This window comes from Chelon labrosus (assembly GCF_963514085.1).
Source record: "Chelon labrosus genome assembly, chromosome: 8".
Classification (NCBI taxonomy): domain Eukaryota; kingdom Metazoa; phylum Chordata; class Actinopteri; order Mugiliformes; family Mugilidae; genus Chelon; species Chelon labrosus.
In genome coordinates, this window is record NC_140358.1 from 29,070,418 (window position 1) to 29,214,596 (window position 144,179).

Below are 144,179 nucleotides of genomic sequence, written 5' to 3' on the forward strand. Positions count from 1 at the left end.
TCAGCCAGCCAGCTGTGAATTTTTGTTTATTTGGCTGATATGATGAACCTGTTAGCAGGCACTTGCACTGATTTGATCACACGCACATTCAGACTGACACGACGCGAGTTCATCTTCGCCGACGTGACAGCGCCAGGTGCAGCGTTGAGGAGAATAAAAGGCTGATCATACAGTAACAAACAAACGCTGCAGTGGTTCTTCCATCTAAAGGCTGCGTCTGTCTGCGTCAACACCTTCTCTAAAGTGTCTTCTGTTTAGTGCGTTTACTCAAATGTGACTGGGTCCGGTTTATCCCACTCTGGGTCAGTGTTGGTTCCCAGTTTTATCCAGTGGTTATAAAATAAAAACAGAGCATGGACATGACTTTGGAGAAATATTCAGGTGTAACTTTAGACTTTCTGACACAAGGTTGAATTTATCTCTGAGCGTTTGTCTTGTTAATCTGGATCAGGTTTTTTACGTAAGAATCATCCGAAAAGTTTTGTGCTGTACCCTCTGAACATGTCCCAGGCTGTCGTGATGATCCATGGCTGTGAGAATTTTACATCTTAGTTGAGGAATTCAGGGCACCGCATTCAATCTGATTCTTCCTGTCTACCTCCGTTGTAGACTCTTTGCAACCCAGCTCCACCCCCAGCTCCTCCTTCTATGCCCCGTCGGTCTATTAATGTCATTTCTGTGTGATAGATGCCAGGATTGATGCAGACATGTGGACGGACAGGGAGGTCACAGAGCAAGCCACATGGTCAAAAATAATTTCCTGCAAATGCAAATAAAGTTTCTTTCCGTAAACTGGTCCTGACTGAATCCCTGGAGCAACTTCACAGACGTCCACGATGCATCGGGCAGAAAAAGACTAGTTTCATGAGTTCTGACCAGCGCGAAGAAACGCCTCAGAATTTGCTCGTGAGAAAAATTCCAACACAAGTGTCCTCGTCTGAGATTAGCTCCAATGTTTCACAGAACGTGTTTTCAAATCTCAGATAAAAGCCTCTCCAGCATGCAGTGCACATGTCACATTTCCAGACTGTGAAGCCTCAGCAGCAAAATGATTTCATGCAACAACAAAGACGACACAACGCCGGCACCGACAGAAGAATAAGACTGTAGACGGGTAGTATTTTCTAATGTGATGGTTATTGATCTGCAGTGAATACAGTTCATTCCCTGATGACTGTAGGACAAGGGCTGAAATGATTTCATTTAGTGCGGTTAAATACAGCCCGGCACATCGTCTGTGTGAAGGTAAAGCAGAAAATTAGGTTTCTTTATGAAGCTAAGACACAGCTGAAGTGGGATCAAGGATGCTCTTGAGGATCCTGGTCTCAGTGTAAATAAAACATGTCTCCAGATAGAGACAGAGGGAGAGAGAGGGAGAGAGAGGGAGAGAGAGGGAGAGAGAGGCGGCTCTCTGTTCATATTTATCAGTATTCAGCTCAGGTCACGGCATTGAACAGTTACTATTCATCAATAATGTATTCATGTGAAATTAAGCTTGAGCAACACTCGAAGAAAAGCAGCCGGAGACGTCCTCGGTCAGAGAGACGAGCACCTGGCTGCTCTGAAAACTCTGAACCAGTGCAGCTGTTGCACAGTTTGTAAAATCAGATGTATGACCAGTCCAGAAATAAAAGCAGTCAAAGAAATAATAAATATCAACAAATGCTGTAATTATTCTTTATATTAGACATCCATTTATATATATTTATCCATATATACAACATCTATTTATTCCATATTCTCATATATTTTAATATTTAGATGTAGCTTATATTTACCATGTATTTTCATATCATGTTGCGTATGTATATATAGAGAGAGAGAGATGTCAGACACCAGGATAATGTATTGCTCATTTTAAATCTGTGAATATTAATTCAGGTCTCAGCTGCTCTTAAAAACAGAAACTATGAAAGTGAAGCTTCTCGTTACTTGAAGTCAGAGTTGAAAACGTCCATTTTCGTCCAGTTTTGTGCAGATGGCACCTAAATTATAAATCACATTACAAGACAAAATTATGATTTCAGTCTTTACGGAAGTCAGTTAAAAAAAAAAAAACAGCTTTTCTGAGAGGCCATGCAGAAAAAAAATAAATCTAGGAGTTACTTTTGTAGATATTAAGACACTCTCTAAGACGCAGCTCCTGGATGCACCGGGACGCATCATCAGTGTTGTTTCCTGGGGTCAACAGGTGTTTTGGGTCTTGCAACAGGCGACCCAGCCCCGGCTGATCAGGCCCCGACTTGCGTCCCAGTAGCATCTCTCTGCAGCTTCAGTGACGGATTGGACGGCCCCCTTCTTGGCTGCCCTTGTAACGCCCAAACGGCCGAGTGCTTTGCAGACTGACTGTCCTGCAAAGCCCCTGCAGCCAATGTCCTCCAGTCCCTGCCCCTGCACTCCTCCACCAGTTCCTGGTACTTGGTGCGTTTTCCTCTCATTGTAAACAAAGATATATCATTTTTAAATTTAAACACTTCTTTAACTAGTATTTTAGAAAAGTGTGCAGCAGAGAAGAGTGAAGCACTTAAATCTCAGTAGACATAGATAGATAGATAGATAGATAGATAGATAGATAGATAGATAGATAGATAGGTGGCTGGGTGCAGCCTCCTTGAATAATTATAAATAATAATTAATGGTAATCAGCCCTCTGTTGGTGGCTGACCTCGCTGTTACCATGGAGACCACAACACACAAACACATTAACAGTGGATGCTAAATAGGTGTGTGTGTGTGTGTGTGTGTGTGTGTGTGTGTGTGATTTCATTTGAGAATAAGAGCATAAGGGTTCTGTAGCTGGCAGCACATTAGTGTTTGTGCATTAATGAGAAAGGATGATGACACACACTCATACAGTGGATGTCTCACTAGAGGCTCAAGTGTGTGTGCATGCAGGAGATTTTTGTGTGTGTGTGTGTGTGTGTGTGTGTGTGCGTGCTGGAGTTGCATGTTGGAGGCGGAGCCGGCAGATTGATTGGCAGCTTTTTCCAAAGAGTACCATGGTAACAGATGTTCAGGAGAGAGGGAGAGGAAGCGATGTACGCTGGGCCGTTTAAATTTGAAACCCACATTTCCTCGTCTCCTCGTCTCCTCGTTCTCCGTCCACGCCTAAAAGCAAACAGCAGATGAAGTGGATGTGAGGATAAGACGAGAGGACAACTTCCTGTCACCTCCAACTGTCTCTGGATGCGCTGACATTTAGAAAGAGACCACCATCAGCTGATCCACAGCTTGACTCACCTGAACAGGCGTTACTGTTCAATTCAGATTTAGTTTCTTTAAAGAAGCCAGAGCCTGAAAACACTTAACAGGAACCTTGAGCAGAACCCATATGAGCTCACATGGAGGGACTCATCTGCTTGAGGCCGACGGATTAGAGACAGAAAAAGAGAGAGAAGAGAGAGCAGCGGGAGGAAAGAGATGTATTGTAATAAAGCATACATGCAGCATCTAAACAAACAAGATCAGGATTAATTCTACACTCAACATATGTTCTTTCTTTCTCCTCTTTTCATGCATTTATTTGCTTTTTTCTTCTTCTTCTCCATCTCTCCCAGACGCTGCACATATAACCTCCTGTTCTCAGTAGATGTTCTGTACCAATTATACTGTCCCTGTCTGTCCTGTAAGTACAGGACCTGATGGTGGCTGATGCATGACACACGAGAGACTGATAATGAATAGAAAGGTTTAGTGGCTATACAGAGTGCTGCTATAGGGATAAACAAGAGCACAGATCAGTGAATAGTAGTTCTATCAGATGAGAGGCATGCAGGTAACACTGTTTCCCACTCATCCAGGTGTGTTGTGGCAAAAAAATAAATGTTCCTTCAGACACAGTTTATTAACCACAGACTTCCTGAAGCTGATGGAGGCTCTGAAAGTCTTCACTTTGTTCGAATAGAGGTGCAAAAACCAGGCTGCAGTGACCATGATTTTGTGTCAACTGACCAGACTCATATTCATTAAGGTAGAATTAACATTTAACTTCTTTAATAAAAGAGAAAAAATTCATTTCTTTATCCATTTGGGGCGTACATGAGTGCTAGAAAAACCACTCAGGCATTTAGACATTGCAGAATAACTCCTCTGTCATGTTAAAGTTCATCTCATCTGTACGGCAAAGAAAGAAAAAACTAAACTTGAAAAATATCAGCAGCACACTGGTGACTTTTATAAGCAGCGACTCCGTTCCATAACCTGGCAACAACAGCGCGCTCCTCGCGTCACCTGCACATGTATAAAGAGTTGCTTCAACGTTTTTCATCGTAATAAAGCGCGTTGTCCTTCACCCTGTGTCTGCAGTAATACGCTGCGCTGAGAGGAAGATGAGAATAAAAAAAATAAAAAACGACTTACAGGATGAAAAGGAAAAGAAGATGGGATCCTGTGTGTGATACTTTTTAACTTCAGTGGAGTTCAGTGACAGTCTGAAGACAGATACTAGTGGAGAAGTAGATCAGCTCTTCTTTCTTCATACAATTATTCACTGTGAATACTGGATGATATGTGCTGAACTTATTGATCAGGTATTGACAGCTGCTATTAATAAGATGGTGTTACACATCACATTCAACACCACTTATCAGAGTATGAGTCACAACTTTGGATTTAACTGTGAGGCGAGTTTCAACTGATCCAACGAATAAAAAAACCTCTGCATTGATTGGATAGTCCTCCAACCAATCAGAGCCCTTTACTTAACTAATTCAACTCTCAGAATAACCTTCTGTCCATCATCACATAAAGCCCCGCCCCCTGTATTGGCTAAACGATTTGATTGGGTTGCCAATGGAGCGACTCCAGAACAAGTTTCCAGTGTGTGCAGGGGAACTCACGTTGACTTCCAGGCCACCTCATGACTCGTTTAAAACTGAGAACACACATTTAAGAACGTTAGTGATGTGTCACGCTCTAAGAGACGATGCTTGGTAGTGAATCAGAAGAGCTGAGAGTTGTCTCTGCTCGCATGAGGACGGGGCAGAACTTTGTTTCGATGGGCACCCCATGTGGCCAATCACATGTCAGGACTTAGGATCATGCCAGCGGTGAACAGGGCAGATACTCATGTAGAGAAGAAATGGCATCAGCCCGTCAAAGCTGAGGCATCTGATTTTTGTCAACGCCACTATGCACTAAGGACGTTTATAGCGTTTGTTTACTGAGTTTGGTTCTGGTTTTGCTTGTGTGGGTTTGATTGCAGTGTTTTGTTTCAACACACAAAACATATGTATGTGTTGGGCTAAAGTATCAGGCTATAAATGATACTAAATAAGGAGCCGTTCAGGAGCCAAAAGACTCATATTTGGGAGCCGTGGCAAAAGAGCCGAACTTCCCATCACTAAAGAACGTGTACTCATCTAATTGGAAGCGCGTTATCCAGATAATATTTAATTTGATCTTTACAGGACACGTTGAGCTCCAAATGGAAGACAGAACCAAAATTTTGTGGCATTTGAACTCTGCATTTGCACACAAAGGAAACTAATATATTTTTTAGGGAACCATTCATTTATTCTGGTGTGAACACAGCAACTGCACTCTGGTCTGGAACAAATTAACCGAGCTGAGTCTGGTTAGAACAATCGGTTCCTGGATTAGTTCGTTTGCAGAGTGAACACACGTTAACCCACAGACTGATACGACTACCTTCTAATTATTTAACCAAGTAGTTTACCTGATGACAGAGGTGTTTCTACTCATAGTCTGGATCCTTGATCAAACAGAACTCTGGTCCATGAATCACAGAACATATCTTTAAATATGTATATTTATTCACCACTCGACTTAAAAAAAAAAACATCTGCCGGTATATAAATATAATCTTAGCTCTTTTTCTGTCTGTTTCCATCCCTAATGCTTTAATGAGCAGCGCCTAGCCAAGAGGGGTCAAAGGTCACCTGACAAGCAGCAGGAGGTGAATCGTCGCGTCCACACCTGCCCAATCGGGCGCAGTGACCGCAGCCCCGCCCACCGTCACCTCTCCCGCAGATGTTGTCCGTCACCCGATTGGCCGAGCTGCCACCGGCGCGTTAATTAAGCCACTTCACTTCCCTCCGCTCGGCAATTAATTGTGATTTGCATTCTTAAAAGCCCCATACAAAACACACAAAACAGCTCTGTAGCAGAAATGACCTCCGTCGCCGTGGTTACCGCGCAGACAAACATTCATTACCTTTGATTAAAATGCCGTTTCTGTCCGACCTGCAGCTTCACTTCAGATCGACACGATAGAGGATCAATCTGCTGATTTCTGCCCAGAACTAGTAGCCTGTTACCGCTGCAAAAAACTTAATCCATTCATAAACTGATTTCCTTTTTCCTTGGTTTTTGCTTGTTGTTGCACTTCATTTATAAAACGATCAGCGGGCAGAGATTGTAGAATTTGCTGCAGTTAGATAATCCAGATAATCTCCATGTGTTCATCCATCTGAAAGGACGGCAGATTAAGAAAAAGACAACTTCAGATACGTTCAAGGAGAATCAGACGGATGTTTGATTTTTGACACCGATGAGCCTCTGAGATTAAAAACAAATATTCTGCAAATTATAGCATATTCATTCCTCTGGAGTTATTTCTCTTTAAAAGACGGATGCAAAAAGAACTTTGGATTTTGGATGTAAGATGTGAAGTAAAAGCTGTTCAAATTAGAAGAGCAAGAGAAGAGAAACAGGAAGTGATGAAAGTGAACAAAACGACCATCTGAACATTTGAATCCGCAAATATTTCCACAACGTGATGAGCCAGAATAAATAAACTGTAGACCAACTGATCAGCTGATTCAGGAGAAGATAGTTCTTCCTAGCCTCCTAGCTAATAGTAGCTCTTTCTGTTTCTTAGCCTCCTAGCTAATGGTAGCTCTTTCTGTTTCTTAGCCTCCTAGCTAATGGTAGCTCTTTCTGTTTCTTAGCCTCCTAGCTAATGGTAGCTCTTTCTGTTTCTTAGCCTCCTAGCTAATGGTAGCTCTTTCTGTTTCTTAGCCTCCTAGCTAATAGTAGTTCTTCCTGCTTCCTAGCCTCTTAGCTAATAGTAGCTCTTCCTAAGTTCCTAGCCTCCTAGCTAATGGTAACTCCTCCTGTTTCCTAGCCTCCTAGCTAATGGTAGCTTTCCTAACTTCCTAGCCTCCTAGCTAATAGTAGCTCCTCCTGTTTCCTAGCCTCCTAGCTAATAGTAGCTTTCCTAGCTTCCTAGCCTCCTAGCTAATAGTAGCGCTTCCTGTTTCCCCATTTCCTTTCACACATGTGCAGAATGTATACTGAGTGTGTCAATAGATTAAAATATTAAATTGCGATATATCACCTGATTTCCATAGTTAATGCAAATTAATCGCACTTTATTTTTTTAAAGTATAGCCTACCTGGAAGGGAAATATTTTAAGTTTTTAAAACTCAAAGCAACAAGTGAGTGAAGAAATGTGATGGTTCCGTTCAATGAGAAGCATCTGATGGGGATTCAAAGATGAATTTGCCATTCGAAAGGCGTGTTTGTTTATCCATTTCTGCCCTTTTGCTTTTCTTCTTCCTCTTTAGAGATATTTGGTGTCTGTCCTCCACAGGTTATAAACTATTTCTCCTGACTGCATTTCAGATTCTGCTTACTTCTAAAATATTGGTTCTGCACCGACTGCTTGCTGATTTTTTATTTTTTATTTAACTACAGTGTAGTTGAAGGTCACAATAACTGAAGATGTGTGCCTCCAAAAAATTTGGAGGCAAAGTTGAAATTTGCATTAAATGCATTAACGCAATTTCCTTTTGACAGCCTTAGTATAAACAAAACATTGAAGCCTCCTTCTGCTGTTCAGTTTCTGCAAGGTGAGACAAGAAAAGCTACTTCCACTTCATCATGAGTTTCCAAAAGGAAAAAAGAAAAAGCAAAAAGATGGAAGTGAGAAAGAAAAACAACAAAAACAATTCACGAAAAAAAAAAATCGAATATTTCAAGGAGTTTATTTTAATGGGAACAGTCATCGAGAGGAAGCACAACCTGAACAAAACTCCAGGCTGAGATGAAGTCCTATTATGTTGTCTTTTATTCTAAAATACAATACTCCTTTCACACTGTAGAGGCCCGAGAAGAAAGGTGTTATTTCAGCTTTATCTTAAGCTGCGGGTATAATCAGGGAATCAGCAACCTTGAAAGAAAATGACGTTCTATATAATGTTGTCTCTCCGAGCAGACCTCACAAAGGAAGCGGCACGCAGCATTTCTGCATTCATGCTGAGAAAGAGAAGGGAAACGTGCAGATATTTTAAGTTGTGACTCGTAGATTCAAATTTCTGAACATGCATGAAAAACATTTAACATTCTCCGTAACACCAGAACAGACCTGTAATTACATTTAGTTTAAAATCCAGCAGGATGTATGGGATTCTGCACATACCCTAAATATGCAGTGCAGCTTAAAATATGTTGTGTCCCTCACACAATTTTCTACATTTCTGTATAAAAATATAGAAAATCAAAAATCAAATGAAACAGAAATATTATCCTTGCTTGCTGGATTGCAGTGTTGCTTCATCTCATTTAAACCAAACTATTCTACTTTGTCTATAGTCTTCTGTCTTGTCCACATGATGTTTAGAAATGTTCTTCTTGGAGAGCAGTGTCTTTGTCCATCACACCATGGTTGTTCAGTGGATTCATCAACATTAACATCAGCCAATGAGAGAGAGGCCTTTAGCTGCTTAGAAGTTCCCCTGGGTTCCTTTGGGACCTCTCAGACTATTATGGAGTGATCTGGGGGGAACAGTCGTCTTCAATCTGTGTGACTAAGGATTATTTGTGGACCGTTAAAGGTTGGAAACAAACCTTTGATGCAGACAAACCTCCTCTCACCTGGACACTGGGATATCACAGAGAGACAAACAACCATTCACACTCACATGCACACCTACCTACGGCTAATTTAAGATCACCAATTAAATTTAACAAGCATGTCTTTGGACTGTGGGGGGAAGCTGGAGCAGGGACAACATGCAGGTGAACCCTTCTCGCTGTGAGGCGTCAGTGCTAACCACTACACCACTGTGCTGCCCCCTCCATTCATGTAGTGCAGAAGCAGCACCATGTAAAAGTGAATTTTAGAGCTCTATTTGAAACAGCCGCGTATCCTTCCCAGGAAATCTGAATACATTTTAAAAATGTGTGCAGACATCAGTGAGATATGTCCCAAATCTGCACTTTAAAGTGATAATACCATTAGGTTACCCTGCTTGTAGTGAGTACACCTTTATTAAAGGATTCATGGTTGTGTTTAAGGACATTTGCAGTGTTAACTTCTTTAGGAACCAACAGCAGTACTCAGAGGCAGACCGGTGAATAGTTGAGTATATTGGATGGTTTAGAAGCTGGTGAAGAGGTCTGGGCAGGTAGCTCACAACGGGCAGAGTTGAGGACAGGAGGCTTGGAGTTTGAAGATGAGGATGAAGCACTGTGAAGTGAAAGGTTGTTCAAGTTACAGCATTTGTACAATCTGGCAAAGAATGGCACAAATAGGCAGGATATATACAGTACATATATAGTAGATATATAGTGCAGGAGCTTGATTAGTGGATGAAGTGTGCAGGTGGATGACGAGCCAGGAGCAGGACAATCACTGGACCAAACTGTAGAGACAAGAAGAAGCCACAGTGTAGATGTTTATGACGCTCCTTTCGCTGTCTAAACCGCTGACGTTTCCTCCGGATGTGAAACGCTGGTCTGTGGTGTGAGAGCTGTGTGCTTGATGCAGCCACCATCCACCTCAACCTCCTCCTGTTGACCCTGATTAAGTCCATACTTTAGGTGCGTCATCCAGTCCAAGCAAAAGATCAGAAATTAACAAACAAGAGAACAACACAGTAAAACTCACAGGAGTCCAGACTGACCGTCCAGACGCTCTGCTGTCTTTCTTCCTCTCTCTCCGTCTCATCCTTTCTTCCTCCCTCTTTTGTGTTGCAGGTCATCCGGCTAACGGGTTAATTAGCCGAATGAAGTGCACTGCGGAGGAAATGTCAGGCTCACTGGCTGCGGCTTGACTTCCTGGACGGGAGGTTAAAGGTCGACGGCGGGTTTACTGAACCGTTTCCCTCTTACCTTTATCGAAATGTCACCCAGGAACCATTAGCGTGGGCTCTGCCGTGAGACGCTTCGTGTGGCGGACTGAAGTATGAGACGCCCTCGCCGGCGCTGATGGACCCAGCGATCCCTGAGATGATCTCTGAACGAGCGTGAAACCTCCGAGGTTCAAGCGAAGACGAGTCCTCACTTCCGGTTTCTGCAGGTTGCTGCAGGACGCTGATGCGTTCAGGACCTCTGGGGAAGAAAGTAAATACCAGCTTATTACAAGAACCCCCCATCAACCCAGCTTCCAGGGAGTAAAATCCTCCAGGGAGCTCACTTTTCTCATTATTGTCAGATGATGAGCCCATAAGATTATTTTCTTTACTGCCACCATCAGGTCAAAACTTCCCTTTGAAAATGATGATGCTCAATACGTCGATACAGATGATTTTGACCACCCTGGAAGTCAAAGTTTCCACAAATTCACTTATTTTATTTCTACTGTTTCCCAGTTGCACTGATTGCATTTTTAAGATTTGGCCGTCAGGTTGAAGAGCAGGTCACCAAAAGGAAGCAGCCAATGAAATCTGCCCCAAGGTTCAACGGTTCAACAGAGACAAGGAAATGCATTTCAACCAATCGCAGGCGTCGCAGTCTGCAACAGCGCGATGTAAGGTCACATATCTAGGAAGGTGAACATCAGGTTGGAGGATTATCCAGTTGTTTGCAGAGGTTTTTCTTTCTCTGTGTCGGTTGAAACACGCCTCATAAAGAAATCTAAAAGGACTGAGTCTGGCCTGTTATGTCTGTAAGTTCCAATGAAGTGAAATCTCAAAGCATTTTTCCCAGTTTTCACCATTCCTGTTTCTTTGCTGCTCTATAATTAAAGTTTACACGCCAGCACTGAATTGAAAATCGGTGGTATCAAACTTTCTCCAATCCCCTGTGTGTGTTTCCAAGCAGCCAGCAATGCACACGGCCGCAGCTCAATGGAATATTTTGCCCTCTCTGTTCTAAAAGCACCCAACAACATTTGTTATGAAGAAACAGTTGAAAAGGCTCCTAATGAGTCACATTATAAGGCAGCAGTAAACTATGAGCGGCAGCAATCAGCCGTATTCTTTTCCCCGTGAAGCTGAAGTGATCGTGACGTCACGGGCAGCCGCGGGGAGCTGATTGAACTTAATGCGGTGGATTGTGTGTTGTGCGCCCACAAGTGTTGTTGTGTCGTCAACGGGCCTCAGGAAGAGACGCTCTCACAATAGCACATTAGCAGGGTTTTAAAATAATAATATTAACTAATTCTAAACACGGGGAGTTCATGTTCCGGAATGTGTTTGACGAGAATAATCACAGACAAGAAACACTGAGGTCGTTAAATTAGCACAGAGACAGATGGGAATCATGAATGATGAGGGCCTATTCAGGAAGCTGGAGAAGTTACATGGGTAGGGGTGTCCACATACTTTTGAACAACTCTTTGTGTGAGAAACAGAGTTCTGTGAGGCTGAACCATAGACTGTATGAAGACTGCTCCTCTACAGTGTAGCCAAAGCAAGTAGAGCTCCCCCCGGTGGCTGGCTGCAGTATAGGTCATAAGCTCCGCCCCCTCCATGTTAGTGGGCGGGACTTGGGCCAAACTAAAACACTAAAATACACTTAAATAATAATAATAATAATAAGTTCAGTGTATAATCCATCATTTCCTTGTAACTGGTGGAGGTAGAGCAGAGCGTAGTATTAATTAAATGAAAACATGAGTGAGTCTGGAGGAAGTGTGGGCGGGGCATCGATATCACGGCTCCACGTGGCTCCACCCTCAGACCGTACTGATCACACTCTGGCTCCAATCTCGCAAGATGGCGCCGCCCTATCCCCGGGAAAATAGAGTCAGTTTGGCCAATGAGAGGAAGAGGAGAGGATATGTCCATATGTATATACAGTCTACTGGCTAAACCTAAACACACTCCATCTTAGCGTCGTTAGCATGCTAACATTTTAGCTCGTAAAAAAGGCGCAATCGTTACCGCTAGAGACATTTTTGAAAGAATTATGTGTCGTCTTGAATCCGCTAAATCCGCCGTAGCGACTGATCCGCTCGTATCCCACCAGTGTGGCTGAGAACCGGCGCTGATGAAAGCTCACATCCCTCCACACGAGCCAGGAGTCTTCAGTTTTATCAACTTCCAGCAGAGATTCATTATTTATGCTCTACCTTTCACACATGCACCAAAGAAACCTCTGGAGGTTAATCTAATTTGCCAACTGTGTGTGTGTGTGTGACAGAGTGTGTTCATGCAATTTGTCACTCTTTCATACTGCATATATTTCATTAACTGTCACAGCTTTGGTCTTTTTTCCTCCTCTGTTAAAAGCTCAGATTTTATTTATTCACATGTTGTTGTGTTATTTATTTCTTTTTTTTTTTCATGTGGAGCCGTGTGATGTTCCTCCTGCTCAGCTTCCCCGTCACCGTTTGTCGCTACAGCGCGTCGAGTTTTTCCCTCAGGGATCAATAAAGTTTCATCTGATCTTATCGATAGATGTTTACTGTCGGTGTCTAATTAATTTGGCTCGTTAGCAGCAGGTAGCCGCCGCAGATTACAGATTGCAGTCTATTCATCAGAGCGCGACGGGGCGGGAATGCGAAGCAGCTTCACGGCTCGAGCGGCCCGCCTCTTCCTAGGCGACCTCTGGCCTCTGGGAACCTCTGCACAGGAATCCCTTTGAGAAGATGGAGCGCTTTCATCCACTATATAAGAACAGGGCAGGTTTAGCCTAGATTAGCACAAATAAACTGCTAGCCATCAAAAGAAGAGCAACACAAACACCCTATGAAGTCAAGATGCTTATATATCAACAGCTAGAAAGATATTTACTCTGTTTAAATTCTCAGGAAATGTACAAATATTACATTTTGATATTAAATCAATCATAAATCACTGCAGCCAACATTATTTAATTACTTCTAATATGTCTTAATGCTCCTGTGCTTCTTAATGTTTTTCTTTGAGTGCAGGACAACCAATAAATGACTACTTCGTGATCTTGCTATTCAAATATCTTCTGGATATTTGCAGTCAGCGGTTACCTTTTTAATTTATTTTTTTTTTTGCTTGTGACCACTCATCCAGACAGTACAGGTTGTAGCCTTGAGCTAGTTTGAACAGATTGAATAGTTTGATTTAAAGTGGTTTTCAGATGCCAGACGGAGGAGAAGAAAAACAGCAAAGCAGCGACAGACTTATTACGCCCTCAAACATTCTTGTCAGATGAAAGCAAAGTGTGTTCATTTTCGTGTCGACGGCTTGTGTTTGTCTCTTTCGGGCTTTAGTGTTCCGCCTCGGTCAGATCAGTCTGACCTGATCAGATGTAGAGGAGGTGGTGTAAACCTTTACTAACCATGTAAACTCTAGATGTGCTGGTTTCTCTCTGGTTACTGGAATAAATCTCTTCTCTCTGAGCATGTCTGCTCCACATGGAGTAAACATCAGGAGGAGACAAGGAGGCAGCTTCTTCATCGTCTACGAAGACTCTACACATTCAAGACTCAAGAGAAAGATGGAGGAAATAAATCTTTTCCTCCTTCTTCTACTTCTCATCCTCCACCTTCATCTTATCTTCCAGCACCTTTTTTTGTCCTTCTTCTACTCTTCCTCCCTTTTCGTCTTCGCTTTCTTTCTCCTCCTTCTTCTTTTCCTTTGTCCTTCTCTTTCTCCATTTCTTCTCTTATCTTGTGGTTGTTTATTTATTTGCCGTCATTGTATGGCTGCTTTGGATCTCTGTTATCGACATTCTGTGGCTATTTGCAACTTTTTGTCAGTGTTTTGTATCTTTTTCTGGTTGTTGTGTTGCGTCTTGAGACAATTTGTATTGTTACTGATGCTATATAAATAAAACAGAATCGAATTGCGTATTTTTTGTGGTTATTTTGCATATTTTTCTGGTGGTTTTGTATCTTTTTGCTGGCGTTTTGTATCTTTTTGCTGGCGTTTTGTATCTTTTAGTTCGCGTTTTGTATCTTTTTGTTGGTGTTTTGTATCTTTTTCTGGTTGTTTTGTTATTTTGTTTCATGTTGAGACAATCTGTATTGTTATTGACGCTATACAAATAAAACTGAATCGAATTGTATCTTTTTTTTCTGGTGGTTTTGTATCTTTTTGTGTATGTGTTGCATCTCTTTCGTCTTTTACATTTCCAGCTGATTTGATTCTTCACTTGTCACACATGTCAATAAAGTTCTATAGTGATTAATACGATCAGATAAATTTAATTTAGTCAGCATGGAAACATCAGCAGGTTCACTGTGTCGTAGAAGAGACACCTCTGAGGCCAGCCACCCTGCATCCATGTTCAGCATCTGCTGGGAGGAGAAAGCTAAACTCTCATATAAGTTTGGAATATTCTGGCGTCCACATACTTTTGCTCAATGAGTCTGTGTGCTCTGTTGGACCCGCAGGTGTCTGGAGGGAACTTTTTAATAAGCGTTCGGTCACGTGAGTCATTTCTGCTCCGAAATTACAAATCACTCCCGGATCATTTGGGACTCCTAGTTTTTATTATTTTTTTTTTGTATATTGTCACACTGAATTGCCTCATTCATTCTCTCGCATTAATAATTCAATAATTTAGTTCAATAATTAATATCCTTATCAGCTCCTTTCCATTTGTCCCTGCCCCCTCGACACCTTCACTTTGCGCCACTTGGATTAATGCAGTTAAACTTTGCTGAAACTCTGATTGGATGTTTCTTACAGTTAACTTCTTTTGTTAAAGTCCTTTTTTTTTTTTTAAGTCAGTGGAGCAGAAATCTTTTTCTCTTTGTTTGATGATTAATGATGATTATCTGTGGAGGATTATAATGACTCTTGTTGTTCTTCTGCCAGCATTCATTCCTCAAACGGCTTCAGTGTGTGTTTCCTGCTCACGTGTTGATTTCCACACGTCTGCTACGAACGCCTCCCACGGCGCCGGTTAGAGGAAACGTCCGTTAAACGACTGAGAATGTGGAAATGAAACATCTAATCTTTGCAACTTGTCCCATTAAATGTCCAAAATGAGTTCTTAATGATGCGTCTGTTACTTTATTATATTTCACTACAGTTAAAGTGAATAAATAATATGAGAAAAATTAACATTTAAACATGAGCAATACAAACGTTTACCTGAAGGAGTTTGGGGCGTCAGGTGATGGAGTAGAAGAAGAGCTAGCTCTGTCTATGCACTAGAAATATTTTAATGTTCTACTTGTTTTACACGGAAACAGTCATTATTATTTTGGGTAATAAATGTCTGTTCTCGTGAGACGCCATCAGTCTCTGTTCAGACGATCATCTGAACAAGTACAGTCCAAATACCAAGACGCATTATTGAAGACACAATGGGAGGCAACTTGTGGGGACTTGTTGCAGCCAGGTATCCCAGAATGCATTTCCCGAAGCTTCTCGGTTCAGCTCGAACATCCTGCCTCTTCCTGGGCGACCTCTGACCTCTGAACCTCTTGCTTTTGAGAGGATGGGTCGCTTTCATCCACTACAGAGATAAGAACTGAGGAGGTTTAGCCTAGCTTAGCACAAATAAAGAAGAAGAGCAACACAAGTCCAGAGTTCGTACTGCATATTGATAAACGCCCACAGACAACCAGAGGCTGGGACGTCCACTGGAGACCAACTGACCAGACGACCAGAGAATCAATTTATGCGTGGACAGGGTTTTAAAGATATTACTAAAGATGGTATTTATTCTGGATTAATCTGATAACTAAAATCATAATTTGGTTTATAAAAAGTCAGACGTTGCTATTACTGAGCAAACAAGGAGACACAGCCATAATGTTTGATTTGTCCGATCAATAAAGTCAACCAACTAGCAAACTGTCAAATTAAAAAAAAAAAATGTTGTTTTTATTTAAAATAAATATGTATTTTCTAGTACTTTACAGTTTTATGTGTTGCTTCGTGCTGCTTCACCAGAAAAACGTGAATTTCAATGGCTGCTGTTTGTTACGCAGCTTACCGCCCCCTAGTGGTCATGTGAGAAAGTTCATGTTAAATCTCCTAGCCGGAGGTAATAAGCCTGGAAGCCAGACCAACTTCCCTCCTGCCCACAAATGTTTTCTGGTGGAAAGTTATTCTGGAGTATCTCCGTTCGGGAACTGATTATGCTCTGTACCAATCAAATCTTTTGGGCGGGGCTTTGTGAACATGTGTCACCTGAGCGCCACAGAGTTGGATTGCTCTGATTGGTTGCAGGACCGTCCAGTTGTTTGCAGAGCCCCCATAATGAAAACCACATGGAGAGTTACCAGACTCATAATCTGATCTGAGTCTGGAAACACCAGTCAGACAAGGAGCTAATTATTTTCTTTATCAAATAATCTGTCAGTTCTCATCTCATCTTTATCCAAAGATATTCATTTTACTGCCGTGTGTGACAAAGAAAAGCATCAAATCATCTCATTACAGAAGCTAGACACAGCAGATATTTGACATTTTTCTGTAAAAACAGAGTAAACAGCAGCTTTTATTACTATTTCTTTGGTGGATCTCAGAGTGTCACTACTGCTCAGGGTCAACAGCTGCATAATAACAACCAATCAGAAGCAGCGGTCAGGACTGAACAGAGGGAACTTTTCACTAACTTCATAACTGTGATTAAGAGTGTGAGAGCAGCAGAGAGCAGCAGAGGACGGGCCGGGAATATTGATAGGGATATTATAGCCGATCAGTCGGGGTCCACGCGGGCCGGAGGGTTAATTACTGAGAGGAATGCTGGGAAACGAAGTCGACCACGGTGGCTTGAGCTCCTCCGGAGACGAACCTGCCGCGGCATGTCTTCAGGAAGACGAGAAGCAGCAACAAACCGAGGAAACAGACAGAGACTAAACGGTATCGACGGCACCGCTGGCTGCTTTGTTTTTAGTCTCTGTTGGTGCCAGACGGGTGGGGTCTGTCAACACTGAACAGCACAGATGAGAGGAACGCTCCGCCGGATGATCTGCACACTATCTGCTTGTTTCTGACTATTTCTGTCATCTTATTTGAGGTGACACCTGTAGTTTGGTTCATGAAGTCATGGCTGGATTAAAAGACAGTGGACCCCTGAGCACAGACGGGTGAAAAGCCTCCCACCTCCTCAAAGAGAACCAAAAAGACTTTTCTTTCCTGCTACCTCGTTGTTCACCTGCAGCTTTTTGTGGTCATTTTGTTGCATGTGCGTTCATGTTACATCTTTTTCTGTGCGTGTCTGTGCAAAGTCTCTCTTTGTGGTTGTCTTCGTGTCTTTTTCTTGCACATCATTTTGTGCCTTTGTGATTCTCTTTGTCGTGGGTTTTGTCTCTTTGTAGTTGTTTGTCGTCTTGCAGATTTGTGTTCATTTTGTGGCTGTTTACATCTCTTCCTCGTCACCTTTTTGTAGTTAGCTTTTTTTGTGTTTCTTTGTCTTTGTGTTGTGTTTGCATCTCTTCTCGGTTGATTTGAGTCTCTTTGTAGTTGTCTTACATATTTCGTAGACGTTTTGTGTCATTGTGTGACTATTCTGCTCCTATTTGATCTCATTTTGTAGCTTCTGTGTTTTGGTTTTCTTTGTGTTTCCGGTTTTACTTTGTAAAGTTCTTCCTTGGTGTCTCTTGTCTTGTGTTACTTCCTGTGTTTTCTCCCCTTTAATTGGTTGGATTGGTTTCTCCTTGTGGCTCCGCCCTCATTAGTATCACCTGTGTCTCATCACCCCTCTGCCCAGGTGTATATATAACCCTGCCATTCCCTTTCTTCTCTGCTTTGTTTCCTCCTGTTAGTTCCTTGTGTTCTCATTCTGGTTGTTATCAGTTTTTGAATTTTTGTTTTTGTATTTTCCTGCCATCCCTGCTGCGCTTTTTGTTACTCTTTCGTAATTTTTCATTAAATTGCTTTCGTCCTGTGTTTGAGTCTGACTTCTCCAGAAACCGTGATGTTTCATTTCTCTGTGTGTCTCTGGAGTTCATGTGTCCCCAGAATCAAACTCAGTCAAACGTTTCACCAATTAATAATTGGTTGTCAGGTTTATTAGACTGCAGGTGTAATCCATGCTATCAGTGAATCAGTGATGGAGAGTCAGTGGAAGCAGAACATACATCTGAATCATTTTAACAAATAACAAACAACTAAACTGTTGGGCAGGAATTCAATATGTGAAATTAAATCAGAGCTTTTGTTAATTTTTGTTAGCCTCTTGAGATATGAAAGGAATTAGAGCCAAACATTAGAGGCAGCCAGAAACCTTGTGAGTGAAGACACCACTGATGTGAAATAGTGTTTTATTTCGTCCTCGACTTCCTCATGTGAGCTGGAATGAAGGCGAGAAATATGCCCGAACGTTTGAAAACGTGTCTTCTGGGAGGTGAGCTCATCAAGAACTGAAACCACCCAGAAGGGGGACATCATCAGAGTGGAAAACAAAATCATCTCTGAGTGTCTTACATAAACCGCTGAGCTTATTGGAATGGGTTCATTACAAAGAAGATGAAACTCATTTATCTGAGGGAAACTGAAAAGGAAAACGGCTCAAATCTGAAAAGCAACTTGTTTTTTTTGTTGTTGTTGTTTTTGAAGTTGTGGGTGGTGTGAGTTGAGGATAGTCGGGGAGTGTTGTCGGGCATGGTAACACAGTTTGACCTGTTTACTGCACGTTACAAACACGTTCACCTTCTTATTCATGCAGCCAATCACGTGTTTGCAATGTTTGCATCAAACACCGGAGTGACTGAACAATCTCTAGGGTTATTCAGAATAGTACACAATGAGCAGCAGCTCTGCAGAAAAGCAGCTCAGACTCACAACCACCTGGAGATGGAGACCAAAAAAGACCAAACGATTCTCCATTTAGCACTGATGCCTCACAGCCAGAAGGTTCTGGGTTCTAATCCATGAGTCGACTGGTTCCTTTCTGTGTGGAGTTTACATGTTCTCCCTGTGTCTGCGTGGGTTCTCTCCAGGTACTTACTAAGAAGTGGTTTAAACCAGACCCCCCCTCTCTGGATGATTGGTACAAAATAATCCATGAAATGTTCATAATGGAAGGAAACACTTTCTGCATGAAGCTGCAGGAAAATAAATTTGAAGAAAAGTGGAAGAAATATATTTACCTCAGACGCCCTTCCTTTGCTTAACGTATTATTATTTAGTCATTTGTTTGCTTTTATATATATATATATATATATATATATACATTTTCTTTGTGACAAAGGAGCCCCTTAAGAGTTTTAACTCTTACAGCAATGCATGCTGGGAAGTGTAAGTGCAAAATATTGCTAAATTAGAGATTTGATTCTGGTAGCACACTATGGCACATTTCAACTCCACATCTCTCAGATGACGTGTATGACTAGTGTCTTCTGTCCATCACCACGTTAAGCCCCACCTCCCAAACGATCTGATTGGCCCGACAGATCTTTGCAGGAGCAGAATCAGTTCCCAAGGGAGAGACTCCAGATAATTTTTTTTTTCCTCCACAAAAAATTGGAAACCGGTCTGACTTCCAGACTAATTACCTCTGGCTAGGAGGTTTAAAGTGAACTTCTTCACCTGACCAACAGAGGGCGCAAAGCTGCGAGAACAGTGGCTCTTTAAATCACGTCTTTCTGGTGACGTGAAGACGCACATTTTAATAATAATCAAGGTTCAATTAGCTTCTTAAATATGGTTATTGCTAATGGTTAAATTGTGAAGAAATATTTCCAAAATAAAAAATAAACAAAAAACAGAACAAAAAAAGGCATGCGATTTATTTTGTGGAGATAAAAGCAAAATGCAAAAAGCAAAAAAGTACAATCTTTCTCCAGAGGCAGAAAACTAGACTGGATCATTAACAGAAACATGTTTGTTCTGCATTTTTATCAAGTATCTCACACCAAAAAAAAACAAAAAAAGAAACACAAATTCAATAAAAATATTTCCACCAGACCCAGAACTCCAAAACAACCAGACAGGCCCTGGTGCCAAACACGAAGCCGATGTTTGAGGCCAACCTCTGCATCTGCTGCAGTGTGTGATGTTATATTTCAGTCAGGAATGCGGCCGTAAATAAAGGGCGTGTGAATCTGCTCTGCAGCCCTCCCATCTCCCATCGCTGTGATCAGAACGTCTCTGTAATTAACCAAAAGTACAAACTGCTATTTACAGAGATCTTGATTAGCCACGCGGCGAAGAAGTAAATACTGCTCGGATAAAAAAAATAATAATAATGATAATCTAAATGAAACCTTTTACAAGCAGTTATTAATGTTAATGACGCTCAGAGATTCAGCTAATCAGAGCGTCTGGCTGATCTAACGGAGACGCAGAGACACCGACTGACACAAGAGATCAGTTTCTTATACGTTAGAAACAGAAGAGAGAGTCTGGTGGTGATATGTCAGCTGGAGAATGAATCTCATTAGTCATCCTCTGAATCTCAAGACCGCAGAGAGATTATGAAGCCGCTGGCCCCTGAGTGCAGACAAAGACAAAGGCCCCTGACCCCGGCTACATGAGAGCTATTGACTGAGAGAGACGTATTGTTGGTCCTTTTTCTGTTTCTTTGTGGTCGTTTTGTGTTTCTTTGTGGCCGTGTAGCATCTCATTGTTGTTTGAGGCCGTTTCTTGTCCTCGCTGCGGTTTGTCTCTCTGTGGTCTCCTTGTGTCTCCTTGTGTCTCTTTGTGTTGCTTCAGTGCCTCTCGTTTCTTTCCTGGTCGAGGTCGAGGTGTGTTTGTCGATCGTGTCGTCGTTGCTCTGTTTTTTCTGTTGGTTTGTGGTCATTTTGTGTCGATGTGTCAGGGGACAGAGACATCTCTTTTTTTGTTTTGTGTCTCTTTGTGTTCACCCTGTACCTTTTTGTGGTCATGTAGCATCTCTTTGTTGTTGTTTCTGTTTGTTTGAGGCCGTTTCTCGTCTCTGCTGTAGTTCAGCGTCTCTCTGTGGTCTTTTTTCTGTCTTTCTTTTTGTGTCTCTTTTTTTTTCTGTCCAAGATCATTTTGTACACCATTGTGGTCATTTAGCATCTCGGTTTGTGGTCATTTTGTGTCCCCGTGGTATTTTTGTGCTTCTTTGCGATCACTTTGCACCTTTTTTTGTGAACGCGTCCCGTCTCTTTGTGTCTCTTTGTGTTTGTGTCTTAGGTCGTTTTGCACCTCTTTGTAGTTTTGCATTCTTTGTGGTCATTTTGTACCTTTTTGTGGTCATGTAGCGTCTCTTTGTTGTTGTCTTTGTGTGTCTGGGGCCATTCCTTGTCTCTGCTGTAGTCTGGTGTCTCTCTGTGGTTCTGTAGTAGCTCAGGTTTTTTTTCTTTTCAAGGTCATTTTGTGGTCATCATTGTGGTCATTTAGCATCTCTTTGTTGTTCTGTTCTCTGTTGGTTTGTGGTCATTTTGTGTGTCTGCGGTACTTTGTCATCTCTTTGTACTTGTTTTGCGTCTCTTTGTTGCTTCGTGGCACTTAGGTAAATCTTTTTTGTTGTTTTCTGTCCGTGGACTTTTTGTGTTTGCCGTTATTTTGTGTCATGGGCCACGTTGCACTTTGTTTGTAGTTTTGTGTTTCTGTGTGGTCATTTTCTACGTTGTTGTCGTCATGTTTTAATGTTTAGGGCCAGGGTCAGGGTCACTTTACACCTCTTTGTAGTTTTGTGTTTCTTTGTGGTCATTTTGTGTTCGTTTGGGGCCGTTTCTTGTCTCTGCTGTTGTTTTTTTTTTGTGTGTGTTTTCTTGTTGTTTTCTATTCACGTCCCTGCTGTACTTTGCCATCTCTTTGTGTTTGTTTTGTGTCTCTTTGTTGTCAAACCAGTAGCATTGAGCCATTTCCAACAGAAAGGAGTCTGGAGGGCCGCTAGGGGCTCGAGGAGGCCCTTGAGCTTGTTGCTGTGTGATTCTTTTTACATCGGTCTTTACATTCTTAAATATTCTTAAAGCCATTCTGCATCATGACGACTTTTACTTTTAATACTTTAATTGTTCACCGTTTGCACCTTTTCCCATCATGTTTAGTGGTGAAGATTTTGATGCAATTATGTTATAGCTATATTTTATAATCCAGACATATGTAGAATATTAATGATATTTCAGCCGTAGATTTATTCTGGACTTCTGCTGCAAAGCCTTCCTCTGCAGAAATGATGATTTGAAATCAAATCACCTGAATATATCATTTTATTTTGAAAGTATATTCCTGTGCAGCTGTAAAAGCAAAAGGTAAAATAAATAAATGTTTTTGAATGTTGGTTTTGGATTAGCTCCCTAAGCAGATGCACAGAAACCGAGGCTGCTGCCATATGCAAAAAATAAAAAAGAGAGAAATCCTAATCCATACGTGTTGTGTGTAATATCAGAGAACAGTAAGCCTCTTTGGATAACAGCCTCTTCACCACATGCTGCGTCGGGTTTGTGTTTAAGAGCCGCCGCTGTAATATCAGCTATAAACGTTCAATAACTGTCCTTCTATCTGACTCTATAGGCTCTGTTTGGTTGCGCTCCCCCCTCCATCCCTCCATCCATCCACCCCCACCACCACCACCGCCTGCTGTGTCCCTGCTCCACGGTAGCGGAGAGGCTCGAGCTCCGAGCTGCGCTGCTCTCGTGTGCCGCTCGCCGCCTGTAGGTGGCGCTCAGAGCGCGAGAGACGGAGCTTCTCTGTGCGGCCGGACGGAGCGGAGAGGAGGGAGAGAGAGAGAGAGAGAGAGAGAGGGAGAGAGAGAGGGAGAGAGAGGGAGGCTGAAACATTTATTTACTGTATATAAAGCTGGAGATGGAGATGTGGGAGAGGACGAATAAAGCGGAATGAGCGAATCCATTTAAAAGTAAATGTTGAATTCGAGCGACGGGGACTCGAACCTGTGGCTCCGAGACGACGTGTCCACTACACTGAGAAATAATCCTCACTAATAAAATAAAAGTCACGCTATTTTTTTATTTCATTTTGTCTCAGAAATGGTTGCAAAGCAGAAGTATGTTTGTAAAAATAAAAAATAAAAAAGAGAGAGAGAAAAAATGTTGGGAAATCCGCGAAGTTGTTGGGGTTGATGCTCGCTCCGCCTCCGCCTCCCCCTGGGTAGTGTATAGAGAGTGTATGGAGGAGGGAGGAGGGGGGAGGAAGGGGGAGAGAGCTTGGTAGAGAGAGAGAGGGAGAGAGAAGCGCGAGCGCATTCGTTTGGATTCACTCCACTTTCTCATCACACACAGTACAGCCGCGCGACCTGCTCCGTGCCGGACCGGGAGGCGGACAGAGTTTGAAGCGGCAGAGCGGTGACCGCGCGTCAGGGTGGAAACTAAACAGGACGACCGCTGCTGGCGACCACCGGAACCTACCGGACCTGGTGTTTCTCGCTCGGGTGATTTTTAACCGTTTTTGCCTCATTTATTTTTCTTTTTTCTTCCTCCTCCTCCTCTTCCTCCTCCTGTCCTGGTGCTCCGTCCACCTTCCACTTCCACTGCCTCCCCAAGCCTGCCACCAGAGGAGGAGGATGCTGCCGCTGCCGGTACGAGCCGTCCAGTGGTAACGTTCCCCCGGAGTAGCAGTGAGTGACGCCCACTCCCCTGCGTCCGGACGGGTCTCCCCCCCACCCCCCGGCTGGACTCCAGCTCCAGCTCCGGTGAGAGAGGAAGGACCGCCGGCTTGACGCGCAGCTAGCGCTCGTCACGACAGTTAAAGTGGACAGAAATTGGAGGAATAATTACCCTCGCTTTTCTGACTGGATTGTTTGATCTGGTTTAAGACCCTTTTTTTATATCTCGGCGTTGTGGATTCTTAATTTCGTTTTTTTTTTTTTTATTATTATTATTTTTTTTCTGGGGGTCTTGAAGGGCTCCGTCTGGATACCGAGGAGGAGCGGAGCCTGTAGCCGGGCTGGAGCGCTCAGAGCTGGGGAACCGCGCGGCTCTTACCCGGTCCAGGTAGGAACTTCTCACCACAGACCCGGTCCACACCAAATCCTCCTCCTTACATCTTTATATAACAACATTCCTGTGAAATATTTGAAATATTTGTCTTGTGAATCCTGCTGTCAGGCTGGAAGGAGAAGCTTTACGCACGAGAATGTTCCGCCTGTATCCACTTTACATTCAATTTGGCCTGGGTGAGCACTTGCACATTAATTAAAAAACACATTCTCGGCGGAGGATGGATCTCCGAAGGCGCACGGGTGGGTTGTAACGATGCGCAGCTGCTTTAAAAAAACACTTGTTGGTAAAACAAACCCATTTAAACGCAGTGAATGCTCTTATTCTGCGTCTAATCTCCTCTGATGGCTATTTTACCTATGTTACACTACAGCTCTATTGATCCGTATCGATCCCCTGCGTCCTCAACATTACCTCCACGTCTGTCAGTAATAAAATACCGCTTCCCGAGGGTCACTCCGGGTTTCCTAACCTCTCCCAAACTGAAAAATCGCTACAGTAATCCCTGCGTAATGCGTTTCAGGAGGAGAGTACAGTGGATGTGCTCCCCGTAGGAGCATCAGCACAGTGGGGTTTCATTATGGCTCCATCTGAGGCTTTTAGAGTTCTACAGGGACTCTGGCGAGAAGAAGAATATAAAATGGCAGTAAAAAAAAAGAAAGAAAAAGAAAGCCGGTCATTATAATCAGAGGTTTGTAATATTAGAGCTAATCTGCCTTCAGGGACTCTCGGGGGCTGCTTAAAAGCAACAAAACAGTCCATTCATCTGAGGCTGCTCATAAACTAGTCACACAGGCGAGTATATATATCTCCCTGTTCATATCTGTTTCCCTGTGCAGCACCTGAGGCCCCCTCCGTGCACCTGTAGCATCAAATTTAACACCACTTCATGTGTAAGGAGCCGTTTGTTGCGGTTGACGTGAGCTTGAATGCAAATACAGAGGCAGAGGAGTTTCAGTGTAAACCTTGGAGGTGGACGACAGAAGGAAGGAAGGAAGGAAGGAAGGAAGGCAGGTGATGATGAAAATCCACACAGTGTGTCACCGGCGGGGAATCCAGTCCGTCCGGTCCCTCCGGTCCCCTGCTTTCTCCCTTCCCTCTGCTGTGGTGGAGGGAGAGAAAGAGGGTGGGCGTCCGACTAGCTCCACATGATACAGAGAGAGAGAGAGAGAGAGAGGGAGAAGGAGAGGGAGGGAGTGGGAAAAAGAGAGAGAAAGGGAGGAGGGTGGAGTAGGTGGGTATTTACATGCAAACTGCATCTGCCTCTCCCCGACAGACGGAGCCGGAGTAGTAAAACACCGTCGCTTTCGAAACGTTTAGGTTGCGTGGAGGTTTTTGGATCCTCGTAGGTGTGAGGCGCGTCTCCTCCTCCTCCTCCTCCTCCTCCTCCTCCTGCAGTTGACCTTTGACCCCGTTGCCTACTTCCTTTTAACCTCGCTCTCGTCAGTCCCCCGGTGAAAACATTCAGACAAATCTGCAGCTTCAAAGCGCGACAGAAACCCGAGACCTCGTCACCTCGTCAGTCTAGTCCCCAAACAGGGAGCAAATGTTGCAGAGCACAGTTGAGCAGGATCGGTCTCTTTCCACCTGCTGCGTTGTTGGTGTTTTCTCAGTAGAAACTCTCTGTCTGCTGTTTGTTCTCTGCAAAGCCCCAAGCTGGAGGCTCTCTCTGTCAGACCGGCGCTCCAGTTTCTGCCACTGTAAGCCTATATTCAGCTTCATTCAGCGGCAGAAGCGTTTGAGGTGGAGATACTCTCTCTGAGGTTTGCGGCCGGTTTGAGTGGCGGGCCCCGTCGTCACCCGAGCTCCTGCCGCCGCTGCGTCTGAGGTTTGATGCCGAGCGTTGGGGATTCCTCTCTGCCTCCTCTAATTTGAAATGTGCATCCGTCCAATTTTGACCAGATAAAAACTACAGCGAACGTGACGGTCACACGAGGCCCTGTGGCGTGGTGGTTAGTCAGCAGGGAGAGGAGGAGGAGGAGGAGGAGAACATTTCTGCGTAGAAATTGGAGATCTGAGCGCGAGCGTGTCGCTGACGCCCGTCATTAAAAACAGGAGCTGGTGGAGTGGAAATGAGTTTGGTGTGTGAAATAAAAGCCAAAGCATGCACACACACACACACACACATCCCCGCTCGGCAGGATAAGATGCGTCCACGCTTCTGATTTCAGAGTTTTCACGGCAGGTTTTCCCCTTTTTTTTAGTGCAGGTGTGACAAAATAAGAAAAAAGCTGCAATTACAGTCATAGAGAAATGATTATTTTTGCCATTTTCACTTCGTGTTTAGTGTATGGTGTGTTATCACTAATGAGGTGGAAGTTTGCCATCGTAGTTAAAGCCACAAAAACACATTGGTTTTCGGTTTTAAAAGGGTCTCTGGTGAGTTTTTCACCAGCGGGAAGAGATTTGAAGTGAAAAGCAAATTAATATGATCCTAGAGACCAGCACGTCTCAGCCCCGATGGCTCGAGATCCTTAAAGCAAATCAGAGGAGCTGAAAACATCCAGGCTTCACGGGGAAAATGCAAAAATTAGAGACGAGCGAGAAGATGCTCCGTGTGCAGCTCTTCATATTATTCAGCTTCATTTTTACTCCATTAGGATGAGGAGTGTGGAGGTGACGGCTCCATTTGGCTTCCTTGATTGGTTATTTTCTGTTTCTCGGAAGAATCAGAGATCAGATATTAACACCCCCCCCCCCCCATCTCCTCCCCTCCCACTCCCCTTTTACAGCTTACATGAGTGTAATAGAACAAACTGTGGGGAACAGTGTGGATTCGTGTTGCAGAGCTCACCTCAGCTCAGAAGCGTGCCACACTCCCTCCCTGCTGTAATAAGACGGGGACTCAGGGGGGAACTCGGGGCACGAAAACCGACACGGCACGTCTCTGAGACGCTGTGCCGGAGTGGAAAACGTTGACCTGGTGGTGGTGCTAGAAAAAAGCTTTTACGCCAGCGACAGCGGGTTAAATCTGATCGTTAGAATTTTATTAAAAACAAGAAGCGTCAGAAATCCTCCCGAGGGCTAATCCGTCCTGCAGAGATCCTTCACTGCCAGACAGATGGACGGACGGCGTTATTTCCTGCCATAAATGAGACTAAAAGCACCGCTATTGATTTATCTTCTCTCCCAGTTAATAGAAACGAGGGTTAAAGGCAGTTAAATGTTTCTAACTCGCTGTCTGCTCGCACTCCCAGCACCAGGTGTCATTTCACACCAACGTGCAGAACACATCTCTGCATATTTACATCGGCCCGTGGAGCAGTCGGATGAATAATCAATATTTATTATTAGATAACGGTGGAGAAAAAAATGTCAGTCACAGCCTCACCACAATCAGAATATCCCCACCTGAATGTCTAACCAGTGATTAAAAAACAAAAGTAGCAGAAGTGAGTAAGTTCTGAGCGAGAGAAACTGGAACCAGAGAAGACTTGTCGTGTTTTCTCGATAAATAATCAATAGTTGTTTGATTAACACTAATCCGTTAAACATGGACAAAGTCCCTGTAAGCTCCAGCAGCCTCCAGTCACCGAACAGAATCAGACGTATGAAGAAACATCAGGGTTTGTTTTCAGTATCAACACTTTAGCTGTTACTGTGTCTTTGCTGGCATGTGTACTTTATGTGGAGAGATGCCTGATTTTAACGTAATAGAGCGTATATCGAACCAAAAAACTCCAAAAAAGTCACATATCACGATTCCAAAACCCCGAAATATTACATTTAGTCAGCCAACGGCAACTAAACGTCATCATTTAGAATCTTGAACCATCAAATGTTTTGTATTTTAACTTGAAAAAAGATAAAAAATATTAAAATAGGTGGCAAATAATTTACATTTTCTGTCAATAACTGAACTGAATAATGTACGAGTCGTTCTTCGTTAAATTATCACATGAACCATCACAAATATGTCTACTGTTTAATTTACTACGACTGCTACGTACGACGTTGGTTTTATTTCAGTATTTTATCGCGTGTCTCCTTTTCTTTTTTTAGCATTAATCTTCTTTAATATCTTGTGTCTGATGTCTGAAGTTTAAAGCGTCTTAGTTTTTGAGTCTAAAAGGGGTCACGACCTCTTCATAACAACATTTATAGGATCCTTTACCAAAATACTTCAGTATAAAACGTTAAAGTCCAGCTGTGTTTGTCTGTGAAGCTACGGACTGAGCTCAGATTTGAGAAAAGCCACAGATTTCTCATGACACGCCAGAAAATCTCCCAAAAAGTCTCATGTTACGATTCAGAAAACGCCCGAAATATTACATTTAGTCACTAAAACACAACTCTTTAGTATTTTAACTTGAGAAATGATCAAATATTAATATAGGTGGCAAATAATTCACACTTTCTGTCATTAATTTAACAGAATAATGTGCAAATCATTGCTTTGTTGAATAAATGAACACGTAAATCAGTATTTTATCACATTTGAAAGCGTCTCTCTTATTTTTTAGCATTAATCTGCTTTAATATCTTACGTGTGGTGCTAAGTTTACACTTTAAAGCCGTCTTTAAAGTCTTATTTTTGTGTCTAAAAGGGGTCATGACCCCTTCATGACAACATTTACCAAAATACTTCTGTATAAAATGTTAAACTCCAGCTGCATTTGTCTGGGACGACGTGAGAGATCAAACTTTAAATCTACGGACTGAGCTCAGATTTGAAAAGCAGCCGCAGCGTGACCATCGGTTTGTTGACCGCCGTCCCGCCGTTGTCCGACATGTGGACTAAATATGTTGTTGTGGGTTTAAAGCCGCGCTCTGACGAGGCACCCGGTCATCACTTCATCACTTCATCCTCCATCCCGTCCCATAATCCCCCTCTGCTGCAGCCAGAGGATCAGCGTGTGATCAGAGGTCAGTGCGTCGAGGCAGCATTCCATCCCTGAACCGGTCGGTCCTGTCACGGTGCCTCAGAGCAGGACAGGAAGAAGACGGTGACACACACACACCGAAACCACAGAGGCCAGTGAGTCATGGTGCATTCATCTCAAGCATCCTGTCTGACAGTAAAATGGCCGTCTCGCGGCACGGCCGTCCTCTTTTTTAGCGTCAACACCTGACAACCTTCTATGCTGCGCGGTGCAGTTTACACAAGGTGTGGACACAGTGATAAACCCTGGGACACGAGAGCTGGAGGCGTGGTGGAGCTCTAAAAGTATTCAACGTGACCTGTCAGACCAAAGTCCAGCGTCTATTCACATTGTTGCACTGTAGTTTTTTAAATTGAATATCTACCAGACTTCATTTAAAATTCTGCCAATTTGACTGAATTGTTTTTCTGTTTTTTTTTTGTGTGAGAGTTTCTTTAGACGCTCCCCACTCAGCTGTTGGGTCATATCGGCACCACTCATGCAGCTTGATTGTGATTGTTGCTCGTCCTGGTTTAAAAGGACGACATTAAGGTGTTGTCACATCGTTAGAAACAAATATACGTCCTGTAGGCTTCAGATTAACTGGCTGGACGACACGTCTGAAATTTGAGATAACGGGTGATCGTTAGCACGTTGGAAGACAGGTATGAATATATGTATATGTAGGTGTTAGAAATAAAATACAAATTAGATTAAAAATAGAACAAGTGAAAAACTGTGGAGTAAATGTACAGGGGTACAAGCAGCCAAAGTTAAGTGAGCTGAATTAAGTGGAAAAAAATAAAAGGTTGAAGAGGTGGAGGCTGAGTATACGCTACGGAAATCCATGAATATCATGAATAATGAGGAGTATCGCTCGTGACAAAACAAACATTTCACAGAAACGACATGGAAACACCTGAGATGTGTGTTTATCGCACACGAGAAAAAAACTAAATTCTGAATGAAGTGATAAATAAGTTTATGTTCTGAGTTTAAACGACGTAAAGCTGCATCTGCTGCGTTTCAGCTGCAGCTCGGTGAACAAACCACTCCAGCCTGTGTGTGTGTGGGGGTGTGTGTGTGTGTGTGTGTTATTTGGCTCTAAATTTTGAGAGGCCCCAAATCCCCCCCCCCCCCCCCCCCCCTTTTGTTTTCTATATTTCTGGATCGAATTGTGACAAATATTTCTACCTCTAATGAATTCACACCGGTGGCGTCAGGGAGGCAGAAAGACTCTGGCAGCCGCACACTGCTGCATCTGAAAGGGGAGGATGTGTGTGTGTGTGTGGGAGCGTGTGAGTGTGTTAATCTGGATGAAACAATGGCAGTGAATGGAGTCATTAGAGTGAGCCCCATTGTGTTGGAGGGCTGGGGGACCACACACACACACACATAAATACATCTACACACACACACGGGGTAGCGTCCAGAGAGCTCACCTCAACCGTGAACATCCTGTCCATCTGAGATCTGAAACATCAAAGCTTCGTTTGATTTTTCACGTGTGTGTGTGTGTGAGTGTGTGTGAGAGTGTGTATAATTCAGGCCAGCTCTGCTGTGTGTGAACACGATGTGCTGGACATTCAGGTTACTGTAGTAGTAAAAGAAGAAGGAACACACACCTGTGAGAAACTTCCTCGACTGGATTCCTTCCTCTTTGTGTTTTAGAGAACAGTTGTCATTCTTTAGTTAATGACCCGACTCTTCTTCTTCTTCTTCTTCTTCTTCTTCTTCTTCTTCTTCTTCTTCTTCTTCGAGCCACGTGACGCATTATTAAAACAATACCTGGGATGAATTCCACACGCCTGACTGTTTAGTTTCGGCCGCTCAGCTTCACCTTTAATGTTTTTTTTATTAACAGGAAGAGGTTCGTTCATTCAAACATTACTTCAGATAATCGGCCGCAGACCCACTTCACATTTATTTACACTGATTTTAGAGTTTAACAGAGATTTTTCTGCAGCTATTGATGCATTAAACTCTAAAATATCTCCATTTTCATACTTCTGCACGTTTAAGAAGACACGTTGATATTTTACGGATCCCAGTGACTGGGTGGTGATCTTTGATTGGTGACAGTGGGTTGGTGGGACATGCGTGAAGCGGCCAGTGGGCTGATTGTTATGGAGATGAAGGCAGCTGGATGCGATGGGACGGGCTGTAGGGGAGGCAGGACAGGAGGGGGCTTTAACTGGTGCAGCAGGAGGTCAGATCTGCAGACTGCAGCAGAGAGAACCAGGGAGAACCAGGGAGAACCAAGGAGAACCAGGGAGCTGCTCTCACTGTTGGATCTTTACACTTTCACCGGCTCGTTAGAACAACAAGGAGGTCAGTCTACGGTTGTGTGTCGTGTGGTAGGTTTTGTTTAGCGTTAGCGCGTTGCTAACAAGCGGTGTTGTTTCTCACAGCTTTAATGATATGAAATGAGACGACAGTTATTTTGATTGATTTGATTTTCAGTTTGATGTCCTGCTCAAAAACATCAAATATATCTTAATATAATTCTACATATGGTAAATTTAATCAGAATTTGACTGAAATTTTACTCCATTTACTTTAAATTAGGTTTCATTTTTAAAGTTTCTTGGCGGTGAATTAACAGTATGATCTATATTTTTTCTCAGTGGTATTGATCCAGATCTGTGTCGCCAGCTTTTTTTTAAAAATAAAAAACATTAAAGCGTAAAAAGTCTTTTAAAAGACTTAAAGGAAATCTTCAGATCTTTTAATTTAAGTAAATTCAGCATGAAAACAATTTGCACTTTTGTTTGTATTCCTACTTATTATATACTCATAATAGTTGATTATATTTGCCATTAACAGTCTAAATCTGCACATTAATGCTTCAAATTGAATAAAATACTCAAGTATAAGAGTTTTACAGACTTTATGCGCCTCGTACAGAACTGACTGATTTATTTCTTTTGTCGCATTTAAAGAAAAATTTATATTTTAGTGTTTTATCGTCACAAATACGTTATTTTATCCTCCGACGTTTACAGATGCACAAAAAATTTAAAAAATAATGCATCATTCAGACTCGATTTGCGCCTCTACAAGTAGTGTGTTCAGGGAGCTGCAGAGGAGGGCCAACAAAGGGCACGATGGGGCATTTACAGTGGGGGTAATTGAATGCAGGGGGGCAGGCTAATGTGATGTACAGTGGTGAAGGCTGAGCGATGCAGGTGACACACTCTGAATATCAATGGTGAACACACACACACAGTGGGGGGGGGGGTAACAGGGCCGTGGAGCGGCTGCCTTTGTCGGGGCACGCCCTCTCTCTCTCTCTCTCTCCGGGTCCTCTGTTGTGAGCCTTTGTCTCTCGCCCGTTCCAGCGACGGCCGTCAGCGGGAGTCAGACAGTTACTGCCCGGCTCCTTACACATGGAAATGTTACTGTCCTTAACTGTCTTTGTGATGCAACACACACACACACTTAGACACACACTTAGACACACACACACACACACACACCCACACTTAGACACACACACACACACACATACACACACTTAGACACACAGACACACACACCCCCACACTTAGACACACACATACACACGGAGGCTGGTTGGTGAGAAAGTTCGGGACTGTGGGAAAAAAGGACGAGCTGGACCATCTCTGGGTCCCCTGAGGAGACGACACACACACACACACAGTTACACACAAACACACACACACAGAGCAGCTTACACTACGTGAGAACACACACATGCTAACATGAGTGGTCCTTTAACAAACAGGAACTCGCTGTGCTTTGATTTTTTTTTAACTCTTCACATTTTGACATTTACATCCAGAGTTTCTCATGACCCCAGACTTCTTTTCTCATTTTTTTCTCAACCCCCTCTGGGATCTTCAGAAACAACTGGAAAAAAAACCTCAAGTGGATTCTAAAGTTTGGTACCTGAGGCTGCAGAAAGCACGAGGCCAAACGCAAAGAGGGATTTATACGCCGACTTAAAGCGGTTTCAGTTTACGTTACAGAATCACGTAACTCGCGTTTCACACGTTAGTCGGTGGGTTTCTGGGCCGCGGGTGTCCGGTTGCATTTGTTTTACTGCAGCAAACCTTTATTTTTCTCTTCCTGATTTGAAGGAAAATCAAACTTTGGACAATCGTTTATTTATTTAAACAGTTTGTGTGAACAGATTTAAAAGTAAAAGAGTTTTAATCCTAGTTATGTGACCGTGAAGGTGTCCAGGGTTTTGCCTTTTATTTTGGAGATGCTTTAGGAATAAAAACTTTATTAGGTTTTAAATCTCTGACTGTTTCCATCAACTTAAAGTTTTCTGCTGCTGACCCTGACCTCGTCTATTTAACAGTTCAAAACGTCTCCCGCAGACATCAGACAGCAACGGTTAGCAGCTTGTTCATCGAGATCTACAAACATAAATCACATTATTTTCTTTTATCTACTCGAAGGTACGAGTCATTGAGCGCGGTCAAAACAAAATGAAATCAAACTGGAATTTATAGCTTTCTCACTTCCTGTCCGCAAAGTTTTAGGTTTTACGCCAGGGTCAGATTTTGTCTTCCAGCTAAAAAGAAAAAAATATATATCTGATGTAAAGACATACCTTCCTTTTCTGCCTTCATTTCCAGTAGCAGTTACGCCAAACTTCATCGATACCTTTAAAAGAGATCTAAACCATGTCTGCGCTCGGATCGCTTCATGAACAACTTTTGATTTACTTCAGGCGTGCCTTGGAGAGGTGCTTTAGGAATTTTTTTTTGCAGGAACGGTACTGAAACATTTCCAACAACTTAGTTAAACAAGTTTCATTTGAAACAGATTCAATATTGATTTAGCCTTGTTTAAAAATGCAGATTAGCTTCTAAGGCTAATCTAATCTAAGCTTCTCTTTTTTCCACCGATACTGAACACGTCAGACTAAAACTAGAGGAAACGTGTTCTAATACATCTATTTGACTGAAATTTGAATAATTCTCTTCAATGCCGTGTGCTCCTGTCACACACACACACACACAGAAATAAGATGTGGTAAAGGTCGTAAACGATCTAGTTTTATTTTACTAATTTTACTATTCTACTGAGTGTAATCTCATGTCATGTTCCAGGCGTCGTCTCTTCAGCCTCTTCTTCTTCTTCCACCTGTGCAGCATTTCCTGGTTTATATTCAGCCGCTGGCAAAACATGAGGTCACTGTTAAATAAAAAGCAGCAGCAGCAGCAGCAGCAGCGTGAAGCCTCATGTAAATATTTCTATTTATTTGTGAACGCTGTCTGCAGCTCTCGTCTGCCTCGGTCCTGTGCGGCCGCGCCGTTTTTGTCGAGTGCCAACGTTGGCGAGGCTGGACGTCGGCCAGCCGGCGCTTGTCGTTTCTGCTCCGTTTCCACGGTGACGTGTGAAATGCCGCGAGGGTCAGGGGGTCGGAGGTCGGGGTTTTTGAGCTATTTGGCAGCTCTGCAAGACAAAAAAAAATATGTGAGAAAAGCAACACACATGGTTTAGAGTGTAACACACACACACTCATTCATGGTGGTTCACAGTGGCGCGGGGGTAATTAGGCGTTTGTGTGTCGCAGCAGGAGGCAGCAACACTTCAGACGAACTGGACAACAGCAACGTTTGCTGCTTCTCTCTGCTTTTCTGTCTCTGACTGTTTACATCAACTTAACCCTCTCTGGTGCAGCTGTGACCTCGTACTATTTAACGCTTCAGGACGCCTCCCACAAACATCACACGGCGACGGTTAATGGCTCAAACTGAAGAAGACACTTGTCCCTCTGAGTCTGTCAGAGTAAATTATTCAGTTTATGAATCTTTATGAAAGTAGGGGACGTTGAATACACTGAAACAGGCGCTCAAACAGTTTGATTGGAGCAGATCTTTGCAGGAGCTTGATCGGTTCCCGACGGAGAGACCAACTTTGTCGTTTGTCTGGCTTCAAGGCAATCAAAGTATAAATCGATCATTCACAGTTAATCTGATGTTACACACCTTAGTTTTGTTTACTGATCCGCCCAGATTGGTTGTAGGAACCCGATCCATGGAAGAAACCTGATTATTGCTGAAATAACACTTGATGCAACGCAATGATTTGATGATCCTAGGTCAACATGACACTTGTGCAGCCAAACTTTATTCAAACTCACGTTAACTTCCTCTTTCTCCCAAATTTCATAAAGACACCAAACACGTCAATGTAACACTGGAGGAAATGTGTCGAAGGTTGTGCAGAAAGTCGAGCCTGGTGTACGACCGATCAGAATATGAGTCTGGTAACATCTGGATTTCATTACTGGCCGTATTTCAACTGATACAGAGGAAGAGAAAATACCTCTGCATCTACTAGATAGTTCTCCAACCAATCAGAGACATTTAGTTGGGAACAAATTCAGCTCCACGGTGGTCAGATGTATGACTAAGCTGCTGTTACTCCAGAACAACCGCTAAAGATTTTGTGGGCAGGGACGATGCACCAGCTTCCAGGCTACGAATTCTATAAATTGCTCATTTGCACATAATCTAGAGATATAGATTTTGGTTAATAAGCAACTTGTTTCACATGCAAAACAAACTGTGACTTGATTAATGTTAGAAACCTGGTTGTGGCTTGAATCAGATGAAGTAAACTGTTGTTTTTAGTTGAATATTTGTGCAGCTGCTCGCACAGAGACAACGTATGACTGATGAGAAGTTGAGTTACCAGCACAGTGACCTGTTTTTCTGTAACCTGACAGAAAAACAGAGGAGGTTTTCTGTGAGGTTATTTGATATTTAAATAACTTTATCATTGTGAATAGATACTGGTCAGCAGCAGAACAGAACACACTAGTGCATCAGTGTTGCTGTGGTCACAGGGTAAAGAGGAGGAAAGCACCAAGACTTCCTGCTTCCTGCTCAGCATGCTGGCCCTTGTTGTGTGGGTGTGTATTTGTGTGTGTTTGTGTGTGTTTGTGTGTGTGGGTTCCTCCTCCAAATCAAGGACGTGAGAAGAAAAAAAAAAGCGCTTTTCAGATTAACCTCGCCGACCTGCAGCCGAGAAACTCCTACAGAACGAAATACAGAGTGTGTCTGAGATGATTTACTGCCAAGAAAGGAAAAATGTGTGTGTAGAGAGAGAGAGAGAGAGAAGAAAGAAAGAGACAGGAGAGGTGGAGCAAGGGAGGAGTGGAAGAAAGTGTATATATATCAAGAAGAGTCAGAGCACAGCATTATGATCACCAGGCGTCAGGTGAAAAGTCAGTTTGAGAGGAAAAACATTCAGACTCGGCGGCGGAGTCGGCTTTTATCAGCGCCGGAGAAAATATGGTTTCTAGTGGGAGTGTGTGAGGGCCACAGACACAGCCTGAACTCTACTGTAAATAAGAAAAAATAAAAGCCGTACTTCAGGGCCTTTACTGGTGAGCGCAGTAGAATACGTCTTAATTAGGCCACGTTCGTTTGGAGCAAATCAAAACTTAAAACTGGCTGATAAAAGATCTCCCACCGGCTCACATCACAGCAGGAAGACCCTCAAACATCAAAATCATGTTCAAAATCTCCACTTTTAGCTTAAATATTGTGTTTTATGTCTTGAATTTGCTCTAAAAAGTTCATTTACATAGAATATTACACTTCAAATTGACTTTTAAAAGCTCCCATTTGACTTTATTGTCTTTAGAAACTGTTCAGATCTCTATCTATACAGGTAATAACACTACTTTAAGCTTGGCATATTGAATGAGCATCTGAATATAGCTTTATTTATTCGTATTTGACATAAAGCTGCTGCTGTGCAACCATCTATGTGTCTAGACATTCACTGCTGAAGAAAATGTTCAGATTTCTTTACTTTCTTAACACAAAATAAAACACTTCTTACTTCTTTACACTAATCAGCATAAAAAAACTCTTGTACAGTCTGAACTCTGAGACGTTCTCAGCAGTATTTTTGGGCGCCGGCGGCAACTCTCAGTTTGTCTTCCTGTCAGAGCGGCCGACTGGCTGCAGGAGGAAGTCATCACTCTGTGCTGCTCGGCTGCTCTCTGCACACGGCGGCCTGAAATCAAAAAAATCTCAGGTCTCACCAGACGCGTTGAGAGGCCCAAGAATTCAACAATCTGCTCTTGAATGACTTCCTGTTATCTGTTGGTCACTAACCTGTGTTCTCCTGGTCTGTCCCTTCCAGAGCGGTGTTGTCTGGCAGAGTCATGGCGGCGCTAAGGTGGGAAGTTCCGCTGTTCCTGGCCGTCATCCTGCTGGCGTGTTGCGGCACCGTGTCCTCCGACATCCTGTATCGGGTTCCCGAGGAGCAGCCGCCAAACACGTTGATCGGCAGTCTGGCGGCCGACCAGGGCCTCCCCGACACCGGCCACCTCTACAAGCTGGAGGTTGGCTCGCCGTACCTGAGGGTGGACGGCAAGACCGGCGACATCTACACCACCGAGATCCCGATCGACCGTGAGACACTGAGAGACTGCCGCAACATGTTTGAGGGAGACAAATGCTTCCTGGAGTTTGAGGTGTCCATCACTGACATGGTGAAAGGTATTGGCCCGGGGCCGAGGCTGATTGAGGGTCGCATCGAGGTGCTGGACATCAACGACAACACGCCACAGTTCTCCTCGCCCATCCTCACCCTGTCCATCCCAGAGAACACGCACATTGGCGCCCTCTTCTCCATCCCCATGGCCACTGACAGGGACTCCGGCGTCAACGGCGTGGCCGAGTACTCCCTGACCACCGGGCCGGACGCCGACCAGCTCTTCAGCCTGCAGGTGGCCGTGGACTCGGACGAGAAGCTGCCGCAGCTGGTCGTCATGGGCAACCTGGACCGCGAGAAGAAGGACTCGTACGACCTCAACATCCGCGTGGTGGACGGCGGGAGGCCGCAGAGGGCGAGCAGCGCCCTGCTCCGCGTCACCGTCACCGACCAGAACGACAACGCCCCCAAGTTTGAGAGGAGTCACTACGAGTCCGAGCTACCGGAGAACAGTCCGCTGGGTCATTCTGTGCTGCAGGTCGGTAAACACACTGTACTATATAACTTAACTAGAGCTACGACCAGGGACTTCCCAATCTGATACCAGTCTTTTTATATTCAGTATCGGCCGATCCGGGTCCCGAACAGATCTTAAAAGTTGGTCTCCTGTAGCTTCCTAAAGTCTGTCCTGGTCTTCCTTGTCTTCTCCTAGAGTGGACTGGATTCAGTCCAATAAATCTTTCAGTCAAAGTTAATGTAGTGTGGAGAGGGTAGCTGGTACCTTGTGTTCTCTACTCCAGAAATGTTCTGGTCATCCAACGCTGCCATAAACTCCCTAACCCTCTCTGGAAGATTGTTCTCCTTGTTTAGTGACGTGCTTTTAGTTCCACTTCTTCTTCTTCTTGGCAGCTTTTTCCTTAAAAAAGAAGAAAAACAAGAACACTAGAGTGACGTGGTTTTGTTTTACGGCACATAAATCTCTCCTGATACCAATCAGGGCGTCCCTAGCTACAACAATTACTCATTGAGTTATTTATTTTCACGTAGCTAATCAACAACTCTGACAAGTGATTAAGTCGTTTATCAACCGACATCCTTAACAGGGTTCAGAATTTTTAGTGTTCTATTCAGATTTAACAATGAACTTAAAGATGCTGCCTTTGGTTTCTGCGTCGTCTGATTGGCAGTGAAGAAAGAACAGTTCAGTAATGGACCTTGGCTGTGGTTTCTGTTTATGTCGTAAATGTCGTAGCTGGCAAGTTCATCTGGGTCTTCTCTTCCAGGTCAGTGGTTCATGTAATTAGATTAAACTGGTCTCGTGTTGTGAGAGTCTGTCGTAAAAATGAAATATCACCCTGTGGACAAAACCATTCAAATCAAACCAGGGGTGTATGAACTGCTGCATACGCACCGTGTGGCGCCTTAAACCTCAATTTAAGAGGAAACTCAGCGTTCGAGTTGTGAATGTGTAGCTGTAACATTGGGCAGCTGTGTTTTAAGTTCACATCAGGATTCAGCTTTGGTGAAATCTGACATTTTTCTTCAGGCGAAATCGTGCCTGAGCATTACAGCTGCTGCTCAGAAGTCGGCCCAGAGTTTTTATTGTCCAGCAAATGTTGCAGAGGAACCTTTGGCCCCGTTGGTGAGAGCGCTGAAAGCTGCAGGACAGCGCGCTGCAGCCACTGCACGTAACATGCCGCTCAATTATCCCCATGGACAGATGGTGCGGCGGAGGTGAAGTGGGCCGTGGGATCACTGCGTGTAGTCACATATTAACCACTGATTCAACTTCACCTTTGAGCCCCGGGGGGCCGGGTTAGGGGGAGGGCACTGACGGCACGTGATGCCAGCGTCAGCGGGCGGAGCAGGAAAGACCCGGTTTGGCTCGGTGACTCCACGGCATCCTGACAAACCCAGCTCTCCGTGTCGTCCTCCACTCTCCCCCCCCCCCCCCCCTCCCTGAGTGACTGCGGCGCGACCAGCCAGCCTTCCAGCTTGCTGTGCATGACTTAATCTGAGTCAGTCATGAGATTATCCACGGGGCTTATTGGTATTATTGCTCTGGATGTGGCTCATTGCATTTCAGAGAGCCGCAGAATTCATTTCACTTAACGTGCGTTTGAGGAGTGATGCTTTAGAGGCAGCGGGACGGCGCTGACTGACGACCCTGACCTGCTTAAAGCATCCAGTGGCGACACAGACATGTTCTGTGTATCCACAGCTTTTGGATCGCTCTTTAAAAGGAGCTGCGTCGTGCACATTTTAACTTACTTTTCTCTAGTGCAGTTGCAAATAAAAATAAAAATCAAGCCGTCCAGTTTTAGATTTTACACGCTGCACTAAAGCAAAATGTCACGACTGAGCGTCAGTGGTTCTGTCGGCCTATAGAAATATTCTCAAAGCATCGTTGTTGACGTTAAAACAATCATTACACTAACTGAAGTCTTGCCTTTCAAGCGGCTTAGTCACGTACGGCATAAATATTTAATTTGACAACATTTCACGGTCAGTGAAGAGGAGTCGAGGGAAAACAAAGGAAGGACCTTGATTTAAAGCTGAAGAAGCATCAATCAAACCTGGACCCTTCACGTTAAATCACTTTATTAAAAAAATAAAATAAAACAGTGTTCAAATGGCAAATAATTGAAGAATTGGTTCCAGGTATAGAATAGAATTCACGGCGGCGTTCAGTTAACTGCTCTCTTCATGTCTTGTTAATTAGTGAGCATTTAATTCAGCAGCAGCTCCAGCTTTTAACCACGTCTCACGGTCTTCCTCAGTAAACGTTAATAAAGTGGACCTCCATGTAATTTTCCTCGCTGAAAGGTCCATTAAAAGCCGCTAAGCTGGAACCTTGGCTCAAGGCTTTTCATTTAAACGCTATATTTATCATTAATAATAATAAGCGGCAGCAGAAATTAAAATAAAGTGTTTGTGAAATGAGAGTTTAGACTTTGATTTGAATGTTGCTCTTGCACCTGATTGGTTCTCTTTCAAACTGAGCCCCGCCCACTCAAACACAAAGTCAACTAACACAAAAGGTTTGATAAAAAGATGAAAGTACTGCTGCAAATGTGTCAGATTGTTGTTCCAGTCACTCGTGTTAAGAAGCCGATTTAGAAAAATAAATGATTAAACACACTTTCTGGGCTTTTAATCAACAAATAAACTCAAGACTTGGAGCTTATTAAAGACCAAGGAATGAGCTTATTGACTGATGTCTAGTAGCTAAATTCCCATGAAAAACAATATCACTTTCACAACAGGATGATTAACAAGCAGCGGCCCCGAAATGATTTGAAGAGTCCACTCTGAACTACCATATAATTATATTGTAATTTAGTCGACAATAAACTCAACAGGAGCGAAGCGGCGGTGGATCGTCTCTCTGCACCGTCTGCAGGCGGATTTTCAGAGCAAACAAAGCAGTTTGGAAAAAAAGTTTAATTTGAAGAAATGCTCACTGGAAATTAGAGTTTTACTTTTGTAAATGACCATAAACATGAGAGTGTAGCGGGTTCATTTAAAGAGAAACCAGTGGTTGATTAATTAATGGTGCTGGTTAATTGTTAACTCGTAGATAAAGCGTGTTTGTTCATGCTGTACGTCGGGACAGAGTGGCCTTGGACGGCGGCCAGAGCTCCGGCCTCGTCCCCGCGACACTCTCGCTCCGGCGGCTCCACCGTTCAATACACAATTCTCAGAAGCTGTCAATAATTCATCAGCTGTTTGGTGACGTCCGCTGCTTAAAGCCACAACAGAGGAAAGGAAATCAATGGCCAGGAGGAATTATAATCTCACTTTCACGCTTTCTTTAACCTTAACCTCTCTGACGAGGATCGGGCGACTTCCAGGGTTGGCCCCCAGGTAGGGGGTCGGGGTCTCGGTGCCGGTCTGTCACAGCCCGTGTGATCCTGAGCCGACAGGAAACCAGACATTTATTATGTGGTGGTCTGATGTTATTAACTGCACACGCTGTTAAAAGAAAGGATCCTTCGCAGCTTCTGTCGGCTGCATTAACCTTTTAAACCCTTCTTGAATGTTAATTTAAATCTTTGTTTGAGGTGTTTTCCCCCGGACAGCATCGGATGTAAATACAGCAACAGGCTGTTCCAACTTTTCACTGAAGCTTAATTATGTTTGAATTGTGTTTGTTCCAGTATCTTAAAGGAACAATATCCAGAACCATCTTATCTTATCTTATCTCATCTTATCTTAGCTTAGCTTAGCTTTCCAAACAACAATAAAGAACCTGAAGTTACAAATATTAGTGCAAAGCCAACATTTGTCAAGAAATAATCTGGTTTAATAAGTTTTAGACAGTTTATGCATGAATAGAAAAGCTAATCCATCATCTTTAGAAGTGCTGCTAGACGGAGCGGGCTAACTGCCCCCCCTCTTGTTCCTGATCTTTGTGTTAAGCTGAGCTAACTGGCTTCTGACTCTTTAATATTTATCCTCCAGACGCGCCGGTGTTATCTCCTGACACTTGGCAAAATAAATAAATAAATAAATAAATAAAGTGAATAAGAACATTTTCCCAAATGTCACCTGATTACTTTAAAAACATTGCTGCCGCAGCTAGAATGTGAAATAGACTCCCGTGTCCTTGGACCAAACAAGTTTTATTGTTTGTTTAAAAAGGTACAAATAAAGTCGTCCCGCCGCCAGATTTCTTTTTCTTTATATATATATTTTAAGAGAACAATATTTTTTGCGGTTACATTTTAGGATATTATTTTGCTGAGTACAAGCTTGACTTAGATCCAGCTCAGCTTTAAAAGGAGTAATGGCCTTTAAAATATATATATATATATATATATATATATATATATATATATATAAAAACCTTAATTACATCGCTGTAAGTCCCAGGTGAAGGCGGCACCAACGCTGAACCAGCAGCACCTGGGACATTTAAATCAGCTGTTCAACAACTAGTTCATTCGAAACCACGGCCACATTCCTTTAGAGCGGCCGCTGCTTCCAATGAGTGCAATTAAAAAGTATTCGATGTGTCGATAGAAAGGCGTCCTAACGAGAACATCCTAAGTGATTTTTTTGCTGACTGCTCGTGCCTCCTAATTGACTAATTACCTCCGTTTACTTTGGGCTTGGACATGTGAAGCCGGATTGTGGCTCGTGTTGGTCTGTCCTCCCCGGTCTCCTAATGGGCCCCGAGGAGCCGGGGCTTTTCTGATAATGAGAGGAACATTAACATTCACTCGTCTGCCCATTAGACGCCAATGACCCGCTGAACAGCCGTTAGATGTTGTTGTGTGGGTGTGTGCACTCGGCTTTGATCGTCTATTATGTTTCTCGCGCAGCAGTTAAACCCCCCCTCTCCCCTCCCCTGCAGGAAGACATGAATGCTTTTGTAGTGTTGCATTAGTAATGGTCATGACTCTTTGTAAGTCAAAGTAAATAATCATTAAAATGTAACTGAGATTATAATGGAAACGAGTCTGAAATGACTGAGATTAGTCAAATGCAACTCAAAGGAATTTCTTTTGTGTGTTTGATGACAATGACACATGAAAGCGAGGCGCAATGAGCAGAGAATTCATTATTTTAGTCCTAAATTGTCCTAAAGTCAAAATAAAACAGCACTCCAGACATCTGTTTTGAAGTTGAGCTTGTTAAATACAGAAAACTTCCTGTGTCTGTCATCTGAGCTGAGCAGGAATTTGTACGACTTTTTGATTAAAAGAGCGGTTCTTTTTTGGAAAATGTTTGGCTGAAAACGTTCTCCGTTTGCTTCCCTTGCAGGTCAGAGCCAACGACGCAGACACTGGCACCAACGGAGAAATAGACTACAGCCTCCATCAGGCGTCGGATACTGTCCAGAGGCTTCTGCGCATCGACCGCTCTACAGGCATCATCTACGTGAAAGGACTGGTGGACAGAGAGGATGAGAACTTTCTCAAGTTCTTCGTGGTGGCCAGAGACCGTGGGCCCAGTTCCAAGAGTTCCAAGGTCCTGGTGACTATCAACATCAGGGACCAGAATGACAACGCACCGGCCATCGAGATCCGCGGCATCGGTTTGGTAACGCACCAGGACGGCGTGGCCAACATCTCAGAGGACATGCCCATTGGTACGCCTGTGGCGCTGGTCCAGGTGTCAGATCGCGACGAGGGGGAAAATGCGGTGGTCACGTGCGTGGTTGCCGGCGACGTCCCGTTTCAGCTCCGACCCGCGAGCGAATCGTCCAACGATCGGAAGAGGAAATACTTCCTGCAGACGACGACCCTGCTGGATTATGAGCGTGTGAAGGATTACAGGATTGAAATCGTTGCTGTGGATTCTGGGAACCCGGCTCTGTCCAGCGCCAACTCCCTTAAAGTCCAGGTCACAGACATAAACGACAACACGCCAAACTTTTCCCCTGCGATGCTCGAGGTGGACTTTCCAGAGGGCAACCAGGCGGGCGACACAGTGCTGGCCATTGTGGCGTCAGATGCAGACAGCGGCACCAACGCAGAACTGACCTACAGCATCATCGAGCCCGTGGCCTCCAGGCTCTTTGAAATTGATGCCAACAATGGAGAGGTTCGTGTGAAGAACCTGTTGGATCGGGAAGAGACGGAGCGTTATGAGTTCCATGTTGCAGCAGCAGACAAGGGTGTTCCTAGTAAAACTGGCACTGCTACAGTGGTGATAAATGTTCTGGACCGCAATGACAATGACCCCAAGTTCACACTGAATGGCTACAGCTTCTCTGTCATTGAAAACATGCCCCCACTCAATCCCGTTGGCGTGGTGACCGTCACTGATGCCGATAAGGGTGAGAATTCCCAAGTGAGGCTGTTTGTGGAACCGGACAATGGCAAATTTGTCATCCAAAACGGCACAGGCACTATCCTGTCCAGCATCTCCTTTGACCGTGAGAAGGAAAGCACCTACACCTTCCGCCTGAAGGCCGTGGATGCTGGTGATCCACCTCGATCCTCCTACGTGGGTGTAACCATTAACGTCCTGGATGAAAATGATAACGCCCCCTACGTCACCAAACCAGCTAACTCCTCCTACACATACATGGAACCTGTCACCCCGCTGAACACACGTGTGGAGGTGGTGGAGGCTGAGGACATTGATGCTGGACCCAACGCTGAGCTGTACTACAGCATCACGGGCGGCAACCCGTACGGCCTGTTTGAAATCGCACATAACAGCGGGGAGATCACTCTGGCACAGGAATTCGGCGGCAAGCATAACGGGCTGCACCGACTAGTAGTGAAAGTCAGTGATAAAGGAAAACCTGCTCGCCACACCACCGCCCTGGTCCACGTCTTTGTCAACGAAACCAGGTCCAATGTCTCCCTCATTGAGGCGCTGGTCGGACACAGTCTCTACACCCCTCTCGACAGGGACATTGCTGGAGATCCCAACTACGCCGCCAGTACGAACAGCACCCTGATATACGCCTTCCTCGCAGGCGCCGCTGGTGTGTTTCTGGCCATAGTAGCTGTCGTGTTCATCAGGCAGCGGCTGTGTAATGACACCAAGAGCGGCTACCAGGCCGGCAAGAAGGAGAGCAAGGATCTGTATGCTCCCAAGCAAGGTCCGAAAAATGGCAAAGGAAAAAAGAGCAAGAAGGGCAAAGCTCCCAAGCCGGCCAAACCGTTGGAGGAGGATGAGGAGGCCAGTCCACAGAAAGGCCTCAAATTCAACCTCATCAATGAGAATGTCACTGACAGTCCCAGCATTCACTTGCACCTTAACTACCCGCCGGGAAGCCCCGATCTGGGCCGCCACTACCGCTCCAACTCTCCCCTGCCGTCCATCCAGCTGCAGCCCCAATCTCCCTCCGCCTCCAAGAAGCACCAGGCCGTTCAGGACCTCCCCGCCACCAACACCTTCGTAGGAACCGGTGACAACAACTCCACAGGCTCCGACCAATATTCGGATTACAGCTACAAGGCCAACCCGCCCAAATACAGCAACAAACAGGTAGGACACTACGCAAACACGGGAATGTACCCCAGGAACGACATCTATTGGAACGACCGGTTGTACTAGTCATGCTGGGACTTATTTGGCACTGCCAATATTCTTCCACCAAAGCTGCACTGATTCCCCCCTCCCTCCCTGCATAGCATCCACTTCCAGACTGCTGTTTTTCCTTTTATGTTTTTTTTTTTTTTTTTTTTTGTGGGTTCGATTGTGTTCACCATTTCTGTTCTGTTCTGTTCAAGTTTTGGTTTTCACTTCAACATGGACATCACAAAATCCACAGTATGAAGGATCACGTTAAATGATGGACCAAATATGGGCTTACCAATATTAAACAGGTGTGTCGAGTCCAAAAGTTTGATTTCTGCATTACATATTTTCAGTTCAGAAGTTTGGTTGGTTAGTTCAACTCTGTTCATATTGGAAATCCCATATGAGTCTATCCTGGGCATCTATATGTGTTTTTCATTTGTTTTATTTGTGTTTCACCTTTTCATTGCCGGGTTAAATGAAGGAACTTATGAGTTTCTCTCTATTTTATTATTCACAAGTGTTTTGAATCTGGAGTTCTTTGTGCGCCCATTGAAAGCTTCACGCTGACATCCTCATTAAGTCTGAATGTGTTTTTCTTTTCTGTTCCTTTCTCTCTTTTTTTTTTTTCCTGTCTGGAGAGCTGACTCGAGGTTTAAAGCTGCTCTTTATGGCCGGATCAGCTTGTTGAAGTGTGACAAAGAGTGACTGTGAATTCCTGAGTTCGTTTTTTTTTTTTTTTTTTTTCTTGTACCCATTTTTTATTGTTTCTTGGCTCTCTTTGGCCGAGGAACTAGACCGGCCGAGCAGCACTTTAGAGTGTTTCCATCCAGTTCAGACCAATTTAAGGTAATTTCAGCTCAGTCAGGGAGCCAAGCAGTGAAAAAGAAAGAATAGGAAGGAAGGGAATAAGAAGGGACGAGGAGGTGGGGGTTGTAACAAAGCCACGGCTCTATGAAGGAAAAGGTACACTAAGACTAAATACAACCAATTCTTAACCTCCGCACTTCCTGTCAAGTCAGTTGAGATATGACTTTTAATTTTGCCGTGTTCCCAATCACCGGGGCTAAAAAGTCAATTGTTTGCACAGATTAATGGCAGGTAATTTTCCAGGCGCCCGCTTTCGCCTTCTTTTACCCAGAGTGCCTTGCTGTATTCTATTTAATGTACAAAAAAAAAAAGAAAAGGGTTGGGAGGGGATCATTAAGAGCGTGGTTGCTATGAGCCGTCACGTGCACTGTGAAAACCGTGGAGACAATCACACTGAGGTGTCGTAGTTGATGTTCAGACTGTACATATGTATGTGAGCGACGATGTCAAATACTCTGTTCTGTTTTCGTGCTCTTCTTTCATCTGCTGTTTGTGTCGCCACGTTCCTTTTGCTGTTCAAAGACTTCTAGACCTGTACCAAAGACACACACACACACACACCTGCATCTTCATCACCATCGCCATCGCACAGTCAAATGTGAAGTTTCCCAGTTTGGTCGGACTAGCAGAGATTCCTGCCGGTGCTGGCAGCTTGATAGCGCTCCTGCTGGGCTAACATTTAGCCTGTTAACACTCGAGCCCGCAGGCGTCACACTTCACTCTAGTCGGATTTAAAGCCGCACGGCTTCGTATCAGCTCTGCTCCGTGGCACCTGCTCGGTAAATAAATGTACAGTGTTGTGTTTTTTTTTGTTGTTGTTTTTACATTTAAATAAGATTTTATTTCAATAAACATGTTGCTAAAATGTTAAAAGTGGCGCTCTCTGTGCATTCACTGGGGATCAAACTGGGAATACTGGGGCAGCTGGAGGTGTAGGTATGGTTCTCCATGTTCATATCCATCCTTCACGTCAGGAGAGAAAATAGAACGGGAACAAAATGGATGACGCCAACTGTTTGACTTTGCTTTGCACTGGAACGACCATTTATCTTCATCACTGATGCATCGGATGATTCATTCGTCTTTTATTTGGAGCACAAACTGATGTCTTGTTTTTATCTAAAAGGCCTTTTTAATAAATAATTTATACCGTGTATATGCTCATCTTGGCAGCCTTTGTTTAAACTCAAATCCCTTTTGCCGTTTGCGGCTCACGATGTATCTGGAAGTTAATCAGAGATCTGTTGACAGATTTAATTGACGGATTGTCTCGAGGTTTTGTGCAGATTCATTGTCTCCAGAGGATGAATCCAGGTGACTTGCATTAAAGTAATAACTGAACATCTAGTTACACTAACAGATTATTGGTTCCCAACCTTTTTGACTCTAAATTAATGTCTGAATTATTTCAAGTTGCCAGAAAAGCAAAGCTGTCTTAAAAAAACAACAAAACGTTCTAATAAATGTTTTGAATCTTCAGATTAATCCCATGACCCCAGATTATCCCACACTAAAATGATGAATCAGACAAAATATAGGAAGTGTAAGAATCAGAATTTGGTTTACCTGCAAAAATAAAGACGTTGCCATCAACCTCTGTCATACTGTCAGCGTTAATTAGCAAATGTTAGCATGCTAGCATGATATAATAGCATAGGGCTGGTTAATCCCTGCTAACTGTTGTATCCCCTAAAACTCCTCCCTCTAGTTTCTCATCTTTGATGCGTCTTTGCTTGTGTCCAGCTCTTCACTGTCCTCAGACTCTTGTCATGCAAAACCAACAAGTTTTCTAACAAGACGGTGCAGGAAATGGTGTGTATTTAAAAAGAAACGGTGGTTTTACGGACCATTGTCCCATCACCTTCATGTAGACGCATATGAGACCAAAGCAAGACTTTAAAACCTAAAAGAGAAAACACAGACACCAAATAAATGGTCCAGATATGTTTCCTCTCTGCAGAACGCATCGGCCATTCTGTCTGTCGCTTTAAATCTACGGCCTCCTACCTGTTGGCGTGCACACACACACACACACACACACACACAAACACACACTCTTTAGACTTTGAACCTGCGGCAAACAGCACAAAGAGGACCGAGATCAAAACGGCCCCCGAGCAGGTGCTCAACCTGCATGTGGTCAAAGGTCAAATATCACTCAAGAGCAGCCATTAGCGGTTCCAGGAGTGAAGAGGTCAGAGGTTAATAACGGGACTCCGGGACCCCTCCCTCTGTCTGGACTCCGCATTAACAGTCCGGCAGCGTCCTTCCTGCTTTTACGCTGACCAGCTCGGCCGTTTCTATGGTAACGCAACGACCTATGCTTGTGTGTGTGTGTGTGTGTGTGTGTGTGTGTGTGTGTGTGTGTGTGCTGACTCATAGTACTGACCAGCCTCCCTCCCCTCCGTCTCTGCCCGTCTCCCATCCAATCCAACACAATCCCTCCTTCTATGGAAAGCTCTGCTCTTTGAATGAAGAGATGATTGTGCGTCTGTGCGTGTATGTGTGTGTGTGTGTGTGTATGTGCGTGTGTGTGTGTGTGTGCGCTGCCTGTCACTCAGTTTATATAAGCTCTGAGCTCCGAGTGTTTGTTCCCCTCTCCCACATTCTGACTGATTTCATGCTCTGCAACGGTCTGAAGTTACACGTCTCCGCGCTGAACAACCAGACGAAATCCGTCATCAAAGGTTGTGGCAGACGTTAACGCACGTGCGCCCAAGTTCACGGTTTAGATTTGAAAATATTTGATAGTGTTATCGATGCGACTTTTTGGAGTCGGGAGGTTTGCTGAATCAGCTGCAGGCGGCGAAAACATCTGGAGCCGCGGCGCTTTGGATAAGAAACGGCAACATGAGGGCGCTAGGACTGAACTGTTTGGTCGTAAGCCAGCGTTGCGCCGTGCGTGCAGCTCCGGTCTGGTATCATCTGGTATCATCTGGTATCATGGCGCCCATCAGCTTGTTTGTAGAACAGGAGTGTGTTTTCACAACCACCACTTCATCTGCATTTTTCCCTGCTGTTGTTTGACACAGTGGTGTGATAGTTAACACTGATGCCTCACAGCCAGAAGGTTCCGGGTTCTAATCCAGGCCGACTGGGGCCTTTGGAGTCTGCATGTTCTCCCTGTGTCTGCGTGGGTTCTCTCCAGGTTCTCCAGCTTCCTCCCACCGTCCAAAGACATGCTGGTTAGGTTCATTGGTGATTCTAAATTGGCCGTAGGTGTGAGTGTCTCTCTGTGTTAGTCCAGTGATAGACTGGAGACCTGTCCAGGGTGGACCCCACCTCTAGACCAATGACAGCTGGGATAGGATTCAGTGGTTACAGAAGATGAATGAATGATTCTGCTTCATCTTAAGATCTGAAGGCTTCACACAATGGGGGTAGATGGATGGTTCGGCAGTGTCTAAAATAAGCTTTAGATGGTGGTATCTTTCCATGAGAAGGAGCGTGGGAGCAAGTTTCAGGTTTCAATAAGACCGTAGCTCCTCAAGCACAGATGTAGCAGTAGCAGTTTTCCAAGATGGCTGACGAGCAGCGTGTTCCAAGAAAGCAAATCCCTGCTTAGCTCCATGCTCTCTGCGAGTCAGTGCAGCTTCATCCACATTGGATAATAACACATGTGCAAGCATTTGCTGCAGATACATTACTCTGCAGTCAGAGCACCTTTATTATTATTGTACAGTAAACCTTTAAATGCACTGATCCGCGGCTCAGACTGAGCTTCACCCGGGTTGTGTTTTGTTATTCACCTCCTCCGCTGCTGTAACACCGGCGCTGCTCTCATGTCAGATCAATCTTAACATCGATTCCCAAACTCAGGTCTGAGATCTTAAGGCCTCACAAGACAAATATGCCTTTTTTTCTCACATTTTTCTAAACTGTAATTTTCTTGTTGCTGTTGTTTTTTTTTTTTGCTGGACACTTTTACCTCCTCAGGCAACAACCCCCCCCCCCCCCCCCCCAAAAATAAATCTCACACATAAATGAACCCTTTAACCAGGTTTGATGCATGAGTTTCTCAGACAAGCAGGTAAATCATTTACCTTGACCTGCACCGTGCCTGCAGCAGTGCCATTTATTATTTAATGTGTTTGCAAATCATTCTAATTTAATTATTACTTAAAAGTAATTAAAATGCCATCTTAAAACATGCATTCATTTAATCCGTATTAGTGGAATTTCTTAATATTTCTCTGAGATTTTTTACTCAGTCTAATGTTGCAGAGGTTCACTTTGTAATTTTGTCTTTTGTCATTAAACATAATTAAATGACTATTATAACTTATCTAAAAATAATGACCAATTAAGATAAGAAACTCAGAGACAAACATTTGTTTTTCAGACAGAATCATTTTTTTTATAAATGCCAAGTGCATCAAATATAGTTAAAAACAAAAATCCTGTGTAGAAATGGTTTTCTTTTATATTTTTTAAAGTTCCTACAAGCATTTCTTTAAAATATACATATATTTTTCTGCTCTTTATTCCATTTGTCAGGCTTCACAGGGTTAAACATATATTTTTTCTTCCCGTGCTGCGGGATGAAAAGAGTAAAATTACCTCTTTCTCGGTGCAAGATGAGAAATTGAATATCTAGGAAACCGACCCACCCAGAACCACACGGTGCAGAAAAACCAACAAAGATCTTTCGACCTGTTAATGTTCACGCTCGGCGAGAGTCACGAGACGTTCGCTCGGCCACAGTTCTGCTCCATTAGCCGATGACTGATTTATAACAGGTGTTTTTAATCAATAACATGTGTCCCAGCAGCTTGACTGACAGAGGACTTCCTGTTTCTCGGCGGTTCGGCTCACTGTCAGGAAAAAGGAGCCGTAATGGCAGCCATTAGGCGGGTGGCCAGCAGCTTTTTCTCCCCAGAAAATTACAGTAATTTGACGGCAAATATAGTGAGGCAGGGACAGAGTGTCTGTCATCAGTCAGACGCAGCTGAGATGGAAGGCGTCGAGTTCAGACCTTACTTTAGGAGTACACGCTAGCATATGCTGAGCTGTAATGTAACGTCATGTTGAAACGCTTTTTAGTCTGGAAGCATCGTGAAGCAGTGGAGCGGAGCTGGTCTCACGCGCTTCAGGGCTTATCTATGAAACAATGGGAGCAGCTCAGGAATTTTACCTGCATGTTCATCTTTTATGTTTTGGTTCCTGGGCCTCGACATGTTTCTGTCAGTGTCTATCAGTGAGGAGGTGGATGCAGGAGCAGGAGTCGTTGGGTCGGTGGTTCGATTGTGGAATTCATGAAGCAGCTCAAGATGTTCAGTTCCACGGTGAAGCTGGATTCCTTCAGTTTAGTCATGCGTCCAAGTTTGAACATAAGCTCCTCCTAGCGTCTGGTTTCTTCTTGGAATTGCAAGAAAAATAAAACATAAACTCAAAGTTTCAGGTCAGATTTGTCCTCTGCTCTGTCTATTAACAGCCGTGCGTTTGGTTCTGATCTACTCGTCGAGCTGCATCCGAGGATGTCTGCACATATCAATAAGCCTTCAATGATAATTTAATCTGAATTCTAATAATCTCATTTAGAGATTTGGTTTTTAGTCAAGTTAGCTTCATTCCTCTAGGAACAAAAATGGAAAGATAGAGTCATGTTCCCCTGAGGATGAATTATAACTTCTAAATTATAACTTTTTCCACCATCAGGTCTAAATTGGAATTTGTTAAACACTTTGGTTCCCAGCCAACAACTGGAACCTGCACCTGGTATTCTACTAATTAGCAAATGTTAGCATGCTAACGCTCTAGAGCACCTGTTAAACTCAGTATGTTAGAATCCCAACTCTTAGCATATTAGCATGCCTGCGTTAGCATTGTGTGTCTTCACTGGTACAGCCCCCTAAAAATAGTTAAATGTATAATAATCTTATAATTTTAAAAATATAATTAATTTCAAAGAAAAAGAACTTGAAATAAAACTATATAAATTATTAAAATAAAATAAAAATAATGTATATCCAAATTAAAAGTCAAAACAGGAAGGTTTGAATTCTAATAAGTTTTCCATTATTAATCCCTCATGAGGAAATTCTTATCCTGCATTTAAACCATCCATCCGCCCTCAGAGCAGCGTGTAGAGCAGTCGGAGCAGTGGGCTGCCGCCCATGCAGCGCCCTGCTAGTGGTTTGGGGGCCGTAGACCTGTGGCCAGAAGCTGCTTCCCCACAGCTCCCCAGAGCTTGTAGAACCACCTGACCACAGCTCCCACTGTGGACTAGCGGTTAAAAATGCTAATTTCAGATTCAAAAAAGGCTCTGAGTTATTAGTTCTAGTCTTGTGTAGCATTCAAATATCTATTCATTCATTCATTCATTCAGTATGTGTTACAGGAGGCAGGAGCCAATCCCAGCTATCACTGGGTGAGAGGTGGTGGTCATCAGTCTATCAGACAGAAAGGCAAACAACCAATCACACTCAGACCTACGACCAATTAGATTCATCAGTTAGCCTAACGAGCATGACTCTGGACCGTGCTGGGAGGAAGCTGGACAAACACACGGAGAGCCAGCCCACGGGGTTGAACCCTTCTTTCTGTGAGGCGTCAGTGCTAACCGCTAAACCACCGTGCCGACGAAAGAAAATGCAGTTAGCCATGAAAACAAAAAGGGTTTGTTTGAGACTTAAATGCTTCCTTTAGCATCCGGTTTGTGCTGCGTATCCAGGTGATTATAATCAACAATAATCAGGGTTTATTGTTGATGCTTCACACAGCTATGCTAAAGATGTCTCAGACTCTCTGCAGGAGTTTAGACCCTGTCAGGTTAGGACAGGTACGATGGAGCGATGGGGTCTACGCTGGTGGAGGAGGAGGAGGAGGAGGAGGAGGGTGGGCATACCTGGTCACAAAGAGCCCTTTGTAACACACACGAGAACATTATTTTTCCAACAACGCACACATTCCTCAACATGGGCGTCACTCAGCACAGTGTAATCCTCTCAGCCCTGTATGTCTGTCTATCTATATATGTACATATATGCTATCGCATGTCAAGCGGACAGAAAACACCTCAGCTAGTGACTTAAACTAAACATTAACCTCCAGCTCTTCTCCAAAGAGCCACCGTTCCCACGGTTCAGCTGCTGAAGGGTTGTCACGTAAACACGCCACAGAGCGGGCTCACCCTCGAGACCGTCGGGTGTTTCCATGAGGCGGCTGAAGGAGGACAGGCGCTGTAGGAGGTTAACTGTGCTTTAAAAGTTCAGCTGTGACTCAGTAAAATGTTTGTTCCCGTTACATTCATGAAGGATTCACATCCGCCACATCAGTTTAATCTCAGCCCGTCGTCACTTCCCATGGGTTTTATTTAAAACCCTGGTAAGGAGCTGGTGAACTCTACATACTCTACAGAGATCTGACATCCTTAGTCAGTTCGTCACTGTTGCTGAACTTCTAGAATGATGATGTCCAGTGTTTTTATATAAGGTCATAAGTTCTGTCGGGCCCTGTCCCTCCATGCTTGGTGACTGGAGTGATCCGGTCACAGACCACAATTGGAGAAGAGATAAATAAATAAATAAATAATAAGTTCACAGCTTGTTCCAAAATATGCATCATCTCCTCAAGTCATGACTCACACACACACACACACACACACACACACAACAAGGAGCCGTTTGTGGTTGTGATATAGAGATAGAGATCATTAGAGACAGCAGCTGTCTGCGCTACTACTCCAAATCATATCAGTGTTTATTTACACACAGACTAACTTATGGTTCTGGTGTTTTGATGCCAGGTGTGACCACAGGTACTTAAAATGTGTCGCTTGGTTGCCTCTGTTTGTAGGTGAGCTAGTCAGCTGGTGCACTAGTGAAAATCAGCTCTGCAGAACTTTAGAGATTTGATTTTTAGTCAAGTTAGCTTCATTCGTCTGGGAACGAAAATGCAGAGATATCCAGTAGAGAGTCACGTTCACCCCTGAGGATGAATTATAACATATAACTTGTAACTTTTTCTACCATCAGGTCTAAATTATAACTTGTTAAACACTTCAGTTCCCAACCAACAACTGGAACCTGCACCTGGTATTCTGCTAATTAGCAAATGTTAGCATGCTAACACCCTAAAGCAGCAAGGTGACCATGATAAACATTATTCCTGTTAAACCTCATTATGTAAGAATCTCAACTCTTAGCATGTTAGCATGTTAGCATGCCTGCGTTAGCATTGTGCATCTAGCGTCATCGATCAGTCAAACTGTACTGGTGCAGTCCCCTAAAAACAGTTAAATGTAAAATAAATAAATAAACAAATAAATAAATAATAATAAATTTTAATAAATAAAATATAATATTTTAATAAAATACAATAATTTTCAATTTCAAATAAAAAACACTTGGAATAAAACTCAATTAATTAAAATTAATAAAATTAATAAAATAAAATAAAATAATATACAAATAAATAATAAAATAAAATAAAATACAATTTAATAAAATAAATAAAAAAAATAAATAAAATAAAATAAAATAAAATAATGGTGTATTTCACAGGTATATAAAGTCAAAACAACAAGGCTTGCATATTTTTGGACAGATATTTTTAGCCTTTCTGTCTCAGTCACACCTGCAGCCAACGTCTCTACGAGGAACCAAAGCCTGTTTTTTTTTTGGTAGCTTCGCGTGCACACATGACCACAACACACTTTCATGTTCTCAGTGAAACCATGAAGACAGGAGAGGACAGGAAGGAGGATAATCCACAGGAAACCTGAGATCTGCTCAGGCTCAGCCCTTTTTATTCAGACGTAGGAGTTTATTTTAACCCGTCTATAGAGAACCTCGACACCCGTGAAGGAACTCCCTCAGCCTCTCTCTCTCTCTCTCTCTCTCTCCATCCTTGCCTGTCTCCGTCTATCTCGGTCGCCCCCTCAGGGCTGTGATTGTGTTCAAGCCACTGAGACGACTCAATACAAAGATCAGCGTGTGTGTGTGTGTGTGTGTGTTTTACTTTAATGTGGAGCCAGAAATCAAAAAACACAAGAAACATAATTTTGTTAGTGTGTCGTTGTGTGTCGAGCATATCTTTATTATATGTGTGTGTGTGTGTGTGTGAGTGTGTGTTGCCACCTGCTCCAACGACACAAGTGAAGTGGAACGGAAACCTGCCTAAGGCTCCACGCACACAAACACACACACACGCAAACACACACACACACACAAGAGCAAAACAGGCAACAGTAAATGCAGGCGGGGGGGAGGGAGGGAGGAGGGAGAGAGTGCTTTTGGGTAAAGGAGAAAAAGATGAGGAAGAGGAGGAGATGATGAAGGCTAGAGGAAAACACACACACACATGTTGTGCACCATGTACACATGTGTGTGTGTCTGTAACAGGGGCTAGTAGCAGGTGGTGTGACTCAGGAGAGGAGAAGGTCACTGCCCTGCATCACACACATACAGTAAATACACACACACATATACACACACACACACCTGTAGGCGGGGTCAGAGGTCAGATGCTGTACAGCTGCTTTGTACAGCAGGCTGCTGCACTCTCTCTGTCTGCAGGAACACACACACACACACACACACACACCGTGATGACGGCTGCTGGCTGGTTGTTATCCTGAGCGCTGGTTCAGATGCAGCCGACATTAATGCCCCCTCAGAGTCACCGTGTCAGACAGGGAGGCAGAAAAACATGGACAGAGTTTGTTTCGGTTCACGTGTCGTGGCTCCAGACTCTCCTTCTTCTCCTTCTTCTTCTTCTAAAATAAAATTAAAAGAAAAAAACTGCAGCGAAGATTTAAGATTTAAGCTGCCACACATAATAATGTGTCCTGTGATGCTCTTCTTCTTTGGAGGAGGGGCAGGAGGAGAACTATGACAGTAATCAGCGTTTCCATCCAAAATTTAAATCCAAATTGGCAAAAGAAAATGCAAAAGGAAGCAGGTTTCCGTCCATAACTGCTGCGTTAATTCTCCGAGCGGTGCCATTAAACCTCTGCTGTCATTAGGAAGCTCCGGGCTCAGCTCAAACGGTGGAAACCTTGCAGAAAACATTGTCTCTTCTTCACTGGAGCGCTTCTTTTTTTTTTTTTTGTCTCAGTACTGATGTTGAACACGAGCTTGTGCATCTTTGGTGCATCTTTGGAAAAAGGTAGATTTGTAGAGTGCAGAGAGTGAAGCTGCTCAGACTGGCGCTGGGGCTTTTCACACGTCTCATCAATTATTCCTGCAGAGGCACCAACCTCTCCTCCTCAGACACGTCCAGGCCGTCATGAATGCAACAACAACAACACAATACAACAAGGACAAGAAGGGAAAACAAGGCACGGATGAAGTGATAACACGGCCTCGCTCATATCCCAGCGACACAGCGTGACTTTAAGGTACAGCGCGAGTAGGTGTCACAGTCTCGTCATGGGGAGAGCGTTCACGGGAAGAGTTAAAACAGCAGCTTTGTGTTTGTCAAAGCAGCTGCTAACAATCGGATAAATTTAACTTTAGATAATGAACGAGCGTGAACACACCCAGAGCGCATTGGTAACAAGTGATTAGCGGAGATGTTGGTGTTTGTTTGCATATAGAATGAGAATCCAAAAAAGTGGACTTGTAGGGTTTCTTCATATCTCAACTTCCACCATTGTCGCCGTGACGATAGCGGGCTCGGAGCGCCAAGTTAACCCAGATGGAGTCGTGGCGGCGTCAACGATACGTTCTTCTCAAATGGAGGAGGGGTTAGCTAGCAATATTTTTCGCATTCTGCTTATTTCACAAACGTGTTACCTAGGTAACCAGAGCCTGGACCGTCCTCCAGAGACCAACTGTCCAACTCCAAAAACAAAGATGGACAAAAGGCTCTTTATATGTGGGACGTAGCAGTACAGCAGCTGCAGCATGTGTAGTTTCTAGCAGTAATAGTACTTGCATTCGCAGTAGTTTCACCAACAGTAGCATCAGTAGTACAGTTGCAGTAGTATCAGTATCAGTGTCAGTACTTTCCAGGACCAGAGTGCAGTAATTTGCAGCAGATGCTAAGTGACAATCAGGACTGTCAGCGAGCGCGTCTCTGGAGAGTCACAGAGAGACAGGGAGCAGCTCGATGTGTTAAAGGACCTTCCGCCAAGTGTACTGTCACTGGCAATCGCCGCGGCAACCGCCTCCGTCTGCACCCTGACTGACAGGTGACGGCGAGGGAAGTGACAGCTACCGCGGAGAGACATAAGCATGACTTCATCAGTCAGCGGAGCGCTTCTTCTCTTGTTTGAACGCCATCTTTGCTCAGTTATCGATCACTTATCGGCGTTATCCGCCCGCTCGTGTTGCCTTGTCTTTGTCACCGACTTCCTGTCTGGTGTTTACTTCCTACAGCTCCCTCCCCGCTGTCACCACGGCAGCGAGCCTCGGTGTTTGACCTGACAAACAAGAGGAAGAAGGAGAATCAGCGAGCGGAGCTGCAGCCTCCCGTCACTGTCTGTCCGCTCAGGGTTCATCTTCCCACTCTGATGCGAAAACAAGCAGAGAAACAGCAGCAGCAGCAGCAGCAGGAGCAGGATTCACTGCTGGCACTGATAGGTGTGTGTCACACGGCAAAGAATAACAGAGTAGAAAGTTCTGTATGAGCTCCAGCACTGGAAAACAACAGGAGACAACTACTCCAATACTTTGTGATTTGTGAGATTTGTGAGATTTGTGAGACACGAGCATCTGAAAGGGTTTCTGTGAATCTCAACCACAGACAGATACAGAATTAGATGTATCTGGAGGGTTTTATGTGAGAACAAATTCACTGTTTAGAAGTTTGTAAGCTCTAAACGTCTGCTAACTGCTAAAGCTGCTCCATTAGCTGTAGCTAACGCTAACAGCTAGCCTTAACGAGTTCACAGGCCCGTGCTGCTCCTTGCTGTTTGTGTTTCAGTGGCGCTGGACAATCATTCTCATGTAGATGTTCTGCTCTCCGTTTCCTTTCAGTCAACTTAATCACCCAACGCCGCTACCTTCATCTCAATCACCATCATCTTCATCATCCTCTGCTGTCTCTCTCCTTCCACAGCAGGGTTTTACACTCTGCAGACATCGACCGCAAAGACTGTTTTTACCTCCCTGCTGCTGCTTTATGTGTCTCTGGCCCAGCGACGCACACACACGGACACACACATGCATAGACACACACACACACACACACATAGACACACACAGACACACACACACTCTCTCACTGGGCCGCCCTCTGCCCTCGTCACGCTCTGCCCTGCAGGGTCCAGGGATTTTATGACTGGCAGAGGTGTGTGTGTGTTGCTGTGTGTGTGTTGCTGTGTGTGTTTCTATGTGTGTGTGTGTGCGTGTTGGTTAACTGCTTCAGCGCTGAGGCAGAAAATGACGCAGCGCTCGGCTGAGCTCAGAGAGGTTTTATAGAGCAGAGGGGCTTCCATCTCTTTTGGAAACATCCTTCCTTTCCCCCCCTTACATCCTCGTCTCTCTTTTTCTTTCACTCCCTCTGTTTCCTTCCTCCACCCCCCTCCTTCCTCTATTCCTTCCGTTTCCTTCCTCGGTTCTTAAACTTTATTTCCCCATTCCTCTTGATTTCACTCTCTTCTCTTTTACCTTCTTCATCCTTCTCTCGTTTCTACGTCCATCCTTTCCTCCCCTCTTTCCTTAACTTCTTCCCGTCCACCTTTCTCCTTCGGCTCTCGTCCTTCTCCCCCTTCCCTCCCTTTCTTGTTCCCTCTCGTTCCTTCTTTTTTTTTTATTTAATATGGCCACCTCGTTCTTCACCTTGAATCACCTCCTCTTCCTGCGCTCAGACTGTGGAGAGGAGATAAGAGAGGTGGAAAGAGAGTGAGGGAGGAAGAGAGATGTTGTCGTTCTTTTTACGAGCTGTTTTTTTTTTCCTCTCTCTCTCTCCACCGTATCGTCTGAAGTGTCTGTTTGGATGGGAAACACTCGTCTCCTCTCTACTTTCTCCTCTCTCCCTCGCTTTATCTCTCTCTCTCATCGCCCCTCTGCCTCTATCTCCTCCACATTCTTCGCCGCTCCGTGTTCACTGCCTCTTCCTCCTCTTCCTACTTGCATTTTGCATCCAGTCAGCAGGATGTAAAGCGTCCACGGTCGGTTCGTTCCAGTGGACGGGAGGTGACTGCCATTAAGGACGTGAGGCTGTGACCGTTGCAGATATTTTTTTGTGTTTTCCCCTCCAGAAACACAAACGTGTCTTTGCAGAGACGGTGTCTTTAAACCGTCCTGCGGCCTCCTGCAGCTCGGAGCGGGGTTTGCCATGTGAACAGTTTGTCGGATAGCATCAGAAACCTCCTCACCCCGAACCTTTTGGCGTCCGATAATCTGACGTTCACACCCGCTTCACAGCCTCCCAGCTGAGCCGAGGTGAGAGAGGAGCGAGGTGTTGCATACTTTTATTTTTTGTCACTGCTCAATGAAATATTGCACAAAACTGTCCATCAGAATTTTTTTCAATTGTGATTCTACAACACAAATTAATGGTGTCCAGCAACAGTCCTTCAGAACTGAAGAAGCTTCTTGGATGAGTGGCCAAACATCTGGAGTCCAGTTGCCTTAAGAACTAAAGTACCAAGCAAGCTGCTTATTTCTCTTCAAGTTTTTACAAATAATTTCTCTGCAGCTCTCAATCGGTGCAAGATTGTCCAAAGTTGTGGCCACAAGTCATAACTCTTGTCAGGTTCTGCTGTGTACAGAGAATGTCCCAGCGTTACCTCCCGTAGTCCGGACCTGTCGGAGCAGGCAACTCCCGGGATTAATGGCGGCGACGGTCCGATGGTTTGTTGGCAGCGTGGAGATCGGGTAGCTTAGAGGATGACAGACTGTTAGCAGGCTGCCAGGGCTGGCAGACTCAATGACTGACACGAGAGGACGGCCCAGACTCTCCTCTGCATGTGTTGCTTTTTCACCAACAGAGACCACGCCTTAATGGATGGTGGGACTGGTGGGCAAGGACGTGAGGGGAAATGGATGGGTGGGATGAGAAGGGTGGAATGCGTAGATAGGTGATGGTTTTCAGATGCAGAGGAATGCAGGGAGTGAGGCTCAGGGTCGGGGCACGCCTCAGGAAGCTTCTGCTCCTCATCCCCCTGGTTCCTGATGTAAAAGATGGAAGAGGAAGAAAAGAAATAGAGATGGAGGAGGAGGGTTTGGGTTGAGAGGGACCTAAGCCTCAAAATGTCAGCTTTTGTTTTGCTTATTTTGACTATAGAAAGGTCAGAAAATGTCCTGTGAGTAAGTGTTTTTACCACATTTTACAGAATACCTCGAACTTCCAATATCTGCCAGTTATTTACAATTTACTGCAGAGGCACAAGTTAAATCACTGCAGAGACCTATTGAGGCAACGTCTCAGCTTTTAGAAACCGCTGTAATTTTTCAAATACCACAAACCATGACATAGTTATGGTAAGCCAAAGTGTGTTTTAAATTATTATGGTGCAACTTTATAGATAATCACAAATAATGATTTAGGGCGTTTTCTTGTATTCTTGTATGACTCACCTTACAATAGCTTAATTTATACATAGACGTTGATAGGTTTTAGGGCGCGCGTGGACGCAGGAGGTCATAGGCAGCTCCGTCCACCCATCCATCCACCCCGACCTCATTCACATGCTGGCTTTGTGGCTTTGTGACAGCCTCACTTGATGCAGTTTTACAGTCAGAAATAACTGGTGCTGCAGATTTTAGATTAAAACGTATGGATTCCCGGTAAGCTGCTGCACAAACACCGGCAGTGTCACTTTTAATGGGTGTGGCGTTCAAGCATGACATGCAGATGTAACACACATAGCTAGATAGTGAACAGGCTCTCATCAAATGCACCACACTACTTTTTTCCCAGTCTTTTCCAGTGCTTTTAAATATTCTAGAGGCTTTATTCTCTATAAATGTTTCATGTGTTGGATCAGCGTTTTCAGTTTGTAGTGCACATCTCCATTGGAGTATTGAAGGAGGCTTCAGTACAGGTCCTCAAATGCACCACTTTAGCCTGTGTGTGTGTGTGTGTGTGTGTGCTTGGTGAACAGCTGTTTCTCTTTCTCTAATCCTCTGGCTGACCTCAGTCCCTCATCTTCCATTTCATCTCCTCTTTATTTTAATTTGACTTCAATCTGTTTTATTGGTGGAAATGAGAGATTTCTGTGCTGGAACAATATATTTTCATAAAATAGACAAAAATACATAACTAATACATCAAAAAAAAAAAAAAAAAATATATATATCTGCACCGAGGCTTCTCTCTGTGTCTGTCTCCGCCTCGGCCCGGATTAGGGGCTCATCCTAATCTCTGGAGGTTAAATTAGAGGATTGAGGTCGGATGTTAACACACAACTCAACATCTGCGACTTTTTCTTTTTCTCTTTCTTTTCTTATTTTTTTTTTTTTACGGGGGAGCAGAAAATTTCCCTGAAGGTTTGTGTGAATCCGGTTAAAGCTGCTGCAGAAGCTCAGAAACAGAAAATAACAAATCTGTTCTGCGTCGCAGTTTGTCGGACAGCAGCGCTCGTGTTCTCTCTTCAGCTGCTGTCAGGAACCAAACGAGCAGAGCTCCTTAATATGTTCATTTTACAACGAAATAAAAACGGTTTATCTGCTCTGACACACTCTGACAACTGGAAACGCCAGCAAGCAACATCATCGATACACAGAGCAGTCAATAATGATTTGTAGTGGTAACAGGAAGATCTGCTCACACAGATCATGTCCTCCTGCTAAAAACATTTAAAAATAAATGGAAATAAATTTGGAAAAGTTGCATATATGTGTGTTTATATATTTAACTGTGACACCGTAGTTAAATATACAGCATTAATCTGCTACAGCAGCCTCTGCGCTTGTAGTTTGAGCCTCTCCTTCACATTTGGGAACTTAGCTGCAGGGATTTGCTCCCGTTCAGACAGCAGAGCGTGACCGAGTTCCAGCGCTGATGATGTTGGCCGATAAGTTTTTGACTCGCAGCATTCCAGCTCATCCCGGAGGTGTCGGGGAGGGGGGCTAGGTCAGGACTCCGTGCAGGTTGACCAAATCCTTCCACAACAGACATCTTGTCCCTCTTCCAGCTCCTTAAACGTGACATTCTGATGCTTTTTCCTTCATTTAAATGAGAATGGAGCTGAGCCTTTCGACTGTTGACATTAAAATCACACACATTTAAATATGTTAAACTGTGTTTTTGAGAATAAAAATAGTAAAGTAAAAGTAAAAGACAAAGTAAAAGTCCGATCCTCTGTATAAAACACTACTTATGGGGTTGGATCTCAGATTCAAAGAGCAGTTTCTAGTGTGCTCAGTGCATATTTGTTGTTCTTCCTTGACCCCCTCTTCCCCTTTCCCTCCTGTCATTCTGTGAAAACACACACTACGACAGAGCACAAAGACAATGGGTGAATGATGACACACCTGGAAGCCACGTAGGAAAACTAAAACACTCCTTAAAGTGTCTGTCACTTGAAGCCTGTCAGTGTCGTCACAGTAACGGCGACAGGGAATGAGGAGGGGTGGGGTGGGGGATCTTTTCTTTGGGAGCAGAGACATGTTTGGGCATGAAGAAATATGAACACACACACACCTCACCTTTCTACCTGTGTTTGCATTACGCTTTGCATACAGCCTGAGGTCATGCTGTGAAGCTGAGCGTTCCCGTGACAACCGTGTGTGTGTGTGTGTGTGTGTAAATGAGACAGGTAAAAAGCCCTTATCCACCCTCTCCGGCCTGGTCCCTGTTGTCCTCCATCATGGTGACCGTTGGTTCGCTCCATCCCGCCGGCTCCTTATGCGATGCTGCGGGTGGCTGAGCAGCCAATGGAGCGATGCCTGCAAACTAATAAATAAACACATGGAGAGTCAGCGTGCCGCTGCTGCTGCTGCTGCTGCTGCAGGGGCTGCTGGGTAGTTTGGTCTGACTGATCCGCCGCGTGGACCGACTGCTGTTCCCCTCAGTTGTGTTCATTTGTTTGCCTGAAAATCACAGGGCCCCGGTTTGTGTGCCCTCGTTTGGCCGTACTGTTGTTCTTGCTTCTTGGGTCGTACAGGTTCCGTCAGCTTCCTGATCGATCAGGATAATCTGCAGCTGCTGCCACAAAGATACAGAGATCATTTCCATTTTGACGTGCCGCACAAAGCGGAGAGCAAATGATTAAACAGCACTTTGACAGGTGATTAGAAATGAAGCCATTCAGTTCTGTGAGAGAACAAAAGCCTGTGTCCATCTTTAAATGGAAGAAACTTAAAGGGATTAATTAAATGACTGTTATTGCTCGTTATGCTGCAGTCTCCCCTCAATGGGGAACTAATGGAAGTATATATATATATATATATATATATGGAGTTCTACATCCTGTTGTACTTCCTTTTTCCAGCTGACCAATGAATGAGCTTCTAATAAAAGAGCAGGAGACAGACCCTAGCAGTTCTAATGTTTTAGTATATGGTCCCAGACACTGATGAACATGATGAACTCTTAAGGACTTTAACCTGCTACTCAGGATGCTTTCCATCAAGACCTCTGGTTTCAACCCTGGAGCTGCTCTAGAGATGGGACCACACTGTGAGTCATCTTCCTATTAGGTAGTTAGCATGTTAGCTCGTTGGTTAGCATGATGGGTGGACTGTTGCCATGCTAGCTAGCCGCCTAGCACGGAATATGAGTAGCAGTTTATGTCGTTAACTAGCAGGCTAGCTTGTTGGTTAGCATGTCGGTTGGACCGTTGCTATGTTAGCTAGCTGCCTAGCACGTAATTTGAGTAGCAGGTTATTTCGTTAACTAGCATGTTAGCTTGTTCATTAGCATGCTGGTTGGGCTGTTGTCATGTTAGCTTATTGATTAGCATGTTGGTTGGACTGTTGTCTCGTTAGCTAGCTGCCTAGCACGTAATTTGAGTAGCAGGTTATTTCGTTAACTAGCATGTTAGCTCCATGCTAGTTAGTTAGTGTGTTGGTTGGACTGTTGTCATGTTAGCTTGTTGATTAGCATGTTGGTTGGACTGTTGTCTCGTTAGCTAGCTACCTGATAGGTAATTTGTGTAGCAAGTCATTTTGTTAGCTAGTAGGTAGATTAGGTTGTTGCTTAACAGGTGATTTCAGTTGGTTAGCATCAGTATAGTTACAGATTTCACCTTAACTTTCTCATTAAAAGATAAATTTATCCTAGTTTGTTCGTTGATAGTTGTAAGTTAGTCATGAGACTGGGTAGCAAGCCAGCATTAGTTAGAAGGTTAGCTCGCTGGTTAGCATATCACTGTTATATCAATGCGTTAGCTTCTAGCTAGTAGGTGACTTATTTGGTTAGTGGCGAGTTAGCATGGTGGTTTGCTAGCTAATGAAATAATAAATATGCTGATTAGCATTAGTTTTAATTGTTGGCACAATAATTAGTGGGTTAGATTATTGCCTAGCAGGTTGTTTGGTTAGTAGTGTAGTAAAGTGTGTGATTGTTAGCATGTGAGTTTAGCAGGTTAGCCAGTTTACTAGATAGATAGATAGATAGATAGACAACTTTATTAATCCTTTTGGGAGGTTCCTGCAGAGTACAGATAGGAGGTTATACTTTTGCAGGTGTTTAAATCTAAGTTGTCAGGTACGTTGATTGGTTAGCACTTCAGTTAGCTCATTAGCATCTTAGTTGGCAGATTATTTGGTTAGGGGGCAGCATAGCGTTTTAGCAGGAATACATCTGTAGTTCATATATCGATCGGTTGTTTTGCTGCTGTGATGAAGCTGTAAACAAGCTGTTGTAATTTGCTTCAGTTTTACAGACTTGACTTCACAAATCATTACAACATAACACAAACCTACTCTCTCTCTGTGTACGTGTGCTATATTTTAGTTTATTGATTAGCTCTGAAATGACTGCCGCCTCAGAGAACTACAGTGTGGGTTCAGAGCATGAAGAAGTACACTGAGGCTGGAATTAACAAGCTTTACTTTACCGTGTATTTGTGTGTTGTTTGCGGATGTGTGTGTGTGTGCGGTTCAGGCTGGAGGAGGGATGCCACACTAAATTGGCAAAATGAGGTGTAAATGTCTTGAGGCAGATGAGCTGCCTTTCGTGAGCGCAGCACTGAATATTTCACCAGCAGCTTCGGGAAAGCTTATACAAGAGTGCACGTTGTTGCATCGCTGTGTGTGTGTGTGTGTGTGTGTGCATGCGCGCACGCTTGGCAGCCATAGCCAATCACCGTCCATCATTCAGTTTTGGTTCTGACAGCTGGAAGAGGCAGAAAGTCCCTAAACGCCTCAGAGAAACACTTAACTGCCTCCACTGCTGCTCAGGCGTGTGTGTGTGTGTGTGTGTGTGTGTGTGTGTGTGTGTGTGTGTTTGCATTAGAGGTGAGTTGTAGAGAGTGTAATCGTCTCATTATATTCAGCAATCATCTGTAGCTGCTTTTAACACCTGAGTTACACCTGAAGCTGCTGCTTGACCTTTGACCTCCCTGAAAGAGCGATTACAGGTGGTGTGACTTTTGACCCGTGGGCCTGTTTTTATTTGCATCACAGACGTTGTGTGTGTCAGTCAGTTCAGTTGGATGTCGGTTGCATTGTTGACATGCTAACGGGTTAGCTTGAACAAATCTGCACCTTTTTTAAATTAAATATAAATTAAATAAAACTAATGATGAGCAGATTAGTTTATATTCTTGACACGAAAGTCAATTTTTTTTTTTTAAAAAAGACAGAAATATGTCAGCTCAACAACTATGTGTGCTAATGTGAAGAAAACTGAGGATTTACTGCATTAAAAGACAGTAGTAGTCTAGTTTTAATCTTAATCTGCAGCACCAGTGATAATTAAAGAGCCAGAAATAAAACACATAATCTTTTTAATTATTTAACAGTACTGCCGTCTGTTTTGTTCTCACAGTTACACCTCTTTCGGGCTGAGAACTTGTTTAAAGATGCTTCTGAGAAATACGATCATTAAAAAATAAATGTGCAATTCGCCACAGGGAAGCAAACAAACAAAGCTTCTGTTTTACACATTAAACAATTCCATTCTTCTTCATATATTGTAAAAATTCAACCTATAAAGTCGCATGTTGATGATGTGAGTGTCAAAATGAGTTGTCACCAGCAAACGCATGCAAGCTAATGTGTTTTGTAGGCCGTCGTGCAGATATCCTGTGTTTTTCTAACAGTTGTAGTTAGTTTCCAGTTTGCAACAGGCGACCCTGTTTTCTTGGAAGAACCGGAGGGATCAGGTTTCACTGTGTCGGTGTTTCGGTTTGTTTGAGGCAGAGCGTTGCATCCGTCAGTCTGCTCCTGCTGCTGCTCTGGGTGCAGACAGGAAGCCAAAAAGCCCGAGAAGAACAGCAGATTTAAATAAGTTAGAAGTTCGCTGATTAACTTTAAATGAGCTCTGGTTTCAGGGAGGAACACACTCAGCTTTTCTTCTCTTCCTCCTCCTCCTCCTCCTCCTCCTCCTCTGCCATTATCACCATCTCTGAAATGTTTGTTCGTCTGTTGTGTGACCCGCGACCTTTGACCCTTGGGTTGTCGGTGAGGTGTGACCTTTTCCTGACAAAAGAGTCACAGAAAAGTCTGGCATGTAAGAAAACAAACAGAATCTCTGCTAGTTTGTTCCTCGTTGTTTGATCTCTCGCTGGCAGTCATGCAGTTTTTATAAAAACGCGTATTATAAAATGCATGAAAATGTTGTCAAAGCGCCGTAACGTTATGCGACTGGACTCCTCGGTTTCCCTCCGGCTTTTGTACGTGATGAATGATTGATATTTGAGGCACAGGTTGACAGAAACGACAAAGCCAATCGCAGCTTTGTTGGCGAGATTAAAGAGCAGCTCCACCAATTATATTCATCAAAGTGTGTACATGCGAAAAGTAGCACGAGGCCTTTAGTGCCTCCACGAGGAGCCTGTGCAAAGCCTGATGCATTAATACATTATTCACCAGCATTATAACACACTTTAATCTTTGAATGCTTCTATTGGTAGTTGAGTTGCATTGTGGGTAATGGAGGCACAGGTAAAACACTCCGGGTGCTGTGTTAAACTGATGGAGCTGTGTTTTAAGAATCGGGATTTAAAGCCAGAATATGGCAACAAGATGGATGCAAGTCTTTTTGAAACTTTTAGGCATAATAAATTAAATTGTGGTTGTTTCTTTACATAATAGTGAAAACAGTGTTAACCCTGATGGCATTTTGCGTTCCTTCTCTCAGCAGTAAATGGGGCAGGGCTTTAAATTCTGCAGGTGTTGGTCGAGTTGTGCGTTTATTAGCAACTTTTTTTTAAAATTGAGGACAACTTTGCGACCCAGCTGTTGGTAAAACTGAGCGAGCTCTAGTAAAAAGAAGAATGAGGATGTATTTTATGCTTTATTTTAAAAATGCTGCAGCAGTGTCTGCTCGCTGCAGGTTGAGGAAGCCTGCATGCTGAGCAGAAGAGGATGTATTGTTGTTTCATAGTTAGGGTTCCTTTTCTTTGGCGTCGTCCTCCTACACGATCCGTCCTCGCTGATAATGACCCCGCCGCTCGTCCGTATGAATATTGAATCTCCTCAGTAAACGGCAGGATTGATCAGTCGGACACTGAGTAAACTCTGCAGTGCTTTGAGCAAACGCCTCCATCGATTGGTCCACACGAGGAGTCTGATGGGAAGGAGGTGGACGGGGAGGGGGTTCTTCTGTACACCGCTGCGACTTCCTGTTTCCAACCACATTTCTGCTGCTGTTGTTTCTTTCTCTCTGAGCAGCTGCTCGGTGCTCGTCTGAAGAGGTCTCTGCTCTGGCTGGATGGACGCTCGCACATTTGCAATGCTAATGTTCGCCTGCAGGGAGGACAGAGCGTTTTTCCTGGAGCTCTAAAAAATGTAATTCAGCCGCAGAGTTCAGTTTTTCTTTGTAGAGCATGATATAAAACTTTTTTTTTTTTTTTTTTTTTGCAGCTGTAGTCACAATTTACAAAGAGGTCACATCCACAGCGTCTTCGGGAGTTTTACCAACTGTCAAAATGTAAATAAAATAAAATAATGCATGACAATATTTCATAGGCACACTGTAGAATTTTTACACTTACTGAAATTATACTTCTTCTTCTGCAGAAACAACGGGAATGATAAATATTCAGTATTCCCGCAGGAAATGCATTTAGACGTTCAAATATTAAATTTATAGGACAGGAAATTCAACATTTAACAAGAAGGAAATAAGAAAGTTGAATTTGAACTCTATAGAGAGTTCTTTTTTTCAGGATTCAAACTAACAACCTTTTAATACGGTATAACTATCATCCAGGTCAGCTGAGACGACAGTGTTCTGGGTGAATAAAACAAACGCCTAGTTTTTTTAATTTATCCAAAAATAATCAGGCTCAGATCACGTCGCTAACGCATCGTTGGCTGCAAACAATCTTCCACTGAGTAATCGGTAATACCAGTTATTGCACTGGTGCCACAGTGACACACATATAATGATTTCCTCTCCTCAGCCGGCTGACTGATACTAAAACGTTTCAGTCTAAAAATAGCAGAAAATCAGCACTGTTTTCATGTATTGATTTATTGACTATTGATTTCCCTACTAGCAACAGACAGTAGATATTAGATCATAGTGACTGATCTGTCATTACAGCGGCAGATCTGTGAGATTTAAACATCTGTCTCCCTATCACAGCCCAGCTGTTTAAGTCATGCATTGACGCGTTTGTCCTCTGAATTAAAAAAAGCCTTTGAACGGAGGATGCTGTACATAGAAGCAGGAGTAAAAGGCTTGACTGTAGTTCTTTAGGTTCTCACTGTGTGTCTGTTTAATTGAATGATAACAGCTGGGTAGTTTATTCTCCTGCCGTTACCTGAGAAGTTCCCCACAGTGTCATCACGTCTTAATTTACTGCCACAGACAGGTATGAGTGAGTCATGTCAGGGTGACTGGGTGACGGGATGTTTAACAGGTTTGTCAGAGTGACGTGTTTCTTAGAAACACTCCTTTAAAATCAGAACAAGAGCCACAGTGTTGTATTTTATGAATCATCATTTATTCTTAGTGTCTTACTTCCCTCTATTGTTTTTTTTCCTGCATTTCCCATGAAGTCTCGCAATGCAAGACTCTACAACGCCTCCCTGTCAGGAACCAACTGGACTGTGATTATATATAATTCTATCTATCTATCTATCTATCTATCTATCTATCTATCTATCTATCTATCTATCTATCTATCTACAGCAGTGGTGTGAATCCATCCAAGATAAGTCAACAATAATTTGTCCCAAAAAACAAAATATTTTCTTTAAAAAACATATTGAAACCATAGAGACTGAAACAGACATCACATATTTTATTACAGCCTTTATTTCATTTGATTAAAATATCCACTGTGAAGCTGTTCACATTCATTCACTCAGAAATGTCGGCGTCGGTGCAATCTAAACTATAAACGAGTTTACGAGCCTATAAACTGCTCCCTTTATGTTTGATTTCACAACATATCCGACATGTGAGGCTGTAAAGTGGAATCAAACTCACAACCTGCCGCTGCCATTGATCTCCGATCATTGAGGAACAACTGGGTTAACATGTAAACCAGGACAAACACTCTGGACCCGAGTTTCTGGGTTACTGGGCACACATCACTCAAACACACACACACACACACACACACAAGAACAACACACTGGATGAGTGACACGTGTTTGGGCGCCTCGGGGGGAATCTGGATATCGATCGGCCTGGAACAGTTATCCATCCACGTTGAGAGATGGTGTGTGTGTGTGTGTGTGTGTGTGTGTGTGTGTGTGTGTGTGTTTTGATGAGGAGATAACACATCATCGACGGACTAATGGAGGGGAGGGAAGAGTGTGTGTGTTTAACAGCAGAGTGTGTTGTTGTTGTTGGTGGTCGATTATCTTGTTTCCTCTTCACACACACACACACACACACACCCACACACACACACACACACACACACACACACATTGAGCAGCAGGTCAGAGCTGGTGTGTGTCTGAGCAGAGACCCGATTGAACCTTTGATGTTGTCAATCGAGCCGCCGCCCCAGAGAGACACTGAGCATGCTCAGAACGATTCAGACCGAGCGCTAATATCCGTCCTGGGCGATCCGATCGCAAGCGACCAGCTTTAAGTACAGGTGTGAACACAGGACCCAGGACACATTGAGGACGTATTTGACTGATCTGGACACGTGGAGTTGGTCTGGGACACGTGACCTCATTGGTCCACATTGAAGACCACCTACTCAACAGGGCTGATCTGTAGAAGAGGAGTCATTTAACCACTATTAGAAATGATCACATGAATAAGTGATGTCTGTACATTAGTGATAAGAGTTATGTATTTCCTTAATATTGACCGGCGTCTTTATTTTCCTTTGTCTGTGAAGGTTCTCATCCAGGTCGTGGTGTGTCCATAACACAAGATAGGACTTTATGTTTTAATCGTTTTGGATATTTATTTACCTTTATTACCAGAGAGTTTACATTACTCTGACTCCATTACTCCTTAAAATGACTAACGTCAGGGTGGAGATCTATAAATAAATAATTACCTCAGTAACAGTAAGACTTTACAGCTTCTTTTATGATATGTATTGTCTCCCCATGTGTCATAAAACACACCCAGCAACCAGCTGTTCATGGTTCTGAAACAGCAGTAGGTAGAGATCCATTAGAGACACCAGCTGGTACAATTTCATATAGAGATACTGACACTGGATCTCATCAAGTCCTGGCTGGAGACACATTTTAACGCCAGGTGTGAACACAGACACTTAAAGCTGGTCAGTTGCGATCAGATTGCCCAGGTTGGATGTCAATGCAAGGTGCAACACGATGATGATGAGTTGCGCTTTCCTTCATCAGATTACTTCTTCTTTTTTTTTCTCCTTTGTCTAATGAAAGTAGTGAAGTTAGAAGCAGCAGGGTCTCTGTGTGTACACATGCCATCAGCAAAGTCATTGTCTTGTTTGAACCACTTCTCTAAAGGCAGTGGAAGCAGGAGAAGTCATGCGATGATTTCTCTTCTGCAAACACTCTGCCGAGAACAAAAGGGGAGAAGCAGATGAATGCTCCGTGTGCACAAATACAGAGTCGGTGCCAGTCAGAGCGGGTTTGGTTCCTGTGTTTGAGCACATATTGAGGATATTAGCTTCTTCCTGTGTTGCCTGCTTTCATCTTTGTGTCATTATCGATGTGAATGAGAAGTGTTTTTTTTGTTTTTACTGCTCTTTTAGATCATTTAGAAACACACACAGACCTCACACTAGGGACGAATAAATCCACCTTTCCAACGGCCGCTCTCTTTCTTTTTAAGTGTGAAACCCTCTGGACTTTTATGGAAGTTTAACACGAGGCCTGAGTCAGCGTCCTGCCGTGACTCGATGAGACCTTGAGTTTTATGACGGCATTGACGAGGAGGCGGCGCGCGTCGAGGCTGCTACTTGATCCTCTTAATGAGGCGGACGCTGACCGGTGCGCTGCTCGCTGCGCCCGTCCCGTCTCTGAGCTTTATGTCCACCGGTCCAGTCAAAATGAAGGCTCCGTCTCCCGGAGGTCAGCGGTCGAGCCTGTCGTGCTCCCGGTGTTACAGGTGGTACTGGTTACCTCCTAGTTACCGTTGCCCGCGGCGACCAGGTGTTGGGTGATTGATGAGGGCCTTTTTAGCCCTCTCCTCCTTAATGGACAGGAAGTGACCGCCCACGACCTCTGACCTGGCTCACCTCCACAGCAGCATGCTGGCTAACAACCTGAGTACCTGTCACACACAAACACTCGGTAATGAGGCGGGGGAACCAGCAGCCCTCCTCTTTCATCTTCCCCTTTCTCCACATCCTGCTGTTTCTCCTCAGGACTGTGGGACGGGGATGGATTTTGGTGGAGTTGTTTCGGGCGTAGAGGTCGTGAAACAACAAACTGAAGTCGTTTTCCTCCCGTTGGTCAAACTGGAATAGGGCGGCGCCATCTTAGGAGTTTTGTGCCAGAGTCTGGTGCATGCTTCACCTGTTATATACAGCATATATAGTCTATACCTGTTGGAGCCTCCTGCCCCAAACGATTTGATTGGCCCAGAAGATCTTTGCATGAGCACAGACTCCAGAAACCATTTATGTTTTTGTATAATTGGTGCAGACCTCTAATGTAGCTGCTTTTAGCTTAAAGATGAGCAAATCAGTTTGTTTTCATGCAATAATTTGGGTTTCTTTGCCCTGAGCGCAGTCTTCCAGGCTCTCTCGCCTTTTAAAAAGCCTGAACAGCATCTCAAGACAAACTTATTTGGTCACCTGGATCACAATCTGAAAAACAAACTCTTAATATTTCTGCATGAGTTTAAGTTTCATTAGTTTCTCAGACTGTCAGCAAAGAAAATGCTTATTATAATATCCTGTAATGCGTCAAGCTCGCCGTCAACCAACAGCTGACAAGGAGGACGTGGGCGGGGCTCGATGATTAGCCCCTAGTGGCATTAATTAACCCCGGCAGGTAAACGAGACGAGGACGGGGTCTGTGTCTAAATAAATGTGTTTGAGTGTGGGCGTGTAGGATCTGCGTCGTCCCCCAGAAAGCTGCTCGTTAATTATCCAATTTAAAATGATGAAATTGAAACTTGAACCCCACAAATGAATTAATTAGCTTAATTGTTGGTGGCTGTGTGTGTGTGTGTGTGTCCTGCTTAATTTAGTGTTAATCAGCTCAGCTAAACACACGCTGCTTAGATACGTCTGCAGGAAAACAAATATTTTATATGGCATAATTAAGAATGATCTTTTAAATGAGGGAAACTTTCTGCAACTCTGCAAGTTGATTTTTTATGACAGACTGAAACGAGATGACACGTTAATGACCATCTGGAAGGAATTAAATCAGATGATACGATGGTAAACCGGTCAGCTGTGATGTAAAGTGTGTGATATTTACACAAATAACAGCGAACGTGGTCCCTAGAAGCTGCTTCACTGCCTCGTCTCTAAGCAGATAAAAACCACAGAGACTCATTAACACGGAGCTGATGAGTTTAGACATCAACAGGCTGCCGTAACCTTTGACATTTGACCTTCTGATCTACTCAGTGTTGGCTTTTTGTAATGTTGCGAGACTCGTGCACACACACACACACACACACACACACAGAGAGAGAGCTTTCCCCTTTCACGTCCCACTGACACATGCTCTAATGAGGCGGTGGAAGGTGACTGAGCTAAAGGTCGCGCCCCGGCTCGGTGGTCTGCAGGCGGTGACGGATTCCTGTCTGTGGCGCTGGAGGTCAGAGGTCGGGGGTCGGCGGGCGGCAGACAGACGAGGAGGGTCGGAGGTGGAGCGCTGATGGAGTGCGTACGCAGCAGAGCAGTTAGTTAAACAGTCTGAGAGCGGGTTTGTTGATTCGCTTTAGAGGTTTGTAAATCTAGTAGCGTGTGAGTAAAGGCGCTCAGACGTCATTATTGTATAAAAAGTCATTTAGATAAAGGCGCTTTTGACCTTTAAAGTGCAGGGAACGATGCGAATTTAGCCTTGTGTCAAAAACAATTAATCCAGTTCCAATCTTTGACATATTTCACTTTCAGAAGAATTTGACTTCAGTATGAACGAGATTTTCACAAAACTAAATGTTGTTATTGGTTTCAGACATCTTTGCTTTTGTCCAGCTTTTCTCTGTCGTCATACTTTATAAATCCAATCAGAGTTGGAGCTTCTGTCGTGTTCCAGATCTCCCCAACATGTGGATTAATCTTACTGTGAGAGACCAGAGCGAGATTTTATGAATCGATCTCAAATCATGATCGACTTCAATCAGAAAACCACTTTCTTTCTAAGCTCAGCCCTGTTTTCATGATAAATATGACATCTAATTTATTGTGAAGGATGCAGATCTTCTGAATCAAGACAAATTTCAATCTAGACCTATTATTTTCTGCAGGGGACAGCGTCACATCAAGCGCGCCCCCGTGTTAGATCAACGGTTTGGTCTCTCCTGGCACAAACGAGCCTGGATGGAAATCTGTTTGAACGGGAGAGCAAATGAAACATGAGCTCCTCCGATTTGTCTGGAACAGCACCCAGTAACACCCTCAAATCTCCAAAACCATCTCGCAAACCATAGCACATTTTAAATTTGTGATAACAAGTGCTGGGGAAGCTGTGACTGGGGGTCGTCAAACTCTGCCCAAAAAGCGGTGCACTGGATGATTTGATGAGCTCCCTTAGCTCTCTGTGGCGGTGGATATGTGGGATTTACAAGGAGGTGTATCTCAGCTGTCAGTCAGAGGCCGTCGGCCGGATTCGGTCTCTTCTGACTCAGCACATCAGCTCTCCTCTCTCTGTCCTGCAGCGTGCACTCTATCTCCAACGCCCCCTTGTCCTGGCCTAACAGTGGGCCGTCCACTCCTCTCCAGACAGGACTGAATGAGCTGTACTCTCCTCCCGCAGAGCCGCTCGCTTAATGGCGTCCACGCCAGAAGGAGGAGCCTGCCAGTCTCAGCAGGAGCAGACGTGACTCAGAATACTGTTGGGCAGTTTTTCGAGCCGAGCCGAGCCGAGCGGCTCTGTGGCGCAGCGAGCAGCCGGTCCTCACTGCGGCGGTCAGAGCCCAAACTCGCCATTTTAGTGATCTCAGCCGAGCAGAATGTGTGAAGCTGAGGAGAGACAATCTGAGCAGCAGCTAGCGGAGGAACACCAGGCAATAAAATCCACATTTATGGAGAAAACATGCAGTGAAGAGAACATTAAAGTCGAGATTGAAACGGGCTACAGACAAAATATACGACATTATCGCTGGTGCACAGTTTGTCTTTACATCAGCGGTTTAAAAATCTAACTTTTCTATCTTTTATTCATCTACAAATGACTTTTCCAGCCTTTATTATTTTTCCTTTACTGCAGATTATTCACGTGGTTCTGCTTTTAACTACAGATAAGTGTCTTCTTTTGTTCATTTTTGCACAATTTCCTCTAAATACCAGAGCAGTAGGAAGCTCAAATGGCTTTCAGGACAACAAACTAACAGTTTAACAGCAAAATGTACAGAAGCTGTTAAAATATTCGTCAATAACTAATAACACAAAACTCCAGTGACATTTTTTTGTTGCCGTTTAAGTTAAAGACTATTGTGAAAATTCACAACATTCCAGTTTCTACCACTATCAGCCCCGTTATTACCCCTCTTACCACCCACTCCAACGCCCCTCCTCCAGACCTCCAGACTTTTTACTACCCCTTCCACTCCCACTTCCCCCTTTCATCCAAATGGTTGCCTTTTGTTGTCGAACCCATTTGTTTCTCAACAGGCTCCTCGGTAGGATACCTTCCCACTCTTCCTCCTCCTCCTCCTCCTCCTCCTCCTCTTTGTGCACTCCTTCTGTTGTAATTGTATTGAAAATGTAAAAGCGAGCAGTAAATGCTGAAGATTCAAAGAACATTGAAGTTGAAGGATGAGGTGAAGTTTAATTTACAGTTGTTGTACAGAAGCTGCCAAAGGAAGTTGAAGCAGCTTTGCCAGTGAACTAAAACGTAAAACTGACTTATTCTCATATTTTTTTCTGACGAAGCAGATTTCTAGTCCTTTTAATAAACTCTTGCAGGAACAGTAGGGGTGTGCTCAGCGTCCCAGTTTTTTTTAATGACCACTGTTTTGTGCTAATGAATGACGCTGCATTGAGCCAGGTGTTTGTGCTGCACTTTTTTTGCCAGAGCTTCACAACCGTCTGTACTAAAATTATCTGAAAGAAACAGGGTGCTGGGTTCTCAGACACCATCTGACAGCGGCTACGCTAAAGGGTTTGTCAGTTTATTTTGTCGTAGAGTACCTTTTTTTGTTGTTGTTGTTTGTTTTTAAGATGCACAGCATCCCAAAATGCTGAGAAACTATAAAAAACAAAGTGCATCTCTTGGGGAAGCAAAAATTCTTTGGGACTTTTCCAACTTGTGGCCCCAAAAGAATTAATTTGGCCCACTTAGAGTGTTTGTGTTCTTCTTTAACAAACTCACACAACAACAATCAATTTTATTTTCCACCTTCCAGAGACGAGGAGGAGGAAAGCAAGCACTGAACGTAAAGACTCGAGCAAAGAGCAGAGAGCTAATAACAGCTGCAGCATTAGCGTCGCTAAGCTAATGGTGACTGACAGCGTTAATGTTTCTGAGAGCCGGAGATGCTGCCTCATGTTCCTGAACACACCACCTTCGTCTCGTCCTGTTCTGTCCTCCTGCAACTATATTTAGCTGCCGTTCGATCCCTGCGCCGTGTCGAGCAGTCGATAAACTCAGCCGCTCGCCGTCGGACATCGTGTCCGAACCTGATCCACCCCGAAAACCCCCGCCGCGCACACACACACACACACACACACACACACACACACACACACACACACACACACACACACACACACAGACACACCTCCTCTCCATCCCGGCCCATCATCCAGCAGGAAGCGACAGCGTCCTTCCCAACACTTCCTCTTCCCGTCTGTCTGCACGGATGAAAAACGAGCGCCCTCGCTCCTCTGGATGGAGAGATTTCAGTCCACTCAGGTTTTTGAGGTTTAATATCAGCGGAGTCACCTTCACGGCCACGATCAGTCAACACCCAGCAGGCAGAGGCAGAGGGGTCAGAGGTCACAGCAAATATCTCAGCCAGTGTCAAACAACGACTGAGACGAGGGGGAAGAACTCCAAGAGGACAACTTACCGCTTATTAGTGTATCTATACTTTAAATTCAGATATTTAGTTTCTAATTTAATTCCTCTTTTAAACATATATATATTTGTTTTATCTTTTATCTTTTGTACTACTAAATGCAGTGATTCACTAGTGGACGTAGCTTTCACCATCCTCCCTGTGAGTCTCGGATGTCTTCCTGTCAGCAGAGATCAGATGAAGGTTGGTTGATCCACATAGTGGACCAGGGTAGATTTGTCTGTAATACCATAAGACTTCCGCCCCTCCGTCCTGCTTTTCTTCCCTCAAGCCTCACAAAGCCCGACTAAATCTCACCAACTCCATTTCGTTGCTGCTTTTGGTCTGAAAAACATCCGCTGAGAGTCGACTGAACCCGTCAGAGAACTCAGAGAGTTTAAAAGACGAGGCGACGAGTCAATCTTGAGATGTGGTGGACAAAAGAAACGTGAGGAACACGCCTTAATGCGGCTCTGCCATAGCAGGTGTTACATTAATAGCTAATACAGATACTGACAGATGAATCTCTACTATTGTAATCCAGCGTTCCTCAGCAGTTTGTTTTGACGGCTTTAAAAAAAAATCCTGCACACACCAAAAAAAAAGACAACAAAAAAAACAAGTCAAACAAGATGTTAAACATCCTGCATCTGTTTTTTCAAAGGAAAAGCTTTTACACACTAAACTGGTTTCTAACAATACTCAGGATCAGGATGATCAGTGTGCCTGCTTGTGTTGTTGTGAGGTTTAAAGCTTTAGTCACGCCCCTTGTTTAAAGACCTGAATGCTTTTGTTGCGCTGCCTTGGCCAGACCTTTTATTTCATGAGAGCTTCTTTTATGAGTCTTTCTGAAAGGATGTACCGAGGTTCCTTTATGGGTCCGGGTAGAGTTTGCACCTGTGAGGAGTACTTCACAGTTCTCGGATTGCTATTCTGACAGTATTTGAACACACGTGACTGTTCATTATTACACATTATCTGTCAAGAATTAGATAAATGATACTAGGGTCAAACTGGATTACTTTCTGGGTTTGTAAAGGCGTGACTGTAAATCCGTTCGGCATTAACATGTGATCTGTATTTGAATGCAGTGAGGCTGAGACAATAGCATAATGCTAAAATAAGCCACACCAATAACAATTATGTTATTGGTGTGGCTCAGACAGGTGTAAAAGCAAATCCTTCAGTTCAGGTTATCACAGTCTTAAGGAATGAAATGCAAGTTGAAAAGTGAACACGAGTCCACCTGTTCACGTTAGCTCATGCAGCGAGGCTTCCCTAAAAATGAAATGTGTCCGTCCATCATCACCCAGCACAACTACAATTACCGTCATAAAGAACTGATAAGTGGTCATTGTTAGGTTGTCTACCTTAAAGATGTCAACAAACTGTTTGCAGTATGTTCAAGTGCATTTTTCTGGCCCACGTGAAAGTCGGCCTTTATTGCAAAGACTACAGCCAATGAACAGCTGACACATTCACTCTGCATGTGTCTGTAAAACAGGGAAACAGGAAGAACTACTGTTAGCTGGGGGGCTAAGAAGCTAGGAAGCGCTACTATTAGCTGATTAGCTAGGAAGAGCTACTATTAGCTGGGAAGCTATTGAAGCCAAGAGTACCTATTATTACTTGGAAGGCTAGGACGCTAGGAAGAGCTGCAAACCGTTGTACAGATCTGTCCTCTGTCATTCGGATCAGCTGATCTACTCTCTATTCATTCTAGATCATCATCATGTCTTTGTGGATATATTTGTGGATTTGAATATTCAGATGAGATGAAAAGTGAGGAAAGCCTCATTGTCTTGCACTGATTCGCTAAACTGAACAGCCAACCAGAGTGATCTCTCTTACCGTCTTGTTCCACCGCTGGTACAAGGGGTCCACTGATGGCCTGACACCAGAAAACCGGGTAAAAATGCTCTTGGTGCGTTATGGCCCTAAGCATTTAAACTCTAATAATAATTATTATTTCAAACAGGACAGGGTATCTCTACTGGTTTCCCTATTACGATTCAGCTCATCACAGGTATTACTTCAAACTAAAACTGATGTTGAGATTAATTCCAGAGATTTTTGATATTTCTATAATATTTCTAAGAAGAAATAAATAAAAAAGTATCAAATAAAAAAGAAAATGATTCTCTTAAATCAAGATGATTTTGTGTCGGACAATCGATATTATTAAACCCATGATGACAAATATGAAAATGTATTCACCTAATTTAGGGCACTCTCTGTTATTCTTGGTTTTACTTTGAAGTTTGCTCGCTAGAGTACAAAATAGAGGACTCATTCTATTCTATTCTATTCTATTCTGTTGTAAGGATGGATGGATCCCAGGTGTGTTGTTGTGTGGCCGACATGGAGACACTTTGTCTTCCTCCTCTCCTGCTGCTTTTTCCTTTGACAACCAAGAAACTACAAAGAGACAAACTGTCTCTCTCTCTCTTCTTTACACACACACACACACACACACACTCTCTCATGCAGTATATACATGCCCATATATATATATATATATATATGTGTATATATATACCTATCCTTTCAAGTGTCTGTGTGTAAAGCAGAGCAGCAGTGTAGAACCTGTTCTGCCACTTTCACTCGTGTGCTGTATATGTCTGTTTCTGTGTGTGTGTGCAGCAGTGTGTGTGTGTGTGTGTGTGTGTGTGCGGTATCACAGCACACACTTGAGTAATTAATTTTCAACATGGCTGGCTTTTTGCCGCGTGTGTGTTTGTGTGCATGCAGCAGGGAAGGTAGCTGCCGTCAATACTAATTTGGTACGAGAGAAAACAAATGTATTTAATCCCTGGTTGTCTTGTCCTGTTTTCCTCTTCCTCCCGCCCTTCCTCTCTCTCTCTCTCTCCCTCTTCCACCTCGCTCGCCCCTCGCTCATCCCTCCCCACGCCTCGCGGGCTGATAGCCATTAGCGCTGCAAAGGGAATTTTAATGCAACACCGGCTTCAGTGGGAAAGGAATGAATATTTAAAGGCCCGACTGAAGCAATAAAAGGAGAAGGATATATCCTTCACTTGGAGAGAGCACACACACACACACACAGAGACACACACACACACACACACACACACACACACACAGACACACACACACATGCAGGAGTGTGATCATCTGACACACTGACACTCGGCTTCACCCAACCAGTTGAGCTGGTCTGACTGGAGATCTGTCGGCGGCTGTTTGTTTTTTGTCTCTGCGTCCTGTCGCGGTGCAGAGATGAGAAAGGTTGCCATGGTTACCACTCCGAAGCTTTCACTTCAGGCGTCGCACAACTCAAGACCGCCCTCCTGCTGCTCATCTGTCTGTACGTTTAAATTAGTGCTACTTCTGCGCTCCCATTTCCCTGGAATACAGCGCTGTTCACCGTGCACCAGATTCAGCGTCATACTACATTCACAAAGTACCTTCCTGCTGCTGGCGATGTGTGTGTGTGTGTGTGTGTGTGTGTGTGCTAAGTATAAATATTTGATCAGAAATATATTACTTTCTTCAACTCCAGCAAATGCATTTGGTTACTTTATGGATTTACATACTATAACTGACAAAAAACAAACTACACACCAATGTGTAACACACCACGTAACATCAGAAACTTAATCCTCATATAAAATAAGATAATAATAATAATAATAATGATATAACAAAGGAAAAAAAACGCTACAGTGACACATGTCATAATGTGACACATGACATCACAGCGATGGGTGATAAAGTGCAACTATGTTGCAGCAACGCAACATGTAACGCAACAGCGACATGGCAAGATTTGTCGCATCAGCAACATCGGTGTAACACTTACACCTAACAGCCCGGTCCATAACAACGATACAATGTAACAACAACATGTAGTAACATAGGAAACAGCAACACAGCATAAAGTAACAACAGTGTGAGGCTGTTCTAACACGTAACAAAATAGTGACATGTAGCATAAGCTAACACAGACGTGTACGCCGTCGTAGCAAAACAGCAACAAAGTTAAGGCACGTGTCAACCTATCGTGTAGCTACAACGTAACTGACATGCAACAAAGTTATTAGCAACACATGACGTACTTGTGACACCTAACATGCTGTAAGACTTGTTAACAAACACAGACTCTGACATTTTATGTAACGTAACAGTGACATGTGACATGAACACATAACGTACCGTAGTAAAACAGCAATACTACGTAACGGCCATCCATGAGTGACACAAAAAGGTTAAGAACGGCGCCACAACAACAACATGTTGTGTTAATAAGAGCCCCTAAACACGATGTTATACCAACTGTTAAATAGCGACAAATAGCAGCAGCGAATAAATCTTTTATAAACAGTTGACTTTCAAGCTAACTTTGCTAGCTAGCGCTTATAAAGTTAAGCTAGCTCACGTTACGCCTGGAGTCTTTCCTTCGGGTTTTGACCGACTCTCTTAAAATAACTCTAAATCTCCATGGTCAACATCGGGTTATAAAAGGCGATGGTAACGTAAAATCTGCGAGGTAGAGATGCTTTCGGGAACAATAGGAAAAACACAAGCACAACATTGTTTGAAACGTGCAAAAATATTTCCAATTCGCTGTGAGAACGACCATGGCGGAGCAACAATAGTGTTAACGTTGTACGGGAAACACTGAGAATCACATGATATAGCATGACGTAAAACAACACAGCATTACAGCGACATGTAACACTGTGTTACGCTCTTAGTGTGTGTTACAGACATGTAGAGTGACAGTGACGTGTTACATGATGGAGCAGCCACACCTGATGTAATACCATAAAAGGTAAATGCCAAACGTAACATGAATAAATGCAATAACGGCAATACAGGAGGAACACGACAAAGAACAACATATCAACACGTAACAATATTATCAGCAATAGCAGGAAAAATAAAGTGTGATATATATGTGTCATAAAAACGAATGATTTTTTTTATTACGAATGATAATAAAGAAGTTATCATATACCGAAACACTGCTTTGAGACTATTTCACATTAAACATTTATTATTATAAAAGAGAAATAGGTTCAGAAGTTCTTCTATTGTGGACTCAGGTACATTATATTACCAAGGTTTCTATAGCTTCCTTACTGAATGTGTTTGAGTGTTATATAAGTGCCTGTCTGTCAGTTTTTATGGAGCAGCTCTATTTACCTCGAAGACCTTTGAAGAGGCCGCAAGACTGCAATGAAGTTCTTTAGTTCTTCTGAAAAATATCTGCAGAATATTTGAGGAGATTCGTGTAAAACCACACAGAATATGTCTGTATTTGTTGGACAGGATGGCGCTGCCATAAAAAGCCCTGTAGTCTCAGGCTTGTCTCACTCAGTGTGGTGAAGTATGGAAGCGGAGTGGGAGGTGTTCTAGTACACTGTGAAGAAAATGCTTTGAGGCAGCCTGGGATGAAATTTAAAGTGAAAATCAGAGGTTAAACGAATAAATCTGCTGCTCAGTAAAATGTGCAACTGTTGTTTTTTAAAACCTACAAAAGAGCACATGGAGCAGAGCAACAGGTGAGCTGAAACAACCGCCTGTTGTTATGGAAACAAGGTGTGTTTTTAGTCTTTCTCCTAAAAAAACAAAGAAAAAAAAGAAAAAGAGAAACGCCTCCGGCAGCACTTTTTTCCCACAACCAAACCGAAGCTTCACCTGCCTCTGCATTCAAGACATTTGAATACCTCGGGGAAAAAAAAAAGAAAGAAAGAAATTATTTGAATTTAGATTTAGAAGAGGTTTTAAAGCATCTGTAGAAAAACAAACGAGAGAGGAAGAGGGAAAAACAGCTTTGAACAGGTGGTGTTTTTGTTTTCTCTGAAGAAATCTGATTACTCTCAGGTTTCTGCAGAGGTTTGATAAAAAAATTGTAATTTCTCTGATCAAGTGTGACGATTGAAACCTGGATAATAACAAAATGCAGATTTCCTTTTTGGCATCCTGTAGTTGAAATGTTTTTGGATGATTATTATACGGTTTGTGGTTATTAAAACTTTTCCACATAGAGCAACATGGCCTCAAAAATCAGAGTAATAGGACACAAGTGCACGGAGGAATGTAAATGCAGCAGAAAGCAGGGGCTAGCCACTGATCACTATCACTTCTGTACATACCTGCGCTTTATAAACTATATCTTCTGGCTAGATGCTAACTGTATTTCAAGTTTAAGAAACGTTTCCGGATGATTAGGAGGTTTTAGATTAGTGATACTGTTCCATGTAAAGCAGCACGTCCTCAAAAATCAGTGTAATGGGACACAAGTGCATGAAGGAGTATGAAGTACTGGCTCCGTACCTGCAGCCTGCACAAGAATAGCAAAGTTGAATGTCACGACTGCAACCTGGGAAACACAGAAATGCAGATTTCTTTTGACACCCTGTAATTAGGTTTCTGAAACGTTTTTGGATGAATATGAGGATTTATTTATATTAGGAAAACGGTTCCATGTAAAGCAACATGAGTCCTGGAAAGTAATGTGCATGAAGGAGTGTGACTGAGTGATCCTGTATGCAGCAGGAATCAGGGGTTAGCTATAGCACCGTCCAGCTCCATGCTAACTGTGTTTTCTTTGGCTCTGTGCCTGTACAGATTTTGTTGGCATCCTATAATTAAACTTACTATAATGAAATGTTTTTGTACTGGGGTCTTGCATCACACCAGCGAGCCGTTCCAACTTTTAACGGACTCAAATGTTTCACTAATGACAGTAAATCTTTGAAGGGCTCCCTCATGCTCAAACACGGGTCAAAGGGACAGAATTCATTCTGATCAGTGAAACATGACAAAACAAATCATGATCTGAAGCTCAACTGGTTCGGTTACATTATTTTTGGTTTGTTTGTCTCTCATGAAACTTTGTTATCTTTCACCACATCTGTTCCCGTAACAGTTACCCTGAACTGATGTCACTCTGATTATGAGGTCAACAGTAGAGTGGTTGGTGTTGGGTCTGAATGTGACACACTGCAGGGTTAATTTTAGCCCAGAAAGTTTATGTTGTTTGTGTTAAGACAAATATTGAGTTTGTTGACATCTTCCATCCTGAGTTATTGGTCTGCAGCATTTTCAGCTTCCGGCAGGAGAAGTTTTGAAACAACAATTCGCCTGAAGGGAAACACTGCGGTTCCCACGAAATGAGTCCGGAGAGAAACGCTGTTGGACTGGATTTTTGTTGTTGGTCTTCAGATGAACTCACAGTGACTCATAACAAGTAGTTTAACTATGTGTGTGTCATGGACAGATAAACTAAGTGAGGGTCATAGGTGAGTTAGCATGAAGCAGGGATAGGATGTGCCCAGCCCTCGTTAGAGCTCAAAGTCCCGATGAAGCTTCGGTGCAATCAGAGATCCTCAGGAAATCGTTGAGGTATGAAAAAGACAATTTACAGTTTCGATTAAGCCGAACTCCGGAGAGAGAGAGAGAGAGAGAGAGAGAGAGAGTGTGTGTGTGTGTGTGTGTGTGTGTGTGTGTGAGTGTGAGTAACGCCATCCCCTCCAGGTGTATCAGGTGATAGATCAGTTTTCTCGTGTTTCTGGCCGCTCAGCTTCCTGTGAAGAAGGGAAGTTTGAAAACGACCGCTGCTGGAAAACTGAGCCGGGTTCAGATTTCAGGCTGCAGAAAACCGGTCTGATGCTTCATCACGTCCTGACGCCGAGGTCCCGTCTTGTGCTGAGAAACGCTCTTTCCTCTAACGTGGAATAAAACCTGACATGATCAGACAACAAGTTCAACAAACTCCTGCCGTTGACTCACCGACATGGCTTGATTGGAGTCCGACTGCACTCGGACTCCTGTTTTCAAAAAGTTTTTATTTATAAAACATCATTTGCGTCTACACAATTTGATTAAAAGTATATTTTCACCACTTATGTGCAGGATCAGTTATGGCTAATCATCAGTCCTCCATCTCTGGACACCAGTCTTGTAAAACAACAGTTTGCTAATAATTTCATCTTAAGATAACTGACACCAAGCACTCTACAAATTCAAACGGTCAACAGTGCCGCCTTTTAGCTACAAGCAAACATAGCCACACCTCGCTAACGTGCTAAACATTAAACATTGTGTATGTAACCTACATACTGAGGACCGGCCAGCATGTTGTCATGTTCACGGTGCTAACTGAAACAGAATGAGGCTCTTTCAGGACAGATATGTGAACAAATATAAAGTTTAAGGAAATTAAATCTATCCATCACTATCTTAGTGTTTACCAGGGGCAACTCGAGGATGATAACCCTGCAGACTAAATGCTCAGAAAGCAAACCAGCCTCCCTGAGCTAACGTTATTTTAAAACTGTTTAGAGAACAAACATGCACAGGCGGGTACTTTTAAGTAACAGCAATGGCCTCTTGTCAAGTTTCTAACGTTTCAGTTTGTGTCATGAAATGATCTCTTGCCCTTTCTACTATGACTGTACGTCATGTGACATCAGAAACATTAGTTGTCGACGGATAATAGACATAACTGGCAAAATATAATGATGAAACAATGACATAAGAAGGCCGTGTAGGACGTTACACCCCAACAAAGGGACTGAACCCCCCCTCTGGTCAGCTTGGATAGTTCCCAACGGAGAGACTCCAGAACAACTTTCCCCTGGTGGAGGAAGTTCTGGCTAACTTCCAGCCAAGGTCATCCATCTGTTTAAACTAAAATATTGTATTTTTAGCATAAACCATTAGACCAGTTACTGACATTTTAGAAAGTTACTTCATATAATCATTTCCTGTATCGGCGCCTCTCTCAGAAGCCAGATGTTAACCAATTAAAAACATCCCACAGTTTGTTTCCCACTCATCAGTACATCCTCAGTTACATCCTGGTGGTTGTTGCAGTGTGAGGGAAGTCAGTAGAAGTGTAAACGAGAGGCGGCGGAGCCTTTCCCTCCCCTCTCTCTCTCTCTCTCTCTCTTCTCTTTGTCGTCTGTCGTTAAGTGGGAGATTGAAGCTGCTTCATTAAAAGCTGCTGGATGGAGCTGCTCGTTCAGCTGACTCCCTCGGCATGCTGGGAGAATCTGCTGACGGCTGCACCGAGACGGGGGAACGGGAGCAGAGGAGATGGGGACAGCGAGGAGTGAGCGTCCTACATTCGCACAAACAGCCGGGGTGGTGGTGGGCGGAAAAAAGGAGAAAACAAAGAAACATGTTCTTTTCTGGTTCGCTGCAGTTCATTCCAGGACTCGTTTTACACCTCCTATCTGTCCTTCTCTTCTTTCATTTGCCCTTCTTCTCTCCTTCCTTTGTCGGTCCTCTGTTTCTTCTTCTTCCCTTCTTTGCTTCCGAAATATGAAAACTGGAAGGTCAAAGGGTCAGACGGGCCGATGCTCTTGCAGGACAGATAGAAAGACATAGAGACGGGCAGATTGACTGACAGATCTGTGAACAAACGAACAGGATCTGAGTTTAAGGAAACTAGATCTGCCCCCGAAAAAACACCCAAAACGCTATTTTAGCAGTTTCACTTCTGACAGCTGAAACGTTAGCCTGACAGGACGACAAACTGCAGAGTCAGCGAATCGGGAGGCAGCGAGTCCTCGATCTGTGTTAAATGAGGCCGCGTGCCCCCTCCCCCCCAAAGAAAAAAAATAAAAAATGTGACTCTCCCCCGGCTGTTATGACTCGACAATGCCTCGTGCATGTGTGTGCGGGTGGATGGAGCGAGGCTGTAATTGAATTTTACCTCTCAAAAAAGCTGTGACATTATTGTATTAGAGGAAGGATACGCTGCTTGGCCTCGGAGAGAGATGGAAGGGAGAGGGACCGGATTGAATTGCAGGAACCCAACTGCAGCTAAACGCAGTGACATCACCGCTGCATCCGACCAATCAGAGCAGGATGTGGTGCTGGTTAAGCTTTATTTATTCAGCAGATCTCAAGCCAGAGGTGACCATGCAACCTTTTTATGTGCCACACTGTGATGAGTGTGATGCGGTAATGAAGTGGATAGCAGTGTGTTTTAAAGGTAGAGACAGCAGCACTGCAACAGTAAAGTGGATTATTTAATGGTTTTTTTAAGCGTTAATTTAGGATGTGATGTTCAATGGGGCACTGAGCGACACCCGAGTCAGCTGACGTTGATATTAACCTAATAGTAATACTAGATATGTAACATAGGGTCATTTTCCTGAAAAGCACAATATTTCTACTTCATTTGTTTGACTGAGTTCTCTTTGTCTACTACAAGGACTTGTGAAAAGTAATTTTTATGCAGAAATGTTGAGGCCCTGTATACCAAATACAAATCTCCATCTAGATCGGGAACATCCGATTTATACATTCATTTAAAAATGTACGTGCTTTGTCTTTATGGAGTTCCGGATGCGTTTAAAGTTGTTGTCATCAAAAGCGGCCTGGCTTGCGGTGCGGACAATCAAGATGGCACAGAAATAAGAATAACCGCGCTGAGTTTGAAAATAAACAGCAGTGGGCCTCATGTTGATCCCTGAGGGACACCTTTATCTGACATCTCGGGGGCTTGGTTTGAAAATACTGGCTACAAGAGTTTGTACTCTATCAGATAGAGGCTATAATTGAAACCAGTGGTAAGCAGGGACATTAAAAACCCACAGATTCTAATCTATTTGTGGTCAGAAGAATCAAAGTCGGGGATGCGTCTACAAAGAGTGCAGCTCTGTGTTGCTTATTTTAGACAGACGTTTGGTTTTTGTTGTAGTTGCAGTTGCTCTTACGGTGTCACATCCTTGAAATGGAAGCGCCTGAGCAGTCATCAGTATTCTACATCTGTTTTGGACATTGGAGCTTTTGGTGTCAGTCCTGGCTGCTCTTAGGTGGATAGAGTTTGGCTGCTAAGCTCAAGTGACCTGGTGGAAAAACACAACTTCAATCTGGGGCAGCTGGGCGGCGGGTGGCAGCTAGTGAAGTCGGAGCAGACTCAATGAGCAGCTCTGCTTGATTCTCCTTCAGGTGTTATGGACTCAGAGTCAGTTAAGGCATCAACATATGCACCATACTGAAACTACAAGAACATGTTTCTGATCCCGTGGAGTTTGTTGGACACAACAAAATGGAAGTTACACCCCAGTAGTAGTTTTCTTTTCACTAACAAACGCTGCTAAAGCTCGTGTGGGCCATATTTCTCGCTGTTGTCATATTAAAGATACTATAGTTGTGCTTGTGATCGATTCCCAGAAATTATAAAATCTTGTCTGGTAGTATGAAACATCATTTGGACGGGATTAAAGTTACATGATGGAGTTAGGGGATCAGATATTCCCTGTGGTTCCTGGGGCTTTAACTTTTTACATTAAAGCAAAAATTTCAGAACATGGTCTGTAATAAACGTCAATAAATCTGCTTAGTATTCATAAAGATGATTCAGAACTCGGCCTCAGAATCATCACAGTTTTAACCTCTTAAGCCCTCAGGGTGCTGGGGGATGGACTCGCCTAAAAAGACACCAAAATAAATTCAAGAGCAGCTCCAGGTCTACAGGCACGATCCTGGTCTTTGTGGATAGATAAGACTTCAGAGAACTGCCACTATGCCGGAGTAAGCTGTGATAAACTGAAGGAGAAATTCACATTTATACTCTCGCTATTTAAGATTAGACATTGGCAAATAATCTCATGGATGCTCAGATGCCCATGACCTAATTCTGCAATTTATACAACTACAAATGTACACATTTTATTTGACCCGTGCATCATCAGATTCTACCGTTGTGCACACTATAAAATCAATAAAAACAACTAAATTGTATATAGATAGTACAATCTGATATAAATCTGTTTAGAAAGACGATTCAAACCGATGTTTTCACCCAGTCATCCAGTGACGGTTGTCTGTACATTAGCGGGCACATTGCAAACAGGAAGTGCTAGTGGCTAATTCATCATACTCCCTAATGAGCACAGTTTAGCCAACGTAAACAACTACTAGCCAACAACACAACCGCCCACAGTAATGGCTTACAGGGTGTAGCCCCTTGAGCGGCTTAAATTTCCTTCCGCTGTCGTATTGGGTCCCTAACAGGCCGATGTGTTCGTTTTAACATGTTTCCATCAACAGCGAGCTCCCATTAATGCAAACTGCTGCGTTATTTAAACACCGCTGATACATACTGGGGGAATTTGCTCAACTTGAAAACGGAAGTGTAACCACTATCGACAACTTCAGAGTCAATCTATTTCTATCAAGTGCACGAACACACTCTCTCTCTCGCCTCTTCCTCTCTTTCTCTCTGTGTCTTTGGTGTTTAAGGTTTGAGGTAAGAGGAACCGAGGAGGAAGTATCTCCTCCTGCACCTCCTGTAAGACGAGATGTAACCCTCACCCTCCTCCTCCTCCTCCTCCTCCTTTCTCCTCCTCCTCCTCCTCTCTCCTCACCGCTGCGCTCCCTTAGCATCTGACCGGTGGCCGTTCGTTAACCAACCCTGACCTGCCGTCGTTTAGCGTGGAGCGCAGAGGAGGATAGATGAGGAGAGAGAGAGAGAGAGAGAGAGAAAGAAATAGAGAGGAAGGCGATCACTCACTCGTCCTCGATCGTCCTCTAAGAGAGAGAGAGGGGAAGGTTTCATCTTGCAGGGATTGGTTTCCAGCAAAAAACCCCACACATGCACACTCGGCACACACACACTGCGCCGCCTCCCACCTTGTGTCAATATTAGTGTGTTTGCACGCGGTGACCTCTGACCTGGACAGCTTTACCTGCTGAGAAACAAACGTGCGGTCATAAAGAGAGAGAGAGAGAGAGAGAGAGAGGGAGAGGGGAGAGGAGAGGGGAGGGAGGGGAGGGAGGGGAGAGGGAAGGCAAAAGAGTGTTTATTTATTTTTTTTTGTAGGAGATGATTTATGAGATAAGAGGAGGTGAAGTGGAGGAGAGAGGAGAGAAAACAGAGTGATATTAAAACAGCTGCACTTCATTTACACATCTGGACACTGTGTTGGCTGCGTGTGTGTGTGTGTGTGTGTGTGTTGGAGATTTAGCTCACGGCGTGTGCACAGAGATGTTTGAATGTTAAAGCGATGGGGATGAAGGTGTCATTCACAGCTCAGTGACAGAGAGAGAGAGAGAGTCAGTGTGTGTGTGTGTGTGTGTGTGTGTCTGGTGTGTGTGCGCGTCCTGTTTGAAATTCTGCTCGTCTGTTATCCGACTCCATCCAAGAAATCCAGAGCGAGGGGACGGATAGACAGAAAAAGAAAGACAGTTTCTGTCTCTCTGCTCGTGTCTTCAGTTTCTACGACGTTAGAGTTAAAAAAAAAAAAAAAAAGAAAAACGACAACAACACAACACAGGTTTATTATTAACACATAAATTTACAGTATGGTTGCATGGCACATCTTAAATGCTGTACAGCTCACTGTGGACAATTTGGACATGATCTAAATGAATGCAGGAAGCAACACGTTGTTTTTAGTTGTCAAAACACAGGAGCTACATTACCCATAATGCATCGATTGAGTGAGGGGTTGAGGTATGTTATACTAAGAGTTAGCCCGCTGTAGCCACATACCTCTGCACACAGAAACATTTAGCTGTATACCCCTCCACACAAACGTTATATAAATACAAGGTTCACCATTTACCAAACTGTGCAGGAGCGTAATCAGTTCTGTCGGTCGTGGGCAGAGGAGGACGGCCTAGCTTCCAGGCTAACTAAGATGCTCACAAATAAATTTCATATAAGCATCATTGCAAGTGTTCACGGTTATACCTCCGTGAATAACTTCCAGACTTTCACACTCTTCAGACTTTAATCTTAAACCTTCTCACCAGCTGGCTACCACTTTATGGTGCATACTCTCTACGACATAAGCTACAGCTGCTTTGGTCCAGTTCATTCTCATGCGGTTATAATTGCATTAACATTTAAAGGCGTTGGATGGATCATCAGCACAAAAACTGAGCTTTCAAAGCCTTTTTCTGTACAAGTCTAAGGAGACAAAGTTGACTCTGACTCTCAAGGTAAATCTTTGCACATCCAGCTGCTTTAATGTTTTAGTATTACACCGAAACTAAAGCTCATGCTGTTAGAATCCATTCAGCAGTTCACTTTCAGATCTTTTTTTATTAAAGATATTAAAGATTAATTAAACAAATTTGGAGTTCTTACTTTGCCACAGCAATAAGAAGTCAGCCCTACTCAGGATCAGGTTCATTTTTACATATACTCTACTCCATCCGTCAGTCGTTTTCTTAGTCAACTGCTCTACGACTGTGTACACATTGTCGTTCATCTCCTGTCCCACAGTTTGTTTCCTGAGTACACAATAGCGTTGTTTGTCAGTACTTGTTGAAACATTCTGGAGAATTCGGTCACCTTTTCCTCTGTTTAGTTTTAAAGAGCCTGGAGTCTTATTGGCTGAAATTCACAATGAAAAGTAGTTCCTCCTGTCCCAGCTACTTTTTACATGTGCAGTAGTATTCTCTAGAAACTGTGTGAATTTGGTTGAGCTATTCTTTAGGTCCTTTAGAGGAAAACTCAAGGGGAAATCCCTCCAGTCTGGTGCTGATGAGCAGATACAGTGGGCTCCAAATGTCTGCGATCACAAGGGAGATGCTTCTATCTTGAATTTTTTATTTTTTTTGTAATCCAGACTTTGTTAACTCCAGATGATTATATCAGCTTTAGTTAATGTCAGAATGTGTTCTGAGCTTAGAGCCTGTGGAGGAAAGTCTACGACGGTTAGTGCCTCCTCTTCGGTCTTCACTTAGTTGTATTTGAAGTCATATGTTTACCATCATTTAAATTCTTTGGCTGTTCTTTCCTTCTTTTTTTTTTTAACCACAACATTAATTTGGAGCGGACCCAGACTAATCGTTCCCTGTGGTCCTCGGTGCAGCTGTTCGCTCTGCACCAAGGTTTCAGTGACGGTTTTCACACCAGCCTAAATGGAGCACACCAAATGTGTTGTGTGTGAAAAATATTATTTCATTTGCACGTTTCGGGGTCAGCAGTTTCCCTGCTTCTGAACTGAATACAGTTTCCTTTTCCTCCAGAGAGCCCGAGGGTCCCAGTGAAACATCAGCCGTCAGAGCGTCTTAATCCTCGGTAAAATTACACATTTCTGAGTGGAAAGCTGCAGTTTATTCAGATATAGTTGGACTGCACAAAAAGTTACGGGGCATTTATCAGTATATCCGTACTTGTGGAAGGTAGTGTATGTATCATATGACCATGACTATGTGCAGTCCAACTACCCGGGTGTGTCCTTGCCCTGCCTGTTTTATTGAGGACGCATCAGGAGGTAACTTGTGTGGACTTTGACCTCCCGTCCTTCAGTGACCGTACTTTATTACCAAACTTGTCAAGTCTGGACAACTTAGTACACTATAAGTTCAAAGTCTCACTCATGGTCTCCACTCATACCCCTATCTCCCCGCAGTGATTAATACGTTAGACCTTAAACACATCGTTTGGAAATGCAAGAAAACCGAGAACCGTGCACGACATCTACTAACTAGTTGCCTCAAATTCCACCTGAGAGGACACAATCATGTATACATTCAACATTTCTGTGACATACAACTGCTTTTACAGACTAATTTTTGTGTATTAGTCCTAACTGTAAGTAATTCCCTAGAGATAAGGGATCGATCTGGATCACTATCCTTTTATTTCACTGCATCTTTAAACCATCCTTTCCACTCGTATGACCCTCATCGTTATTTGTCCCGGGAGCCTGCCTGGTTTCGTCCACTGAGGGTTCAATGTGGCCTCAGTGTGAAGGTCACTGTTTTTACAATCAATTAAACAGATAACCCTCCGCTATGACTAGTTTATTACCGCTCAAACAGGTTCAGTAAATACACAGCAGTGCTGCAGCAAACGCCAAAATGGCCGCCGTGTCAGAAAGGTAAATAAATAACATTTAAGACAAGCACATCAGGGAGAACATTACCCTGATCAAAGTCATAAAACCTGCATCAGATGGGACTTTTAATGTCTTTTACCAGGTGGGCGGGGCTCGCAGGCCCGGGGAGACATTCCTTTATTTATCACTCTCTTCATCACTCCATCCGTCTCTCTTTCCGTCTGTCTGTCCGTCTCCTCCCTGCTGCCAGCTGGCAGCCGCTCCGTGGGCTCATCAATAAGACTGGCAGATTGGAGATTGATGACGCCGACTAACAGAGAAGAAGCTGTCTGTCTGACAGATTATCCTCCTATAGAGACACACGGAGACAGAGGTGCACAGAGAGGTCTTTAATTGTGCCGCAAGCAGGTAGAAACTTCCAGTCCTTGTGCTAAGCTAGGCTAATCAGCACTATCGCTGGCCCTAGCGACTGATTAGAACTAATCATCTTGTATGAAGGTGAAGGCATTTCATTACGTTGACCACAGCAAACTACACTGTACTTGGTGTTATGGAGAGTGTGGAAGTTACATTTAATTTAAAAAGTAGATAATTGCCTTTTGGGTGCATTTAACGCTGCTTTAAGGTTATACAGACCTCAGAAACTCCTACATTTCTGCATAAAACATGCTCAAATTCATCAGTGAAAGTAGACAAAGAGAATCCAATCAAAATTTCAAGGCCAAATTTGCAGTTTGATCGACATCATGTGGACAAGACAGAAGACTATTGGGACAATGGTTAGTGGACAGATGAGACCAAAGTAGAATAGTTTGGTTTAAATGAGATGAACCAACACTGCATCATTCCAGCATCAGAACCTCATCCCTCCATCAAACATGGGGGTGCTAATGTCCTGGTTTGGGCCTGTTCTGCTGCATCTGGACCAGGACGGCTTGTCATCATTGATGGACCAATGAATTGTGAATTCTACCAGTGAACTCTAAAAGAAAATGTCAGGACATCTGTCCATGAGCTGAATGTGAAGAGAAACTGGGTCATGCAGCAAGACAACGAGAACCAAGAACACAAGTGGTTCTACAAAAGAACGGTTAAAGAAGAACAAGATGAATGTTTAGGAACGGCCAAGTCAAAGTCCTGACCTTAATCCAATAGAAATGTTGTGGAAGGACCTGAAGCAAGCAGTTGATGTGAGGAAACCCACCAACATCTCAGAACTGAAGTGGTTCTGTTCTGAGGAATGGGCTAAAATTCCTCCAAGCTGCTGTAGACCACTGATCAGCAGTTACCAGAAACATTTAGGTTACAGCAGATACCGGAAACAAGACTTCACTGACTTTAACATCTCACTGATTCTCTTTGTCTTCTCTCAGGGCCTGGTGAAAATCATCTGATGTTTTTTTGCAAAAATGTAGAAAATTCTGAGGGACGCAAAAACTTTTAAGCTGCACTTTACGTCCAAAGAATTAAAACATCTCATGTACATTGATTTCTAAGTTTTTATATCCCTTTAAAATGTGAAATAACTTTCGTAATAAAACGCACACCAGCATCACAGCTTATCTTTTCTACAGTTTTATTTTTGGCTTTGCTTAAACTCATCATTTAGAGGCAGGTTTCCAGTAAAAAGCCTGAGCTGACCTTTTAACTTGTGCTGCTGACTGGACGCTTCTTTTTGTTAAGTGTGCGTGTAACTGTCCATATACTGTCCCTTCCTTACTTTGCCAATCAAAGATAATAAAGTCTAAAGCTGATATCCGTCATCTCGGTGACTTTGGTGAGGCAGTAAATAAGATGAGTCAATGTCAAACTTTACGTTAAACTTTAAAAGGAATTAAAAAGTAAATAGAGAAAAGAAAAGCTGGCACTGAAAGTTTCCTCCGAGCCAAACGTCCCATCACGCCGAAGATTCCTCAAAGCGGGAAAATCCATCGACTGCTGTTAGTGTGTGACCTGAGCTGACTACTGAGTGTGTGTCTCTGAGTGTGTGTCTGTGTAGAATGGCTAACAAAAGGCGCAGCACAGAGCCATTAGGGAGAGAGAAGTTAACGAGCTCCATAAAGATGGAGGGAGGAAGTTATTGACCGCCATTTGTCTCTGTTGTTAGGGGTGTGTGTGTGTGTGTGTGTACGTGTGTGTGTGTGTTATGAGTGTGTGGTCTTTTGTTTGAGGGTAAACAAAGCCAGAGGTCACACTCGTCAACATGCTGCAGTACAAGGTGACAACAGAATCCAGCTGATTAGTGTGTGTGTGTGTTTGTACAGCTGGTTTGATTGACAGCTTGACTAGTTTAATGGTAATGGACAGCACTGATGTGAGGTCATGTGACAAAAGGGTCCAGGTCGGACTCAAACCCTGATGCATGGAAAGATTACAGGGGCCCCAAAGAGGGAGGGGCCCCCCTCCTGAGATACATGCACAAATTGCCACCACAAAAACAAAAAGATTACGACAAAATGTCCTCGAACAGATGCAACATGACCTCATAAAGACAGAAAATGACTACAAAGCGCCTTGACCGCAAATAGACACACAATTAGACATGCAAACACTGCAAAGAAACACAAATTGACCTCAAAAAGACATGGAATTACTACAAAGACACACAAAACAGCCACAATGAGAGACAAAATAACTACAAATTGGTGCAAAATGACTTAACACAGACTCAAATAACTGCAAAGAGACACAAAATGACAACAGAGACAAAATGACCTCAAACACACTCAACATGATCTCATAAAGACACAAAATGACTGCAAAGAACCACAAAAGTACCTTAAACACACTCTAAATGCCCCAAAAAACCCTCAGAACTACCACAAAGAGACACGCAATTGCTACAAAAACACGAAATTATGTCAAATAGACACAGAACAGCCTTAAACAGACACAAAATGTCCTCAAAGAGACACTAAATTACTACAAAGACACAATATGACCCCAAAATGAACTCAAAAAGACAGAAATTTACCTCAAAAAGACAAAAGGGGACTACAAAGAGACATACCATGACAAGTAAGACACACAACATGACTACAAAAACACAAAAGGGCCTTAAAAAGACACAGAATCTACACAAGGACACAAAGCAACCAGAGGAAGTCCTGGAGAGTGAAGGTTGTGTTTAGCTGTCCCAGCCCACACTGGTCCGTCTTAGGTCATCGTTTGTAAGAGCTCAGTTTACCCCGCACACAGCGAAACACCAAACTGATATTTTCACGAGTGAACGCTCTGCTGGCGTTTTGTAAAGGCGTTGTTTTGGGAGGAGGGTAGAAAAATGCTGCTTTGGTCTGAAAGGAGGGCTGACACAGATGCAAATGTAATCATCCTAATGTGGACGTCCTCTGAGAAGCTGCAGCGTCAGAGTTTCTCCACGGGACAGAGAACCCAAACAGGGTCCTTCATGACTTCTTTTAGTCGCCAGTATTACGAGCTGCAGGACATTTGTAGGCACAGAAGGTCAAGAAAGATACCCCCTACCCCGTCCTCCACCCCCTCTTACACAGACTTCAAGGGATTCCCCTGCAGCCGTTGAGGGAGCGTTTGTTTTTTCCTCCTGCTGCTCTCTGTTGTGGCTCATCCATTGTTGTCCCGTTCCTTCCTGTGTATATGTATGTATATATACGTGCTCCCGAGGGGATGCCTTTAACGGTCGGACCACATCCCATGCACTTCCTGCCGACAGCCCCGTCCTGTATCATTGCATGAGAAATGCTGACATCACTTCCTGTTCCTTGGTTAAGGTGATGTTGTTGAGAAAGGATGAGACTGTCATCAGGAAGCGGACGCATCCTTCAATTTAAAAAAAGATTCTTCTTCTGGCATTCTTTGAATTTGTTAGGGAATGTTTTCAGCAGCGGATTAATCCACATTCAGTTCTCTAGTGAGCCGGGACGGGAAGGATTTGTCGAAGGTCGGCTTTTATCAACCCGTCCAGACCAACTAGAAACACTGGGATGTCCCAGTCCGGCGTCAAGTCTGGTAACATTTGGATTTTATTGTGGGGCGTGTTTCAACCGTTATAAAAGATACCTCTACACGCAACTGGATAGTCCTACAACCACAAGACCCACAAAATGATCACAAAGAGACACAACATGACCAAAGGGAGCCATAAAATTACAAGATAGAGACGCAAACTGACTATAAAAAGATATCAAATTAATGCAAAGACACACAAAACAGCTACAGAGAGACACACAATGACTGCACAGGACACATAGTGACCACAAAGAGATACAACATGACTGCAAAGGACACAAAATGGCTACACGGAGACACAACATGACTACATAGAGACACAAAATTACTACAATGAGACACAAAATGACTGCACAGGACGCAAACTGACTATAAAAAGATATCAAATGAATGCAAAGACACACAAAACAGCTACAGTGGGACACACAATTATTGCACAGGACACAGAATGACCACAAAGAGACACAAAACAATTACAGAGAGACACAAAATGACCATAAAGTGATACAACATGACTGCAAATAACACAAAATGACTATAATGAGACACAAAATGACTACAAAGGACACAAAATGACTACGAAGAGACACAAAATGACTGCAAAGACACAAAAACACTAAAAGAGACATAAAACACACGCCATGGCACTCAGGTGATTTGATTGGCCCGGAGCGTAACCAGTTCCCAACGGCACCACTTCCAGACCAACTTCCCACCACTAAATAAAAATGAGTTGCTGGGGAAGTCTGACCGTCCTCTACGGGACGTCCTGGTATATCTGTGCTCAGTGAGCGTTGGTGGATTCTGCAGAGCGTCACTGACAGGAAGCCCCAAATGTTTGCAAATGAAAACAAACCACTGACCTTTGTGAGAGAGAGAGAGGGAGGGAGGCGTGGCTTCTCCAAAATCACCTGCCCCCCCCCCCCCCCACACACGTAGTCAGACTGTCAGATGAGCTGCTGTGTGTTCCTGCAGGTTTGTTGGGGCTTAATGACTTTCCCCATGTGGACAGACACAGTTTGGCTTTCGGCTGCTTCTCACTTTTCTTTTTATTTATTTTTTTTTAACGCCTGCATCCTGTACTCTCTGTGTGTGTGTGTGTGTGTGTGTGTGTGTGTGTGGGTGTGTACGTGTGTGTGTGTGTGTGTGTTCTTGTGTCAGCACTGCTTCAGTAAAAATGTGTGTGTGTGTGTGTATTGTGCATGCAGGTGATTTATCTAAGTCAGTTCTCGCTCGGCCGACCACCGCAGTTGAATCCTAATTCTCTCTCGCTCCGTCAAAGAGCTGCTGTTCATTCAGAGTAAGGAGGACGGAGGGAAGGCTTGCTCTCCTCTCCTCTCCTCTCCTCTCCTCTCCTCCCATCCCATCCGTCCTTCTGTCCCCTCCTACCTCCTCCTCAGGTAGTTCATCCCTCCACCCCCACCCCGTCTCTGAGAGCTTTGGTGTGTTTGCAGATTTGAGGCGACGGACGCAGATTTATCAGAACGACGTTAGACGTGATCTTTGGTGACACGCTCATAACAAAGCAGAAAAACACAACGGAGCTCGCCGCCTGTCATCGTCCTTTTTGTTCCCACGTGACAACCAGCCCACGCTCTCTCTCTCTTTCTTACAAACACACACACACACACACACGTTTTCCTCCCCTGCATCTGTCTTGTATTATTTATTCCAGTCGTGTCATCATTCATAAGTGATAAACTCCCCGCAGGCTCAAACAGGAAGTTGTGGGAACGATGAGATGAGGAATGCGGCGGCTCGTCATTCTTTCACATTCATCGCTCGGCGCAGCTTCGCAATTCTGGAGCCCTCAACCCGTTCACACCCTCGCCTCCCCTCGCCCCCCCCCCCCGCCTCGCTGGGGGAAAGACCCATCTGAGCCGGGGTGGCATTAGACCGTGGAGGATAGGATCTGCAGCAGCAGAGCAGTAGCAGGCCGTCCGGGATGGGGAAGAGGCTGTAACGAGCATTCTCTGATCAATAATTAAACTTTCTCTGTGCTCATTTGTTTCTTTTCAGACAGGAGGGATGAACAAGACAAGCAACTAGGTCCTGATTGAGAATGGCCTATATTTACAAGCTGGCTGTGGGGAGAGTCTATGGATTGAGGTTACGTTTTGGGGGGTGAAAGCTTCCTGTTTCTTTTAGCGAGGGGAGGGGCCTCTGTGGATCATCCCACAGATACTTGATCAGTTTGGGATCTAGTGAATTTGGAGGCCAGGTCAACACCTTGTGCTGTTCTTCATGTTTTTTTTTAGTTGTTCCTAAAGTGTTTTTGTGTGTGTGTCTGTGTCAGGCTGCATCCTGCTGGGGATGGCTGCTGCCATCAAGGAGTGTCATTGCTATGGGGTGGGGGTGCCTGGTCTGGTCTAGGTGGGTGCTACATGTCTAAGTAACATCCACACCAATGAATGCCAGGTCCAGAAGTTTCCCAGCAGAACACTGAACTGTCACAAGATGGTTTAAATGTTATTAGCTGGTCATAATGTTGTGGCTGATCGGTGTAAATGGCAGATGGTTTGTATATATATATATATAAGGTACATATGGAATGATATAGAGACAGTTATGGCATCACTAATCATGTGGTTTATCGTATTTAAATATGAGATTTTGAGTTGCATTCATGCTTAATTATAGACATTAAAGTAATAAATAAATGTGCAAAAAAGCTGTTAGATGATGATAAAACGTATTAGCAGCAGCTGAAAGAGTTAAGAAATTATAAATCAACAGCTGAAATACTTTATGACTAAGTAGAGAGGAGTCTGGGTGAAGTGTTGGAGAGCAGCAGAGTAGCCGGAAGTAATGGAAACACTTTAAGATGAAAGCAGAGGAGGAGTGGCTGAAACTAGGATCTAAATGTGGTGGAAAGATGGTTCAGATATTTAACTCACCCAAAAGGGATGTGGGAGTATGTGAGAAACAGATAATAAAAACCCAAGGTGGTGAACCACTGCTACTCCCAGTCATTCATCCTCCTCTTCCAGTCGATGCTGATGCCTCTCTCCATCGTTTAACAGTTTTCACATTCAGCTAACGAACGCTTTCTATTAGTAGATGAGCGGTTGTCAATCTGCAGGGCGCGGCCCCCTGGGATGGCCACAGAGCCGCTGCAGGGGAGGACGGGGGGGGTGGATGACCAACGAGGTGGAATGAAAATGATTTATGTCGGGACAGAAACAAACAAACAAGAGTTAGCTGATGCCGTCGTGTTGACCTGCTTCACTAAAAACTTACCTCCTGTTTTTTTCGGAGGACAAACTGGAGTTAGTTTTATATTTTCCAAACTGTGATTTGATCTGCGTGTGATGTTAAACTCTGTTATTAACGCGTGGAGCCAGGATTAAAACGGACTCCCAGCCGTAAACAAACCGGTTTCTGTTTGGGAGTTCTGGTTCCCAACACAGGCTCCATCTTTCTGCCCAGCTCTCTGTCATTACGCCGTCTCTGGAACGCCGCCGCTCGGTTAACCACGGCGTTCTCATGACTCCCCCACCTCACCCCCACCTCTCCACCCACCCTTCAAACCCACTGCTCCCAGTCCCACAGACCAGTTCAGCCAAAAACCGATCACCACATTCCTGAGCGAGTTATGTGAGAGAAGAGAGAGAGAGGAGGGTTGGATGAATGAGGGAGGGGTGGAGGGAGGAATGATTGCAAGGAGGAGGAGGAGGAGGAGGAGGAGGAGGAGGACTAAGGAGGGCGGAACAGAGTGGAGGAGGAAGGATAAAGAAAAAAAAAGGAGAGAGAGGCTAATGCAGCCTGATGTATTAATCACAGTCAGAGGTAATTGAGAGGCCGAGCGTGGACCGGGCGAGCGAGCCGTCCTCCATCACTGTCTCATTCTCTCTCTCTCTCTCTCTCTCTCTCTCTCTCTCTCTCTCTCTCTCTGTGTGTGTAAACACTGTTACTGTACCGGCTGAATATTAATACACTGATACGCTCAGTGTGTGTGTGTGTGTGTGTGTGTGTGTGTGTGTGTGTGTGTGTGTGTGTAAAGTGACTTATGGTGCAAGTGTCCTTACAAGAGTCTGCGTCGTTGTTGTTCTTGTTTTTGGCATCGGCTCAGTGGAAGTGTGTGTTTTTCTGTGTGTGTCTGTGTGTGTGTGTGTGTGTCTGTGTGTGTCTGTGTGTGTGTTCTTTGGCTGACACTTTCACTTAGTTTGTCCTCACGATTTTTAAAGGAACAGTTCAGTCAATATTTGTTTTCTTCTGATTGTGCACAGCGTTAGCTTAGCTTAGCTTAGCTTAGCTTAGTGCAACAGCTGGGAGCTGAGGGCAACTGCTAGCATAGCACAATTTAAACAAAATAAATGAATACACATTGGATTTGCATGTTTCATTTTTACCCATGTTTCTCATTTTGTCCTTTCACATGTTCATCGATCAGCCACAACATTAAGACCACTGACAGGAGAAGTGAATAACATTTAAACCATCTTGTGACAGTTCAATGTTCTGCTGGGAAACTTCTGGACCTGGCATTCATTGGTGTGGATGTTACTTAGGGCGTATTCACACCAGGAAGGTCCGTTAGTTCACTTGCTTTGGTCCGGACCAATTTTTTTTTTCTTTTTTTTTTTTTTAGTGCGGTTTGCTTTCACACTGTGATTAATTGCAACCGGACCAGAATTTATAAACAAAAACACATGTGCTAAGGTCGTTCAGCCATTGGCTGGTAAACGTATAGGCGGGGTAAAGAAGGAAGCCAAATGTCCCACGTAAATAGGCTACAATGGAGACTTTGCGTTTTTTTTCACTTTAACACGGCATTGTTCAGCTGAGCGCTGGAATCCCCTCTCTCTCATTTGTTTACTAAAAATCTTATATACTTCTGCATTTTTATGTGTTTTCTCCAGCATTTGAGATATCTGGACATCTGCCCAGACATCTAGGAGGCAGCGTGTCTCCTCAGAGCTCCAGGTTAAGCCACGGCTCATCTCTACCTAACCTACCTGCGTTTGTTTGCTTCGCGTGTCTCTCTCTGTTGTGTGTGTCACTGGGCTATCCTACATTTCCCATAATGCGCGAAAACTACGGGAGCTCGTCAAATCCAAAAAGGTAGATTTTTGCAACTTGGGTCAGATCGAGGTCGGGCTGCTTTCACACCATAAAGGAACCGCTCCGAGACCACCTCCTCAGCTGGGTCTCGGTCCGCTTGTTTGGTCCGCACCAGAGTTCGAGTGATTGTATTCACACCAGTCAAAAAGGTCCAAACCAAGCAGGGAAACGAACTTGAGTTCGTTTTAATCGAACTAAACAAGGCAGGTGTGAATACACCCTTAGACATGTAGCACCCACCTAGACCAGACCAGGCACCCCCACCCCATAGCAATGACACTCCTTGATGGCAGCAGCCATCCCCAGCAGGATGCAGCCTGACACAGACACACACACAAAAACACTTTAGGAACAACTAAAAAAAAAACATGAAGAACAGCACAAGGTGTTGACCTGGCCTCCAAATTCACTAGATCCCAAACTGATCAAGTATCTGTGGGATGATCCACAGAGGCCCCCCCCCTCAAAGGCCAGATCAGACACCACAGGACACCCTCAGAAGGCCCATGTCCATTCTCTGATGAGTCAGAAGTTTCACAGCTCTATTACTGAGCCTTTTCACTGCTCTTGTAGCCTGGTAACGCTCCATCTGGATTTCATCATGGGGCGTGTTTCAACCACAATTGGACTTTAACTGTATTCACATTAAATTCTAACACCTAGAGCAACAGTATAATAGAATATAGTCTCATGTCAGTAGAGTGCAGTCAGTGTATTCTGTCCATCACCACATTAAGCCCCGCCCTAACTATTTGATTGACCTATCAGATCTTTGCAGGAGCAGAATCAGCTCCCAACGGAGAGACTCCAGACCAACTTTAGTTCACATAAAGGGGGGAATGTTAGTTTGCCTCTTCTCTTCTTCACCTGATGTGCCTTATCGTTGCTTACCTGCAAAGCACTGTTAACTGCACTGACCTCTTTGAAAGCTGCGGCACAAATTGATGATTTATGGTTTTTAACTGCTGTGGACTCTGGGGAGTCATCAGAGCTGGTTGTTTGCTCTGACCCGGATTTATCTCTGGGACTATATTGTCTTTTGTCCTCAAAATGCCGGACTGCCCCTTTAACAGAGCGGTCTCACCACACTCCCACACAGTCCCACAGAAGCAACAAAAACACACACACACACACTTACACACACTTACACACTCAGATGGAAGATAATTGAATAATAAGTTAGAAGGCGTCTCGTGCCTCTTTCTCAATCGGCTTAATTTATTTTCCTGTTTATCACAAAGTGTTTCTCCACTCTCGCTGACACGCCTCGTTATTCACCCGCAACGCTAATCACTAAACACACTGCAGCGCAAGACACAATGATGATAACACACAACAACACGCCGTATCTTTAACATCACAAGCGGTCGCAGTGCAGACTGAACCGTCTTCCCTTTTCAAACCTCAGGGACGTGAGCGAGCGGCAGACGCTGTGTTTGGGTCTCCGCGGCAACGGCCCTGCTCTCCCCCCCGTGTGCATCGTCTGGTTGGCACGGTTACAGCTGGCATCCACCGCTGACCTTTTGCCTTTTCACGGCGGCCGTAGTGAACACGAGCGCTGACCCGGTGACGTAGCCGAGGATGTAACCTTCTAAATGTTAAAAGACTCTTAAAGGAACATCTCTGCAGTAAACGCTGGAGCCTCTCTCCATCGTTTCTATTGATCGTGGTAACCTTGTGCTCAGCAGGTAACAGCTGAGGTTATTGGATTCACTGTGGTCGTAGATTAACTCTGTGGTTGAACAATAACTGATAGCTGCAAAGTTTAAAAAGGTGTTTAGGCTCCGCTGCAGCATTTTAAAGTAGTATTATAAACTCCCAAGTCCAGTCTCTTCTGTCAGCGCTCTCTACTCAGGTAAAGCCACTCTGACGCTACAGTTACGCCTCTGGAAAACGTGAAGGAACAACAACGTTTACTAGAATTAATTCATTTTCCAAAACTTTAAAAAACACATTTATAAAACAGGTTACCTGTAGTACAGAACCATTCATTTGCCACCTGCAGAGATTCCCACTTAGCAAAAGATAATCACGGCTTAGCAAACTCTTACAAAACGGATAAAACAAAGCAGGAAATGCCACAAACTTTGGTTTAACTCATTCAAATACTATAAATACATCCTTCCTACTCATGTGGAGATGTATAGTTTGGACATATTACCTGGAAAACATGAAGGAATAATGATCAAGACTTTCTTGCTGATAACAGACGACATTGTCTCATTTTAAACGTTGTGAAAATTAAACATGGAATGAACTGTTGTTTTACTTTCACAAATCATACATTGTTTGTCTCTATTAATCCAGTGACCTTGGTTTAACTTAACTCTTTTAAATCAATATTTTACTGGCAGCTCAGTTTTTAACAAGTACTTCATATTTGTCTTTGTCTTCTGACTCGGCGTACTCAAATATTTTTTAACCAGTCACATTAATCCATGTTTGTCTTCGCTCTTCATTCCTTTCTGTTTTAGTCTTTAATCATTTATTTATTTATTTTTATCTGGGGCATCAAAAACCTTTTCATGAACACATCGTACATTCTGTTAATTTTATTTTTATTTCCTGACATCCAGAGATGGTGAATTTATAGAAGTGTTGCGTTTGTGAAGCCGGGTTCACGTATAAAGTGATTCGTTCATCGTCCATCGTTTTGTCTCTGACTGTTGGTCTCTGGAGGACGTCCCACGCTCTGGTTGTGTGGGTAGTCGTCTTGAATATATTTCCACTCCACCTGGGTTCAACCCGACGCTCCAAGCCTGCTGTCATCATGGTGGATCTGGTGGTAGGAACCAAAAGGCGGACGGTGTTTCCTTCATGTAGACATTTGGGGAACTCTGTGGTTGCGTCAATCAGCTGCATCAGTTGCTCCCATTGGTTCTCAGGACTTGGTTGTTGCCAAATTTTGTAATATTTCCACGATCTGTTGCCGCCACATTGCTGTTAGTCCCTTGACTCTCGTTTCTCCGCCATCTACCGTCCATCAGGTTCAGATCGTTTGTCAACTTTTGGATATTTTCATGTGTCTTTGGTTGTTTTTGGTTTGTTAGTGTCATTTTGTCGAGGGTTAGGATTCTGTGTGTACTGCATGGGTAGACAGTTTAAATCCCTGGGGCCTTGACATCGCCCATTTTACCTTGTCAGTTTGATTTTAGTGATGAGACACTTACGATATCATGTAAAACGAACCGGACGGACATTAATACTTTAACGTTTGCTGAGAAGCGCTGTCTCTAAATCTAGTTTGGTACACATTAAGTGGATCATAAGTCTAGTATTACTACAGATAAGAATATTATAAAGTGGACAAGGTGCATGAACAATGCACAGCAGGACTTTGGAGGTAGCTGATGGGATCAGTGGAAACCCTTCAACCTAGGGACTGTGAATGCAAATTAGCATTGTTGCTATAATCCAGCATATTTCCGTCTATTGCTGTCTGAATAGATGCACATTAATGTGCACTGTCCCTGTCAAATAACTAAATAAATAAACAAACTAAAAACATGTTTCAGTTCAGGAGCGGCTCATAGACGCTGACTGTCATTAAACTGAATTATCATGTATATAATCTCATGTGGTCACGATTTCCCTGGAGAAAACTTCACCCAAAGATTCAATCCACAACGATGTCTTTGGCTTTTTTTTTTTCTTTTTTGTATTTGGCCTTAAAAAAAATAGATTTCACCCACGATGTCAAGATAATGAGACGTTTTGTCAACCCATGAAGATTAGATTGGATTAAATATGAAGACTAATACTGGTGTGAACTGGTAAACTTCACAATAAATCTTCAAATTAGAATGACTTTAGAGAGCTCCTCACACATTTTAATCCCGGTTCTTACTGCAGAACTGTCCACTTTTTAATCTTTCTTTTCTTTTCTTTTGCAGGCTTGTCTATATTCGTGTGCTGGTTGTATTATCTGATCTTGTCAGATAATACAACCACATCTGTCCTCCGGTTCTCGTCTCCAACATTCCCGTTGTAACGGATTTCCTGGGCCTGGTTCTTTCAAACCTCTGCCAGCCCCTTCTGGATTACATTCCCTCTTCTTTAATTATAACTCCCTGTTTTCTGGTCGTGGTGTTTGCAGCGAATTAACGAGCAGAAAACCAGCTCCTCCTCTCTGATGTTATGGAACGTTTTCTGCAATTCACAGCAGCCACAGCAGCTTTCATTTTCCTTCTTTGTCTCTGGCTTTAAAAAAAAAAAAAAAAAACAAGAAAACACTCTTACTAAATTATCTGCTGGCTGACAAAACCCAGCTTCCTGTTTTGGAGTGGTAAACATGTTCCTGCCTCAGACCACAAATTAATGAACGAGGTGGAGCTGTCCTGCACGCCGCACCTCCGACTTTAATTAAACCCACAGAAGAGCTGAGAATTGGTTCAAAAGAAAGAGATATGAGGGTTTCTCACCCTGCAGCAGACACACCGAGCAGAAAACATCTCTATATTTTACACAGGCGCCACTTTATTATGCAGCTGCTTTAATTTACTGCTAATTTCAGAATCATTTTCTGGTGTGTAACTCTTAATTCTTTGGACATTTTCTGAAAAGAGTTGGTGATTCTTGAAGAACTTGCACGACCGCTGCAGCTTTTAAGACCTTGCTCATTATATTTGAGTCCATGAAATAGAAGAATTGTGAAAAGTCTCAGTAGTTGATGTTTTTTTCTCTAACGGACAGACCTCCAGAACCAAAGCAAATCATTATTTGTAGCTCGAGCTTATGCTCAACTGCTGCCCTTTCTGTCGCTGTACCTGCAGCATATTACAGTATGTGACACATAAACAGCTCAGAGCTTTCACAAATTAAACCACATTTCACAAACCAGTTTCCATTCATTTCCGTCATGCGAATATTATAAATTATTATAGTGGAGCTAATACTTTCGCTGTTGGCTGTCAATAAATTAAAGAAGAAAAGACCTTGAAAGAGGACCAGTCAAACCTTAAATACACTTTGGTCAAACAGCTTTTCTGTCTTTGAGGAAGTTTCAAATTACGCTTTTTCACCTCTGCTAAAGTTCAAGATGTATTTTAAAGTTGTCGTATAATATAAATATAAATATGCAGTTTTAATTCCAGTCTCTTTGAGTCTTTGTAGTCATTCAACATTTCCCTAGTTATGTTGTAGTGGCTTTATTACAGGCTTTTGATCGGTTTAGATTTTTAAACTGTGTTGGCGTCAGCAGGAGGTTGTCGGGGTGGATGGTTGACATACAAAACACGCAAAGAGACCAACCCAAAGTGCCATCTGTGGTTAATTAAGAAAGACGCTGGTTGGGGTTAGAATCGAGTCTTTTACTCTATTTGACTAGACAACCATCTTAACCAAATTTTAACCAAGTGTCTTTAGATATAACAAACACGTTGGCAGTAAACAAGCAAGTTGATATTGGACAGAAAGAATAAGATGTCAACGTTAAATGGTGAAAACTGATGTCGGTTAATGCAGCGTTTTACTTTGAGGACGTCGACGCTTCTGTTGCAATTGAACTTTGTCACACTCCATATTGTTGGCCATTTCTAGATTTTCGCATAATTTCCTGCATTTCTTTTGTATTTTTATTGAAAATGAAATTGAAAAGGTGGATGGGAATGCACCGTCTTTGTCCATCTTGTGTCTCACTTGTCATTCAGCTTTGGCTCCTAGAAATCCTGCAGCACCTCCTTTCTAGACGGCATTGCCAGGAGTCAGTAAGAGGTGGTCAGGGCGGATGGTGGACATACAAAACACGCAAAGAGATCATGGTTCATCTGTGTTTTTGGCAACAGAAGCGCTGTGTCTCACGTCGTTTCTCTATTAAAACTAACAACCATCCTTTGCAAACCTTAACCACGAACTTATAAGCAATAAACAAACAAAAAAGTACAACATTATTTTATGTTTTTGTGCAGCAAGCTCAGATATTGTTGTTAATATTCGTCTGCGGCATGCCTTTCTGTTTCATTTTAGTTAAATACAATTATTAAGTATTACTATTAAGACAGAGTTGACCCATCGGTGAATTCACACAACATGTTGAACTTATGGTAATGTAACGCCAACATGAGCAGATGACCTCAGGAAAACTGAGGCACTTTCAAACAAAGCCTCATGTACACCTTAAGATATTTGAACATTTTTAGAATTTTCCGGTAGTTAACGACACATAACCAGTTCAGTTAATCATTTTCCATGGAAGCAGACGCCCGTAGTGTCGTTATAGACACAGGAAGCCTCAGAGAGAAAGCTCTATAATAATGGAGGCTGGTTATTTTCCCTGAATGCTGGACCACTGGCTGCTTTACAAACTGATAAAATGAGAGGCACTACATGCCACAGCAAGTTTAAAAGTTTAAAAGCTGCTAAACAAAGACAGACATGAAGGCACAGAGATAGAATAATAAAAACCTGCACTCGGCGGCGGCGGGGTTAATTTCCTCTTTTACCGTTTCAGACAAAGAATGAAGTAAAAGTTACGGCTGTGGTTGCAGGCAGAGCTGGAGATTCACAAAGAGAGAAAAGAAAAGTGAAAATTACCAGGAATCATTCACTTTGACTCTTATTATTGTTTGATTCTCTGAGTACATTTGGTTTGTGACTGGCAAGTTATTTCATCCAGATAAAGGCACACACGCACATCATTGAAAAGACTTTGCATTGCCTTAACGCGTTCCCTCTGCCCTTACCTTCAACCCTAACCGTCTTGTTGTGGCAAATAAACTTAAAGTTGGGCTCCTCCTTTAGCCCGTCCTCTTTCACCGATCACTGCTGCTTAGAATTTATTGCAGGATTCATATAAAACTAAAGTAGGATGCAGATGATTCAGTGTCTTTAACTAGTGTCTGTGGTGGGTGACTATCTTTTTTCCTGTGAATGGGTCTGAATGCTCTGCAGAGACATGTTGACTTTGCATCCAAACATCTGTCCAACCTTTATTTATAACACAGACTTTATAATTCATGGGTGAAAAGAGGACGAAAAAAAGAAGCAGCGAATGGAACAAAAATATAAAAACACACCTGCAAATCACAGAGACACAGATTCACACTGGATTCGTTTTATCTCAGGACCTCTGTGTGAGAGGAGAGGTATTGTTGGTAAGTTTTACTTTTCAAATTACGAACATGTCCGATTTGAATCGGATTAAGATCACAGATCCACGATTATTTCACCATACTAGAGGTTCCCAGGTAAACTAGTCCCATGTGAATAGGGTTTATGTCCCTAACTCTAACTCTAACTCTAACCTAATTGTAAACCAAGTCTTAGAGTAACCCCAAAAAGTTTGCAGGGCCTACAAAAACAATGAAACCAAGAAGTCATGCAGAGATTTTCGAGAATCATTTTTGATGTGAAACTTCCCCGTCTGCAGCTCTCTGTGCTGGAAGTCGTCCCACACCGATAACAATGAGAGGGAACAGGAAGCAGCTTTGTGTGTGAGTGGTTCATGTATGTGACCTCATTTCAAACACCTGCTCGTCGTATCAGAGGTCAGCTGACCGGCCCGGGGAGCAGAGATGCTGCGTGGGGTCGGAGGTCGGCGCTGTGTTCCTGGGGGTTAACGTGCCCTCAGGTGAGAGCTCGGGCCTCCGTGGAGGGGTCGGGGTGGGGGTCAGGGAGGATGCAGCAGACAGGAAGTAAATGCGTGTAGTTGTTATCAGTTGTGTACATGAGGAACATGAGGAGCTAGAGAATCGTCCTAATCCGTGTCCTCCACATAGTTATTCCACACCCTCCATTTGGTAATTAGTACCTTTTAAATTACCTCTCTCAAATTAATCATCTGCGCCCTTGTGTTACTAAATCCACGTGTCCTTGTCCTCTGCACACGGCCGGATTTAGATCTTGCACTCTGATATATTTATATACTCCAGGTTATAGCCCTAAAAGGAACGGTTTACAGCCAACACCGCAAAGGCTCTAAAAGGCTGAGTATTTATTCTGGTTTCAGGGTTATTTTTTGTTTTTCGGTGCATCGGTAGAAAAATAAGATCCAGCTCTGGATCAAATCAAACGTTGCAGGCTGGTTAAGTTAATAGTTTGATGCAGAAAATCAAATTGAGAGGATTATTTGTTTAAAATGTGCTTTTATTACACCTGCTGGGTGGTGTTTTTGATATTTTCCTGGTCACTGTGTAGATTTATCTGGATCAGTGGATAATGGATAATGCGAGGCGTCGCTGTTTGATTTTAATTGAGCCTTTAATTCTTATTACGGTCATGGTAAATGCTCTTGTATTTATATTATTAGTAATATATTTTACCTACCGGTGTGTTTTATAGTCGCGGTGACACATCTTTCTATTCGTTCACACACACACACACACACATTCACTGGGTTTGAGTTAGCTTAGCCTCTTTTTCTTCAGTCTAAGGGAAACAAATAAAGCATTTTCTGGTGCATGGAGGAGGAAAAGGAACGGTGGGAAGGTCGAGACTTCAGCAGAGCTTAGTACCTGTGTATGGCACAACTTTAGGAAGAAACGCTGCAAAATAATGTATAAAAAATCATGCATATATACATGTAAGAATAGTATAAGAAGAAGAAATAATAAGAGAAGAGAATAAGAGGAAATTGCTCTGAAATGATCCTTTACATACAAATGAATGTCCGCATTACTGGTGCCACTAACAGATCCTTTAACGTCCTGATGGTTTTATGTGAGCAGATGATTAACTGTTCTTTGCTGAGTCTATATTAAAGAGAGGATGGTTACAGAGTCATTTTGGATTACAGTCAATTCTCTGGGTTTTCTTAACTCTTAACTCGTTGAAGTGGTTTTATTTGTTCGTCCTGTTGTATTTTTTATGCTCCGTTGTTTGATTCACTCCGACCTCCTTTGTGGACTTCCTAAGACGACTCTCAGCTCCTTCATTGTGATGCAGGAGGATTTGCCGCTGTCCTCCTGCCATCTTCCTCTCTGCCCCCATCCCCCCTCCTGCCTGCCACTGATTAGACTTGGCGTTAGCCTTAGCATTAGCCTGTCCAGTCGTTCCCTATGGGCCTGTTGTCTCTTTTGGCTAGCTGCAGCGGCAGCAGTCTTGGCAAGGCTAGCAGCTAATCCAGACTGGATGCTAATGAACTCTGGCCAGCGTCCACCTCGTTCCTGTAGAGACGTCTGTTTCTGTGAAGCCCAACGGCTAACCGGCTAACAGGCCGCCTGGAGCTCCACTGGCCAGCACCGGCAGAGAGACAAACCACCTGGAGCAAGCTAACTGGCTCTCTGCTAGCTGTGTGCTAATAAAGGCTGAACATTAGTGGAATATGGAAGACGAGGGGGGGGGTGTGTGTGTGCATGTGAAGAATTTGGGTTGCAGAAGTAGAATTCTTTGTGATTGGCTCTCGTCTGAAAACAGTTTCCCTTTACACTGAACAACAACCGAAACTGACACTGACTTGTTTTTTTTTTTCTTTATTTTTTGCATAAATCTTATTTACACAGCTTCTCATGTGGATAAGAAATCCTTGTTTGTGACTCTTTCATCATTTCATGAGCCAAACGCTACAGAATCTGTTGAGAATTCAGTTTTTTACGCTTCCTTTAAAGCTGCGTTCGTCAAGATTTTTTAAAAATAAAAATAGATCAAATAGCCGAGCGTGCGGAGAAAGAGGTCACATGTAGCGACAAAACCGCCGAGAATCATCACTGAAGTCCAACGCTCTACGTTTCCACATTAAACATAGACTCATCAGGAGCTCGCACATACAACTCCAGTGGGACGGGAAGTTCATCGGCGTCTGCAAACGAACTCACCACGAAGCAACTTTATATAATAATAATTATAATAATAATATCAGACTTGTCTTTTTTTATTTTGTCCTGCTGCTTCACACCAGCTTTGGGAGAGAAGCTGCCTTTTAACAGCAGCATTTGAAGTCATTCGATATCATTTGGAGACTATAATTTCTTCTGGATCGTCTTCATGAAAATTCTTGTCCTGTTTCGCTGCCACAGGATGATAGTTTATTTAAAGTTTGAGGGGAGGTGAAGCTCAGTGAACGCGCCGTGGATTTGTCATGGACTTTATTAATCCTCGGTGTGGAGCTGGTGCACTCACTCATGCATACTAAAAAAATAAGAGACACACACCGTATTAAAGCCTTCCTGCTCCTGCAGAACTAAGACGCTAACTACGCTAACTCCGACTGAAATGAATCAGGAGCCTGCACAGCCACCAGTTACTAAAAGAAAGAAAAAAAAGTTCTGCCTGCACATATTTATTCAAAAAGATGACATTTTGATTCCAGTTTGATCTGGATCTTCTGATCCTGAGCATCAAACATGACATGCAAAGAATTATTCACCATCAGTAAAAGCCCATGAGAGAACGATGCGCCGAATAAGATATAAGAAAAATCAAAAATACACACACAGAAGTCTTTATCAGCTCAAAGAACAAACTTCTTGAACTATTAAAACATAATTTTCTGTCAGAGACTGAACGTGTTGTTTTAAAAGATCCTGAAAACAGCAGTAGGTAGAGATCCATTAGAGATCTGATCAGATCTCAAGTGCTGGTTGGGGACACATGTAGAGACTCATTTTAATGCCAGGTGTGAACATGGGTACTTGGAAGTTAATGCAAGGTCTGAACGGGGCCACAGTCTCATTCACGACAATTCATTTACCCAATTTGAAATGAATGGTCCCCTCCAGAAACTTTTAAATTTACATCAAGTTTTCACTCATCTGTTCTCATTGTACGAGTGTTGGAAGTTTAAGTTTGGACAGTGGTCGGCTTCCAGGATAAGCCACAAATTGTACTCATAGGTGTACGTCTTCGATTTAGTTTAGTGCCAAACCTCATTCTGAGCAGAAACAACACATTTAGGTTATGCATATTAGACATAAGAGACACTAAACCAATGCCTTAGAACACGTCCATTACTTTTATTATTTAAACAGCGCCTGGTTTAGTCATTTGTGCGTCTTCTCTGCTGAACCGTTTGCGTCAGGTTTTCCTTCCTGTTTCTGTTAATCTCTCTTTGTCTTTATTTAGATGTGCTTTATTCTCATAGCAGACGCTCCTCACTCAGAAAACACTCGATGTACTGCTGCAGCGGTCCGTCACCGTTTTCCTTCCCTCTATTGTTTCCAGACAATCGACCCCAACCTCTTCATTCTCCCCCCTCCCTCCTCCCCCCTCCCTCCTCCTGCTGTCCCAGACTATTTTTAGTGCTGCCGTATGTAGAAACACATGTGTGGGTTCGGAGGCGTTCATGTGTACCTGCACACATGTGGAGTCAGTAACAGATCCCTCCACAATAGCTGAGCTGTAGACGGCCGTCCTGAGAGCTGCTGTGATTTATGACCCCCTCCTCCTCTGTTTGGTGATAGATAGAGAGGGGGGGAATGGAAGGAACAAGTGAAGGAGAAACTCGAGATTCGCATTCATGGAAAACATGCAGAGATCAGTGACTGTTATTATGCTAAAGAGGCTGCTTTCACCCCCAGGAGGTGTAATAAGAGTACATACATACTGCAGTTAATCCTCGTACTCCCAATAATCCCAAACCTGTTAATACAGCCGCTGGGGAGTTTAATTCAGAGATGTAAACACATGTCACACCGCTGTGGTTCACATGTGAGCGGTTTATTATACTCGACTCCAGCTCATAGAAATCTACAGTAAAGTCCAAAACATTAGACACAATAAAAATGAAGCCATTAAGTTAGAAGCAGTCCGAGGTGTGTTGTTGTTCTGGCTGCTGTTCATCCTCTAATTATTCCTGGATGTTTGACAGGTCCTCGGTCCCGATTTGCAGAAAGACGCCAGCAGGACATTCACTCGTCATGAGTTTATTTTCTCTCGCAGCAAAACACGTAAACACAATAAATACAGCTTATATTTGTGCCCATACAGACCTTTTTAAAAAGTCTAAAGTGGGTTTTTAAATGATTAGAAAGCTCAGAGGATGGCCTTCGAACTTAATCATTCCTGTATTTTAATTTTTTTTTTGCAGGATCTTCAGGAGAATCTCAAACATATTTAAAGAAATTATTTCAATTTTTATTAAATTCCAGTTCCGTGTCCTCCAGTCACATTTAACATGAATCTGCATTGAATAATTAGTCTTAAGAGCACCTCACCGTTTGTTTCCATGTGAGTCCACAATCCACAAATAGAAACGGAAATAAAAATGAACGTATGTGTTATGTACGGTATTTTAATCCTAGCTTTAGCGAGTGACTGCATTTAATTATTGGCATGACAAAGAAGCCAAAGATTTTTCAACCTAAACTGATTTTAAACCATCAACTGTATGTCAAGATGGATGAACCCTCCAGATGATTCATGAAGAGTGGTTTTGAAGCTCGGTGTGGTGTCTCCGTCTCTGGCCGCCTCCATCTTGGCAGTGCCTGACTCCACCTAACTCCCAGCTAATTCATAAATGATCAAAGAAGTTTTGAATAACAATAAACCCTGTACAGTTGTCCAGAATGGAGAAATTAGCTACAGAGACCGGAACTGTGTTTGTACCAGGCTGTAAACATGTTTATATCAGCTGTAAAGTTGGATATTTTAAATTTTGGAAGGCTGAATTGCTTTTGGAGCCTCTAGTGGACATTTGAGTGACTGCAACTTCCGGCACTTCACTTAATTTTTAAGCCCCGGAAAATGCTGCTTGTTAAAGTCAGTCAAAATATAGAACCAGTGGATATCGTCTCCAGAGTATCCAGAGTTTCCAGAGTTTCCTAATGCCATCAGACAAATGTCGGTTCCAGGCAGCGAACTTTTGAATCTTATTTCATCCAAGTAGCCTCTTTATTTGTAAATGACTGGAGTCTGGGTTTTAAGAGGAACATTTGTAGGTGGTGTCCACCTGAAACTCACATGACTAAGGTCTGTAGCGACCAGATACTCACCTGTAATTGGAGGAATCTTTTTTATAGCTGCTTGTTCTTTCCCAATGAAACCCAACAAGTGTGGTTGCCTTTGTTTCAGTTTCCAGACTGAAATCGAACATTTTAAACAGTTTATTTAAATAATATTTTTTTGAAAAGTTGCTGGAAGGTGGTTGTTTTTGCCCCTTAATATTTGCTATGTCCTTCTCCAAAGTTAGCCATAGAGGCACACTGATGGGAAATACAGGAGGTCGAATCAAACCTGAAGCTCACTTACTAATTCCAGCGACACACTATTACTTTGACAGTTTTGGAAGCGGCGCTGATGTGGGTGAATCCTCTGTGGACGTTTTCCTTTGAGGATATGAGAAAGGTTCAGGTTATAAAGTGCTTTCCGTCTTCGTCCGGTCATATCTGCAACTTCCTCAAATGGAATACCAAATTTCACCCTTTGATATTTATTAGGAGTCTGATGTTAACTTTACTGAATATATCTTGTCTTGTTGGGTTTAGACTCTCTGTCTCTCCTCTGGTAATAAATGAGTAGACCTAGATCTCCAAATCCGGAGGCTCAGTGCTGTCTCCTCGTCCAGTCTGAAGCTAAACTGTAGTTAAAGGTTAAACTGCAGGGAGTGTTGTGTCCCCACGCCACTCTGTCATTGTCAGTAGAACAAGTTTGGAAGGTTCAACAGATCAACAGAGTCTTCTGCTCGCCTCACTCTGCCTTTCAAAGCTCGCCGCCTGTGAACGAAATTCACAAGAGACGGATGAAAACCTGCTGTCATCCTGTTTGAAGTGTGTGATGGGCAGAGTGAGGGCGAAGGAGAAAATATATAGAACCCCCCCCCCCTCCGCTCCTACTGACCTCAGTGTGGGAATACCAGGCGCCTCAGATAGATAGACTCCATCTGTGAGAGGAGAACGTCTCGTATTTGGGAGGGAGAGTCTAAGTTGGAGAGACAGGGTGGCAGTTGAACTTCCAGCCAAACACTCATTAAAACATGTATAAATTTTGAATCTCTAAACCAGCAGTTAATGCCCCGCAAGCTGTGGAATGTCTCCTTCCTCCATTTCAATAGAGGCTGACGATGTTGAAGTTTCAATTGATATTTATACACTTTAGATTGGCCAGTTATTTTTTTTAACATTACCCCCCAGAAAAACTTGTCTCTATTAGTTATTTTTTTTCTTAAAATCATCATCATCAATTTTACCAATCAAACTTAGGCTCGACTTGTCGTCATTATTGAAGTAATAGGAGACAATATTGCTGCAACCACACGTCAACATAATCAAGTATCAATTATTGCATCACGACAGAGAAGATCTGACAACTTTCCAACTCAAACCAACAGTTAACAAGAGTTGAACAGAAGGGATGTAGCACGTTTAGCTTGTAGCTAATTTCCATCGTCTGTGCATCGTTGCAGCAACAGTAAGTTTAGTCTGATCTATGCTAATGGTGATGCTAATGGTGATGCTAATGGTGATGCTAATGGCTCACATCTCAGCGCTGCTTTCCAGCAGTTTTTTTTCTGAAAAAACAGACCTATAAAAACTAAACTAGGTAGATTTTCATTAACGTTCAACTCTAATTGGGTGTTAGCAACCTTTAGCTGATGAATAATACGTTTTCACAAGTCCTCTTTGAGTGGCAGTCAGTGACAGTCGTCTATTCTTTGGTAGTTTCCTTCAACACTGACCTTTGTGACTTGAAATAGAGATGCTATCATGAGAAAGTGGCTTCATAGGAATAATTTGTGATAAAACAACTAAAAACAGTTGAAGAGAAGCGATGTATTATAGCATGCTTAGTCTGCAGCTAATTTCCATCATCGGTGCAGGAAGTGGAAATTAAAGCATCGCTCATGGACATGGTAACACACATTCCATTAACACACTGCATTTAACTAAAGATGTGTCTGTACCTAGAGGCCAGATCAACTTGACACCGAATATTTGTCGACCCTACGGGATGGATCCAAGCGATGGGCGAGCCGCCAGCTTTGATGGACCCTTGTCAGATACATAAGCAGTGAACTAGGCTGTTGTTACTTTCTAAAATCAATCCCCGCTTCTTTAATTAAGATCTATTTGAGTTTAGGCAGTACGGGTTAGAGAGCATACTGTCGTCAGCTGATTCTTTAGAAAATAATGAGGAAAGTTTTAGCTGCAAATTTGTAGAAAATAGAACCAAAAACTGATCACGTTGTTCTTGGTTTTGACTTTAACTTAGTGGAAATGGAAGAAGAAACTGTGCCAGAGGCTCATTACATTCTTAAATGTTCACATTATGGAAAGTCCTTGGTTATGTTGAGATGCAGCAGTTTAAAGTGGCTGAAAGACATTTATCCAAAGTCCTCTTTGAGTCTTGTGTTTGACATTTTGCCTCGCCTCCTTCAATATCCAGAAATGACATTATGTAAGGTGATTTCTCTCCTCCTCCTCCTCTGCAGCGACTGTGAGATCTCTTTGACCATTATTCATGAGTGAAAGTTTAAATCTGGTCGACTTTCTTCTTGAATTGAACCAGTAGCTGTGGTCTAAGATCTTCCAGCAAAATTAGGAGGAAAAAGAAAAGATTTGCAGAGTCAAAACTTCAGAAAGAAATCTGGAAATCATCTTTAGTGTCTCTCTGCTTTCTTTGCTTTAGAAAAAAAAAAAAAAAAAAAAAACTCTTTGTAGAAGCTGGACGAAAGCCGAGCAAATCAAAACCAAATCTCCTCGCTCACATCTCTCCCTCTCCGTCTTTTTTTTTTTATCACTCCACCTTTCTCTCATTCTTTCATCCTCTGTCTCTCCGTCCTGGAGCCAATTATAACCTGCAGCAGCATTCCTGGGGAAGAGGAGGAGGTGAAGGAGGAGGAGGAGGAGGAGGAAGGGAGGTGTTTTTTAGGGATTAACATACCAGAGCTGTCAGCTGGAAACCACTTCATCCCTCTTTTTTTGTGTGTTTTCCTCTGCCTCAGTCGAATCCAAAGTTTTCCCTGCTCGTTAGGAAACTCTGGGAAAATATGTTCTTAAAGTAAATCCCAATTCGTGCACACATAAGCACAAGGTGGGAACGCAGGCACTGTCACAAACCTGTCAGGAACCAATAGGAACACATGTTAATGCAAATATATACGATACAGAATATACTATGTGCAAACCCCAGATGTCACAACACTTACCCCAACCTAAAATACAGGTACAAGCATTTTTTTTCCCATTCGCACCATACAACAATACACAACACCTGTTCTTCAAAGAGAAACATTTAACACACAACCAGGCTGTGCTGTTAGCTTGTTGTAAATGCTAATCTGTGTATATTTGTTATAGTCATCTAGCAAGAAATAGATTTAATTGTTGGTTTCTCTTGTGTGTCTTAGCAGTAAATTTAAATCCTAAGGGAAATCATTTTATTAAAGTGTCAAACATTACAGTTTTGCTTTTGGTTTTGTTTGTGGCATCCACCCCGCTGCAGTGGATGCAAACAGAGTTTAGTTAGTGGCGCCGTCATGAGAGCAGCGAACATGTTCTTATGAATAAAATACTTGTGTACAAGTGTTTAGAGCAGCATGGCACCTCTGGGTGTGTGGATGTTGTGATGAGAGTCATCTGTTCAGAGCGAGGCCACGGAGACTTTTGGCATCTAAGCTAATCTCCTCTCTGAGATTTCTTTTTCTTTATGACACGCTGCGAGGTTAAAGTATTTCCTGTCATATGAGAAGACTGTTAAGAAATGTTGCTGCTTGTTGAGTTTTTTACTAGTAAATCATAGTGTGTAAAATAAATCTATATAAAGATAAACCACCAGCTTTTAGTTTGGCCCAAGTCCCATCCTCTAATATGGAGGGGGCAGAGCTTATGAGCTATACTTCAGCCAGACACCAGGGGGAGCTCTACTCGCTTTGGCTTCACTTTTCATGACGTCCACTTTTCATACAGTCTATGGTAATGTTTATTTCCCCTGTAAAACTGGACATTTTAACATTGAGATCTGTGGGGATGGACTCGCCTTTGAAGTCAGCTACTAGTGGGAGGAACTGCAGTTTTTAAGAGTGTTTTAATACAATTAAATGACAAATAATAAACCTAAATAACATTAAAGAACCTTTATACTGTTAGATGATACTCTTACAAATTCTCAGAGAAAAAAAAAATCTAGTTTAAACCAAATGTTCACAACTAAAGAAGTGTTATGTGCAGATTAATGGTTTCAAGAAAGAGAAGATATCGTTGAATTGTGCAAAGTAATTTCCCAAAGCTTTTATGTAATTGCAGTGGAACCACTAACATCTCAGAGAGATCTCAATTAACCAAAATATGAGAAAATGTGTTGGATAATTTTGTCTAAGCGGCACGTTAACCCTGCATCGGTTTATTAGCGGATTAATGTGTCTCAGTGGGTAGAGCAGGTTGTCCGTAAACCACAGGGTTAGCGGTTAGATCCCTGGTACGTGGACCACGTTTATTTATTTATTATTTTATTGCTCTTTCACGTTTGTGACTGATTTCCTCGTCTGCATCAGTAAATATGAAACGTTTCTCATGAGTGACAGTTTGAATACATCAGCAAGTCATAAATGCACGGACGCACAAAAAAAATGCACAATGGTCAGTTTTGTTTTTATGTTTTCTTTTTTTTTTGGGTGGTGGTTGTCGTAGCAGCGGTAGTGAAGGGGGGTGTGGGAGGGGGGGGGGTTTGGTTTCCTGTTTGTCCATCACTCGTCAACGCTGCGTTCACTTTTGTCGGTGAGTTTGAGCGCCGCGTGAGAAAGCAGTGAGGCAGCAAATTGAAAAATACGAGCTGAAGAAGATTTATTCAAGTTCATTGCTCTGATCTGTGTGTGTGTGTGTGTCGCTTCGGAGTTCATTGGTTGCTGCGTCAGTATCTCTGTCACTGCTGGCTTTGAATACAACACACACACACATACACATACACATACACACACATACAAAGCTGACAGGACTGTCAGCTTTGTATGTGTGTGTGTGAGTGTGTGCCACTGTAGTGTACCTAAGGACATGCCTTGCGCGTATGCGTGTGGGTGTGTGTGCCACTGTAGTGTACCTAAGGACTTGCCTTGTGTGTATGTGTGTGTGTATGTGTGTATTTGTGCCACTGTAGTGTACCTAAGGGCTTGCCTTGTGTGTATGTGTATGTGTGTGTGTTATGCTGAGTGTTCTCCAGAGTTATGGCTCCATGTGCTCTGCCAGTATAACACTAGATTTACTGGCTCAGTGACACACACACACACACACCTGCAGGGCATAGGAATGCAGGCGCACGCCGAAAAAACTCCGGGAACCAGATGAGAGACTCAGCTGACCTGTTTCATCTGAGCGAGGCAGAGCGATGCCGAGTGACAGAAGCAGCGATACAGCTTGTTTCTGTTCGACAGAGACACGGAGAGAACAGAGAGCCAGCGTCGGCGCAGCAACGCCGCCGTGTTTGCACAGCCAGGATTTACTGTAGCAAAGGTTCAAGCGGTAGTGTGACGGCCTGAATGTAGGACAGCGTCTTTTTATTTGGGGGGGCGGCGTGAGGTTTGAAGAGCTACTGTACGTTGTGTTGCCAAGATAGCGAGTGTTTCAGGGAGCTTCCTCTCGTCTGATAAGTGGGAAAACTGTGCAACAATCCCTTCCTGTCCGTCTGGGAGGAACTGTCAGACTCAGTCCAGATGTCTCTATAAAGGATCTCTCTGGACAATTAAATCAAATATTTATTATTTGGTTAGAAGAAAAAGTAGAAAGCTCCAGAAATCAATCAAACTAAAGTCATACATTTCCCTGCTCGTCTGTGAATCTAAAACCAAAGCAGCAGCCACATTGTGAAGTTTCTTTATCTCAAGGATTTGGAGCTGGAAGTGAAAGAGTAAAGCTTGGTTTAAGCTCCTGCAACCTAAAGCTAAAGTTAATGTTGCCATTGTTTCCAGAGATTTGTGGCGTTTGCACAATCTTTCCCTTCTAGTTTCTCATCTTTCATGCGTCTTTGCTTTTGTCCAGCTCTTCTCCGTGGTTTTTGAAGAAGACAGAGCTACTGTACGTTGTGTTGCCAAGCTAGTGAGTGTTTCAGGGAGCTTCCACACTCTGTCCCACACTCGTTTGATAGGTGTGAACACTGCGAACTGTACGACAATCCCTTCCCATCCCTCTTTGAGGAACAGTCAGACTCAAACCAAAAACCAAAACCAAAGCAGCAGCCACATGGTGAAGTTCCTCTGTCCGCTGGATTTGGAGCTGGAAGTGAAAGAGTAAAGCTTGGTTTGTGCTCCTCTGCAGAGTAGTGCTGGGTATCACAACTGATTTCCTGAATCGACTCAATCTGATATCAATTCATTTAGAGATATTTCTCAGTTTTTACCCAATGCTAAAGTTAATGTTGCCATTGTTTCCAGAGATTTCTTGTATTTGCACAATCTTCTCCCTCTAGCTTTCTTTGCTTTCGTGCAGCTCTTCTCTGTCGTCATACTTTCTAAACCCTCGCAGCGTATCAGGAAGCTCAGAGTTGGAGCTTCTGATCTCATCATCTGAAACTTGTTGTGCAATTTTGTGAGATATTTCGTGCTAAACCGGCGTCTGACTACGTCGCTGTCTCTCTTTTGTCCATCAGCACATAAAGCCCCTCCCCAAACGATCTGATTGGCCCGGCAGATCTTTGCAGGAGCATAATTAGTTTCCAATGGAGAGCGTGGATCTGTAAATATATATAAATATAAAGACAGAAATTTTAGTGAACTTAAACAAAATGTCAGATTTAAGTTGTTTAAAATCTAACTTGTATTTGATCCGTGAGTTTGACACGGCTTCTTGTCTTCAGTGAGGATTTGTTGCAGCGCGGCGATGAACGTGTGATTAGCCACTTTTATTTTGAATTGTCACAGCGGGTGGAGGTACAGGTGTTTTAATGATGTTTCATTAAGTGTCGGTATGATAATGAGTACAGTGCGCTGTACCCGCTGTGACAAGTCAAGAACGCTTCTGTAAAACACGCCGGCGGAAACACTTTTAAAGGTTTAATTCTCATCTGAAAACCACATGGTCGTAAACACGCAGCATCAACATGCAGGTCTGTTTTGCATAGGCTCAGTCAGTCTGTCTGTCTGTCTGTGCTCATTTCCCTTCTGCAAAATCCTCATTTGGAAAAACTTTCCATAGAAACACAGAGCGGCTGTTTGTGTTCCGCTTCACCGCCTCTGCAGCGTCTGATCGATGTCCATTATCAGCGATCAGACTTGATCAGCCTGAGCTCTGAGCGTTTTATCTGCCCCATGCAGAGGTGGAGGAAGCGTTTAACAAACCCACATAAACTTTATTTGAGAATCATAAACGGACACAGGAGCTTTAGTGCAGCCCAGCTCTGACGTCAGGGTGCTGAGATGAGTCTTATCAGAGGTGTTGGGTGTTTGGTTGGAGTGAGGTCGAGGCCTCGTTCAGACCTTTCCTGGGAAATCTGCAGGTGTGAACACAGACAGGTCACATTCAGCTGATCTGGTGTCAGTCCACATGTGGAGGTGTGAACACACAATGAGTCCTGGGTCACATTAAAGACCACCTACTCAACAGGGCTGAGATCAGATCTCCAGGTCACACTTAAAGAAGCACAAACATGTAAACTCTACACAGAAGCCATAACATTATGACCACTTTCCTAATATAGTGCAGGTCTCCCTTGTGGTGACTCATCAGTGAATGGACATGGTCCTTCTGAGGGGAGTCCTGTGGTGAATTTGGAGGCCAGGTCAACACCTTGTGCTGTTCTTCATGTTTTTTTTTTAGTTGTTCCTAAAGTGTTTTTGTGTGTGTGTCTGTGCCAGGCTGCATCCTGCTGGGGATGGCTGCTGCCATCAAGGAGTGTCATTGCTATGGGGTGGGGGTGCCTGGTCTGGTCTAGGTGGGTGCTACATGTCTAAGTAACATCCACACCAATGAATGCCAGGTCCAGAAGTTTCCCAGCAGAACACTGAACTGTCACAAGATGGTTTAAATGTTATTCACTTCTCCTGTCGGTGGTCGTAATGTTGTGGCTGATTGGTGTAAACAAGTATTGCAGCAAAAATGACATTTGTATGAGAACGATGTAAAAGCACCTGAGGCAAGGATGCTGCGTTTAACTTTTTAAGGCGTTTGTTCTCCTTCGTTGTCTGCGTTAGTTTAATGACCAGGTGTTCTTTAAGAATCAGATCAGCTGATACATGTCAACGTTCATCCCTCCATCTCTCTCTGTCTCCTCATCCATTCATCCATTCATCCATTCATCCATCCATTCATTCAGTCGTTCGTTCTCCACTCAGATTCCACACAGTTGTGGTGAATTATCTCTGGCAGCAGCTCTTCTTCTGGGCCGAGTGTGTTGCGTTAATAAGTGTGTGTTGTTGGTGTGTTGCTCAGAGAAAGAGAGTGTGTGTGCGTGCATGCATACTTGATAAGGACAGACTTTTATAAGCATGCACAATGCAGCCTCACACACTCTTATCTCCCACAGAGGGAGGTAATGAGGATCTCTCTCTCTCTCTCTCTCTCTCTCCCCCCCCCCCACCCTCCCTCAGTTATCTCCCACTCCGTGTCTCGGCTGACAAACAGCCAGCGAGGCGTCCTGCGTTCCTCCTCTCGCTGGTTTTTAATCATCTCCGAACAATGTGGCCCAGTGAACGCGCCTCCTCCTCCTCCTCTTCCTCCTCTATCACCTCCTGCAGGAGGACGAGTAGCAGCAGGAGGAAGAGGAAGAGGAAGGAGGAGGAGGAGGAGGAGGCCTGGCCTTCTTATCAGCCTCAACCCACAGCTCCTGCTCCTCTTCCTCTTCATCCTGCTCCTCGTTCTTCCGCTTTTTCTTCTTCATGCTCCACCTCCTCCTCTTCCTTCTCCTCTTCTTCTTGCTCCTCTGTCTTTGTGTCATTTTCTTTTGTGCAGCTCTCCTTCTCCTTCAGATTATTTTCCGCCACCCTGTCCTTATCTTCCTTCCACTCGTCTTATCTTCTCATTTCTCTACACCCTTCCTCTGTTTCTTTACCCCTCCGTGTTCTTCCTCTTTCCTCTTACTCCCAGTCTTCCCCTCCCGCTCCTCTTCCTCCTACCCTAAATTTCCCCTTTATCGCATGTCTGCCACCACCTTCTCCTCCTTCGTGTCCTTCTGCTCTTTCATCAGATATGTATGAAGGCCTCTGCCTTCCTCTTTATCTCCAGGAAAACCTTCCCAGAATAATCGTCCCTTTCTTGCGCCGTCTTACGTTGTGCTGCACACATCTTGTCTTAGCTCCACACTGAGCTCCATTTAAAGCTTCTTTCATTTTATTTATTTCTCGCGTGACGGATCCGGCAGCATATTCATGACCTCGCCGTTGCCTCAGCCCGCGATGATAATGAAGGTCGGTTATTACGGATTCAAGGAAAAGCGGTTCATCATGCCCCTCTTGTTTTACATAAAAGTGCATATGTGCATTTCGCCTGCGGATGACTGAACGCTGTTCGGCGGAGAAATTATGAGAAACTTCCATCAAAGTGCAGCATTAACAGTTTGCTGTGGAGGATGGAAGCCGTGATGAGCTATTTTTCCTTGGCTTCCTAATTACTGACCTTCATCACCATCGCAGTGTATCCAGAGAACACACTCGTGCCCATCATGTACGTATCAAGGGTCAAACTGTGGGAATATTAACGGCGTGAAATGGAGGCCAACGTGAAAACAGTGATAAATTATTTATAGTGAAACGTTCTCTCATTGTGCTCGTACCGTGGTTTTAATATTCCTCGTGAATTTATTCAAGTATCTGACCAATGTCCGGCCAATTTTGCTGAATATTAAAACCTTAAAACCTGCTTTTACTGAACTGTGTCTGGGTTAAGGTTGCAGGACTGTTGTAATTGGCACTAAATGTACACTTAGTCATTAAGTCATTGTGTAGCGTAAAACAGCAGCTAGTAAACTACTTAGATGAGACTTCTGGTTTTGGATTGCGTTCAAAATGTTCAAACCATCACAACTTTAGTTTTCTTTTTCTATTAGAGCCCCACAGCTGTTACGTGGTTGAGTCCTTGAAGAAAACTTCCAACAAACTCTAGATTCATTAGCATCAGCAAGTTCTCCTCTCTAAAACACCTTCATCTGCAGCGGAGGAGGAGTTTGTGGACGTCTGCCGCCCCCTCTCTGAGGTCCAAGGTTCAAGAATAGACCCAAAAATAGGGCAGGGAGGAACACAGGTGCACCCGGACAGGCAGGTGGCGGCCATTTTGTCCTCCACCTGGCGGCAATCTGGAACAGAAGGCATCGCGTGCGAAGATGGCGGCTGGCGGCGGGGCGGAGGCTGAGGTGGAGGTTGTTCTGGAAGTTGGTTGGTCTTTGGATGCGTCCCCTCTGATCTGCTCCACTTTCCCATGGTGCTGAGGTTGCACTTCTATTTCCAGCAAATAAACACACACAAGCAGAAAGTACAGTAAGGGCAAAAAATAAAAACCAAAAAAAAAAAAAACAGAACACTGAGATTTTGCAGAGTGTGTCTTAAGGGTGCGCTGGAGGTGACAGACAGGTGTGAGGTGGACTGAGGCCATTTCAACCGCTTCATTTGTGTGTTAGATGTGATTCGTTCCCTAAATCTCGCTCAGCAAACACAACAAAAGACGCAGGAAGTGGTTTTTAATAACACAAACCAACACACTTTGCTCTGCAGCTTTTCCCAAACACACCCGTTTGACGGTGAGACCGCCGCACGGTCTCAGGTAGGGCGTCAAATCCAAACATTTGACAAAGAAGACATTCTGAATTATTTGTTCTGGGACCACTTTGTTCTTCTTTAAAATGAGCAAACCGTTCTGTTTGCACGTTCACAGTCCTCTTCACACCACAGACCAACAAGCAAATGGTGACGTCTGTCTAAACTTCAGACAGCCAGTCCCAGTAGAGATGAAGCCAGCCCTAACAAAGTCAAATACTGCTGGTATCTGTTATTCTATATGTAACCTGCATCCCTTTTACCATATTTAACCATGTGTTGTTGCTGTAAAATTGATCCATGGTGGAGAACGAACTGACAACACTCCAACGTGCATTAATGTCCTCCCAAGATATAACGTGATGGTCTGAAAATGTTGTAGGTCTGTCCTTTTAAAAGATTTTTACATCTGAAATCAACCAATTCTAGCTTTTTAAAAAAAAATTTATTACAATATTTATATATATGTATATATATATATACATATATATAATGTCCAACCAACATATGCATAATTCAAACATCAACTCTGTATTTTTTGGGCTGAACTGTTTTCCTTTTTAAAATCAGACACTATAAAGCTAAACATCTGACTACGCTGTGCTCAGAGTGTGTATGCGGTGATAACGCTGACTGTATACGAGCCGTAGCGTCTCGACACGAGCAGCTGATTACGCTGGACGGATAAAGCGAACCGTGATTAGTTCTTGGCTCCTCTTACAGAAAGAGACGCGTCGGCTCTTTGATTAGCCGAGGTTCAACGAGACGTATCAGTAAAACATATAGGTGAACTAATGAAGGACTGACGTTGTTTTGCTGACGATACTCTATTTTATTTGTGTCTAACAGATGAGCGGTGATTGTAGTTTAAAAAGCTCGATCGCTGACTAGAGACGTTTAAGAGGCCTGTGAATCTTAAAGCGAAGTATCAGTGAGTGAGTATCTTTAATTGCACATCGTTTTAAAATCCAGATCCGTGAAACCTGCAGGAGCCCTTATTCTGATGTTGAGGAAACTGGAACTGTGTTGCAACAAAAAAAGGGAATTTAGCCCTAAGACACAAAGGTAAAGGTTAGATGAGAGACAGATTAGAAATGTTGACCTATTCAAGTCTGCAGTGGACACGTTAGAAGTCACCTTACAGTGAAACTAGTCAGGTCAACCGTCACATTCATTCAACGTTAAAGGAGAGCTTTGTTTTTGGACATCTGGTTTTATACCGGTATAAATATATACAAAAGGTGAGCGCCTCTAGTTTCGGGGATTCTGCTGGGAGGCAAAGGCAGGAAGGAAGTGTGAGTACGCAGATCTGCAGCAGGTCCAGGATTTGAATGTGTTTACCTGGATGAGGAGCCTGTCGCCTGAAGCGCCGTGGGATCTGGGCTTTTGATGGCTTGACAGCACAATGTGTCCACACGGTGTAAAGGACAGCTCCGTCGTGGTTTGAGTTTCCTGCAGCTTCCATCGTCCTGCCGTTCGTTACGCCACTTATCGCTGAACAGATATTTTTAAAATCTATTCATCAGAATAAAACATGTAAAGAAAGTGACTCGTGACCCGTCATTGTGCAGCAGCGACTAAGATGAGGCGTCTTGAGCAGCTGGTTGCTGGTTTGAAACCGTGCACAAGAAACACTTTTATCAAAAGCTGCTTAAAAAAGTCAAGATAAAGGTTTTAGCAAGAGCTCAGAGCCGCCGCGTTTCTGTGTGATGAGCGCCGATCCGCTGGTTTTACTGGTTCGGGACTAGAGTTGCCATGGTGACGGAGTATCTGCCGAGCCAGGGATGTTGCTCTTTATCAGCCCGGGCTGGTCAGGTGTGTGTGTGTGTGTGTGTGTGTGTGTGTGTGTGTGATTGAAATGTCTGACCATGCATTGTGTTGCTTTTTGAATCAGGAGAGTTCAGGCGTGTGTTTGGGTGTCGGGCGTCCCTACGGCGCCATAAGAAGCCTAATTGTGTTTTAATTACAAAACCATCAAACGCACAAGTAAGACAGTTTCCATCCACCCCCAGAAAACACAGTAAACCAAGCGGTAAAGTGTGTGTGTGTGTGTGTGTGTGTGTGTGTGTTGAGCCTGCTGCCTGGTGATAGACACCGGCCTGTGGTTGAGGGATTTTTCTAACTCTTATTCACATTAAAATATACAGCAGGCCTACACATGGCTACAAAGCAAACCATTTCATTTATATTATTCAGGGCCGTCTATCAGGGGAGAGAGGAGAGTGGAATAGTAATGAACGACCAGGAAACTTCACGGTTGGCTCCTTAAACCCACCAGGATGCACCTTGTTTGAAATAAAGTGCATGTGTGTGGAATATATGCAGGACACTTGCATGCATAAACATTACTCCTTATTTGAGCACGGTGAGGTCTTTCCACATCCCCTGACTTTAAATATGTTCCTCTGAAATGAAGAGTTTAACCTGTGTGTAATGCATCCACTATTGCTCCGATGGCAGAACTGACACAGATGTGTTGATTAACATGGAAGATATTGCACTTAAAACTGGTTCTGATTGTGGCTTTTGTGAAACAACAAAAAAAAAAAAGGTACCAAGCTTTTGTAGATAGATCGCTCCAGCTTCAGTGATACCCATGGACATACATTTCCATCTACATGATCTCCAAAAGAAATGTTTTCCTTCCAGATCACCTGAAAGCGGCATAAAGTAGAAGAGACAACTGCTAAAGCTGTTAGCATTTGTTGATCGGTTGCTAACTGTAGAAGTAAACTGGCTATATTTATATTGACTTTACCGTGTTTGTTGTGTTGAGGAAAATATACGAAGAGTTAAAAAGATGATGCAAAATGAGACGAGATGAAAACTGACTGGTTTCAGCTGTAAAATCAAAGTGGGGAAAAAAAAGATGAACAGTTTAAAAGAAAGCAGGAACAAGGTGCCAAGCTTTTGTAGATAGATCGCTCCATCTCTAGCGATCCCCGTGGACATACATCTCCATCTACATGATCTCCAGGAGCAGCATTTCACCCAAAGCAATCCCTTCCTTCTGAAAATTGCACAAACTAGAAGAGAAAATTGCTAAAACTCTTCAGCATTTGTTGATCTGCTGCTAATGTGACGTTACCAACCGTAGCAGTAAACTGACTGTGGACTGTTCCATTTTTACTTGACTTTGTTTGTTGTGTTGAGGTCTTTAGCCGACGGGGTTGTGAATGAAATAAACATGCAAAGAGTTTAAGAGATGACGCAAAATAAGACGAGATGAAAGCTGACTGGATCGAGCTGCAGAATCAAAGTGAAAACAACAGAAATCAGTCATTTTGAGTGCACGGTAATGAAAGTGTCTAAATGACTTCTTTAAGGTTATTTTTATAGTCTGCCTTCTACTTGATGTCTTTAATCATTTAAGCTGCATCAGATCAAACCCAAACTGATTTCTAATAAAACTCTCCTCGTGTTAAATTTAACTTGAAGCGTCAGATTGGTCTCGAGTTGCTTGAGAAGCTAAACTGAACGCTGCCTCTTTTCTTTCTGCCCGCCAATCACAGCTGCCCCACCGCCGAGTGACCTTCTCCACGTCCAATCAGGCGCAGGATCTTCAGGACGCGTCCCAGCACAGCTACTACGACAGCGGCCTGGAGGAGTCAGAGACCCCCAGCTCCAAGTCGTCGTCGGGGCCGCGGATCGGGCCCCTGGCTCTGCCGGAGGACCACTACGAGCGGACCACGCCCGACGGCAGCATCGGCGAGATGGAGCACCCGGAGAACGGTAAGACCAGGTGGAGTTTCCCCTCCCTGTACTCCTCTTTTCACCTCCATCCATCGCTCAACGCCACGCTGCCTTTCACACACACATCACCACCGTTTTCATTACACACATTTGCCCTGAGTGTCGAAATGTGGCGCGTCAGCAGGAACGTTGTGTATTTAATCAAATTCCCACAATTCCCTGCGCTGTGTATACCTTCGTTAAAGAGGTGTGTGACCTCACAGCAGCACAACACAATCAATATGCAACATAATCAAGTCCCACAGCTTAACGAATTAACATCCCAATTATGTAAATCATACCGAGTCCAACCTTCCATCAGCTCCACTTATGGATCCACAGGGGGAGGCTAGCGGGGAATACGCTAACACAATGCACTGCACTCTGTCTTTACCAGTTAGCATTTTGTCAGCCTGTCATCGTGTTAGCATGGTGATTTATTTATTTATTTATTTTTTTATATATATGTCTTCCCCTCTTTATCATTTAGAGCAGCAATGTCTTTATAATGCTAACAGGCTGCGAGAGGAGCAGTTGTAACCAATTAGCTGTAGCCTGTTAGCACATACGAGACACGCTGAGTGATGCTAATGATGCCAATGACCCTACGTACTCTGAACACGACTCACAGTGATGTTTTCAGCCTTTTGAACCGCGTCTCTGCCTGTTTAGACAGTACAACATTAAAACAGAAACATTACTTTAGAAAAATCTCATCCTGATGCACATAAACATGTTGTTTGTTTCTCTTCTTATGTGTTTGAAACCAGATTATTGTTGTTCTCATGATGCTAGCATGCTAAGTTAACATTTTGGAAGCTTCATCACATTGTTTAGCAGTTTATCGGGACCTTAGCATGTTGACTTTTAGGTTGGGAGCGTAAAAGTTTTTATTTTATTCTTTTATGTTAATACACCAAAATAAGAATGGATGTAAACAAAAAGATGCCATGATGTTAGCTGTTTTAGCTAGCACCTAGCATTCTGGCAGATGATACATTACGAGAGCCCTCCATAATATTGCACTGAACAACTTTACTGAAGCGTTTAAGCATCATGTTAGCATCCTGTTAACATGTGTTATCACAATATTAGCGTACTAACACTCATCAATCTCGAATAGTGAAATTTTTTGCATCTATAATTTATACCATAATACTCTTAGACGTTCATTTAGTTGCCAAACTTCAAGTTGTGTAAAACAACCATTATGCTGCTTTTGTTTTTTTTTTGGACCTTGCAGAAATTCTAACCAGTTTACCCAGAAACCAATATAAGAGTGAATGGGCCATTAGCATTATCTGTCACCTGGTGCAAGCTATGTTAGCTGTACCTTGTTAGCACTGGAGAAATTGTGTGTCATTGTGTGCAATTGAAACTTATTATAAGCCATTTAACTTTGTCGCACATAGCTTGGCAGTTAGCCGTAGCCGTCGTTACTCATTAGCACAATTTTCTAATCGTTCCTCCTGCACCACAAAGTGCAGTTTAAAGTTCGTCTCAGACATGCCAAGGCACAATTTGCAGGTCAGAAACTAAATCGCGACCACAGAACAACAAAATAAAGAAGGACGGAGAAAGTGTGCATTATGTTTAATCCGTCTTTGTTTACATCGGGGGATGACGGGATTGTTTTGATTAGTTTCAGACCAGATTCGGATCAAAGCTGTGGATTTGTAGGAGCGTGCACCGAACACATTTAGCGTTGCTGCTGTAGCATGGACGTGAAATCCAATCAGATGAACTCTTTGGTTTAGCATCCGCAGCCCTGCGTCTCTGCTGAATGTTTAAAAAGTCCAGAAACATGAAACAACTCAATCTTTTATCCAAACGAAGAAAAAAAAATCTGTAAATATGCACAGAACACGATTCTTTCTGTTTTGCTCATGAAGTAATTACGTATTTATTCATGGCATTTGCTCGCTGTTGTTGAGACTTTCTGATTCCCTCAAACACTCATTTTACACGCTGCTTCACACCTTTAATACGGCGTTCACATCCTGACATACAGTAACTGCTGCTGTCTTTAAGGGTTTCACTTCTAACCCCCCCCCACCCCCCCATCCGTAGTATAAATAGATGACTTCTTTTACCGACTTCACGGTGCCAAACGATTCCAAACACGCCGCCATCTTGTTTTACTTATGTCGCCGCTCATTGTTCTGATTTGGCTGTTAACGCCTCGTTAGCACTTACGCCAATTAAGCTAACCGAGGTGAAGTAGTCGAAACTGGCAAAGGACTAAAAATCAGAAAGAGAGAGAGAGAGAGAGAGAGAGAGAGAGAGAGAGAGAGAGAGAGAGGTTGAGCTTAAATGTCATGGCTGTCTTCTTTTGTGAGGCTGAGAAGACCAAGTCTCTCTCTCAACCCACAGGTCGTACATATACCATCTGTAAACACAATTATTCACAGCTGCTCGCACACCCACGGGCTACTGCCACCCAGTGTGTGTGTGTGTGTGTGTGTGTGTACGTGTGTGTGTGATAGCGATAGAGTGCAGGAGAGTGTGTAAGTGGTTGCATCTACTCGTACACAGTGGAATGAGGTCAGGGTTATGTTGTGTGTGTGTGAGGAGATGATGGTGTTGTACAATCTTCCACTTTGATGGTCAAACATGTTTTAGCTGCAGGTATTTTCCCTGGGAAGTGTGTGTGTGTGTTTGAGTGTGTGTGTGCTGTGTGAGTAGAGAGGTCAACAGATTACAGCTGGTCTTCTGAGGATTAACACACCACTACAGATACACTTTACTCCTTTTTTTCTCTGGGCCTGGTTCAAAACTTAAACCTTTATTGCTACGATAATCCGAGCCAAGCTGCGTTTCCCCTCTTCACACTAGGGCTCGTACAGACTAGTCGACTAGTCGGTTTGTCGACTTCTCTCCTGCGCCGTGACGCTTTAAGCATAGTGTCGACTATCCGCCGATCACGTGACAATACCAACAGGTCATCGATTCATCAAATGTGTGGAAATAGATGAAGCCCATACTACTGTGACATGTCAGTCCTGAAATACAACTAAAGTACTACTGCAAGAAAGGCTAACGCTAGCAGAGGAACGGTCCAAATCCTCTGGACAGCAGTCAGTTAACAACTTCACCAAACGTCCTGTGGTAACAGAGAGAAGGAGGCTGCACATCAACTATTTGATAAAGTCCTACCAAACTCCATTCAAATTTCAATAGATTTTACATTTTGCTCTGCAGAATTCGACCACATTGTTTGCAGCTGGACATAATCAAAGTTCAACATTAAATGAGTTAATCAAGCACTAATTATAGCACGTTTTTTTGTTTTTTGTTTTCTAAACGAGGCCTGGAGGGTCAGCCCTCTTTGTTCTGCCTTTAGCAGCCTGTTTCCTGGCGTTTCCCTCCGCTGCAGCCTGTATCGATCATCGAGCCGTGTGACTGATTGTCGATCGGTCAGATCTCAAGTGCTTCAGACAGATTGATGAAGAGCTGCAGGAGCAGACTGACCGGCCTGGAACACATCTCCCATCTGTTCCTTTACACCGGTCACATTATTTCACTACAATGTCTCAAACGATTTAATGCGTCTCCTGTTACTTTGTTCATGTACAAATTAAATTAAACCATCTTAAAGACAGCTTCCTGTCTTCACGGTCAAGTCAACAGAATCCTATCGTCTCCTGCAGCCGTCCACTTTCATATCGGATGTGGAGCCGACGGGGTTTAGCGGCGGATCCCGGATAGAAACATGTCACGTTACACGCTGAGAGCTGCAGAGATGGATGCACTTAAATCACATGTGACCGTCTGCTCAAATGGTTTGAGTGATTTCAGGCTGTTCTTAATGCATCTTGTTTGCTCTTCCACCTGCTTTTATAGGTGGATTATCCACATATAGTAACATAATCTGGACGTAATCCACATCCAAGCTGAATGCTCTTGCCATGCGACGCAGTGTTCACACGCTCAGGTTCACTGCAGACCAACTGTTCCATTTATACATCATGGCCACCACCGCTCTTTATGGCTGTGAACCAGGGCTGTCAGGAAGCTGCATGCGCGCTTGAGCTACAGCTTCAAAATGATGACGATCTTGTTCACCTTCACAGTATTCTTATATTCTTATACAATATAGTGCCTGATGTGTGTGTGTGTGTGTGTGTGTGTGTGTGTGTGTGTGCTGATCTCACTGGAAAAGGTTTCTGACAAAGTCTAGAGTAAGAGGCATGACATTTGACTCAGAAGAAGAAGAAGAATTTGAAAGGATGTAAAAGAGTCTGCAGCTTCAAAATAAAAGCTTTGATGCATAGTCAGTGCATTTCAATGCTTTTAATTTGCATTTTTGGCTGATATTTGGAATTATGAATCTATAAGATGTAAGATAAACGATTGCAAGTCTAGTTTTTGCAGAAAGTTGATCTGGAATCTTTCCGTTGGGAACTAATAATACCTCAGTTTTTTATGAGTTCTCCATAAACAATATCTAAAATTCTTTGAGACACAGAATAAATTGACGTATCAGGAAGAAAGGCTGACTTCCCCTGCACAAAAAAAAAAGTTTGTAGCGTAAAGTTAGTCAGGAGACTCTCTGTTGGAAACTGATTATGCAAATTCCTGCAAAGATCTCTGATTGGTTTTAGGACCGTCAAGTTGCGTGCTGAGGTATTATTTTTTTTTCTCTGTGTCAGTTGAAGCTCGCTCCATAATGAAATCCAGACCAGCCTCATACTCTGATAAGAATTGAGTTTAGCTTCACCACGCTAAGATTTACGCTCCTCTCCGGATGAATTGCAACGACTCTGGTCTTTCTCAGACTTGTCCTCTCTTCTGGACCGTCCAGTCTTGTCGTAACTTCTCCCTTTTTCTGGTTGAAATAATCTTTTATCTTATTGACCTGCCAACTGTGATCCAGATTTCATTTAAAAAATAAAGAAGAAGAGTGTGAATGGTTTCTGTCTGTGTTAGTCCTGTAGTAACCTGTCCAGGTGAACCACACACACCTCGTCCAGTGTGAGCTGAGGCTCTGTAGCCTCCAGTGAAGGGCGATGAGAATATTACATTACAGGAGAAAGATAAATATCTCCAGGAAGCGTTCACACTGCTGTTTATTCATTTTTATCTGTTATTAATCCTGTTTGATGGAAACCTCCTTCCCCTCCAATTCTCCTCCTCCTCCTCCTCCTCCTCCTCCGTATTACCAGACTGCTACTACAGATCTATTTCATAGTCCAAAACCTTATTACTAGAGCCTAGAGCACCAAACGTTGATTATCCCACTGCTGAAAGCCTCCCCTAACACCTTACTGATTACAAACCACAAGGACTGATAAATGTATTTAGTTCTTGGGTCAAAACCTGTGGAGCTGATGACCACTGACAGAGCAGAGACGTCTTAGATTGACAATAAAATCATTTTAGATTTGCAGAAGCTACCCTCATCCAAACCCCTGCAGTGACCAAACTGCCCTCACAGACAACACAAACATGCTTTCAAACAGCCTGCGGTTTGTTCTGCACAGCTGAGAGCAGAGACGAGCCCCCCCCCGCCTCGAAACGGTGGCGAGATCCCTATCATCCCAGTCCTCCTCTGCCCTCTTTCATCCCGCTCTCCGTCCTGCAAATGGTCAGATAATGGACGTTAATGCCATCAGCCCGTCTTCACTCTGCTAATGCATTCCACTTCCTGCCTGTGACGGACGGAGTGGAAAGAGGAGAGGGAGGAAAAAAAAACAAGAAAACACAAAACTGTGAAGTGAAGAAGAGAGCGCGGGAGGAATGGGGGTGTCGTTGGTGGGATTTGATTGCATGTGTGCGTTTTGTGGCGAGAGGTGGAGAGTGGAAAGGAAGTGAAGAGAGAAAGGTGGAAAGTGGAGGAGAGACATGAAAATGAAGGATAGAGGGAGAGGAATTTGCAGCCTGATGTTGGCGGATAACAAGCTGACTTATGAAGTGTGCGTGTGGTGCACTCCTCTCTCTGGATGAAACCACATGCAAACATGCTATTTGGGTACACACATGCACATGAACACACACATGCACATGCACAGACACACATGTACGACCTCTTTATCTGCTGATTGCATCAGTCTGAGAGCCGCAGTAATCGCTGCACAACACACACTCGCAGCACAGACAGGCAGAACATCAGTGAGGTTTCTCTATCTCGGCTCTTAATCAGCCACCGGTTTGATTTCCAGATAAAACTATGAAAACAGAAAATGTTCAGCATGCAGGACGACGCCAGCCACGGTTAAACTTCTGCTCCGACTCTGAGCTCATCCCATTTACATGATCATTTTAAATAGAAATACATTTCATCTCTACATGATTGAACACGCCAGACGCATAAAACTGCACAGAAACACTAAAATGCATTAGCATGTTTTGTTAGGTTTATAAAAACTGGACTCATTTTATTTTTAATATTTAAAGATTCATCACATGCACGTGAGTAAGTCCAGACTAATATCGGTTTGGTTTCTTTGCACACAGACCTCGATTCGCTCTCCTGCTAGCGGCTAGCAGCTATTGATTTCACTCATTCACATCCCAGTATTCAGTGCACACGTGGCGATCTGAGCCGCTAGGATCAGAGTAGCAGACTACGTCTTACAGTCAGATCAGATCAAGGTCGTGTCGCTCCCTAGAATGTGTTTCTGCTATCCACTTCAACCAGAATAACCAATGGAGGCTTGTAAATGTCCATGGACTCGCTCCTTAATCAGCCTTTTCTGTAAAATACTCTCAATGAAGGTTCAGTTACACCAAATCTAACAGGTGAAGTCCTTCAGCAGCATCCTCTTAGCCTTGAGTCCAGCCATTATGAGCTTATAATTGCACCAAAAAGCACCAATGAGTTATCCTTGGCACTGATACTGTAGCCCAGTCATCATTAAATGGAAGAAAAATTAAGTGTTTTACAATGAAGGATACAAAACACAGTTCGCAGAACAAATTAAAGGAATAAAATAGAGTTCTTCACGTTGAGACTATGCTTTCATATTTTACAAATCCTTTTATGAGATTTTTTAATTTGATTTTAATGCTTAGTTCATACTTCTGACTCCAGAGATCACCCAACAAAGCTTTAGCTGTTAAAAAACCACGAGATATAACTGTATTAAATTCACAAAGATGCAAAGAAGGAACAGGGGGTAAACACTTTCATGTGAATGTGATGAGTTTTTAGGAGAACAAGGAGCAGAGTGGAAGAGGTCATGTGTTCTCCTCAGTGAAGCGCATCGCCTCCATCTGCCTCCTCCTCCCTCTTCCTGCTCCCCAACAAGAGGCCTCTGCTCTCTGACTCCCCTCACTCCTCCTGGGGGGATCCCCGTTCCCATCTCCATCGCCTCTCCCCCCTTTTCCTTCTTATTCGTCTCTCCAGTGGGTAATGATGAGGGGGGTGGGCAGCAGTTCTCCTCCAGCCTGTCAGAAACTCCCAGGACAGAAGTGTATTCTCTGGAAACTTGTACATTATTTTTAGTTTTTCTCAAACTCGTGAAGCTTGCGCATCCATAGATTCTGAGATTTCCAGCTGCACTCTGTGTTCAGCAACTCCCATCAGCTCTCTGGCAAAAATAAACTCAACGTGTTCAATATTAATGAAGCTCAGAGATTACTGTAATCACACGGACGGATTCTAGGGTAAAGGGCTAAAATGATCAGAAATGACACCATAACATACACAAAGTTGAACTGACTTCACATTTAGACATGTTCTGGAGACCACTGAGCAGTCTCCCTGGGGAGTCCCGATGTTTTCCTGTGCAAGTATCGGGATATCTTGAATAGGTCCCAGAAGATTTGGGGGCTGCAGAAAGAAGTCAAGTTAAAAATTTGAGAATCCCAGAGGAGATTTTAAAGTTTGCAGAAGTGGTCTAAGTGTTCACTAGAGAGCATTGAGGGATCAGTCAGGACATCTAAGGGTCATCTGGGGGGTGGGGGTTTAGAGTTTGGGCACTGGATTCTTGAAACATTCTGGAGTTTCTAAAGGTCTTAGAGGTGTCATGGTGTTTTTCTGAGTTTTCAGAAAACTCTGGACGTTCTGAGGACGTTCCAACAATTGTCTTCTGAGGTTTCGATGGTGGCTTGAAAAGATTCACAGAGGAGTTCAAGATATCCTGTATTCAAAGGATTCATTCAGATGGATCTGTGGCTCATTGAAGATGTGACAGCAGTCCTTCGGGAGCGACAACGGTTCATAAATCGGTCGCTGAAGATGTTCTACAGGTCTAATCCACAGACTGTAGAAAAAAATGGACCCTTCTCCACTTCCTCCCATTGGCCAAACTGATGCTTGCCACCTTGGGATAGTTTTAGTTTGGTCCAAGTCCCATCCACTAACATGGAGGATGGTGGAGCTGAACATGCTTTAGCTTCACTTTGGAGGAGATGTCATGGTGTCCACTTTTCCTGAAGTCTATGGTCTGAACAAGGCTCCAGATGGTATTTCAGGAAGAACTTGTAGAAAGTTTCTTCAGGATGTTGTTCAAAACTGATGGTTTTGCAAATCAGGGTTCTGTGGGTTTTGTGTAAGAAGGCACCAAGAGTAAGACAAGACTTTTATACATTGTTCAGAGGTCGTACAGCAGATTCCTAGAGAACAGACCTCGATGAAGGTCTCTGAGGTCAAGAGGTCCCTGAGAAGGTTTGACTGTCTTATCAGAAGATGCAAGAGTGTACCAATAAGCCTCCAGGTGGTTTCTGAATCACAGATAAGTTACTGCAACTCCTTGAGTAGATCATACTTGTAAATCTTCTTCACTCTCCCCATGAAAAACTCTCTAGGGAAGTTCTAAGGCCCCCTCAGGAGATTCCTTAGTGGGAGGTCAGTAGTGTTCACTAATCAGTGTGACGGACGATTGTGTGTTTTGCAGTATCAACATACACAAGAGCAGACAACTGCTTACATCGCAAAAAACTCCATTTACTGACTAATGATAGAGATGTTGTTGCACACACACACACACACAATCACAGTCTTTATCTCCATGCACTCACACACACTCTCCCTACATGCACATACTCATTAGAGGCAGTAGTGTTACAACACTTCATGCTGAGGAAAGAGGCTGAGTGTTCAAAGCCTTTCTGGGCTGAACCACACACACGCACTAACACGCACACACTAACACACACTCTCTTACATAATGATGTAAGTAGCAGTCCATAGTTTTGGAAGTGGGACACTCGCTGAGAGACGGTCTGACGAAACCATGGTCCTGAGGAGGTGTGTGCATGCATGTAGCTCCTTGAGTGAGTGTGCATTTGTGTATATATATACTGTATATATATATATCTGCTCCTCATTAGCCTGTAGATAAAAGGAGTGTGTGCAGCGATAGAAGAGGTGATTCCTCCCTGTGGAACGATACCTCCCTCTCTTTCTTATTTGTATCGCTGAGTGTGTTAGTGTGTGTGTGTGTGTGTGTGCACACATGTGTGTATGTGTGTGATGTCAAGAAGCTTTATAGAAACAGGCAGCGTTCTTTGGATGCCCTCTCTCGTCCCCAGGGAGGGAGGGAGGGAGGTGGATTTATTTTTCCAGGTCTGTTGTTTATTTGAGCTTATCTGTGGTGGCCGCTGTACACTACAGAAGGAGGTGTGTGTGTTTACGTGTGTGTATTTTTGTATTTGGCAGTGGCTGTAAATCGGAGCTCGGCCAGCATTCGACTGATGTACAACAGCGAGGATGCTGAGAGCTGCAGCACACACACGAACGCGCTGTGGTGTGGCCACGGTTGTATTATTTTGCCGGCGTTGTAGTGAGATATAGATGCATATTTATGTGTGTACTCTTATTCTGCACACAGAACCTTCTTCTGTCAATTCCAGGGCTTCCTTCCTTCCTCGCTGAGGTTTCAGGGGTCACTGAGAAGCTCCAGGGTTGCTTAAGAAGCTTCCGGTTCCAGTTTTAAATGTTCGTGAGGTTTCGAGGGTCGCTGAGAACATTGTAGGGGTTCTAGGAATCGCTTAAAGGGTTCAGGGGGTCTCCTGAACCTGCTAGTGTTCATTATGAACCTTCTAGGTGGGCAGTCAGAGGTTTCAGGGGTCACTGAAGGAGTGAGTGAGAGATGTTGTGGTTCAGGGGGGTTCTGTAAGCCATTTGTTGAAGGCAAATATTCCAGGAAAAGTCAGAAAGTGCTAGTCCTTTTAAATGCAATAGGTGAGCAGAAGTATTTTTAGGAATGCAAAACATGACCTTCCAGGAGTGAAAAATGTCTCCATGGTCTCTAAGACCGTTGCCAGTAGACCTCCAGGAAGTACTACAGGACACTACAGAGGCCAACAGGTTGCTAAAGAACTAGCTTCCGGATATAGCTTTCAATGTTCAAGAGGTGGCAAAGGTCGCCGAGAACATTGCAGGACTTCTAGGAATTGTTTAAAGGGTTAAGGGGTCTGCTGAACCTACTGGTGTTCATTAAGATCCTTCTACAGTGAATGAAAGTGAGTGTTGTGGTTTGGGAGGGAGTTCTGCAAGTTCTTGAAGGCAGATAGTCCAGGGTCAAGCGCTAGTTCTAAAAGGTCATAGGTGTACAGAAGTTTTTTTAAGAATGCAAATCACAATCTTCCAGAAGTGAAAAATGACTGAGACTGTTGCCACTGTTGGTCTTCCAAGAAATCCTTAGAGAGGTTAGAGAGGGCGACTGGTTGTTTAAGAAGGTTCCTAGTCTAGTTTTCAATGTTCGAGAGGTTGCAAGGGTCGCTGCGGACATTGCAGGGGTTCTAGGAATCGCTTAAAAGGTTCAGGGGTCTCACAGGAACCTACCGGTGTTCGTTAAGACTCTTCTGTGTGGGCAGAAAAAAGTTTCAGGTTAGACTTTGTGTTTCAAAGGATGGAGGGCGTGGTTCAGGGGTGTTCTGCAAGTCATTTTGGTGAGGTAAATATTCCAGAGACCTTTCAGGAAGTGCTAACTGTTCAGTGGGTCATAGGTGAACAGGAACCTTTCAGGAAGTCCAGAGATTCACGAAAAGGTTCCAGAAGTGAAAAGTGTTTCCATGGTCGCAGTAAATGGTCTACTAGTTTCAAAGTTAGAGAACTTGCAAGGGTCACTTACAAATCACTTGAAAGGGTTCAGGGGTCTCCCAGGAACCTACCAGTGTTCAATTAGAACCTTCTAGGTGTCACTCAACTAGTTACCAGTTTCTTTTTCTTTCAGGAAGTTCTAGTCCTTTAAAATGTTATAAGTGTACAGGTTTTTTTTAGGAGGACCAGAGATTCTTGAAAAATGTTCGTAATGCAATTCATGAGGTTCCAGGAGTGAAAAAAAGTTTCTATGCTAGAGAGGTCAACAGGTGTTATCTAAGAACCCCTTTGAGTCACTGAAAGGATTCAGGGTAAACTGACAAGGTTGAAATGGATCTAGCGATCATAAAGAAAGTTTGATTTGATAGTTTAAGGTATCAGCTGTCTTCATATTTGTAACTACAGCAGACTACAGGAGGATCTGGAGAGAAGGTTTGGTCTCTGCTAATGCTAATACCTGTTATGATTTACTTTGAGGAGCAGAGTTAACTGCTGTAAATTGTTTGCACGGCTCTTTAACAACCCTGACTTACTAAATTATTATCGTTCTGCAAAAAGGTCAATTAGGACAGGACGAGATATCGAGGCTAAAGAACTGCTGCTTTATGTTTTGTTGGGTGGTTTATGTATTTCTGTCACAGTCACACAGTAACTCTGTCCTTATCTCCCAGATAACCGCGCATACTGAGCCTCGAATGAATAATAGGCTGCTGTCTTCTGAAGGTGAACTGTTCACATTTCCCTTAAGTGTCTGTACCTCAGTTATTGGTTTATTTGCTGACATGTAACCTTTAACAAACAGCGCCGTAAGAAGCCACGTGCATCTCTACAATCATGAATATTCAGAGCCGTGAACCGCTCTGTATTCTCTTCAGAGTTTGAGTGTCTTGGCTCTTAAAACTGCAGCTTGAATCAACCGTCAAACTGTCCTTTCTGTCAGCCCCGGTTTGCTTTATTGGCATGAAATATAAAAGCAATTGAAATATAAAAGCATTTCCTTTCAGAGAGGAAAAAATAAAAAAATGCCCCACAGAGGCTTGGATTCAGTTTTCAGACGCAATGAAGCAACACTGTTCAGAGGACCGATAGTGTCTCATCTGTGACGTTCTTTATGTTTAAATCTCCGTTTGGTAATTAGGTTTATGTTTCGTAGGTGCATCAGTACCCTGTCCAGATGTTTCCAGCTGTTTTATTGAGTGAAAGTAGCACAAATGGAGAATACAAACTTAACATTTTAAGAAGGTAATAAGTAACTCAGCAGAGATCTGTTTCATTGTTTGTTCTGATTCTTGACCTTTAAGTTAAAAAGTTTCTGATTCAGTTCCAGCATCTGAGACTTCTCGAACATTTGTGTCTTGCACTTGAGTGTTTTTAACGTTTGCTTCATCATACCGCATGTTTCCACATAGTGCTACAGTGATATCATAGTTTAATGGCACTGAACTTCATCAGCGGCTGACGCGTGGGAGATTATCCAGATCAAAGTCACCGCCTGAAACGTCCGTTCAGAACAGGATGCGGCGGCCTGCTTCAGCGCCGCGCGGGCTAAAAGCGGCTCGGCCAAAGCCGCCTCCCGCCGCGTCCTGGCTCCGGTTAGCCGCCTCCTTCAGTGCCGGCAGCTGTTCCCGGTGGGCTGTGCCTGCTCCGAGGACGGCGTCTCCAGAACAGATGGCCCGGCCAACGTGGAGGGGTTTGCAAGCGCGGGGCCGTGACCCCCGGGAACCTTTCCAATGAGAGCGTGGAAGCAGCAGGGGAGTTAGCCACAGGTCTGGTTGCTAGGTTAGTGTTGCATCATGGGAGCTAATGAACAGAGGCCGTGTGCGGTGAGGTGATGTCAGAGTGTTAATGGGGGAGAGTGTGTCAGGTAAACAGGTACACAGAAGATGCAGGCTCCCTGGTGTCTCTAACTGTGTTTTTCTGATGTCCTGCTGCGACCATCAGTGGGGACGGATCACCATGGAAACAGGGAGACGGTTAGGGGTCTACGGGGTTAGCCATCAGTGCCAAGTTACCTAGCACACACACACACACACACACACACACACACACACACACACGTATGCAGATGCAACAGTAATAAAGTCTCTGCATCACTTTTTGAAACTAAATGAATCTACTGCTGGCTCCGTGTAACATCTATTTACTCCTGAGATCAGGATTGTGGCCTCAAGGGATAAATAATATTTTTATTTTGTTACATTCTGTCTTGTGAATAATATAAGTGTCTTTTGTAAAAACAGTGATAATACCCTGATAACATATATATATTTTTGCGTAAAAAGAGGTGAATATATCTGCAAACTAATTCCAATAACTCGTGTTTACTCTCCTACAAAGACCTTTGTGTAGTGTCTGTAGTGTTTACTTCACTCTGCCGTCGCCCTACAGTTAGTTTTCACAAAGAGACACTTAGTTATTGACCAGACAGAACGTAACACATGCAAAATAAAAGAAAAAAGGCATTCAGCCCTTAAGGCCACGGTCCTGATCTCTGGAATAAAGAGATCTTGCACAGCCACTGTAGAGTTGAGTGAGGTTGTTCTCTCAGATGATCGGTTATTTAACGATGTTAAATGCGCGTTCAAAATGTCACTATGGCTTTCCGCATAAACAATTAAGTGTGGTATTTAAAATGCACTGTAGGATAAGTAAAAGTCCAGAAGTGAAAATCACATAAAGCACAGATACTGTAGAGTTGAATGAGTTTGTTCTTTATTTAGTTTGAAAGTATTCCCATCTTTTACTCAGTGCATATCTCCAGTCTGACGTTCCTACTTGGACATACAGTAGGTGTGGTGTTTAAAATATACTGCAGGTGAAGTAAAAGTTGCAGCCGGCAAAGTGCTTTTGTTCAGAAATGTGACATCTGTTCTTGTGTTGTAATGTTTTGCATGTGAAATCATGTTTCATGTCAAGTGTAGTTGAGGGATTCAAAGTAAATGCATTAAAGTAAATTACTAGTACCTGATAATGGCAGTAGAGTACATGAAATGAACGGCATATATCTAAAGGCGTAGAGTCCTTTAAGGTTTACAAGACTCTACTTCAATTACGCTCTGTCCAAAAAGGTCAATAAAGCGTATTTAAGATTTAAACTTAAAGCACCAACACTCTCATGGGGAGTGAAGTCTGGAAGTGGCCGCTTTATACAGGCAAATTAATGGGAAGTATTAAAGTAAATGTACTCCGCTACGTTCCAGCGCCGCACCTCGCTCCGAGTTTCCGCCGCCACTCACTCGATTAGTCTCTTAACTAAAAACTTCTGTCAGAATTAAACGGGGCGGAGGCGGACTCTGGGCTCGTAGATTAACAGAGGCTTTAGGTGTGTGCCGGTCACATGCTGCTGCTCCGCGTTGCAGCCCCTTGATCGCCTATTAAGCCCCGCAGATTAATGCTCTCAGTAATTAATGAGCAGCTTAGAGGCAAATCACAGAGTGGACCCGCTCTCCTAAACCGATATTGTTTCCCATTAAAGATGAAACCAGAAACGTAGTCGAGCATTTCCTGACCTGCCGCTCAACATGCTCCTTGATTGATGAGTGCTACCGGCTGCAGTGTATTAGCAGAATTAGCACTAACTGCTGCTGTGGCGCTGCAGAGAGGGTCACTGTTCGTAGCTGATACCTTCCAGGGAGTCATTTTACTCCTGTGCCTGTGGAAAATAATTCAGGCAGTAGCTTTTGTGACACCTGTCGTGTTTTAGATGAAATGAAAAAATCACCTTGATCTCTCTCCATTCATGTTGGCTTCAGGAATGTTAGGTGGAGTTTAATCATTAATTATTGTAGATGCACAATGACAGGACACTTTTCTTCTTCAGCGTCGTTTTAGGAGGTTTATTCAAGAGGCTGTATGCTTTTTGAACATTCAAAGAACTCTTTAATCCCTGAAACTTTGCTTTTACACCTTGAACGGTCCGATCACTCTTCTGCAAAATCTTCAAATATGTGTACTGGTATATTGTTGGTGTTTCTGCATTTCTTTGACCCTTAATTGACGATCATAGCTGTCATAGCTTTGGATTTCTTAATTTTCTTTATTGATAATAGTATTAAAGGGTCAGATAAAGTCATGATAGTCCTTAGTTAAGTTCCGTTATGGGAACCTTGTTTGACTATGTCTAAGACAAGGAGGAAGGACTATTTTTTAGAAGGAGTTAAGCAGCCCTGATCCGATACGGTCCTACGTCAGTCTTTTCGTGAATCCGTTTTTATCCGAGGCCAGGTCACAGTGACAGCAGGTTAACCGGATCAGTCGAGATGTTTCCTCGAAGGAACACATCCAACCTCTTCCTGGGATCTCTCAAGGTCTTCCAGGGCCAGTTCAGATGTAAAATAATGATCAGAAACCACCTCAGCTGAAGACGTTTTTCCAGATTTTGTTTCTGGTTTTAAA

General features: G+C 43.5%; 1 protein-coding gene across 2 annotated transcripts; it reads left to right on the forward strand.

Moving 5' to 3' along the window:
- The first annotated feature begins 23,247 nt into the window (after positions 1–23,247).
- Positions 23,248–47,327, forward strand: LOC311492064 (protocadherin-1-like). Of its 2 annotated transcripts, XM_084550203.1 has the most exons (3): positions 23,248–23,936; positions 36,947–37,778; positions 43,010–47,327. In XM_084550203.1, exons 2-3 carry the CDS (start codon positions 36,969–36,971, stop codon positions 45,260–45,262), a joined length of 3,063 nt encoding a protein of 1,020 aa, XP_084406329.1. In that variant the 5' UTR covers positions 23,248–23,936; positions 36,947–36,968; the 3' UTR covers positions 45,263–47,327. The 2 variants fall into 2 exon arrangements, with proteins under 2 accessions (XP_084406329.1, XP_084406330.1); XM_084550204.1 differs by lacking the exon at positions 23,248–23,936 and having other exon boundaries at positions 36,942–37,778.
- Positions 47,328–144,179: the final 96,852 nt, after the last annotated feature.

What these genes read in the sequence shown, in the direction of transcription:
- LOC311492064 (XM_084550203.1), top strand. Translation starts at nt 36,969, where the DNA reads ATGGCGGCGCTAAGGTGGGAAGTTCCGCTGTTCCTGGCCGTCATCCTG. An exon ending in TGGGTCATTCTGTGCTGCAG is followed by an intron (nt 37,779 to 43,009) that starts GTCGGTAAACAC and finishes CTTCCCTTGCAG; the next exon opens with GTCAGAGCCAACGACGCAGA.